The sequence below is a fragment of the Trachinotus anak genome, unplaced genomic scaffold (assembly GCF_046630095.1).
Source record: "Trachinotus anak isolate AG129_WGS33_773 ecotype Australia unplaced genomic scaffold, CSIRO_AGI_Tana_v1 ptg000023l, whole genome shotgun sequence".
In the NCBI taxonomy this organism is placed as follows: domain Eukaryota; kingdom Metazoa; phylum Chordata; class Actinopteri; order Carangiformes; family Carangidae; genus Trachinotus; species Trachinotus anak.
The window spans coordinates 6,105,004-6,220,642 of record NW_027273874.1 but is presented as its reverse complement, the minus strand read 5'-3'; the positions used below and the strand labels follow the sequence as shown (position 1 = coordinate 6,220,642).

The 115,639-nt window shown below is 41.0% G+C and overlaps 3 protein-coding genes and 1 long non-coding RNA gene across 6 annotated transcripts; 2 read left to right on the top strand and 2 right to left on the bottom strand.

Moving 5' to 3' along the window:
* Window positions 1-2,053: 2,053 nt before the first annotated feature.
* LOC139606675 (uncharacterized) lies at window positions 2,054-59,222 on the top strand. The gene is made up of 3 exons (XR_011684667.1): window positions 2,054-4,064; window positions 18,914-19,125; window positions 58,717-59,222. It is a non-coding gene; the product is annotated as an uncharacterized lncRNA (long non-coding RNA).
* On the bottom strand, window positions 11,582-74,005 carry tnfsf10l (TNF superfamily member 10, like). The gene is made up of 7 exons (XM_071458943.1): window positions 73,472-74,005; window positions 47,657-47,806; window positions 22,656-22,692; window positions 22,443-22,550; window positions 19,907-20,070; window positions 19,198-19,308; window positions 11,582-19,095 (listed from the first exon to the last, which is right to left on the bottom strand). The coding sequence occupies exons 1-7, from the start codon at window positions 73,691-73,693 to the stop codon at window positions 18,910-18,912; spliced, it is 978 nt and encodes a 325-aa protein (XP_071315044.1). The 5' UTR covers window positions 73,694-74,005; the 3' UTR covers window positions 11,582-18,909.
* An 8,544-nt stretch (window positions 74,006-82,549) lies between these two features.
* On the bottom strand, window positions 82,550-86,417 carry LOC139606673 (uncharacterized). Of its 2 annotated transcripts, none has more exons than XM_071458944.1 (2): window positions 86,324-86,417; window positions 82,550-83,667 (listed from the first exon to the last, which is right to left on the bottom strand). In XM_071458944.1, the coding sequence occupies exon 2, from the start codon at window positions 83,659-83,661 to the stop codon at window positions 82,777-82,779; it is 885 nt and encodes a 294-aa protein (XP_071315045.1). In that variant the 5' UTR covers window positions 83,662-83,667; window positions 86,324-86,417; the 3' UTR covers window positions 82,550-82,776. The 2 variants fall into 2 exon arrangements, with proteins under 2 accessions (XP_071315045.1, XP_071315046.1); XM_071458945.1 differs by lacking the exon at window positions 86,324-86,417 and adding an exon at window positions 85,057-86,239.
* Window positions 86,418-88,953: 2,536 nt separating this feature from the next.
* ccnb3 (cyclin B3) lies at window positions 88,954-95,588 on the top strand. 2 transcript variants are annotated; one of them, XM_071459829.1, is made up of 13 exons: window positions 88,965-89,107; window positions 89,294-89,418; window positions 89,644-89,727; window positions 90,516-90,572; window positions 91,672-91,784; window positions 91,912-92,095; window positions 92,201-92,299; window positions 92,449-92,541; window positions 92,783-92,920; window positions 93,247-93,402; window positions 93,602-93,751; window positions 94,668-94,798; window positions 94,891-95,105. In XM_071459829.1, the coding sequence occupies exons 2-13, from the start codon at window positions 89,341-89,343 to the stop codon at window positions 94,958-94,960; spliced, it is 1,353 nt and encodes a 450-aa protein (XP_071315930.1). In that variant the 5' UTR covers window positions 88,965-89,107; window positions 89,294-89,340; the 3' UTR covers window positions 94,961-95,105. The 2 variants fall into 2 exon arrangements, with proteins under 2 accessions (XP_071315931.1, XP_071315930.1); XM_071459830.1 differs by lacking the exon at window positions 90,516-90,572 and having other exon boundaries at window positions 88,954-89,107; window positions 94,891-95,588.
* The last annotated feature ends 20,051 nt before the right edge of the window (window positions 95,589-115,639 follow it).

Below are 115,639 nucleotides of genomic sequence, written 5' to 3'. Positions count from 1 at the left end.
TGAATGATGGTAATAGTTTGAGTCGATCAGCAGGAAGCTGGATTCATTGTTTCAGTCATTTTTCTTGCAAAAACCTTGTCTGTTTTAAACGATTATAAACTGAATATCTTTCAAAATAAGACATTTAAATGTGCCAGCTCGGACTCTGGAGGATATGACGCAAATATTTTACTATTTTCTGACATTTTCTAGAACAAATTATTAACTGCATTTGTTGCAGCCCTAATATCCATGAGGTCACTGTCCATGTTGGGGACCGCTGGTTGAGATGACCCCCTGGGCATTTTATGTCCTTATATCACAGACCCTGGGGGGCGTAAAGGTTCTTGACTCACCGTCTCCATCAGCGAGTCGGAGCTCGTTTCTGGCCACATAATCCCTGTGAGAAGGAATCTGGATCTCTGTGGATGGAGACGAAGAGTGTCTTAATAGGTGTGTGGGTGTTGATCATATGGGTTCAGTTTTTGGATGTGGGTGGCTGACGTCTCCGTGTGTCACTGAATTAACTTTTCTGTGTGAGTGTGTGTGTGGCTGGACTTGATTAAGTGTGGGATGTGTATGTGTGTGTGTGTGTATATTAGGGAATGTGAGTGCATTGTTGCTGCCTAGTAATGACTCAGTGTATTCCTGAGCTCAGTTCCTGTGGCTGAGTCTTCACATGGGGCTCGAGTTACCGACCTGCTCGTGGCTTCTGCATTCTCACACTTCAAATACGCACAGACACACACACACAAGTTGTATTTTGACATATCGCGCTTGTCTTTATTTTACTCCTTTTTATAACTGTTACATTTTTCTTTGTTTCTTTCTGATGTTTTTTTTTTTCTTTTTCTTTGATACCTCACCTCATTTTCTTCTTTCGCATCAGTCATCCTGTTCCCAGGCCTGCCATGCCATTGTCTCGGTGCACATTACAAAGCAGCAGAAACATTTCGATGTGGTAATAGGCCGATTGGAGGTGTCATCCTACACCCTGAAGTGTCAAATCTCATTTCTGCAGCACCTTTCTGTGTGTGTGTGTCTGTGTGTAGAGAAAGCACACATGCAAAGAGATGACGTGTGTGTGTGCATTTTTCCTGAGGCCTTGACAGAGCCAGCAAATATTTAGGAGCAAGCACTGCCTATGTAGTTGTGTGTGTATTTGTGTTTCAAGCGATGCAACCCGATCTGCTCCACGGTGTTGCATCTCTGCCCTCTTGGCCTCACCTGAGGTTATAAGGTGGAGGTTCCCACAGCTTCAGTCGCAGCTGGCTTTCTCCGCCGCTGCTCATGTAACACGGAGTAATCTCGCTGACCTTTCACCACCAAACACGTGAATTAGACCGAAAACCACTGCTGCTGGTTTTCTTAACCTCTGGGGTGCACTCAATAGCATTACTGATTATGTCAAGATAATTTGGTGATCAATAAAACATAAGCAAGTAATTTGATTAGGTGATTTTATTAATTTAGCACAGTAAACGGCTGTATTTTTACTCCTCGGAGCTCAGTTGACCTGAACGAACAACAGACTCCTGGTTTAATTTAGCTGAAAAAAGTCTGATTTGTGTAGGAAACTACCCCTTCTCCTAAAAAAGTATGCTTTTATTCAATTAATTTTCAACAGCAAACACATTATGAAGGAACATAAGTGCAACCAGATTATGTTTATTAACGTAATCAGGAAAAGTTGTTGGTTTACGTATAAACGTAGCATTTCCATCGCTGCCTTTGATCCTTATACTCATCATAATCATAATGTGTTTTGTTATAATTAATTTGATCATAACATGTGAAAACATCAAGCTTGTTTAAAGACCTGATGTTTTTATATAATACAATACATATCATATCATGAGTGAAATAATACGCCATGACTGAGTATTTCCATCTTGAACTGCAGTGAACGATATAAACAGATTCAGTTAGCCAGGGATTCATATTTCATATAACCTAAGGAACCAATCCTGTCTATTTGCAGGGACTGGGGGCGGGGCTAAATAAACGGAAACCTTGTCAGCACAGAGAGCAAGAGGTCGAATTAGCTTAACCACTAACACTGTGTGTTAGTGGTTAAGCTAACCAACAACATGAGCAAACAAAAGATGCTAACTGTGCTAACTTTTCAGCACTCGGGGCGGGGACATAAGGCCTAATCCAGATTTCTCTACAAGGAAGTAAGAGTAGATGTGCTTTTCTTTTTTTTGACTTTTTATGTGGGAAAACCATGTTAAACAAAATATTAATCACAACGGAGGATTTTACATAGTTTAAAACATGTCTGAAGAGGAACAAGAAGGTAGCTGCCAGTAATGACTTTGGCCACTTGGGGGCAGTGCAAAAAGCTGTAAACATAACTTGAAGAATTTTTGAGGTAAAAAATGAATTTAATCCATTTTGGAATAAGGCTGTAACATACCAAAATGTGGAAAAAGTGAAGCTCTGTGGATACTTTCCGTGTGCACTGTACATAGCCATTTGATCACCAGTAAAAATATTGGTTAGTGGAGCTTTAAGATTGATTGTAATGGCGTTCTGACAAGAAAAACTGGACCCTCTACATTTTAAACAAGGTGTTTTAGGGAATTGAACTCTCCCTGTTGGCCACATCAAACTAGAAATCAAATAGTTTGAACCTTTTCTGAACTCGTCATTTTAGGGAAAGGACAAGAAAGGCGGACAAACTATGCTCTTGTGCCTTTTAGTGGTATAAAACACTGGTTGGACCCTTTGCAAAAAGACTGCGAACCCCTGATCAAACTCGCAGTTTAAAGAGGTGAATGGAGTGTTATTGAATCCAGAGAGGTAGGAAATGGAAAGAAAACCAATGTATGGCCAACACGTGCTCTGAGAGTAATCTAGAGTATATCACTCCCACATGAATCTATATTCTCTGTGGTGGCTTTGGTTTGACCCCAGAAATATATCGTACTGGGCTCCGGAGTGCCAGATGCTGAGCTCAGACCACCCCTCTGTGATGATGCCTATCGCTGATCCCCCACAACACACCAAACAAAAAAATGGATATATGGTTGCAATCAGATTGGTTTTTGTTCAGCTCGTTGTTCCACTGCTGAACAGTGGGGTTGTAGATTTCCTCTGTGGACGCTGGAAACTTGCTCGAGGTCACTAAGTGTGACGGAGCCAATTTATGTCCCCGGGCTCTAATATAATCGTATTTCTGCTCCAAACCAGGACTTTCTGTAACTTTGTGGAACAAATGCCAGACATTTAACACACTAAACCACATCCATTCTTCCACAGGAGCTTTCATCTTACCCCCTCCTGGATCTGTAATGTTGACTTGTTTTTCTAGCAGCAGCCAAACCCACTTAAAGAGCTGGCTTTTATGAAAATAATGCCTTGTCATGTTTTGGGGTTTTTTATCTTGTACATTCGGTTTAGTGTTACAGCTGTTTAATGCTGGTTTTCTGTACGTTTATTTTTCATGCAAAGTCCTGTCACGTTTCAGTGTTTTCCTCCTCTATTTAAAGTGGGTCACGCTGCCAGAAAAGAGCTGCAAAACAACTTCATCATCAGTGTGTGATTCAGTGGACAGCTACTTTGGTGGTAACTGGTCACACTAATACTTTCTATGGCATGAAAGTGGTCAAATTTAATTGTACTTCGTGTGCGTGAGTCAAACCTCAGTTTTATCAGAGGCAGCTGACAACTGAATGTTTCTAGCTGGTAAATCTGAACGAACCTTTCCCCTACAAAAAAGGCTGCATGCATGTGTGTCACTCAGCCAATGAGTTTGGCTGTTGTTGTTTTAATGATGTTAAACTACATAATTTAATTTAATGTCACATCCTAACTTCAAAATTACTCAACAATGAAATTTGGGGTCAGGATCCAGATCTGGACGAATCAAAACAACAGCAGCCATTTTGACTTGTCCTAGAGAAAGCACAGGTGTCACTAATGACAGTAACGATGGCTTGTTACCGCACCAGTGTCCTGTGGAGCAGTGACGGTGTGGACCAGCACAGCAGCAGCATCCCGAAACTGCAGCAGCTCGATGGAAACGTTTGTTTGCTTCTCCTCAGCCGCTGGCAGACGCTGAGCTGCTACGTCCCTGCACGGTGAGCAAATTAGGATTTTGATTAGTTATGAAGTAGTGAAATGATGTAGCTTACAACTTAAGCTTGTTAGTCAAAAGTTCACTGCAATCACTCAAACTGCACCCACAATATTAAGTCAAATAAATATTCGAAGTTATTCTGAACAGGTCTCACAAGGAAAAATGCTACAAATGTAGCTTAGCAATGCAAAGCTATATGAGCATTTTAAACACTGATGACAGTGATATTGTTTTTAAGGTGCAACCATGTGCTGTATTTGCTTTCCTCCAGTAGAGGGAAAGAAAATACTGTGCAATGTTATTTTACTTTTACTTGAGTATTTCCAGGTTCATACTTCTGCTCCACTGCAATTCAGAGGCAAAACTTATAATAATAACCATAAAGGTTATATAAGGAATGCCTTTCACAACCAGACATTAGTGCTTTACAACCTAAACTAACAAAGAATGCATCAAATGTATACATCAAATGTATAAACACACATGCATAACTTAAAAAAAGAAAAGAAAAAAAAATTTAATTGTTATTTATTCCACTGCATTTATTTGGTAACTGTATGGCAGATTCATATTAATGATATGAAATATATTCAGCAAAAGGTTAAGATAAGACTTTATTGATCCTCGGGCAAATTCACAAGTTTCTTAGATGTATATAAAATAAATATGAGCCCCACCCTTACAAGCTGCAACATTAAGTGAAGTTCATATCAAAGCATTATTATTATTATTATTATTATTATTATTATTATTATTATTATTATTATTATTGGCCGTTTTGCATAGGTAGTACTTTCACAGTACAAGACCTCAAGTGTCCCAGGATTGGTAAAGAGGAGCAGTCACTATCTGATGACTGTCATCCAACACAGATCTGGACCAAGAGAAGTTTAAGCTATGTCTGTCAGGATCCTGTAAATTTTAGCAACATAGCAAAACAAGTAGCTCCTTTAACCACACTACTTTACAGTGGAAATGGTAATTTGGTGACTTCACTGTAATTTGCCATGCCTTTCTTTATGGTGCTTTATGATCAAATAAAAGTTGAGTGTGCTGTAGGTTCACCACTGATATTTGCTGCATCTTCAGTGTTTAACTGTGTTGAATTTACCCAGGCTTTCAGTTACAAAAACAACCAGTGCACTAAATTCATAGCAGAATCGGTCACGCCTGCCACTCATTTAACGAACTGTGCCGCTGTGACCAATCCACTCGACTACTGTAGCAATGTGCTGCCCTCAGCACGTTCTCCACATCCGTCAAATTTCTTTCACACACCCCACATTCATACTATAATAGCCGACTGTCAGAGTATTGACAAGAATTTTAATTGTACTTGATTTGTTCCAAAGCGGCTGAAAGTCTACACTGGGGCACTTTTCTGTGCCTTTGCATATTTTTCACATTTTTGACTCAGTTTTCTCAAACTTTCCAGAACATGGCCCAGATTGCTATCGCAGTAACCTCTAGTCAAGTTTGTTTTCATACCTAATGCCACGCTGCAGAAAATTTACAGGCGCCCCACATATTGATCCCATTCCCAGTCTGGACGTTATTTGGCCTTTCCCAAACACCCTACAGATGTGATGTGGTTTTAGTAACCTGGAGTCCAGTTGATATTTAGTCCAGGTTTATTGTGCTTGTCATTGATTTATTGAGCTTGTGTGGCTGGTTAAATGCAGCCCAGCGCAGCCATATCTCAATTCCAAGTCTCCACATGAATAAAACTTTGCTCAGGTCTCCGTCATATTAATCCAGCTCATCTCATGTTTGAGTTTCAGAAAAATCCCTCAGTGTTTCTCCCTTTTATCAGACAGATGAAGTGATTTATAGTCTCTCCAGAGAGGGACGCACTGTGGAGTGGAAATTTAAAGCTTCTGTTCACCTTAAAATAACATTACAAAGCACAGAGGATACCTCTCTTCCTGTGGAGCCTGTTTGTAGCCACAGCGTGGTTTCCACATTCCCACTGTATCAATATAAAGCCTGTTTAAGCATAATCATTCATCTTACTTCTCTGTATAACATAACCAAGGTTAATGCAAATACTGATATTTGAGGGTTTAATCCTGTATTATTTTTTTTCTTCAGTTACCACATCGGGGCAGAACAACAACCTGTAAACATAACATTGATTATCACCTTATTGAGTTGAGATGGTCAACATTAGCAACATTAGCATTCACTTGAAGTTGTGTTTTGGAAACCAGGCAAATACAAGTCCAATATTCACTCTCCTTTTACCTCCGCTTTGGTCTCCACCAACTCCTGAAGGACATGGAGATGTTCTCCTAACTTTTGACTCATTTTTGACTCACAACTGGCGACGCCTGTTTTCTAAAAATGTGTCAAACACATTTTTGGGATTCCTGTCACTTATTGGCCGATACAGAAAGATCCGCAAGCTCGGCTTCTCATATCACATCCTTCACTGCTTGCTCATACTTCCTTGACCTGATTGTGTTCTCTTGAATAGTTCCTCTCTAAGCTTTTCTCACCATGATCACATTAATCAGCTCCTCCGCAGACTGACAGAACACAGTATTTTCCTTGGACTCAGGAGCATCCTGTCAACGGAACTGGACATTTGTCTGAGGGAATATTCATTTTCAATTGTTCTATTTCCAGTCGATCGATGGATCATCGGCGTGTCCTCATCCGTTATTTGTTGAAGTTGGGCGCCGCCACATCAAATTGGCTGTGACATTTCATTTCTAGGACAAACCTTGTCAACCGTGTGTGAAAAAGCAACGTCTCCGAGGCACACGGCTTTCCATTTTCTCACTCTCCGCGGGCCGTTTCCTTCAGCTTCCTGCGACAAACCCTTTGTGTACCAAGGAGAGCTGCTTTAAAGACCTTATCAAAGGCTTAATAATGTTTGTTGCTTTATTGCAGGAATAACTGCATTGTTTAGGTGCCCTGCAAGGTATTCTGACAGCACCACTCCCACCGATTCTGAAATTCCCATTTCCAATGGCCGGTAGTCGGGGCAGCAGGGTTGAAACAGTCGTATTGTTCTTCTAAAAAAGTGTGTGTGTGTGTCAGGTTGAGCACTTGTCTGGCCCCACTTAGTCTCTTCAGGATGTTTTGGGCTTTCTGTGTGTGTCTGTGTGCATGCATGAGTGTATGTGTGTGTGTGTGTGTGTACGTACGTTTGCTTTCCAGCTTTATAAAACTAATTTCCTGGCTGGCTCTTAGGAAAACAGAGAGTATGCTGGGTAATAATACAGGAGATGGAGGGTGAAACGGCAGCACTGTTGATATGAAGGGTGTGTGGCAGTGCTGTGATGGATGTGTTGTGTAGATGTGTGTGTGTGTGTGTGTGTGTGTGTGTGTGTGTTTGAGAAAAGGAGACGGAGGGAAAGCGGGTGCAGTACGAGGAGAATGCTGATATGGAGATACAGTAACTGTTGTATGTAGGTGACTGAGAGCTTTGTGTGTGTGTGTCAGGAAGGGTGGTGCTGTATTGAGGGGGCAGGTTAAAAAAACCAATAGGTCTTTTGTTAACACTCCTATGAAAACACAGTGGGTCAGAGAAAGTAGATAAAGTGTTAAATATGACCAGTGGCCTCCATTAATCACAATGTGAGTCCAAGTCCTGATCTGGAGTCTTTAAATAAAGTTTCATGCAGTGTTTCTGGGGCTGATGGTCATTAAACTTGCTCGGTAATTCTGTTAAAATGCCACAGGTAGCAGCTATAAATAGTAAAAGCTGAATCATAATTCTTTGTCAAGATGATGTGGAACGTATACACAGTGGCTTTTTCTTTGTGTGCACCCTGTTTTGTGGCGATCTAAAGATCATGATCATTATATTTTCAACCAGTAGTGTTTTTTTTTTGTTTTGTTTTTGTTTTTTTTTTACAGCGAGCTATGTAAAGGGAGCTGGTTAAAGGGGCTCAGTCACACCAGCGTCTGTAACAGTTGTCGTTTCTTTACAGTGGAATCGCTGTGATCAGTGGTGCTTAAGTCAATTTGCACAGAGATTTGATGCAAACAAGCTTAAACAAGCGAATACTTCCTGTTGACCGTTTACAAACCCTGCTGACAGTGCTGTCCTTTGAGACGAAGAATTAAAAATGGCTCTCATGTGAGCTGTTGTAACCACCAAACTGATTCGATCGACTCAAATGTTTGTTTTTGCATGAAGTGTTCAGTCTAGATCATGAAAAATGAGTCTTTGCAATGTCACTTAAGGATTTCTTTTGGTGGAAAGTGTAGATGTAGAAAACTGGCCACTGTCTTGAGACAATTCAAATTGGGAATCGTCATGTAAGCTTGCGAGAAAAAGCTTATTTTTAGTCTATATTGTTCAGCTCCCATTGAGCTTTTGTCGTCATATTCCAGGTACATGGCGCCTGAGAAACTCGCATTTTGTGATCTAGCAAAAATATTTCCATTACAAGCTTCCTCCTTTCTGCAGCCTTCACCTTGTGATTATATAATCGTATATAATAACAATAATAAAGCAGCATTGCCCCAAACTTCCAAAACACACCCATCTATTGTAGCACTGAGGTGGTGTGACAGCAGTCTGTGAGAGAAATCCTATGACGAGACAAAAGTTGTGTTCACTTTGGAAATCAGATCACTAATCTGACACCAGCAGCAGACCAACACAGAATCTGACACAGTGGCCCACAAAACATATCAAATAATATCTGATAATCAAAGGTTTAGTGGTGGTGTACACTGTAACATCTGGATATAACGGATCATCTGCCTCACTGGTTGTGGCGCTGTAATCACAATGCTCTTTAAGAGTAAGAGCTGTGGAGGAAGGTCGACTCTTATCTGTTGTCATCATGTTGATGATGAAATGGACTTCTCTGGAAACAATGTTGATTTTTTTAAGAACCTCGCCTTTTGCTGTTCTTGGCTTTATTTCATCTGTTAGCAGGCAACTGCTCTGTGGACACTCTATCTTTTTGTCTAACCAACTATTTACTTCGCCCTAACCCGTCCCCACACATGACCCGTTGTTGACCCCTCAGCTTTAGGTCAGGTCACCTCGAAAGAGCTTGTCCCCCCTTTATTCCTTACATATGCAGATGATTCATTTTTTTTTGCAATGCAATTAAATATAATAATGTTAATGTTTGACTGCATTCATACTGTGTGTCGACTGTCTCCTCCTTCGTTGTGCCAAATTATGTTTAATGAGCCCTGGAGTCTGACGGTATCATGGCTGGATCTACATGGACGCACATCGTGGGGTTAATTTACACACATTCTTATCCTGTCTGTGCACAGAGTAGTGAAAGTGAACATTCTTTTCATACACACACTCACACACACTGTCCCCTTGTCCGCCAAGTCACGAGGGAGTTTGCATGGCCTCTACTGCATCTCTTTTATTTTTCATGCAGTTTCTTCATGGGCTCTGTTACGTCCACTGAGATGGACATAAAAACAAGCCTCCTCTCAGTCAATGTATGTTAGAAGTTATTGTAATTGTTTGCTCTTTTTCATGTGGCTTTCGCTCCAGTCCTTCAGTCTGGGAGTGGTCTGAGAGCTGCTTCAAGTGCATGGTTCTGGTTTATGCTAATACCCCTTCAAACATCGGCAAGACATTAAGCTAAGCCAGAGCTTACGCAAAGTGAGGTGAATGTGAATCTCAGATGTTGCTGCAGTTTGCCTCGTATGTAGTGAGTCAACATCACTGTCCTTGCTTGGTGGTCTGTATGGATCCATGATGGATTCTTTATTTATGGAGCTGGGAAGATGAGAGGCTTTGACGGGAAATGTAAAGCATCTAAACGCAGTTTCATGATCGACCTCTAAAACGTCCATCAGTCACTTTAATGGCCTCATGTGGCTTTTTTATTTTATACCAATGAAATGCTGAATCCCGATGCCTTAGTGGATCATATAAATTGATGTATTAGCAACAGGTGTTACTGAGGCAAAGAGCCTCCAGTTAATTTATCTCGAACTGTCACTGTAATGTACATTATCTGTGTATTCAATGGAAACCATATTTCACGATGTGGGGGGAAAGCCCCCGCTGTTTTTCAGTTTAAGTTGTATTTTTTCCTTGTCTCATTGCAAAACTTGGATTTATTTAGGTTATTCTCACTCATTTCCTCCTGATTCATTTTGATTTTTCTTATGAAATTTAATTAATCCAAATTTTTTCAAGTAATTTTACATCTTGCTGATAGATGTAAAATTATTAATATAATTATTCCATGTTCAATCATTATATGCATCTAATCCTGAGATTTTACTCAGTTTATTCATTTGACTTCCTCCCTCTTCATTGGTCTCACATTGAGGTTCATTAGTCGTGAAGTTTGGACTCTTGTAGACTGGATGAGGACTGAAATATCCTGCCAAAAGCAGTAACAGTGAGTTCAGTTTGCCCAGGATCAGTATTGCCAGGAGACCCTGGTCTGGTATGCAATTTGTGCTGGAATTTTTACTCAACAAATTACAGACACCGTAGATCCATGGGGTCCAAACCACTGACAGTCTCACAGAAGTTATTGTAAGTAACTGGATGTCCCCAGATAATAAAATTCCTGCATGATTGTGGCGTAAAACACAGACCAAAGGTGAGCCTCAGCAACCTTTCGCCCAGGCAAATTGATTAAAAGCACATTTTTGTTATTATAGAAGCTTGTGGGAGTAGTTAAAGGTAAATTGAAAACCATACACAAGTTTAGACAGCGTCTGCGGTCGATGGCAGCTGCTGTCCCAAATGAGAAGAATAGATTTTTAAAGTTGTTTTAGAGCAACTGTTAGTCACACAACTGTGACAGTATTGGGAAAAGAAAAAGCCAAAATTTTACTTTTACATGATTTTATAGCCGCTCACCTGCAGAGAAGTAGTAAAAGGAGCTGATACACTGATGTTAAAGACCCTGTATTTTACACTCTTTCTGTGTTTTATTTGAAGGTTTGATATCCATAAGAAGTTATATTTGTGGTTTTATGTAGCAAAAGACATCTCAATGTAGTTCTCTCCTGATTGGCTACAGTTTTCTGAAAGAAAAGACACAAACCACAGGTTGGCCTGGCCTCTAACATTACTATCATTGGGAAGGGTGTGCAGTGATATATTAGCTTTCTGTCGTGTAGCCTGCTAGCTCTGCGATGGAATGAGCGGTTGGTGTTGTGTTGGTAATAAAGTTAAATCGATAACAAAAAATGAGTTAGAGGGTGGGTCCAGGTGGGCTGTGCTGGCGGCATATAGGGCGGTGACTGTATAGTTGTGACATCACAAAGTTACACAAGTCCTCACGGCTTGTCTTGCAGACTATGTGCATTTCTCTCTGGATTGAATGTTTTGATCCTTTTACAGTATTAATAGACCTACTTTATAATCACAAGACATGGAAATCTCATTTTATACAATCTGAGACCTTTAAAATCTGACCTGGTGACCACTAGATGAGTAAATTCTGGTGCAATTAACCTCCTGTTTTTCCTGTATTGATTTATCAGAAACTGTTGAAACCTCAAACCCCAGTGATGGATTTTGTTGGATTTTAAATAAATGACTTGACGCTGACATCCATCTGACAACAGGCACTTTATTTGAGCACAAAATAAAACAAAGGAGCATCATCTTAAAGGCACTAGGCAATCAACAAGAAAGGGAAAAGATATGTATTGAACATTATCTACATTCATAGACAGTGTTTTAAAGGAGTGGTGCATGTTTGAGACAAAAAAACTGAAGTAAAAAAGTACAAAGATCTTCAAAAATGTAATGCAGGAAACAATATAAAGGCTGTGCTGCAAGTTAAGTTATAATGAGAAAATAAATTAAGTGTGAATACTAAGGTTGAGACGGTCGATTGATGAGCAGAAAGATGCTTGTTCAAACCCCTGGAACAGCTGGGAAAGTGTTGAGCTGCTCAGCCTCCAATGATAAAAACTGTTACTTATTAGTAAAGTTAAGTAAAAGAAAAAACAGCAGCAAATAAGGCCTTAATGTGCATGTGTTTGTGTTCCTAGTCACTGTGTGCTGTGCACAAGTTATATTTCGATTGGTTTGATATCATCCAACACATCCTCACATTACAGACCTCCAGTGTGGACAATTTGCCTGTTCTCACCTCTTTAGGGGGTATATTTATTCATGCTTGTGAGTTTGATAGAAGGTCAAAGTTCAAATCCTCAGAAGTGGAGCACTACAAACACAATTATGTTTTTCTCAAGCCTGTTCTGAAATAGAAAGTACTGGAGGGCTGAAGATCTGGATTTCATTTACCCTCTTCAGCTGCTGCATTTGAAAAGTTTACCAAATGTGATTATCCCACTACAAACATTGTTTCTCATTGTGTCTTGCTCGGATAAAAAATTAGAAACAGAAACCCATTATAGTCAATGGAACAATGTCAGTAATCTGAGTCAATATATTGTTCCATCTCAGCGCCAGCAACATGATGTCACAGGGGACAAATTCAAAACAACCATAGAATATTTTTAACAGCCATTAATTTTAGATTTTTAAGGCAATTATTTTATAAGCCACAGATGTTTGTTGGAGCTGGTGTGGTAGCAGAAATAATCTCACTGGTTCAGTTGCACCTTGAGGAGCCATCGAACCATGAAGAAAATCAGCTAATGGGCAACAACCAAGCAAGAAGTGTGATTAAATTATTGCATTTAACTCAAAAATGGAGATTATATCTGATTTTGACTCCACAGTTTTGAAAAGAATCTCCCGCACACTGTTCTTGCTCAGCATCACAATTTATGGACCATTCTATCATTTCACTAAAACCCTCAAAGTCTTCTGACAAAGGTGCAGAGACCAAAACATTAGGATGATCAACAGATTATGATGCAACAAAAGCAGTGTTTGGGAAATTCTTCTTTTTCAAGACTAAAGTGACATTTTCCAACACATCTGCACCTAAAACGTTGGATGTGCGAACATCTACATTGAGAAAATTGCCTTTGACTCCTAAAAATATGTGTAGCACAAAGGAGTAGTGATGACTAGTAGTGATATGGAGCAATGCTTTTAAGGGCTGGTCCTCGTTTTTGTTAGTATATCATTTTCTGAGAAAAATTGTGTTCAGGGTGTTTATTATGGCTTAAGGAGCCATGTTGGGTTTGTCCAACTACCCCACAGGGTAGTTTGACAAAGTGTGGTGGACAAACCATGACAGACGAATCTTGTGGTTTCCAGCTACATTTCTACCAGCATCTTAACAGTGGCCGGTTGGTGGTATTTCTCCACCAGCAGGGGGGTTTTCCACCCTGTTTAAAGCTTCAGAAACTGTTGCTTTTGGACAAATGGACTGTCAAACTGAAACAAGGCTTGTAATGAAATATATATAATTATGTCCAGCAAGCCACATTATTTTCAAAAACATAGCATGGAAATTGGATGGGAGCTCGGACCAGAATACTCGGTGCTGATTTACATGAGGTCTAGGTCTCACAGCCCTTCACAGCCACGGCTTAGTATCTGTCTCCAGGTCTAAAGGAGAACAAATGATGGATGCAGTGTGTCCGGCTTGTGGTCTGGCAGTTTCTAATGTGACCCTACAATCCGTAGAAATGTATCTGGAGTTCAAAAGGCACTTTGGTCCAAAACTGCTTTTGTGCAGTTTTCGTGCAAAGCTACATGCAACAAAAACACACAAGATGTAATTACAGAGAGAACAGGATATTTTACACACATATGAAACATGGCAGTTCAGTTTATGCTATTGAATGAAACCCAAGTTCAGCAGCATTGGGCTGTGCTGTGGTGTGTTTTCTTGGTCGAGAGTGTAATTGATTAAACTGACCTTGTGTTGGATTCAGAGCTGGCTGCTAACAAAGTGTTAGTTTCAAATGGCACACACACAGACCTATGGGCTGTTTGTCCAGTCAGCTGATCTGATTTTAATGTTTTCCTTTGAGACACAGATGGTTCAGAGCAGCTCTCACATCAATGAAAATCGAATTTGATCCTCTTGGGCCATTTTCTTTGAGCCACACTGCGGCTCACTGGTTGGCAAAAAAAAAAGTCCTGGGTTTGGACCTGAGTCAAATGGCTGTAAAATTTTGGTGAGGTGTTTGAATTTTCTTCCTGGTTTTGCATTGGTCCTCATGTGGATTTGAGACTGGACTGCACTCCAGCTCATCATATGCGAAATAAAAACATTCACAAGTCAGCACTGCTCTGTAAACTGAAAGTATTTGTCTAATACGGCAATAATTTTTATGGTAGCGGTAATAGTTTTGGAAAAGTTTTCCTGTTAGATCTAATAACTGAAACTGGGATGCCTTCAGGAATCTGGGTTGTAATTTTGTACCTAAGCTCGCTGAGCTGGGATCAGCTCTTTTTGAAAATTGCATCTAGCACTGGCAGATATAGTCTGGGCGATCAGATGGCAAAGTTCAGTGTTTGTTTCTCAAAATGCAGCATTTGATTTAGCCGTCATCAGTAACTGAGTTGATCTGGGATGACAGCGCCCCATGCTGTGCAAACAGGCTTATTGTTTCATATTTTTAAGCATAAACAGAGGCATGCACACAGATGGCTTATTTACCTCACAGAAAAATTTGTCTTGTGAAAGCACTGAGAGATGAGCAAGCTTGCTCAGCAGGGTGCCGCAAATGAAAACCACTAAAACTTGAAACATTTAATTACCCAACCAGCAGGAGTCATAAGTTTTGTTTCCTGCAAAGAAACTTGAGAAAATGATCTTTGGACTAAATCGCAACAAAACTACTGCCAATGATTTAGCAATATAACAGTGGGGTAAATGGATCCCTGGAGGTGTCCACTAGTCTCCAGTGCCTGCTCCTACGGAGGAAGGTCAAAGGTCATGAGTCAGCTGCAGAACAGAAATTGTGGAGTGCCTTTACTGGCTTCAACACAGTGAATACATCCCAGTGAGCACTGACTGGGGGATATGGAAGTCAAACGATGTCTACAAAAAAAAGTTAAAATTATGCTAAATGTGGTTTAAAATTGATACTTTATAATAACATTTTTACCAGTGACTTGCAACCTTTTTGTCTTAAAATAAAACTGTTTTCTTGCATCCCATCATCACAGGTTTCAGATGTCTGTGAGTTGTTGTCAATTCCATCAATCCAAATTATATAAAAATATAATACTATAATAATAATGATAATAATAATATACTTAGCACAGTTTTCTGCCTACTGTAGAAGTATTTTCACCTTTGAATTACCAAAACTATGCTTAAAGGAGCTAATTGTAAGTTTTGCTACTGCTACATAGCCACCAGCATTAGCATTAATAGCCGTTTAGCTTCAGCTTCAGTCATTGTTATGTTTTACAAGACAAGAGGTTATGATAGGCCTCCTTAGCAGCGGTACTCCTTCAGGGCAGACTGGACGCTAAAGTGCCTCTGTATTCAAAATTGAAAAGACAGTCCAACCAGGCTGGGGCTAGCTGGTTAGCATGCTAACTTCAGTTTAAGAAAAACAGTGATAGATAAAGAAGCAAAACAAGAGTGTTGCTGTCCACCTCTGGAGACAGCTCTTGGTGAGTAAAGGAAAGAAGTTTTGATGCTGAACTCACAAAGTATCTTCTAGACTGGTAAGTAAACAGCTGTCAATGCTAACGTTGGGTACGTAGCAATAGCAAAACTTACAAATAGCTTTTTTAATGGGATGCCTTTACTGGGATCAGTAGTTGAAGGATGTCCTCTTCGCTCACTACATCACCATATTTCCACACTGTAGATCTCCATATACTCAGGAAAACTTCAGATATTTGTTTATTTTCTTCGCAACAACGTGCTACACATGTTCACAGCTACAAAACTGTCCAGTACAAAACACTGCTCATACACATTCAATGCAAAGAGTTTTCCCAGCTGCTCCGGGGATTTACGCTGCTATAACGTGGGTGTGTATGTTACATTATCACCATCGCTGGACCCGGTTCAACGAATAGTTTGTTTTGGTTGGAGCGCAAGAGAGAGAAAGCTGTGTGATTGTTGAAGTTAACCCTGGATAATAAAGAGGTTTAGGCTCAAGTTCAGAGAGAGCTTGTGAGATTATGTGTGATGTGATGTCGCGCCAAACAGAAATGTGACCAGGTGCACGCCACCCGGCAAAAGAAAAGCAGCTAAAACAGCAATCAAATACAAGATGAAATTTGCCTTCAATTTTGTTCTGTGTGTGGAAAAATAAACATCATGTGTTACTGTGTTTCCATAACTTCCCCAACAAACCTATAGTATAACGTAACCTCGCGTAGAGTATATACACAGGTATATGTGAACCACAGCGCCAGAAGGACGGGCTTAATTAAGGATGTCGCCTTATTAACAGTGTGTGTTTTAGTGTATTAAGCCCTATCTCTCAGGGAAAACAAATTGGAGGGTTCGTACACTAACAAAGAAAGGTGTGTGTGTGTGTGTGTGTGTGACCTCGTTTTCTGAATAATCCATGTGAACCAAGCCCTTCTGAACACACTCGCTCGCACAAACACTCTCCCTGCAAGCCTCCAGTTGATCGCTGACAACTACCAGATGGCAAAGGGAGGCTAGACAGTGCCGATAAATGAGTACACTGGCTGTGACACTGGCTGATGTATGCGTCTGTGGAGTGCAGGCCAGCCTGGACTTCGTGTGATATAATGTGTCTATCTGCTTTATGTGCAGCCATGTGCACGTGTGTGTGTGCCAGAGGGGTCGGGTTGAGTCTGTGCTAGTTGGTGCATGGTTTATATCTGCAAACATCCTCTCCTTTCAAATCTTTCTGTATGTGCGTGTCATTAGTAAATCTGGTCTGTGTTTTTCTGTGTTGGCTTGACAAACTGTTTAAAAGCGGGACGGTGTTTCAAATTTTTTACACATGGGTGTGTTTCAGCTGCACAGCGTGCATGTGTTTTTGTGTATCTTATCAGTGTTTCCAGGTGACCTGCAGCCATATCAGAGATACTTATGTCTTGGTCGACAGCTAAAAGTACAACCTCACCTTGAGTTTAACTAAGAACAGTTTGAGCACTGATATACAGGCCTGCGATCAATTTTGTTTCCTTGTTGGCAACTTTAATCTGGTCAAATAATGATTACCGTCACATTAAAACACAGCTGATTGGCACTTTTAAGTCGCTGGCAGTTGTACATTAAAGTGATAGTTCACCATTTGCTGTCTTGCCAAGCATTAGATTATAACTTTTAAATATGAAACTATAGCCAGGAGATGGTTAGCTTAGCACAGCTGGCCTTACTCTTTTACAAAACTTTTACAGGCTAGTTTTTCCCCTTGTTTATATTTATGCCAAGCTAAGCTAACTGCCCTCTGGCTTCAGCCTACGGATAGATATGACGGCGGTATCAAACCTCTCTTTGATGTTGATTTTTAGTTTCTGTGCTAAATTCAGGTCCTAGAGAAATGAGAAGAGGTCTGCTCCAGTCTCAGGTGGGCTAAATTTGGCTAGGTCTTTCAATAAAGTTTTGATGACTTTATTTCAATATGAAACAAGTCCTACCTACAAGCTGAAAAATTGTCCTTAAAAAACCGTTGAAACAACAGCTGCATGTAAACGTCTAAAAAAGGAAAGAAGGAAAAAAACATTCACTTTTCAACCATGCTGTGTTTGTTTGTGTGACTAGCCCTATTTGCACATGTATCTGTCATCTTGTTCACATATGTATGTTGTTTTCTGGTTTGTTGCTTAACCGATCCTTAAAATAAAACTGAATGCAGCCTCACAGGTTAGACAAGAAGGATGAGATAGATAAAATTCTTTGCACGAAAAAAAAAAAGGATTAAGGGCGAGAAGAGCACAACACAGACTGATCAAGCTGCATACCACCCTCAGCCTCTTTCTCTCTTTGCTTTTATCTTCCACCGCTGGGCTCATTCTTGTTGGAATTTACAAGAATTCTCCCTCTTCCTCCTCCCTGTTTTCGTTTCTCCTTTCCTTGCAGACTCTGTTGTTCAAAAGGCACTCTGTGTTGCCTCTCACAGTCTTGTTACTGTACAGTATCCAGTACAAAGAGGCAGCCGTTATCCTCCTATCCTCGGCATAAAATCCACAGTTCTAGGGTTGCATGTAGGTAATCCTCAGCAATCTCTTGAGTGGTTTAAAGTCCAGTCATGGTACATAGGAATTGCTTTTAAAATCACCACAGTTCATTGTCTAAATCTCATTCTCAGTCATACATATGTACAGCACTCTCATGGCACGCTTAAAAAAAAAAGAAAGTTATATTCCACAAATTTTTGCTTTGGTTTGATCATTTGATTTTCTTCAGCTACGGCTCCACAGTCCCTCCTCACATCTTCGATGCAGAGGATTGAGTTTTTATTGTGTGTACATTCTTCGGTCTGCGATCCAAATCCAGGGGTCCGATTGCTTCCCACAAAAAGGTTGTTGTATGCGAGATACATGGGGATTCATGTGTTCATTTGGGATACAGGCAGCATGGTGGCCTAATTTCTTTGGGCGATTCTGATCAAACAGGAAATGTTTTTGTGTGGCTTACTTCTCTTTTTGACATCCAAAAGGTAATTTCCCTCCTCAAAAAATAAACAGTAAATCAATATTGTCACATTTATTTTTGCGTGATTGCACATGTATCTCTGTATATCTTCCTCTCGACGGTTAGGTTTCTCTTAATGGAGAGTAAGGGAGACAAATCTACTCTTTCTTTTCCCTGTCACCCCTTCCTCTTGCAGCATTCGTCACTCAAGCGAGGCCTTCAAACCCCAATCCTTCCATCCTTCAACGTATCCGTCCAAGCAAACATAGTGGATCCGAGATCCAGGCCAGGAACATCGCACACTTCTGTCTTTTTTCCAATTAACGGATATTCAAAAGGACCCTAGCTCATTGTCTCAAGCCCACCCGTTTATCCATCCATTGTCCCATCTGCTCTTTTTTTTTCTCCTGTCCCTTCCTCTCAGAGGTCCAGGCGGAAGGCGCCAAAGTAGCTGGAAGAATCGTCGGCGTTGACCATGGTGGGGGAAGAGACTGAGACGAAGAGCTCATCGCCGGCCCTCAGTTCGAATAGTCCTCCCTGGTAGACGGAGTGTAGGGCGTACTCGGCATCTGGGGCCCAGCACTTAGTTCCCACCCCCTTCAGGAGCTGGAGAACAAGACACAAGTGAAGATGAAGGTAAGAAAGATACTCGATGGTTTTTATCGCTCAGCATGATCATATTGTCTAAGGTAAGAAGTGACGCTGTACCTGTATGGGGCTTGGGTAGGAGGTTTTCTTGTAGACACACTGCACCAGCTGGTGGCTGACGCTGCGCTGGTCGCTATCGCCGGCTGCTGGGGACGGATAACGAAAATATACCTGGGGAAAAGGGAGAAGATTTAATATTAACAGAGAGTATGTTGTCATTGTAAAGCATTTGTGTTGTTTTCTACTTGCTTCCGCTTTTTTATTGTGTAGCTCAGTAGCTATTAACCTAGCGGTCAGAATCACCAGGTTAAGGGTCACAAGAAAGGTGCTAAAATAAGCAATTAGGAATATAATTCTATTTCGTCTACTAAGGAGGTTATGTTTGGTTGTTGGCAGGATTATGCAATAAGGACTGAACTGATTTGCAGTGAATTTAGATGGAGGGATTGGTCATGGGCCAAGGAAGAACCCATTAAATTTTGGGGCAGATGTTGATTGTTTTGCAATAAATTTGAATTGTTTTTCACTGGAGTCTGGTACATGTTGTTTGACATTGGCCTAGGCATGCCCTTCTTGTTCAATTTATATCTAAAATGAGTGCATAAAATACTTGCGCAATGGCATCATCTAAAGGCCACTAATTCACACGAACTGCTACAGCTAGCTTCTGATTGCATGCTACTTCACCAGGACGGCAGAATCACAAGATGCTGACACGAACATTTCATTGTGTAGATTGCTGTGAAATTATAAGGTCAAGTATGATCACCTGTGAGTACAGGTAGTAACGCCCATCCTGAGGCACTCGCAGCTTCCCGTTGGACAGGGTCATGTTGTGCAGGTGAGCTCCAAAGCTCTGATTGGCCCACGAGCGGACCACGTGGCGACAGGACTGGTGGAGACCCGGTGTGGGGATTGGGTAGGGAGCGAACCCTGTGGGTGAGGAGGAGAAAATAATGGTGAGAGATCTCACAGAGAAACAAATTCAAAAGAGACGAGGGAAGGATAAAACTGCACAGTTTAAAAGGGGGTGGAAAAAAAGATCTCACTGCTGGATTTAACAGTTGACAGACAAATAGGCAAAGAAATAATAATTCGGCTCATAAAGTGTGGTTCCTATAAAAGGCAAATACCATGGCCAAGGCTCTGCAGACTGCACAAAAGGAAAAGTGCATGGTATTGACAAGCCAAAAGCTCATCAGCAGCAACAACTAACAAATATATACAGCAGAAAACAACCAGTTATATGTGACAACGAGCAGCACTCCTCAAAGGTTAGTTTAAAACTGCAAGAAGTGAGAACTGAGACACGTGAGAAGGTCAATAATCTTTGTTCTGTCTCGAACCGTCAGTGTAACTTTGAAAATACTGTGACAATCAAGCATCTAAGTGCAGCAGGCAGAGTTTACAGTGTTATGTTTTATAGACAAGGTGAGGAAAAGTAGTTTTGCAGTCACATGGCTGTCAACACTTTAAAACTACCTTATTAATCAGTACCTAAAGCATGAAAGCATTTTCTCCCCACGAAGAGAATAAACTTGTACATGTGGAATGGACGCACCTTATATTTCTGCTTAGAGATCAGAGGGAAAGTGGAGATAAAGGACAGAGCTTCATGTAAATCTTAATTTAACTAAGATGTTGTATCTGTTCTCCACATGCCTGAGATAACCACAGTGGATGCGCTGGCTCTGGATCGTGCCTGTGCAGGGTTTACATGGAGAGTCCTGTACAAGGTCTCCTTTTTGAATGTCAGGTGATTAATTCAGACAGCTTGGGTCAGTACAGGATATGAACACGTTTGCTGTTGGTGGTAATATAACGTGAAACAAAAGTTTAACATAACTTGTGCACCGAGTCATAGCGGTTTAGCTTTGTTTGAGGTGTTCTCTTTGTCTCAGGCTCTTTCCTTCCATATTCTACACTCATCTTTTCCTGTGCATCATTTCCCGACTCCCTGCTTCATGCGTTCACCTGCATGTTTGCAAATTGTGTAGGAACAGAAGAGTGGAAATGTTGCATAATAATAAACATGTTCATCGCTTGAACTTTTCAACCATTGCTCTTATTGCTGTAGTGCAGTAATTACTTTAATTACAGCTATTGTAGGTCTGTCATATGAGGAATTTGATTGTGTGTGTGTGTGTGTGTGTTTATTTCCTTCACATTAGTTTGATAATGGTTTATTAGAAATAACATCAAAGGTCAACACTCAAAGTTCCTCTCAGTGCTGCACTTCCTTATGAGAAATCTAGGCTGAGAAATCCTCTCTTCCTCCTTCACACACACACACACACACACACACACACACACACACACACTCCCACACACACACCCCCACACACACACACACACACACACACACACTCCCACACACACACCCCCACACACACACATGCACACACCACGTTCCTTGCCCTTTGTCAGCTCAGGGGAAATAACACCAGGCAGCCTTTGCCAGATTGTCAACACCCTGTAGTTTGCACGCCAGTTTCAGATGGAATGATATGTTAACACACACACACACACACACACACACACACACACACACACACACACACACACACACACACACACATACTATATAAATATATTCCAACTTTAAATTGCATATTGTACAACACACATGCTCCATTATTCTTATCTAAGAGGCTGCCATCACCAATATATATAATATATATAACAGTTGGCACAAGGAAGAGGAATCATAAACATTTTATATTTGAGATTAAGGTGGAATTTGTAAAGGATAATGAACTGTAATAAATAAAACAAGTGAATTTTATCCTTCATACAAAGAAAAGTCAAGCCCGAGGGCTGTTTGTGCTCCTCAGCCTGCCCTTACATTAATGATTACAGGATTTACTGATTTAATTTAAGGTATACTTAAGCAGCCTGTTCCTTAAACTTGCACAATGAGAGGATTGAGGTGAGTTTATATTAATGCAGAGACTAGAAGATAATTAAGGCAATCTGAAGAATATTTAAAGGGATTCTTTGTCCCCCTTGGGCAGATGTTCCTACTAATGAATTTTTTTTCCCACAGAAAATCAGACTCAGTCACTGATGATTTCTGAGGAACTTTTGCAACCGTTTTGTTTCTCATTTACTGAACACGCACAATTTACCAGCGCACCTAAAACTCAGAATGTGATTGTTGACGCTCTCGGTGTTGTGATGTTGTTCCTTGCAAACAGATGTTTGCATCATTATTGCTCAGCACATGCAAACAATATGGTGCGTTCCAGTCAACATGAACCTTCCTGTCATTTTAACGACCACACACACTCACACACCCCTCTCACCTTGAGAGCTGGTGTCTCTGAGAGTCAAGTGGGCAGATGGCCTCTGGGCCACGGAGGTCATGAACTTTGACCCCGAGTTGTTGAAAGTGCGAGGCATGGTTCTCGCCTCTGAGGGAGAGAGGAAACAAGAATGTCAGAAATGATGGTTGAGATGGATGGGATGTTACACTGTGTGTGTGTGTGTGTGTGTGTGAGAGAGAGAGAGACGCTCACCTATGAAGGTTTGTTTGGAGATGATGTTCTCTGTCACCTGAAAGAAAACATGAGAACATAAAGGTCAAAAAATGTGACGAAAAGAGAGAAAGAAACAGAACCTCATTAATACCCCTCTCCTCCGGTACGACAGGAAAGTGTGTGTGTTGTAAGCTTTGTGTGTGTAGCAGTGTGTACCTCTCAATAACAGTTTTTCAGATAATTAGATTAAGATTAATCAGTATTAGTATCAGCATTTTCTTTTTTCTTTTTTCTGATGGTTAAATGACAAAACTCTAAGTGTTCTGTGATAAATCAGTTCATTCTATAGTTAAATCAATTTAAAGCCTCAAAACACTCAAATATATCTTTATTTATTCAGTGTAGTTTCACTGGGAGGTGAGACTTTCTACCGAGCTCTTTACACCCTGCTTAGCCCTTTTGTTTCGGGTAAGAATTTTTTTAATTTTAAAACAAGGAAACAGTAAAAGGTGAGAAACCTCAGGTGAATCATGACATATATAGTTGTACAGATGTGTATACAGCAGAGGATAGAAGTATCAGTACAGAAATTACAGCATCATATGAGATAAAGTGCAAATATATAAATATAAATATTAACACAAAAGCATCAGCAGTGTCTGTCCACATCGTCTCATGTTAGAGTCAGAGTGAAAATGCTGCGTCACTTTGTAAACACAGTTAGAACAGAGTCAGGCCTCCGTCCATCATGACGGTAATAAACCATAAAGCTGTGCTCCGACAGCACACAGCTCCTCTCCGTCCTGTCTCTGCTTCGTTTCTCCCGCTCCTCTGTGTCATCCCTCGCTCCCCATGCGAATAACCTCTGTGTAATCTTCCCCAGATGCAAGTACAGCCAGGCCATGGAAATGTAGACACACACACACAGACACACGTGCATTGTCTCACTTTCACATACTCAGTAACTCTCCGACTCTCACGCACTGCACCGACTCCTTGTTTTTGTCCTCCCCACTTTGTAAATCAGCCTCAGTCGCCTTTTTTTCCCCTACATATTCCCATGAATATCTTATCTTCCCCGTCTTTCTCTTTTTCACCCTTTCATTTCCACACCACCTCAACCTTTGTCTCTTCATAAATCCTGAATCTTACGGATCATAAATCTTGTTACTCCCTCCCTCTTCCTCTCTCTATATGTAAACCCTTCACATGTTTTACTTGTATTATTTACATTTTCCTTTTTTTTTTCTCTCCATCTTTCCTTTAATTACACAGTTTTAACTGTGACGTGGCCTGTCTGAAGTGCCCGGAAGCAAGGCACTGGTATAAATCTCCCTCATTCATTTGCTGAAATGCCACTAAATACTGAATATGATTAATTTCACCACAGTTTTTAATGGTCATCCAGCTATAACCGTGGTGTTATTCTTGGCAGCGGGCCTGTTTCTCCAGCACCGAGCCCTCAGTTCAACCTGCAAATTGGACGTGATCGCTCTGGGGTTTGGTGTGTGTGTGTGTGTGTGTGTGTGTGTGTGTGTGTGTGTGTGTGTGTGTGTGTGTGTGTGGTGTTGTGCACACAAGCAGGGGCCCTCTACTTGTGTATATTCTATATACTCTTAGGAGGGACTGCAAAAAAAAAATTACAGAGCATGGATGTGGCCGCGCTCGCTTGTCTCGGTAGGCGTAGCGTGCCATTCTCGGCTTCACGTTCCTCATGTCCTGAAAGCAGAAAATTACCCCCACACACTCCTACAGAAAGAGAAAATTGCCAACAGACTTTCTGCCCTGCATGTGGCTGCAGTTGAACAAGAAAAATTAAAACAAAAAAAAAAAAAAAAAAAAAAATGGGGGGTTTTTGCACTGTAAGAGTTCAACATGTCTGCTGTCTTTAACGCCTAAACGCTCACATGGGAAACCGCTGGATGGCTAAAGAGTGAAATCAGCTGTGGAGGCTGCATGTGTAATTGATGATCCACACAGCAGTGGGAGCCCCCCCCCACCAGCTCCATCCGTGAAGGTGAACGCCACTGTCTTGCAGAGTGATATTTCATTTACAGTGTTTTCTTTCTCTCTGTTTGGATCTGGTTTGTGTTTAGGACAAACTGAATGTAGAATAACTTCCTGAGTTAGACTGCCATGAAAATATGAAACCACTCAACTCAGCGCAATGAAATATGGATTAAACTGTAACTCCAACTCCAACTAAATTAAGTCCTTGTGTTAATTATGATGAGTTTTCTCTCTTCACAGAAGCTGTTTCCACAATGAACATGAACAAATGTTGAAAAATGGCCTCTGGAGGGAGGGAAATGAGACATCAGCCACAAAGACTTAAAAACACACCTGTAGCCTTTAAAGTTATTCCGAGCAGATGTGATCAGATCACAACAGCTACAACTATGTGGATCTGGCCTTTCTGGCTCTGCAGGTGGTTTCAGTGAGATAGATCTGTAATCAAAGATGCCCACGGGTACTCTTTCACTTCCTGCCTTGTTTAGACGATTATGATTACATCTTGAAGTTGTTCTTGCCCTTAAAATGAAAGGTCAATTACAGCTGGCATCATGGATTAATCCCAGGTATTCAGCTTGGTAGAGCAGATTGCTGATGCAGCACGTATCAAATAATGTCAACTGTATACATTTTTAACTAATAATTAATAATCCAATTACGTTTATCAGAAATTGATTCAATAAAACGCCAAATTCAAAATTTTGACCTGATGATGGCACTAGATGAAAAGTCAGATCACCCAAGTTATTACAAATCATCCTGAGGAGCATGAATGTCCACACAAAACATTTCATGGCAATCCCTCCTACAGTTGAGATATTTACGTCTGAATCAACCGACTGACACTGCATTCCCTCTGAAAATCAAGATGGAATAAACTCAGATAATGTAATATCTAATTATCACAAAAATCTGCTCATCGCTTTGTGAAGGCGTTCTGATACTGATTCCTGTTGGATATTAAACTGCCAAGTAAGCAGAAAGTAAAAGACACATGGACGTCCCAGCGGGTACATCTCAACTACCAGCACAGGTAATCGTCTGCCGGGAATCAGAGACCTGGAAAGAGTTACCACCAGTTTAAATAGCTCCCTGCAAATGAACTGGAATGAATAAATGGTGCACAGATAACTCGTCAAAGCTGCACTTCCTCTCCTTTACCTTTCATGTTTCTTCTCTCTTAGAACTTTTTTTATGTGCAGGAGTTTTTATGGGGTGGCCTGGGAGCTGTAATAGGTTTATGACTCTTTTGTTGGATGTTTTCGGAACGATGTCTTCTCATGTCTCTGAGTCTGGATGATCTTTCCTGAAATACCCCGTCCCCACTCTTCTTACCTGCCTTCAGGGGTCAATCATCCCCGCAACCCAATCCACTTAGGCGCCTTCTTCAGACCTTGATACTTTGAGATCCCCATTTAATGTAAGGACAAAAACAGTTTTTAAGATCATCAGATTGGGGTTAATATACATTACTTTACTTTACCCATGGGTAGAAAACCACTCAAGACTAGGGGCTGTTTTACCCAGAAAAAAAAAAGTTCAACCCATACTGCACTAAGTCTATATTGATCCAAACTGGGTGCAGTTTTTTCAGCAATCAATCACTCATCCAAGTATTTGCTTCTTTGGTTTTCCATATTTACTGATCTCCTCCAGAAACAGCATAAAAATAGAAAACACTGGAGAAAAACTGCCAGAAAAACTTAGAGTAACAATCACTCAACACATCAGTTTCCTCTGTGATCTCAGGTCACATTTGATTCCTCCTCCAAAACGACTTTTCCATTGAGCAGACGTGCTGAATGTTGTGCGTATTTTTATCTTTTTTTTAAAGCTCTGTCTTTATTTCTTTCTTGGCCACAGTGAGGAGTATGCAGTATTTGGATACAACAAAGGAGCGGGAGATTTAGTGAACCTCTTCTTCATTCTTCAGTCCAGATGGTCAACATGGGCTCCCTGGGCAGTTTGGACCTGCATATCTCTATCTCCAAGAGTTACATAAGAACCAGTAGCACTGTTGGGGATACACAGCGCGATTAGTCAACTCTTGACAGCAATGCTCACTGGAAGGTGATTTCTGACTTCTGATTTCTTCACTTGAAGCCCTGTTGTTATATTTGTTACTCAGGTTTAAGGATTCCTCCTCTGTGAGGGAGAAGGACTGAAGAGGTCATGAGCAGGACTGCATGGCATGCATGCCTTGGGGCACCAAGATGACCCCTGATAACATTATATCGGGGCTACCGCAACTTTATTTACCCCTGAAATGTGGTCCTCTCTGACGCTTACAGCATTGTTAGAGAGCAAACCATAAAACCACAATGCCACAATGTTTGACGTATTTCTGTCTGTTGTTGACATCGGTTGCATTATTATTCTGACCTTTATAAATGGACGTGGAGGTCTGTGGTGCAAACGCTGTCGACAGTTGTGACACCAAGCCTGCTCCGGCAGGAGGTCTTATTTATTTGTCAGAGAAAAACTTTTTGTTGCATAAATGAGACCTTGGTGTAACATTTATCTTAACCTCAGTGGTGTAACCATAAAGGAAACCGGCAGTAGAAGCACTCAGAAAAATGATTATCCCTCTTAAGGCAATAAATACTGTATATCTGACCTCACCTGAAGGTGAATCATGTCAGAGCAAAGGCTTCTGGGCCTTCTTTCTGTCACTAGGAACTAAGTCATGTTTATGTGTTTGTGGGCTTTGTCCTTAACAAGGGTTTAGAGGTTTTCACGTGCTGGTTTACCATGAAAGGCTGCACTCCCTGCTGCCGCTTTTGTTTCCAGTAAACCAGCCTGTAGCCCCTGATGTGACAAACCTCAAATACAAGGTTCACTACCAGCGTGACCTCATGTGGTGCACATAACTTAGTGTGACACCAGGGCACTTTCATTGTGGTGTGTGTGTGTGTGTGTGTGTGTGTGTGTGTGTGTGTGTGTGTGTGTGTGTGTGTGTGTGTGTGTGTGTGTGTGTGTCTGTGTGTGTTTGCATCTATGGGCTTTAGGACAGTCTTTAAGTCTAAAAAGCCTGACCAGCTGCAATAACAACAAAGGTTAAAGCCTGAACTCTTCTCCTTCACCCTGTGCAGGACAGAGACAAAAACAGTCAGAATTCTTCAGAATAAAAGAAAAATAAAATAAAAGAATAAAAGGTCACTGCTCAAGAGGAGCGAGAGATGAAATGAAATGAAACACTTTTCTTATCCACTGATGTCACAATAGGTGTCTCACCTTTAAAGGTGCACTCCAGCAATTTAGTATTACTCTTTTATAAAACTGAAAGACACTAATTTATAACAGAACTGTAGCAGTAGAGGATGGGAAAGCTTAATTCTTGGTACCTAGTATGGGCTAAAATCCTACAACTCCCACAATGTAACTCAATAGTGTGTTTCCTCTAATTGATACTGTTAATTCCTCATTCTTTAAAAACCTGCATCACCAAGCTGATGTTAAGGAGATTACCACATTCACCATCTTGGCACTAATTAATAAAAACCCCATCAAAAACAATCCCATCAGCCCCAGCGGATTGTTTTGAGTTTTGCAGGTATGACCAGATGATGGTGCGAGGTGGAAAGTTAATTCATCCTGAGGGGAACATGAATGTCTGCAGCAAATTTAAAACCCTTATCAGCCTTAATGTGGTGTAAGAGGCTGCTCATTCATCAAGTGCGTGCCTGTGAATGTGGTTTCGGCCAAGTGTAGCCCAGTAAAACCACAGCAAATGGTGGGGTACATGTGCACCAAAGCTGTAGAGGAAATACTTTGTGTGTTTGTGAGGCTAATGACTAATTTTGCCTCTTAAAGCTGGAGCAAGGATCAATAAGAAACTCAGACTTTGTTTAGAGTGAGATTAGTGTTGTGGCGACGATGGCAAATCCATCCAACAGTCGTCAAGACCTGTTTTCACTGCACATGTTGCACCATCCTGCAGTCTGCAACTTTCTCCTCTGAGGGTGAAGCTTTCTTCACGAAGTCATTTGTAAAGTGTAAAGGTGAACATTGAGATGACAAAGCCAAAAATCAGAAGTCAGTGGAGGTGGGGGGAAGGAAAAAAAAAAAAGAGAGAAACCCAGGAACTGAAAGATGATGGACAATTATGGGAAACAAGAGAAGCAGAGGAATGAGGATTTAAAAAAAAAAAAAGTTGGAAAAACACAAGAAGAGAGAGTCAGGGTGGACAAGTATGGAAACAAAGTACAGGAGGAGGAGTGAAAGAGAAGGAGAGGACTGATAGAAGGACAAGTATGCACATGAAGGAGCGTTTCTTCTGCAGATTAGCAGTAGCTGCAACCCAATACTTTAATATGCTGCTCGACCCCGACAGGCCTGGACTGGCGCTGCATGTGTGTTTGTGTTTCAGAGTGTGTGTGTGTGTGTCAGCAGTGTGTAGTTCTTTGAGCTACGGCGACAAACTCTTATCAGCTCTAATCTGGTCTAAGAGGCTGCTCATTCCTCGCCGTGTACGTGTGTTGTCCAGTTCCGCTGTGCATGTAGATGTGATGTCGGCCGGTAGGTCGGGTACATGTGCACCAAAGATGGAGACAAAACACCAGCGTGTTTGTGTGGCTAATGACTAATTCTGTCTCTTAAACTGGGCGAGGATTAATAAGTAACTCAGTGTAGATTTGGTGAAGGAATGTAAACACATTTTTTGCTGTTGCTGTTAAAGCCTGGTCAAAGAGAGCAGAGAGATATCCATCGTTCTAGGAAACTGGCCGCAGCTCCAGAGCGATAGCATCACAAATTAAAATTTCACAGTTGGCTGTTTTCTTTGCATATGTGGCTTAATTCAAACCAAATACGTCTGCGTCAACAACCTGTCTCCTCCTACAATGAGTTATTTTTCTCCTTCCACAATCTCTTTCCTTTGTGAAATCTCCCCCCAGCCAGAGCAGTAATTGATGCCTGACAGAGTAAGCCCCATGGAGAATGTGACCTCAGGTAATTCTCCACACACGTCTGCACTGATAAAATTTGTTGTGTTAAATTCAGGAAGCATCGTCTCCTTTGGCCTTAAAGAAAAACTCCAGTATTTATCTAGAGCCCAGCCAGGCCCTGAAGCATGTTCACACCAGGGCTGTAGCTAATCATTCTCATTTATTTATCTGTTTATTTTTATTAATTATGTCTGCACAGCAACAGTAAATACTGAAATGCCATTTGAAGTTTTCCAGAGCCTGATGTGTTGCCTTTAGATAGTTGCTTTGTCTGATGAACAATCCAAAAAATATTCTATTTACAATGACAGGAAATGGACAAGAGCAGCAGACATTCACATCTCAGACGCTGGCACCAGCGAGTGTCGGTGTTTTCACTAAATAAACAACTTGAACCAAATAAAAAAGATGGTTTGAAGTTGAAGATGGAAAGAAGTTTTAAGCCAGGAACGGTTCAATTAGCACTTTTAACACCTTCACGTCTACTTCTTCATTTAATGGATTAATCCATCCAGTCCTTCCATCTGAACAACTATAGGTCGTTTTTTTAACCCTCTGATACGACCCTGTCTCCTGAAATTGCACCTCTACAGTGGCAGGCTCACCAAACCTTGGTTGTCACGGTTACCATAACGCCTTGGTTACTGTACTAACGGTCATTATTGGTTAGGTTTAAGAAAAGATGTTGATTTGGGTTCAAATGAGTGCTTCCTCATTCGACGATCTTTGTTGTCATGGTTACAGTAATGTTCCTGTGTTTAGTTGACCCGCCCACCCAGCTCCAACCTCCTCCTGTCGTGGACTTTGTCGCTCTATAAACTACGTCACCGCACTTTACCCTTTGCTCCTGTCATCATTACTACGACCACTAGATGTCGCCTAGCAACAAAACATAACCATGGGTCATAATAACCCGCTGCACAGACAAAGTTTTTTACAGGACAGTCTTGTTAATCGTGGTCCTACAGTGGTTTGCATAACTGAATCTTACAGATCTTCATCATGTCAAACGCCATGTTTACTTCAGTTCTTTTTCTCAGCAGTAGCTATCGGGTGCAGTAGTTTTCATCGTTTTTGTCAGAGTCCTCCTTCCACACTGTGTCCCCACACACAAGAGACTCACAAGAAATGATGATTTCATGCACTGGAGGTGATGCAAAGACGATAAACTGTGCACACATGTTTGACATGTAATGCAGAGATAAATGTTTGTGCTCAGTGTGATTTACTTCTGTTTCATTTCCCACAAAGGAGCAGCCTGTAAGGGCCTGTTTGTTTCCCCCAGTTGTCGACATGTTTGAAGACCCATTCATGTCAGTGTGTATTAAATCCCAGGTTGCCAAAGCAACCTGGACAGTTGTTGCTCTAAAATGTAATCAGACCATCTAAGCACCACATATACCACAGTGATGCCAAAATGGGCTGTGAACTTGAAAGTGAATCAGTCTTGTTCTTTGTCTAAATGTGTTTCTGATCCTCGCGAGCTCCATTTATGAGCAACAGCATTTAACGTCTGTGTGGTTTGGACGAGGTCAGGACGAGATCTTCCACTGGAAACACTTGCTGAAAGGTTATTAGGCTCATGATGTGATGGTGGTTTGAGTCCTCAGACCAGCTGAGTAGATCTGGGTACAGAGGGAAAATCTTACTCTTCCTTTTTACTTATTGTAGAGAATCCAGTCCTGGTCCTGGAGGCGCAGAGCCCAGACAGAAATAATATGATACTTCACTGATTCTTCCATATGATCATGTGTGAGTGTAGGAGGAAGAAGAGCAGTGGTGATGAGCCAAATAATCAGACACAAGCTATTGTTGGCTTTTTTCCTCATTGGTTACAGCTTTTCTCATTTCTGATCACGTCTCCTTTCCTTCCCTCCTTCCCTCAGATACTGTTCACATACACATCCACCACATTCACCTGAAGAAGTTACTGTCCTCCTCTATACCTCAGCCCTCATTACCACACACTTAAAAACTGAACATTTGTAATCTATTAAAAAAAGTTTAGATTTCATACATGTACCCACATTTATTCCATAATGGTGATGAATGCTGATTGGAGGGACCCTCTGGGAACAGTTTTAGGCCTTTACCAGAAATTCTCCATTTAATCGTCACATCAGAGATTCAGACTTCTGATTTGAAGCAGCTCTGAGAAGCACACTGTAGTTGGCTAAACGCCTAAAATGTAAAGTGCAAGATGTATTTCATTACCACGAGGCATATGGATCTTATGTATATCGCCGTGTGGGTTCATCACAGGCATCTGACTGTGATTTATTCGCCCTGTGACCAAACAGAAGTCGGCCATTAGCAGTTTATCGCTGAGGCGCAGCGGGGAAAAGTTTTTCTGACAGGTAACGCACCAGTGGCTGACTCGATGCCAGCCTCTGATAACTGACCTGTGTGCTGTGGGAGTTTCCTGCCAGACAAATGTTGTGCACAGTTAAGGAAGCAGTTTACTTCACACTCATGAGAAACAAGAGGCTGAGATTGAGTTTAGGATCAGTCGCAGTCAGACTTCGGCTTGTTAGCTCGGTTTTCTTCCTCCTGCTCTTTATCCATTTTAACACAAAGGATAAAACTGTTGATATGCAACAAACCAACACTTGTGTGTTGCGTGTATTTACCTTCCTATATGTGTTTGCTTGTGTTTCTTTCTGCAGAAACACATCAGTGACTGTAAATCTGTCGTCGACGAAGCAGTTTCTACTGCATTCATTCCCTCTCTGTGTCTCCTCCCTCCCTGTGTCTCTTTATGTCTCTCTGTCTCTCTCTCTCTGTCACACTTAATCTCTTTCACAATACACTTTTAACTCCTGAGGACACAAACAGAGTGGAACTAGGCCAGGGGTGGGGCTGTTTTGCAGCCTCAGTCTGTTTCTTGCACTCTCGCTGTTTAAAGTTTCGTTTCACATGAGCCAAATACTAAGATCAATAACTGATACCTGAACGAGTGCGTCATAACCAACACAATAATGTCCTGACACATGTAATGCCTCTGTTGAATAGTGCAAAAACCAACTCCAAGCACTAGATGTTTCTGGTTTTGGTTGCAGTTTCTTGCTTTTTTTGTGCTCTAACTTCTATGTTCTCAATCATATGCCTGATATTCTGATAATCAAAGACATATTTTAGGTTGGATGCAATGTTAATACCTCTTGCATGAATTAGAGCTAGAACTATGACTAAATTCCTTCATGAGCTTGTGCATTGTGCATTAATATGTTCAATTTTTTCCAGCATAGACTAAAAAAAAATCATGATTAAATATTTTCAGAATAAATACCCTTTTAACAATTATTATTATGGAAGTGCATTAACATCTACTGTACTATGAAATGTCATTTATGATTGTTTCCTATCTTGTGATCTCATACACTGGTGTCCAAATCTCATGAGAAAACTGAGGCAAACAACTCAAGTCATCAGAGCTGATTTTCATGTCTGTTAAATCCTGTTTGTGGGTGCAGAATTATGGAAACATGAACGATTGCTATGTGATAAAGCATAAAAACAAGACCATCCTCGGCGCTTGCCTCAGCAAAACTCATATAAACACAGTCATTGGTCCTCCGCATATCTCCCATCACAATCACTTTTATTGTTTCAACAAGGACTTTGACCTTGTCAGTTGGTGCTGACACAACAGAAGACGCACAGCCGTTACAGGACTCGTGTGTAATTCAAAACAAAACCATTAACAGGCCCAAGGTGCAAAAATAACAGACTATTACTGCATAGGAGAAATTGCTGCATGTCAACAGGTTCAGAGGAGAAATGGCTCTGTGCACATTTAACATCTAAATTTGGGTCAAAGAGCCAGTTGAACGCAGATTTGATTAATTGTGTATTTTAGCACGGATTAAACAGTATATATCTTAATATCAGTGAAGTTTGTAGTTTTATTTCTATTTTTATCAGTATGAGTTTTTATATTGTTACTCCAGTGCACATGTATATGAAGATACGTTTTATGAACATGGTAGAAACTAAGGAATTTACTTTAGATTTTATTTAGTTTGGAAACTGGACTGAAACAAGTGTTTTCATGTAACGTGTCACATTATTCATTTATGGTGCAGACAGAACATTAATGATCCAGTCTGAGATTAACATTCGTCAATGATTATATTCAACAGAACATGAGTCAAAACTAAGACGTCTTGCAGACAACAGTCTGGTTCCTGTCACTTCATTAATTTTTACTTGTTACATCATTTCAATTTATTTTCAAACTTGGCTGCACAGGAAGTTGTAGCTTCAGCCACCGTCCCGTTTCCAAGCATCAACACACCTCATTGTCCAGAGTGGTAGAACTTTTATTGAGGTCAGGGTTAGATACAGTCGGTCTCCACTGTACCAGCTCTTTATTACAGAAGCTTTATTAGAAGATCAGATACAACAACAATAAAACTGATTCACAGTGTTTCAGAAGCAGCTGTGAATCTGCCATCCTTGGCTAAAGAGAAATCCCCCAGTGTCCAGACTCTTTGTGTTAGAGGGGTTTTTGGATGTGTCAGTCTACACTGACTGAAAATGGGATTTTATTCAAAGCTAAAAAGCAGCACTGTAAACCTTTCTGGACTTGTCTGGGATGAAACTCTTTGATCAGCTGTCAAACAGGAGACGGCGAAGCTTTGTCTTGAGCGCTCTTAGAGCGAGTCCGAGTCTGTTCATGGTACAAATTACAAATCGGTAATTTATTGTCTTTTTACATTTTTCTTTATAGAGCTCTCATTTCTATTTTAGGCATGGCTGCAGGTATGGTACAGTATTTGTAGTTTCGTTTTTCAGATCTTTGCTTTTATTTAGTTTCAGTTGTAGTTTTTTTTATGTAGAAAAGGTATTTTTAACACATTGACGCCGGCAAATGTACAAGATGAAATTGTTCCAACATAAGAAAAACAGTGTATCATCGGCAGAACATCTTTCAAAACCGTGTCCAATAACCCGCCCATCTGCTCCATCTGGCAGGTCAAAACAAATGCTACGATTCAGTTTGGCCCTGACTCGCCTGTCTGTGGTTTATAGTAAGTCATCTCTAAAGACCACAGCTTTCTTTGAAAATACTGTAAAATGAGCGAGGCCCTTAAGACATATATTTCACATTTAAAAAAAAAAAAAAAAAAAAAAAAAAAATCTGGGGAATGTTGCCAAGTGCTCAAGGTGGTGAGCCTCAAACACGTATTGTTTAGACTGTCAAAATGAGCCAATTCATCAAACGTACGACGCGGTTTGGACTTTCTGCTTACACTGTGATGACTTCATAGGAGTTACATGTTTTTTCTTTTATCACAGCCGTGTTTATGCCAGCTTTTCTATCTTATTTTTCATGCTGACAGCAGAAACAGACTGTGGTCCAGGAAGTCGGTGCACATCGAGGGGACGGCTATAAATAAAAAGAGATAAAAGACTCGGCCAAGGAGACAGTGTGGTCAAGAGATGATACTGGACATGAACACAACAATTTAAGGAATCACAGAAGCTCTTCTTGTAGCTGGGGATGTACTGAAGGGACTTTTTTAATATTTTTTTCCCAGAAAGAGAACTCAATAAACCTAATCAACAAAAACATCCTTGACTGTGGTAATGAGACCATGACCTCATCAGACGCGAAAATGTCACATTTCCAAGGTCGCAACAAAGCCCGCAGTATGTTTTAACAGAGACAATGTTGGGCTTGTTTATCCTAATAGACCTACTGTTGAGTTTTTAGCTGAGGCTAGAAGCCAAAGAGCCAAATCTAGCAGTTGTGATGTTGGCCCATAACAATGTTTGGTCTGTAAATGCTCCAAAAATGTACAAATATGTAAAGGCTGGGGGCTTTCACAGTGTTTCCATGAGGCTTTACATCCATATAAGGGTTTATTAGAGCAGTACTGTCTGATTTAATTTAGAAAATATACTAAAACAAGGATGCTGTGAGAAATATAACAAACCAAGATAAATAAAATAGTGAAGCTTTTAACAGCTTCTAAATGAATCTTTAACATTCTTAAGTCATTACAAATAAGTTCAACGCAAGTTTTATTCCTTGCATTAGATTGTTGGAGGCCAAAGTTAGCAGCTAACTGAGAAGGTTTAATTTTAATACGAAATTTCTGTTCAATGATTTTAAGCAGCAGACATCAGAAAGTGACGCAACAAATATATATAGCTGCATTTTCATGAAGATTGGTGACATAGCCACGACCTGCAGGGCTAATTGGTAAACTTTTGTAGCTGTTGAGCTAATCACTAACAACCTAGGAACATGCTAGCGATAGCTCCCTGAACTTCTTTCTGTTTTCTCTATACTCCTTTTTATCTTTAATAATTTGTTAATATTTCATTTAATTATTTAATTTAATTTTCTGGCATTTAGTTCTCAGGTTTGTACCATTTTAATTGAATGAAGAGTTAAAATCTCAAACAGTAAATAAGCCTCTTCTCTCTCTCCAGCCTCTTGTCTCCTGCCTCACCTACAGCAATGTTTTGCTTTGATAAGTCAGAATTAAACTTGTCCTGCTGATCCTCAGCTGCAGAAGACATGTGAAACTAAGATGTCAAGCTCAGTGTTGTTTTTTCTCAGGCAGGTGTGAGCTGAGTGTGTTGCAATCTGATGTTGTCATCGCTCACACATGTATCGTCATGTTATATCAACAGCAATAAAAATCTTGGTTTTTTTTTTCAGTTTAACTTCTCCTCCCTCCCTCTAGTTGTGGTTTATCCGCGTTTTAAACCTCCGTCGTCTTTATTTCCTGCTCTTTTTATTTGAATTGAAGGAAGTTTTCACTTTTTTCTTGAGTGAAAACTTCTAAAAACCATCCGTTCCTGCTTTGTTTGTGTTTTTATGATCACCCAGAGCCGGGATTATAGACAGGGAATATGTGAAGAACATCTACTGTGTATCAAAAAGGAGAGAAATCTGTGTTTGCATTAATTGCATTTATTTCAACTTGTTCATGGGTCAAACTTACTTTATGTCACATTGTGCTTTAAGAAAGGGGAACGCCAACTGTTCAGGGGCTAAAAACTCATTCAACTCTTATCTCTTATCTGACTCTTATCTTCTAGATAAAAGACATAAAGGCTCAATTAAGTCTATAACAATGAAAAGCTTTCATATGTTTTCACAGTACTGGTCAGTCAGATGAAGATCGAAGACTCAAAGCTGATACAAGACCTTGAGAGGAAGCAATAAATCTCATTCCAAGCTAATAAGTGGTGCCTGGCTTCTGTTAGTACATTTCCATCTCCACAGCACTTGTACCAAAGCAGCAATACATTATAACTTTAATAAATACGATGGAATAACGGTACTGTAGGTAAATGGATTGGTGCATGTTCCAATGTTGCTTTAGTAGCAGGAGGGAAAGTGTCTCTGCAGGCTTTAAGTAGGAGAGAGTTCAAGACTGTGAGCTTCATTATATGAGTTTTGAAATTCCCAGTGAGTCTGCTGTGTGTATGTGTGTGTATGTGTATATACAGTACATCATGTGCGCCTGCTTTGGGGAAATTCCCCTGATATGAGTCTGGAATTTAGCATTTAATACAAATATCGTGACAACACTGAAAGCTTCTTGTCCTTTGTGGTAAATGTTAAAGGAACTAAGCTCCAACAAACCTGAGTGAAGGAGCTGGAGATGTAAAGACGGAGGTCGGAGAGGACTTCTGGGGGTTGCTGGTCAGGATCTCTGAGCCTGAAGGCTGAATGGGAGGAGGGAGGGTGGTCGACGCCAGACACAGGGGTCTTTTGTGTTTGTGTATCAGTTGGAAATCACTAACAACACCGCAGGCCTCCACCCCTCCCTGCCTGTGTGAGTACGCAGCATGTCAGTGACTGACATTTGTTTTTCAATAGCCAACTGTAGAGCAGAGAAAGATAAGGAATTGCTGCTCAGAGGCCAACTTGGTTTTGTCTGGGGTTTGCTTCAAGCGTGTTCGTCACACTGAGTAACCATATTGTTACGGTTACATCATGCTGCCCTTCATCTCTTCATCATCAGACTTAGATGACCTTATTTGACATGTTATTGAAATTCTGGGTGATAGGATACAAGATGTGATTAAACCCCATACTTTAATGGTGGGCAATAGCACTAAATTGGGGTCGGATCAGATACTGAGTATTACAAAGTCCACAATCACTGATAATATAAGAGGTGAATGTATCACAGTTTTTTTTTTTTATTCTTCTGTTTATTAGTACGTCGCATGTATGTTAAATTTCAAAGTTTTGATTGTAAATAATGTTTTTGTGAACAATAGTGAACAAACAACATGTGCTAATATAATTAAAAATGAGTTAAAATTAAAGTTAATTAATCTTAACTACAATCTTGTCTGGATTTAGTTGTAAAAAGAGACAATACACCTTCAAAAAGCAAAAACGTCACATTTTCAAGTGCAACGCACACTGGTTGTCATGGTAATCGATGCCAGTAACACAATCCAGACAGTACAGTGGCCTGGATGGGTCTTAATTTGAGCAGTGGAAAAAATTCAGTTTTTCTCGTTTGTTGCTTGTTAGCAGGGGCTGGCTGTAACGGACAAAGTCGTTTTTCTTTTTTCTTTTTATTTTTAAAAATCAGGAATGTATTTTCTGTATTTTCTTCAAAGTCGAAGTCGTTACAGAGTAAGAACAAAAAGCCACAGGGTGAAGTTGAAGAGAGTCTTATCAGCAGCTGCGGCAGAGAAGAAGCTGCTTGTTAACGACGCCAGTCATCGGATGGTTTTGTAAGAACGTTTGCCAACTCACAGCCACTCAGTGACAGCTTAAATTAAACAACAGCTCATTCATTTTTAAAGATTACACTGACTGACACAGACTCTGACACGGGCTCATTCACTTGGCAAAGTTAAGAGTCGTCTTCGAACCGACTTCGCCTGCTGAACTTATGGGTTTTTTAAAATCCACAAAGATAATTAAACTTTCGTGCCTGATTAATTTCAAAATCATGTGTCTCTGACTCTTTGACTTCAATCAGAGCTTTGTGAATTCACGCTGCGTTCCCCTGCAGTTCCAGGGTCATTTCAGTACAATCCATTTCCTTCATGTGTAGATTATTGTTGGACTCGTTCCTCAGTAGAAGAACCGATTTTAAACTGTGCGCTTATAAAACACAAGGTCTTTGATATGGCAAACAAGAGACGAGCAGAGAGAAGAGATGAAAGGGACAGACTCTTACTGTGAGACGTCAAAGTAAAATAAAAGCAGATTTAGAGGCTAAGGCAAATTATACTAGCCCACAAAAATGTCACTGAGCAGAACCTTAACACATCCAAATGCCTCTTTAGCTACAGAACACAAAGCCTGCTGCGTGTCCGTCCACACCCTGACCAGACATCAAAACAGCTGCTCTGCATCACAAGTCAGAGGCCAAATATTTTCTATGACATCAGCGCTCGGCACGGAGCAGATTTACAGATACTACACCTACAATACATCAGTGCTGGACAAAGAGAGGCCAGAGGAGCATTGTTCCTCCACAGAAACTGACCTCTGATAAGAAATAATTCACTGGAGCATGACGAGGTCAACGGCCAACTGCACCAGTACAACGGCTTCTTCTGCCTTTAATTATTATTATATAGAATAATAACATACAATACTAATAAATGTGATTATTATATCATTTAAAAATCATACAAGAAAATAAGAAACCTGTTCCCAATTTGTGAACTTTCATTATTTTATAGCAGTTTGACAGAACAAGGCCAACTGCTGGGATTTAAACTTTCAACCCTATCACATGGTCTTCATTATCTACTCAGTTGCCACGGAGATGAGTCTGTTGACATGCAGGCTGTTGGGATTTAACACTGAGGAGTTATCGTGCTATAACCTGAGCATCAAAGTTCCTTCTTGACCTTCAACATAACAGTTGACAGTCAGGAGAGGCAAATCGGACAAATGTTTTGAGGCCCCAAGGGGAAAAGGGGCCCCTGATGGCCCCTCATATTCGTACATTTTGCAATGACAACTTAAAAAACCCTTAAACCTCCCAAACTATGCACCGCCGCTGCCCCAAACCCCCCCTAAGCAGGGCCCCTGATGATGTGTGCTGTAGCTGGCATCTACTGAGTCTGCAAAGGAACATCTGTTATTTGTAGCATCTACTGATGGCCTACATGTGAGGCGTTTAGGGGACATCTGTAAATTGTAGTTACAGGAAATAATTACACTGTCTCCCTCTGAACTACATGAGTCTCATTGATCACACGCTGCGCCACCCACCACCACAAGTAAAATCTCAGCCTGTGGGCAACACTGCAAGATTATTCATTAATTTTTAATGAATCATTTATTTTTGGTGTTTCCCACATCAAGAATTAACAGTGAATCTCAGTCATATTCAGCTGGAGAAACCTGAGCACCCTGCAGATAAAAACAATCATGAGCGTTTTTTGCAACAGGGGAGAAAAATCCGTCCATACATTAGCTAGACAGCTTATCCTTTAGAGAGTTGCAGGGAGGAGAAAAATCTTATTTAGTAAATCTGCAGATCTACGAGCGGGTGTGGCTTGGGTTTCAGTTGCTGTTTCTAAGCCGCGTCTAACCCGGGCCTCCCTAAATCGAAAGGTAAATCCCTTTCCTGTAACTGGCTGAAGGTGAACGAGTGCAGGGGAGCTGGTTTTGACCCTTTGGCCTAAACCGGAGAAAGGAAAAACATTCTTCTCCAAACAAAATAACTGCTGCCCAGCCACTGTAGCATCTACACATGTGCACACAGGGAGTTATCTGCAGTGCATTTGCTGAAATGGGATAAAACAGAGGGAACTTTTGGAGAAAAAAACAACCAGAGCGGACTGACCTGACCGCCATCTCTGCTACAAACAAGTGGGTCAGCCTAGTGCATTATTTAGCACGCTGATCTTTAAGTAAGAGTGACGGTAACGATACGCCACAGCTGAAACCCAGGAGGGAACCGGGGGAAAATTCCTGCCCTTGATGTGTTAACCCTGACCCGTCTGTGAGTTATCTATCACTGTGACTGAAAGCTGAGAGCTGATGTATTGGCAACCATTCTCAGCAGGTGCAGCGCTGAGGACAGTGGGGTGCAGGAGAGAGGGAAAGTTACTCCGGCCTCCACTGGGGGGGTGAGAGTTCAAGACTTGACTCTCTCAACTGCCATACAAAATCCTCCCATGCAGGTCTCCCTCTCCCATGCTGGGTTCCAGCTCTATGCACTTCCCTGTCTCACTTTAAATCATCTACACAACAGTATGTGCATGCAAGACAATACAATAAGTGTACATCTGCAGGAACGGACGGACACTGCTCGCTGCATGTGTTCCCACAGCGGATTGATGGGCGGGAAAATGAATTTAGACAATTTTAGCGGAAGGCTGCGACATAACAAAATCCATAAGAATTGAAGTGGTCTGAATACTTTATGAATACACTGTGTATGTCACAGTCTATTACAGCAGCAGAGTATCAAGCCTAGAGGAGCTTGATCCTCCAGATGGGGAGATTTTAAAACCAAAACAGGAGGAAAAGCTTTATTATCTTCTCCCTCCTGTCATTTTCTTCTTTTCTTTTCTCTCTTCAAAGCCTCACTCTGGCTGTTTTCTAAAGTCTATCTCATTACCTTTAAAATGATTATACATAACAATCTGCCTTTAAATGGATTTCCCACCTTACACTAAGGCATTGGCTTCAGTTTATACCAGTACATCATGAAAAATGAATTACAGACTGAAAACCATCCCAGTATGTTACATTTTTAACATACTGGGTTTGACTATAAACACACGAGCAGACAAATCGCTCAGTGTTATAGATTTAATTAAGTTTCAAGCGTCTGCAAGTTGATTTTCACACCATAATGAACTGAACTGGAACCAGTGGCTCCATATACTGGCTGCAAATTCATTTAAATGCCTCAGTAGATGATGATGTGTTTTTTTTTTTTAGTCTAGGTTCTACGTTAATACTGTGAAAGTATCAAAGCCTCAGTCCACAGAGAAATGCACACAGCCTGTATTCAGAAACTGAGCCTTAAAATGAGCCTTCAGGACTTCTGTAACTTTGTGATGTCACAACAAAGCAGTCACTGCTCTTAGCCCCAAGCCCCGCCCACCCGGACTCACGGTCCAACCTTGCAGGATTTTGTTTCTCTGTTTACCTGAAATCTGCTGTATTTTTATTGATCACTCAGAAAACAGCCAGCCAATCAGAAGAGAGACTCTGGTTCACAGTTTCCACAACAAACAGTCGAGTTGTAATGTAACGGAGTGAGAAGTTTTCAAAATAAAATGTCAATTGTTTACCTCAGCCAATACGTTTTTTTCTTTCCCTCCTTTTGTCTCCACGCTGTGCTGTAAAATCAACATCTCATTGTTGTATTTTTTTTCTCCCTTTCCCTAGTTCACCACATTTTTTGCTCTTTTCTCATCTTTCTCCTGCGGCACCTTTTATTCTCCACTTCCCGTCTTTTCCTCCACGTCCCTCATCCCCTTCCTTTTCTATTTGTTCCTGTCCAGCTGGGTTTGTTACTGTAACTTCTCGTTCCTCCGCTCTTTTTCCATTCGTCATCCCTCCCGTTTCTCTGCCCGACCTCTTTCGGTAACATCTCATCGATCACCCCGGTCCACGCGCTCAGCACCATCTTCATCACGTCATGCCAGCGCCGCTATCATCATCATTACCTTCCTCCGTTGTCCTCACACACCTCATCACCGTCATCCCTCACTCACTGGTTCCATTAAATACAGTTCATAGTCATGTGTGACCCACAGAGGAATCGTGCCAACATGTGTTACAGTGAGTTCCAGGAGATAAACTGCAGCCAAAACTGTTGTAATGGCCTCTCTTCCTTTTCCACTCTTCACTGTCCACCTCACATTAATGCTCTGCCCCTCCTCACACTCATCGCTTGTCATTCTGCTTCACGCAGCCGGCATGAGCGGGCCATGCTGAGCCAACATCCAGACCGCATAGTTTAAATTTATCAGTGGAATAATCCAAGCATCTGTTTTGGACTTGTTGGACTGTCGGTTTGAAGAAAGTGTGTGTGTGTGTGTTAGTTTGAGTGAACTTACTGCAGAACTGTCCTATATTTATGTGGATAGTTAAATCTTACACACTTGACATCTTAATCCAAAATCAATCATACCATCTGCCTTCGCTTTCATCTTAACTGCGTCAAGATTCTGTCAGCACTAAGTCCACCGTGAGTCCAGCATATCTCAGCTTGTTGCAGAAGAGCACTGCTTTGCAACAAGGAGCCACGATTGGCGTTTCCTCCAGGCACCTGTTGGCTGCAGCAGCTGTGACACCTTAAAGACACCACCATGCTGCAGCAACAGGCCTCCACAAGTGGCTGTGGTCACACCTGACCTATATCTGACATCAGGAATGCTGTTCGTTACCAGCAGTGACAGCGCAGCTGGTGTTGAGTGTGAGAGCGAGATACCATCACAACTGTGCAAGATGCAGTCGCAAAATGTTACAGGTGTGGAGTCGAGATCAAAGTAAAGGTTTGCAGATGAGTGTGGTCTGATCCATGAGTGCTGAGACGTCATGGGTTGGAAAGTCAACATGCTGACAGGTGCTGCAGCTGCTGTGATCCAATCACAGGACTGTCTCTAGTTGTTTAACAGGAACCTTTCGCAGAGGGTCTGCTACCTTCGTCAGTTAAGAGATACAGATCATTTTTCGGAAATTACCTTATTTGCTTCATTGCTGAGAGTTTGTTACTTGGCAGTTAACAAAATAAGGCTTTTGGCGCAACTTCACCTACTTCCAAGGTGCATGGAGAAAAGAAGGTCCAAACTGGTCCAAACTCCAGCAAAACTCGTAGTAAACAGAAGAACTTTATTTGACTGACGTGTTTCGGCTTGTTGCCTTCATCAGGGTCACCCATGCTTGGCCAGCTTATCAATGGGTACATCAGTATTTATTATCTATGTCATAAAAGGTAGTTAATTAAGGTCCTGGCTGCTACATAGGAGATGCACAGTTGTAAAACCATTCAAACTGACGAAACCTCAGTATATTTACAGTACATTGCAGGCTTGGAAAAATCTGGACCTCCAGTACTTCCACTGAAGCATTTTAGGAAAGATGGCGCCTGTTTGTCCTGCCAGCTTGATCTAACCACCGCTATGGCTTCTTTACTCAACAATTCCCTTCTTTTTTTTTTTCTAAAAAAAAAAAAAAAACCTTAATCCATTGATGCAATTTGACAAAGAACACAACTTTTTGGTAGCCGCCTTCTTCTTCTTCTTTTCCTCTTTTTCAAGCAGCATCTCCGGGAAAAACACACCCCAATGTGCTGACATGGAAATTAATGGGTGTTGGATTAGCTCGATAACCAGAGCGCCTGCATGTGTGAATGTTTGGAAACGAGTAAACTGGATGCAAATTTGTCTGTATGCACTTTCTGACTGCGTAAACCCTTTAAACTGGAGAGAGAAACGAGACATTCCTGTTCCTGTCCACTGACGACCACAGGAGCATGGAGCAGCTCGCTCCGATTGTATCACACAAGTCGAGGAGAGAGAGGGAGAGGGAGAGGGAGAGGGAGAGGGAGAGAGAGAGGGAGAGAGAGAGAGAGAGAGAGAGAGAGAGAGAGAGAGAGAGAGAGAGAGAGAGAGAGAGAGAGAGAGAGAGAGAGAGAGAGAGAGAGAGAGGGGTGTGGGTGAGATGTAAAAGGGAGAAAAAGTGAAGCAGACTTGAAAAAAAAAAAAAGGACGAGAGGCTTAAACAAAGACAGACAGTGGTTGTTTGTGTGGAGGCGGGAGGGGGAGATGAGTGGGCTGGAGATGCAGACATTCAGGCTAAGAGGGAAAAGTCCTTTTTGGATATGTCTCCAAGCAGATGACTTATATCACTGGAGCGTCTCTGTGGGTTTATGAATGAGTGTGTGTGCGTGTGTGGGGGTGTGTGAGAGAACGACGGGGGATTGTCGAACCACGGCCTCCTGGAGTCGTGGGTATTTTCATGCTGATTCAACAGCGGAGTCTGACTCTACTGTGTGTCAGTCACAATTGGTGCATGTGTAAGAGTAACGTGACTGACTTGTGTGTGTTTGTGTCTATGTTTGAGCTTCCCTTCAGCCGCGTGACTCAAGCTCAGACCCACGGGAAACCACAAACACGAGAGTGATTGATAGTGGTGGTTATTGTTGTTCTGTGTGGAATATAAATTCCTGCCTCCACTGTAAAATCAACACTTGTCTGATCAGATCCCTCCAATCGAGGCCAAGTAACACCAGGTGTTCATGAACCTGAACTCAGCTGAAACAGATGGAGAAGCCCCCCGAGGCCCAACTGGTTTAGCACAGAGCTCGGTGGGCGTTTTGTTCAAAGTGTTTTTCATATTTTTCTAACACACAACAGGAGCAATTGCATGTCTTTCAAGGACACTTTGACATGTAGACGGGGAGCTGGGAATAAAAGCCGACATCTCCACCTCTACTATCTGAGCTGCAGTCACCCAGAGACGAGTAAACAAGACACAAAACCATCATTTTACACTGTTCACTGTCTGTGACTTCAATAATATAAAACTCCACCTACAGCTTATTGATGAGACTAAACTGTACATAGACCACCTACAATAACATATGCCAAATATAATTTACACCCTGGTGACATTAGATGGACACGTTAAAGATTTTTGCAATGCATTTATGAGTTATTAAAGATATCTATAATTATATTTAGACTAGTCAAAAATCAAACTTGAGATATCTCCGATCACATCCTGACCAGTAGAAACTGATGAGTTGTAGAGAGACCTACATGAGACAGTTCAGTCAGAAATGAATATCCAGTGTAGTTTTGATGAGTCATCTTTATTTAAGCAGATAAAAGATAAGTTAATTGTGTCTCTCTACAATACTAACTGTCAAAATTTAGTTGAGAAGCTGGTCTGTACGCAAATATGTAGCTTGAGCCAGTGGAGTGTTAACTTAGCTTAGCTTAGCTTAGCTAAGAGGAAAGTCTAACTAGCCTAGCACTAGAATCTAAACATAATTCAGCGCTCGGCTCCTCTAAAGGTCTTTAACACTTTATTGCTTGTTTAATCTGCACAAAAACTGAACTGTAGACATGACATTTGATCCCTTTACAGGATTGTGTGTGCAGGAGTTTATCCATTTGCCTGCTAGTTGAAGCTCGGGATCTTTTGTTTTCCAAAGAATGAGACTAAACACAGATCAACAGCTCAACTTCGTCTGGTCCTTGTGTCAGTGGGCTGCCTCGGTAAATTAAAAATATCAGCAGAGAAAACCCAGCAGCTCTCCCACACATGTAGACTGAAGGTGCTTGTCTGATAGGAGCAGGGATTGCTCAAGACTTGTTTGCAGCAACCGTGAGGTGGCTCAGTGCCAGCGGGCACCTACATTTATTTACTTGAACCTTAGTTGACTGAAGCCTGGCACAGGATCATCAGGGCATCAGTTTTTGAGATAAAGCCGATAAAAGCTAAGCAGGTTGAATCCAAACACTTGGCTTGTGTAGAAAAGCATGCAAACACATGTACACACACACAGCCGGAGGTGTGTTTGTAAATCTGCGTGTGTGCTAACATGTGCCTGAAAACGCCCAGAGGTGCAAAACTCAAGTACAGACTCAAGGAAAACAAAGGCCAACGCTCATAAATATTAACTTGTAGCTCATTGATACAGTTTCTAATCAGTTACTAATTAGTTTTATGATAAGTTGTTAACCGACTGAATCAAAAAGTCATATCTATATTAGCACAGACCTTTAGAGACAGAAGGGTCAAAGGTCAGGCTCGGCTATAACCTCTCTAAACCACTAAACACAACAGCACCGCAACCAAGTCTCCACAGACGATAAACAATAAAGAGAATTAACCAAATGTAAAGAGTTGTCTGTTGAAAAAAGAAAATTGAGTCATCAGGCACAAAGTGAGACAAATGAGGTGCCTCACTTGTGGCTCTCTCATTTCCGATGCTAATAACAGTTCTCCTCCACTCAATCTGTCACACGTTACAGCACGTTTCCACAGACAGGTCCACATTTATGTGATTAATACTTTCTGTCTTGTTAGTATTTTATTGTTGTTTTAAGGATTCTTTTGAGTTCATTGCTGGAAATTGCCAGTAGATGATTGTGCAGATGAAATAGACCATAAAAGAAATTGTAAAAGTAAGAAACATTATTGCTATTATTGGATATATAGTGTCATTATTAAAATAAATACATGTGTTTTTTAATAATAAAAAATAGCACCAGCTGCCAATGACTTTCTATAAGCCGAGTCCAGCCCAGAAACGTCTTAAAACAGCCCCCCGGTGTAAAATGAGTATAATGAGTGTTACTCCCTCACAGCTGACGGTTTCTCCATTATAATGACAAATAATGCCTGATTAGTCCCACCCAGAGGTTCAGCCCCTGCAGATGTTTCTCACTGTGACCGAGCAGATTCCTCCACTGAAACCAGCCTCCATCTGCTCCCTAACCCAGGGTCAGCAGAGCCGGCCAAACAGGCTGCATGAAAGGTTAATATCAATAATGTATAATTTCGAGGCGGGGGGGGGGGGGGCTAATAATTACAGTCTGGAAATGATCAGTTAACATAGTTGAGACAGAAAGTGGATAATTGAGAATGTAGTGTGGTATTAGCTCGGCTGCCGTGCCTTTAATTTATCTTTGGCTCTGTAAAATGTACATTTGAAATAATTTCTTATCCCCCTGTTTTTCTCAGGACAGTAAAACTCTGGATTGTTTGCTGCTTTTGATCTACACAACACCATATTTCCATCAAGTATATGGATTTGATCCAGACAAGAGTGTTAAAAAAAAAAACCCTCTAATGCTCCTTTAATATTTCCTTCATGTGAATGTGCGTGAGAGTTTCCGCCCAAAACAATATCCAGCACTGGAAAACTATTACAGCTACTTTCTTGGAGACTGGACTTCTACCAAAACCAATATTCAAATCATGAAGAGGTTATTAACTATTAAAGCAATTTACAAAACAATCATAGGAGATTCAATCATGAATCAGTAATTACTGTGTCGGATTGCTTTCTTTAAAACTAATATATGGAGGATTTGTAATGAAAGCCTGTATTTGCTGAGCTTATTGTGAATGTTGGAGCTTTGGTTTCTGACCTTGGAGATGTATGCTTTGATGCCTTCGGCCAGCTTGATGCAGGGCTCTCCGAAGAGCTGGGCCAGCTGGTCTGGGATGTCCTGGTCCTTATCCAGAGCATTGAGTAAACTCAGGCACTTCAGCTCCTCTGTGACACCCTGGCTACGCACCTGCAGGACAAACACATGGAGCAGAGACTTTAGCAAGGCTGGGTACCATTTACACCGCTGAGAAAAATGTCCTACACATTGTGTTGCTCACTGCTGCCATATTTCTTGAACATGTTTTGATCTAAACAAGCCTTCGTTAATGAAGCTGTGACAAACATCATACAACAACCACAGACTAAGCACAAAACTCAGCACAAAACAAAGGAATGAAAAGTCTTCAAATACTATAATTAATATAATTATTATTGATTTTGCCACTTGATAATATCCATCAACTCCCATACATATAAACATCATTACTTAATTTTTTTATTGCCCTCATGGGGCATTCAACCACATCCCGTACTCCCGACACTCCTCTGGTGTGCTATCACTCTCTCTGCACCTCCCTAATATGCTGCTGCACTTGGCAGTCTGCATCCTCCTGCACGTGGTCCTCATTATTTTCTATTTTTATTTTGTTTAACATTTAAAATTATTTTGCAAAGCGTTTTGTACAACATGCATCTGTTTGTCCTTTCTTTATATGTTTTGACGTTTTGCAGCGTTCCTGGATGGGATGCACATTTTCCTAAATGTGCTTTCACTTTTGTAACCTAACTGTCCTTGCGCGGGGGGCACCGCATATTTGTCTCATAGTGACTTGTAGAAAGACAGAAAACACATTGTGAGGTAACATGAAGAAAATTGTGACTAAAACAAACTGAGACCAAATGTATCTTAAACATGTCGGCCCACACAGAGGGCTGCATCTCGGAGCTGAAACACAACTTCTTCTTATTTAACTAAATGCATGCACGGTCGAACTGAGTGCTCTCTCCTGGAGTGAACCGAGCTGGCACCCCTACGCGCGCAGGGCATTTCATATCGAGACATCTAATAAGAGACAATTAAATGAACAGTTCCCGCGGGGCCAAAGGGGAAATTGTTTCTTTTCTCCTTTTGCTACGCCTCCTGTTTGGCAGCAACTTCCATGTAAATAAGAAATGTTTGCAATGTAATTTTGGTCAGCAGGGGTCGAAGAAGAACAGGTTTGGGAACTGAAATGCAGAGGAAGGCTCTCAGGCTGTGGAGTTATGTGCATAAATGTACGTGTGTGTGTGTGTGTGTGTGTGTGTGTGTGTGTGTGTGTGTGTGTGTGTGTACCCTTCAGGGAGGTTGTCAGCGTCACGGTCTGAAAGAGCCGCTAATGACTCTATAACAAGCACTGATGAGCTGAGGCAGATTACAGAGCTGCACTCCTTCACTCCTGTTCTTTATTTGTATTCATTTCTTTCCGCTTGACCCATGTTCTCTAATGAAACCCATTCCTTTTGTTTTCTGTCTCTGTGGTTTCCATCTCCCCATCAGAGTCTTCTCTCTCTCTCGCTGTACTCCTTTCCCTTTCTTTCTCAGCCTTTTTTTTTTTTTTTTTTCCTTGGTGATACTGGTTCATGTTGCTACATGAGCAGATCTCCCTGTTCCTAGTCAAGGTAGTGATGTGTGTGTGTGTGTGTAAATTAGTTCAAACCAAGTGGGAAGGACGGGCACTTGCGGGAAGAGAATGGGGCCACATCTCAACAGTCTGAACATGTTGCCCAGTCCCGAAAAGGATGACTCACGTCTTTTAATGGCTTCTCAGTCATGAGCCGAATCATAATGAGTCTAATTCGATACACATGTCATTATTCCGGCTGGTGCACATTCCGGTTACCAGTTTATAGGTCACCTTTGGGAGGCTTTTAATATTAGATGTGGTCAAACTTTTCTAAGTGCAGAAAACTGCAAGCTGCAGCACTGGAGGCCCGTTTAAAAATATAGTTTGAGCTTAACATCCTCCAAGAACCTAAACTATGTCAGTAAACCACACAGTTATACTCAAGCAGGAATCTAAAACTGGACTTGATGCAAAAGGGATAAGAAAGGGTTTGAAGGTTTTCTCTGCAGTCACAACTTCTTGAGACTGTTTTGGATTTAAAAGCATTTCTCCCTGTGGGCAGACACTGACTTGTTCTTTGGTCATGCATTTTCACGCATTGTGCATTGTCTTTCAGTGTTGTGTTGAGAGAAAAGGAAGCGCAGTAGGTCGCCGTAGATCATCTGCATACAACCAGGACGCATCCCAGCAAAAAACTGCTGACAGTGAGGTCTGGGCAGAGACAGTTGGACTGTTGTTAGGGAGCGTGTGATGACAGCTACCACTGCCAGAAGTGCTGGGGAGGTTCACGCATGCCTGACTGGATGTGAGCTCGCGCGGCGCAACAAATGGAGTGAAAGTCGGCTTCGTTTCTTCCTGGCGCCTCTGCCAAAACACACTCCCTGTTTCGGTGGTTCTGGTTGAAGGATTGATTGTTATTGAGGAGTGCCTTTTGTATATGAGAATAAAAGGTTGGATGTTACAGGGCATGCATGTGTGTGTGTGTATGCCTGCACATGTGTGTCCATTAAGTTTTGACAGGGCTGGAGGGAGTGTTTGATCCATTATGGGAAACAGTCCTGTCCATGCCAACGAGCAGATAAAGCTGAAAACAAGATTAAAAGAAACTCCTCTGCTCCATTAGTGTGGAGACGAGGCCAGAGGCTAAATCAAGCTATGCACACAAGCATTATCACCACATGAATGCACTTTCTTCTCTCTGGGTCTAAAGTGCATGGGGAAACTTCTCCCCAACTATAGTACTAAGAGGAGATGATTTAATTTCCAAGTGTTTGAGAACTTTACCCAGATATCATGCAACTTCCACTTCCTACGTCAGCTGTCATTGAGTCCAGCTTTCTTTGGATTAAACACTCGCTGCTGTTTTCTATTTCACTTCTAAAATTTGATTTTGCACTTCCACTGCTCTGCAGGTTTTCCTGCCAGTTTTGGTACGAGTTGTCCAAATAAGTCAAATCTACATAATCTCATTCAGGGACAGTCTTGGCACAGGCCTACATGATGGATCAGGATCCACCACTAAGACTATGATTAAGACTGAACCCCTGAGCACCTGACCTGACTGAGCAGGAAGAAAACTGGTAAAGTAAAGTGGAGGGTGAAAATAAATCCAGCCCATACTTGGGCCACATGCTTGTGTTTCTCCCAGCCCACTATACACCCAGCTCCATGGCCTGAGTCTGGCACATATACAACATGATTGTTCGATGCAACTTCCACATCTGGACCAACTCTGGCACACACGCAGAAAATTGTTTGGCCGTCAGCCACCATCAGAAGATTACAACCAGAATCTGTCCACATGTGGACATATATGGGCCGGACTCAGACCAAGGACTCAGGCATCTGTTGGGCCAGAGGTTTCGTTTTCTACCTGGGATGGTCCTGCAGGTAATTGATTTTGACAAAGTCAAACATTGACCTGATGCGTGCTATACAGGAAAGGTTATGGGACCAACATAGTCATTAGGATTCAACCTCTATGGACCGTCAATGTCTGTAGGAAATTTCCCAGCAATCCGAGCTGTTATATTTTATTAAGATATGTCAGACTAGACAGAAGTGACAGACCAACTGATCAACAGACCTTGTTTTCTGTCAGAAGATATTTTCACTCCTCTCAGCGGTTATTTCTGTATTGAATACAAACGGCTCTGCACTGAACTGTCTGCCTGGCTGGCTCTGTTAGCACCACCGCTAACAGAGCCAAACTAGTTCTTGTTTCTCCTTCCAAGTTTGGTCTCCCAAATCATTCCTCTCACATGACTATTCTGTTACATCGCCCTGTCATCGATTTGCATCGTAACAATATTCTTTTCTCCTTTTGAGGCCAAGGAGCTGAAATCAGATCTTCGTTCAAGTGATTTTATCAGCTTTTTCCTGCGCTCATTGTGTTTGTGGTTTAGCAAAAACTGTTGGAAAGCACAGAGGAAAATGTGAGAGATTTTCTAGGCCAGTATAGACATGCATGCCTCCATAGATGGGAGACTTGGCCTCTGTATCACTACCATGCCCTGGGACCATGCAACAGGAACTGCCCCACATGAACAACCAGAAGAAGACCCTCGCCCCCTCTCTTGAGCGCTCCTCTGACAGCAGTTTGTCTCTGCCAAACACAGAGTCCTTTTTGCCAAATCCCCAAGTTGCAAAACTATTAGCTATCATATCAGGAAACAAGTTACATTCTGATTGTTCAACATGAACAAATCAAAATGACTGACATAAGGTCAGTTTCAGGTCTTAGAACTGTAAAAACTCATGTCGTCTTTGTATTTTGATATAAATTATATCTTATGATATGATTAATTACCTTTAATTCCCAAACAAAGGTCTGAAGAGGACTCATAGTCTTAGTAGCACTGGAGCCTATAATCTGCTTTGCATTTGAGATGTTGCTCTTTTATAAAAATATTCTTCACTCCCCTCAGAGGGAATATTTTCTTTTTTGGCAAGCGACTCTTAAATCCTGGTCCCTGTGCGCTCATCCCCTGAGTGACGTATTTTCTCAGTGTCTTGACATTGATGACTTGTCCTTCCCATGGCTCCTAAACAATGAGTCCGCCTGGCCCGCTCAGCGGCCAAACGCAGGCTAACACATGCTAAAAACATTTGTGTCACCAGATCTGATGCAACTCTCAGCTGTGTTATTAAACTAAGTTGAATAACTATGCATGACCTTGGCTCGGGTGTCAAAAGAAAAGAGAGTGGGTGGGTGTGTCTGTAAATATGATTTTCACTGGGACGTTATCAGTGACAGATGTTTGGTCACGACACCTCCACGACTTCTCAGTAGAGGGCTATACACATAGGATTAAGCTATTTCAACATATCTGAAATCATCATCCCTGATCAACAAAATACATGCTTACCTAGCCCTCCACAATAACCAAATAAACTAGCCACTTGTGATCTACTGTCTCTCTTGTAGTTAAGTTTATGCAGCTAAAGCTATGTAGTTAATGCTACAGAAAGATTACTGTCATGATGTGATGTGAAGTGTGTTTTCTGGTGTAAAAAGTCACACACATAGCACACAGAACCATATTTAACCTCAATTTAAAGACTTTTGTGGCAGCTACAACAACCTGCTACGTTCAGCTTTGCCAATAATCGTTCATCACTATTCGACGTTGCTTTTTAGGTAAATAAATATTTTTTTTATACAGTTTGAACAAACATAAAGAAAGTTGGTATTTTTCATAATTGTTAGCAAGCTAACAGCAAACTTTGGTGGTTTAGTTTGCTAAACGAACAAGCTAGTCTGCTAGCTAGCACAAGCTACACTAGTGACTTTTCCTTCTTTATTTTATTAAATAATCAACATCAAGAAGACTTTCAAGAGAAAATGAACTGTTGCATCAATGATACCAGAGGACATGCTGTTTATCAAAAAGTGAATCCCACAAGACCAGAACTGAAGACAATTATCTGTGGGACTCAAGTCCTTGAACCACAGATGTTTTGTTTCTCAGTCTCAGTGGGCTTTTCATGATTTGAAATACATACTTTTTAAATTTTATTTTATTTAAGCAACATTTAGTTGAGCTGCTTCTTATGTTAACATAATTGAAAACTCACGTTTGGACAAGAGATTGAAACAAAACTCATAATGGAATTAAACCTGTGTTGAAAAATGTCAAACTCAAAACCCAGCCACACTTAATAGAATTATTGCTTTAAAATATAAAATATATAAAGAGTATCTGCTGCACTTTCACAGCCTAGAAATCTATTTTTCTTGCCAGATTAGATTGCGTAGTGACGCAACTGCAGAGCGGCTAAAGCCAAAAGATTAGAAAAATCTTTCTCAGACTGTCAGAAAGTTATTTTAAGACTTTGAACCTGAACTTGAATAATTTATCACAATTCGTAACTACTGTTCTCCAGATACAAGAGCTAAACTGGGATAGTCCCTGTTGGTTTGCTTTTGGAAATCATCATCGCTGCGGCACACATCCACATATTTTTGAGCGATCAATGCGCTTTTCATCCCTCCTCAGCCAGAGGACATGTGGTCTGTCATGGCTGTCCGTATGAATTGGATGACTTGACTCCAGAGAGAGAGGGAGACAGGGAGAGGAAGGGTCCAGGCTGACATAGCTCCTGTGATCCTGATTCCGACTCTCTCAGGAAGCAGCGAACAATGCTTCACTGTTCCCTCCCTGTGTGAGTGTGTGTGTGTGTGTGAGTGCATGTACATATGTATTGCGTGTGTGTATCTGGGTGTGTGGCCTGCCCTCAGTGTGTATGTGCAATAAAGTGACTGTGTGTGTGTGTGTGTGTGTGTTTGGCTGGCCCTCGACGGACACCAAACCCTGAAAAGAATATCTCAGTGGGCCACTTGGAAACCTGGCTACAATTTTGTGTGTGTGTGTGTGTGTGTTGGTCTGGGAGTTCCTTGGCAGACCAAAACTCTCATTTGAAGGGATTAGGAAGAGGAGAAGGCGGCCACGTAACTCAAATCCAGCAGGCCAGAGATCTGGACCAGGAGTTTGTGTGCAGAGGCAAAGACAGGGAGAGAGTTCGCCGTATTTCAGTACACCTTCTCTGCTCTGCTCCGCTTTCTATCTCAGACAAGATAGAAAGCGGGGTGAAATAACAGCTGAGGCCTCACTGGCTCTGGCACTCCACATAAATCCCTTTACCCAAACACAGAGGCAGGGGGGTACACAAGTGCAGAGGTCAAATAAAACTCACTGAACGTACAGCACAGTGGAATCAGCTCCGTCTTGTTGACGTATATCCCATGCATTGGTGTCTGAAGGAGTGAAGCAGTCTAACAGGTTTTGTGTTGATGTGAAAAGAAGGATCACCCACACAGTAAAAAAGGCTTTGACAAAGGTTTAGTGTCTTGACTCTGGCTGCAAATAATAAATACTTGTTGATTATTGTCAGTTCATCACATGTGGGAAGCAAGAACCAGACTTTTTGGGTGGAATTCGTGCTGAAAAAAACAACTGAAACAATTAAACGGTTATCAAAATAGTTGAAGATCGGTATTCTGTTGATTGACTTGCCACCTCAGTCCTTGTTTCCTGATCTAATTCTCCTTTATAGCTCATCCTCACTGTCAGCTGTGCCAGTTTCACACTAAAAGCCTTCCGCTGCCTTCAAATTAAAAGCATGTGCAGGAAGTGATGCAGCATCAGCAAAGTCTTTATGCATCAAAATCACCTCAAAGCAGCGCCCAGTCATTTCGGTTGGGACTAAGAATAATGCGGATATTACCTAATGACATAGCTATCTGTAACAGAACAGAAAAATGACCACATAGGTCGATGTAGCTGTACAGTTTGTTGTGAGGCGATTAACAGAAATAACACTTCTTAATTTTGTGCATTTCTTACCCCTTTTTTTACGGGTGAGACTAAATATGAAAAAAAAGGGAAAAAAAAGGAAAAGAAAGAGAGAGATACGGGGGTTGCAGTTTGCACAATTTAGCAAGCAATTACTGCGATTTCAATTGTGTTAATGTTATCGGGTATAATATGTTTTGATTGGGGTGAAAATGAGAAGCTATGATAATAATCAACAATAACAACAGTAGTGATAACAACAGTAATAATATTAGTAAAGAACGACGAGTTCTAGAGAGCGAGTGTGGATGTGAAGGTCCTGGCAGAGCTGGGAGGTTGTTTAATCTACAGTTACCATGGAGATAGTGGGGGGGGGGGGGGGGCTATCCTCTGGGTGGTGTTGTCATTGTGTGTGTATGGTGAGAGGTGTTATCAGTAGTTGATGAATGGGGGCCACAGTCTTTGAAATTAGTGTATTTGGTTGTTCTTCGTTGCAATCTGTCTTTCTATTGAGATATGTTCTGTCCTCCTTCTGAAAATCTGTTCACTGCTTCGAGCGGCAGCAGCAGCAGCTGCAGCTCCTGTTCTGGATGTCAGAAGAACTGATATATTAGTCACTACTGAGTTGTTAAGGCAAATAGAAACGGGTTAACACCAATGAACCCATTGCCACGCTGAATGAATGAAGTAAAATGTAACACAAATAGTCAGAGTAATTATCAGGCTAATCGTTGATTCCCCACCAACAAACACTGGAGGCCAGACACATGGAAAATGAAAGCAGTGGTAGCTAACCAGCATCTACAAGTGGTGGCATTACTGTGTGTGATTAGCAGTCGTTCTGTTGGAAGAAATGAGACCTGGTGAAAAACATACGCTGAACTAATTTAGAGGAGGTCTTCTACCAGCCATAAACACCAGTGCATTGTATTTATTATGAGGCGGGGTGTGCTGGTGATTTATGACCTTTGCACTTTAGCTGCAATTTGACTGTTCAGACGAGTCTTTGGCAAGTCAGGCTCCTCATCTGCACTCAGACACTTGCACTCTGACTCTCTGCTGTAAAAACTGGCCCGGAGTGATCGTTAATATAACTGCATTGCTTAGAGTCTTACACTATATTTACACAGCAACCATCTCATGGTACTGGTGTGCAAGTTTTTATATCTGCATGTGTGCGTGTATGTACTTGCTTTGTAGTGTGCGTGCATGGGTTTATATTGAGGTATTTAATATGAATGCGTGTGTATAGGTGCAGGTTTGTGTGCAGCCCCTCGGTGTGTGTGTGTGTGTGTGTTTCTTTTGGACTTTATCGTCCCTCCAGGGCTTCAGTGTATCTGGCAGACGGCCACGGTGGTGCCGACATTGATTTATAAGTTAAAGCAATCTGTTGTACGTTTAATGACCAACAGCCTTTCTCAGAGATCAGGAGTGTTTGAGTGCCAAACATACACAAAGGTATTTATGAGGAAAAAATAAAGGCCATTTTCATTATCAACAGTGAATAAACTGTGAGTTTCTACCTCACTGGCCAAGTTTTTGTCTGCAGTGAAAAGACAGACACTCCCCCGCAGGAGGCTCTGCCAGAGCCCAACACACATACAGAACAACTTTCAGCAGGGTATTTTGAAAATCGGAGCCAAAGGCACAATCATTAGTGGACTGGGGAACAGAAACTGCTGCTGCAACCAAATGTGTCCTGGCCTTGCCTCACATGCCAGCATCAGTTTGCTTCAGTGAAGGAAGCAAAGTGCAGAGTTGAAGACAAAGACTGAGACATTTGAAAGGACTCAAATGAAAATCTGTATTAACGTTGCTAATACCAGCAGATTCTGTGGGTTTGACTACATACTGATGTCATGTTGAATGTGCTGCTCTTGATAGTCAGTATTCAAGTATAAAAAATATATATGTATATATCCTCAAAACATGAGGAAGTTCTGGTTCTAGAGGTGATTTAAAAACTGCCTCAGCTTCTGAACTCGACCTCCTCTTCCTCTTCTCAGTGGCTCCCTTGTCTTTTCTCGAAATGATGTTGCGTTTGGTCTTTGTACATTTCCACAGATAGCAGCAGCAGGTGCCTTTGAAAAGTAGAGATGAGCTGGCTTTGTCAAGGTCGAGATGATACTTTTAAAATTCAAATAAAAGCAAAACAAGATCCGGACTCATACGCCGTGATATGGGGACATTGTCATTTCCCATTTTGTCCACCCTCTCATTCAGAGTGCAAAACTGAAAGGGTTATTCTTGTTGTTATGGGTAATTCTTTGCTGGTCTTTGTATCTGATTCCTTTCATCTTTCCTGCTTAGATTCCTGTTTCTGTGGCTCGGTGGGACCAATCAGAATCAAATCAGGGATCAATAAGATATACTAGCGCCATTAAATCTCAATCACAGATTCAGGACTCCTCAAACCCTGTCTCTTTGAACTTTGACTTTAATGAGCGTGCGTTTAGCTCACAGCTTTGACGCAACTTTAGAAAAAAGAAAAAAAAACTGCTCTGATTGCCGTTTTCAGGGTAATTTTAAAAAGATGAGGAGGTCTTTCTTTAGAAATCTCGACTTTAATCACCCACACACAATCAAAGAACAAGAATTTGCCTCGGTGACGCTAACGTGGACACTTGAGGGCAACTCAAACAATCAGTGATTTATCGCTGCATGGTTGAGCTGTTTGCAGCTGCGTCAGGAGATAAAGGCCTTGTTGGGTGAGTTGTTTTCAGTGGGTGTGGAGTGACGCGCTGCAGAGACCAGGTGCAAATACAATTGATTTTATTTCACAGAATCTATAACATGAAGCACAATAAAGCTAGCATGCATGGCGTTCCCACTGATCTACTGGACCAATTTATTTTCTAGTGTCAGACACTGGACACACAACACATCAGAGTTCAGTTTAATTCGCTGTGATTTCTGGGTATTTACATCATCAAATGTTCCCTTTTGGACCTTTAGATCACAGCCAACAAACCAGATATACACAACATAGAAAGTATTTGATAATGGGCTTCAAGTAGAGGTTCTTCCTCCTAAAAATAGACATTAAAACTCCCCATATGGTCCATATACTTTAAAATCAATCCAGATGTCAACCTGCTCCTGCTGAGAAACATTAATGACATTACTGGCAGCCAGTTACTTCCATTGTGTCCTGTTCAGTGTATGTTTGTGTGTGTGTGAACTACTTGAATGAGGAATGGTGCAAATGATCTAAGGAGTATGTGATCTGGATGCGGTAATTGTTTTACTTGCAAACAACAGTGCAAATCCACGCACGCCCCTCTCGCACACTCGTCTGCGAGTGCCAGTGCTCGTGATGGTGCACACAGCCCCACAGCAAGACAGCAGATTACCACTCCCAGCCTTTGTGTGTGCAACTTTGACCTCTCTTTGTCAATTTTTGCTGTTTTGGACTCCATCCAGTTTAAATAAAGTTTAAAGACATACAAAAGCTGGGTGGACCTGCCTGCAGATATTCTGGTTGTTTCTTTCTTTCTCTTTAACTTCCTTGTCGCTTATAACAATTGAGAATGTTACTGCTTAGATATAAAAAAAAAAGCTGTAAAGATCAGTGGTGATAAAGACACAGACTCCATTGTAACTTGATAGGAGTGTGTTATCTAAGCTTGAGAGAGTGAGAAGTTAAGACCCACGTAAACTTTTGCTCTTGCTAAGTTTCTGGTTCTCGTCATCTGCAGGAGCAGGAACAAGGGAGAATAAAACGAAGAGAGGGAAAAGGCAGAAGGAGGATGAGAGAAGTAAAGAAAAGAGCAAGAAGAGGTCAGGACTTTCCAGTTTGTCTCCGTCACCTGCACACACATACCGGCAGTAACGCTCCAGGCGACTGCGAGCTGACGTGATGGAGGCAGAGAAAGAACAAGGAGGAAGCTACATGTGTTCAGATACTGGATCTTCTGCAGCATGCGAGCTATGAATGTTCCACACGAACAATCGCGTGTCACAGAGAGCAAAACTAACGCTGCGTTCAGGCGTGTCAATTATTTCCAAGTTTATCACCAGGAAGTTGCTCTCAAACAGCAAACAAACACCAGCGCTGAACTGAACTTGTTTGTCTTCAACACATAATGAGCAACTGGCAAACTGTGGCAGGTTAATGGTAAATATACAGAGTCGATTTTTCCCTAACATTCTCTTTATAGCAGCGTCCAGGATGGTGTCACACAGAGGTCACATGATATTTTCTGACTCTCCAAACACGTGAGTCCTTGTCTTGTGAATCCTTCCCAACAATGTACTGGCAACACAGTGCATTATGGGAAATTGAGGGCCACAGAGAAAACGTTGGTTGGACCCGTTGGCGCATTATCATTGACATCAGCTGCAACAGGTGATTTAAAATTAGTTTAATGGCAGCTACGTGACAACCAATCTAAATTAGGCAAACAGCTGGAGATCATTGTGTAACCCTTACGTAACCTCAGATTCTTCCTTTCTGATAAACAACTACTTTAGCAAAGCCAGTTTCATGCAATTAAGCCTAAATTCAAGATTACGCTCTCCATGACTGGATAATTTCATCATGGAGAAAGTTAAAGTGAAAGCTGCAAACAAACTCAGGTTAATTAAAGGCCGAAGCTTGCCCCAGAGATGCACAATGATGAAATGAATGTTAAGTGAAGCAGTTTGGGTCGTTGTGTTGCTGTGGGGTCCACTGGGTGCCTGTGGGTGGGCAGGTCCAGCATGGGTGGGCAACTGTGTCTGCGAATGTTTTTGTGTGTGGAGGTGGTGAGCGAGCGTGACTCAAGTGAGCGGGGCCTTTACAAGTACTGGTGAAACTGTAGCTGATCTGTGTTTTCTCTGGTGGGGTCCCCAAGAATGAAAAACAAGGAGAGTGAGCACTTTGAACGGCTGAAAGGGTTATTTTTAGGACGCAGGTTAGAATTATTTGAGGAGCGGTGTTGGACATTTGAAAAAAGGCTGAAGAAGGGGAGTAAAAATACCAAACGCTAACTGGTGCATTTTCTTTTCATAAAATATTCAATGTGGTTCTCAACAATCAAAATATTAAAAAAACTAAAATTTGAAAAAGAGCTGATCTTGATTTAAAAAAAAAAAAAATTAAAAACACCTGAAGAAAATGAATTGAATTCACATGCACTGACCTCTCTAAGTGTGTGTGTGTGTGTGTGTGTGTGTGTGTGTGTGTGTGTGTGTGTGTGTGTGTGTGCTTGACTGCTGGCCTGTGAAGCTACTGTTCTAGCAAATGAGTAGTTTGTGGTGTCACCAGCTACCACAATAAACACACTGTAGACTTCTGGGAATGCTTGCACTCTCTTTCTGGGCTGTGAATCCCCTGTCTGCGCGCATGTGTGTGTGTGTGTGTGCGTGTGTGTTCTGCAGTATATGCTGTGGCTATGAAACATTATTATTATAGTATAATTGTCTTCATTGCTACTATATTGTGCTATAATACTGCAGCACAGTTTGCTATGGTGAAAACTAAGGACAGTGTTTGCTAAAAATATCCTGTTTCCTGTTCATATAACAGTCACTTTGATAATTAAAGATTTCATGTGTATACTCACTCATTCCTTATATGTGCAATTTCATTTTAAGCGTATAAATCACATCTTTATATCTGGTGGTTCGGACTAAAAACGTGTCACCCCTTCATCATCACTCTGTATTCATAATTTATTCATAAACTGATAAAATACTAATAATAAAGGACCACATATGACGTTCTTATTCCACTGCAGCGAGCAGTGATAGCACTCGAGACGCTGACATGTGAACCCACTGACGCGAGGTCAAAGGTTATCATCAGCTGTCATTACCTCTGTGACTGATCCTGAGGCTGCAAATCCTTCAAACGGAGGCAAATGAAAAGTTGGGATTACTATCTGAGACATGAGCGTTAAAATCATGATGAGGAAGGAATGTTAAAATATAATTTTCTCTGAAGAATCAGAACAAATGCACATATGAACATGAGCAAAGTCAGTGTGTGCAGTTGGTTTAGCCTTCATTAGCCTTTCCTGATGACAGAAAATCCTCCAGAGAATGGATCCCACATGTCGTTCTCAGAATTTAAAATTTCATTATTACATTATTTGCAATGTGGTTCTCATTTCAGCTGCGACTTGGATCAATCCAGTCTTATCCTGGACTTGGAATTCAAAGCCACACCAGCGTGACCACACTTAAAGCCTTTTCTATTTGTTGACATGCTCTAATTTCGGCCATTCAAATGAAACCATAGTCGAGCATTTGTGCAGCATGTTGAAGTGTTGAATGCTGTCAGCGCCAACTGTTAAAGGCCAGAGAACCTGTTTGCGATCTAAACTGATGGGATTCCTTGCCGCTGTTATGCTGCTTCTGAGAATCGAAAGCAGGATGGTGAAGTTATTCCAGTTGTTACTGACAACACTCACAATTCTTCCTGCATTTGAGATGGTAAAGGTTGTTATCTGAGCTCATGGCTGAGGAAATAAGAGCATAAAGAAATTATTTTAAATTAGCAGTGTGGTTCTTAGAGACGGCAATGTTGGTTTGTGTTTGATATTTTTTGCTTTCTGCATTCATGGTCCCCAGACAATGGACCTAATGACTTTGATAATATCTTCAATTTTCTTATAGTGCCACCATAAGGTTCACATTTTTGGTTTTTAAAGGTCCTGTATAGCATAAAGGTAGATGTCCATGCGTTTCTTTGATTATAAACCAGGTCTAGGTTCTATATTAATACAAAGTATCAAAGCCTCAGTCCACAGAGAAATGCACACAGCCTGTATTCAGAAACTGAGCCTTAAAACCAGCCGTCAGCACTTCTGGAACTTTGTGATGTCACAACAAAGCAGTCACCGCTCTCTGCCATGCGCCAAGCCCCGCCCACCTGAACCCACAATCCAACCTTGCAAGATTTGGTTTCTTACCTTAACATTATACCTGATAAACATCAGCCTGTTAGCTTTGTCATTATGAGGATGTTAACATGCTGATTTTAGCATTTAGCTCCAGCCCCACGGACCCACTAGCATGATTGCAAACTCTTGGTCTTTTTTAAAAACATTTTGTCCAAATTTTTTAGAATAGTAGAAACATTAAAGGTAAGGACTTAAGCTGTTAGTGATTTGGTTGTAAAAAGAGCCTTTTCAACCTTTAAATTCTCTATCAGTGAAAAATCTAGATGTTTCTCAGATGTCCCTCCCCGACCATAATATTTTGGAAGCACCAAAGCTGGGATCCCTTTTTATATTGGCAGGGAAACACAATTCCAGATTGGACACATGTTTTCATAATATTCCTGCAAGATTTTTATCTCCTCTACAAGAACCCAAGACATCCAAAACAAGACTTCTGTCTTTTTGTCCAAACAAGTACAGTATGTTAGCATTTCTCTGCTGGCTCTGGGAAACCTTGGAATCTGTATATTTGATTTAGATCCTTGCAAAAGACAACTGAGTCTTGAAATAGGATATCAAATCCCAGTCATCTAAGATATTAAGACATACAAAAGTCAATGATTTACTACTTTTAAAGTGATGACTCACCGGGTTGCATATCTCATCATAATCAGTTTGGTGATTCGTTCGTCCAAAGTCTAATTTCCTTGAGAGCTAAAATGTCAGTGTTATGGTGCCGTAATCTAGCATCCCTGCCAATATGTGCTTTCTTAACCTTACTCGGCTCCAGCTCTTAACAGACAAAAAGTCTAGCAAAAAACGACAACATTATTTAAGTCACGGCCTGGAGAGAAGCTTTACCCCGCTGCTTGACAGGTTCATGATTTCACCTCTATTCCCAGAGCTTTACTTATTAAGGTTTTCCATTCAGCAGTTGCAGACAAAGCCAAATCCATGCTCAGCATTTGATTCATCGGTTCACGGACGACCTGTGATCGCACATGTACAAGGTTTTAATGAGGTAGTGTTGTGTTGTGGAAGCCAAAACTTTGCTCCGGTCTGCAGCTCAGTGTAGTGCTGAGATAGGGGAACTTAAGCGATAATGTTTTTGTGGTTTTTTGATCTACGAAAGCAGTGGTGATGGGTTGTGACGCCTTTCATGTAAAGCCAAAACCACAGTGTTCTTCACAGTCAATGAGACATGAGACACACAAAGGGATGGCCAACACTAAGGTTTATGGAGGAGGTAACCGTTGTGGACGTGGGACAAGAGTGGGTGGAAAGATAGAAAAGATAATTGGGGAGAGATTAGAGGAGAGAGTGAAGAAAAGAGTACAACGGTTGTTTAATTGGTACAGAGATGAGAGCTGACAGGGACAGGAGGGTCCTGTTACTGCGTTCTGAGTCAAAAAGCTGATATCAGAGAGTGTGTGTGTGTGTGTGTGTGTGAGGGAGGAAAACATTGGATTAGACAGACTTCAGTTGACACTAACAAGCCTTCCTTCTTGTGCCAGGACAGAGATGTCAGCCCATTCCCAGGGTTAGATCATGTTAGACCAGCTAAGAACTTTCCATCCAATCAGCCACTGGCTAACCAGGTGATACACACAAAGGCACAAACAAAGACACACACACACGCACAAAAACTTCTATTTGCACACATTGGTAAATGAGGCAAGTTCATTTTCTTTGTGTCAATGGACATATCTACAGTGCCACACACAAAAGGTGTAGATACTGTATACAAGATACTGTATAGTGTACACACATACAGTATATGCAAAGGTTGGACAGACAGACTGGCTTTCCAATATAACGGCCTATTATTGACCTATTTATTAAATCTTGGATAGCCGCCACTCAAGAAATCACTTTCCAGGACATCTTGAATAACCAGCCGTGTTATATGTGACATACAACACAACCAAGAAATAAAGAAAGTACTTTCTTCACAGGGGCAGTCAGCCCTGATGCTCTGGAGTATTACAAAACTTAACTAAGGCAACTTTACCTCGTTTCATAACAACACACTAAATTTAGCCGCCAGCTGTTGTCATGTCTAATGCTGCAAGTGACAAATATTTTCATTATGCACAATTTTTTTCTTGATGAATCATATAGTTGCTGATTATTCTTCTGCTGATTGACTTAACGATTAATCGACTAATCACTACTCGACTGTTGATGTTGGAGAAAAATAAATGGAGGACATTTGTGATCTGTTTGTATATTTATTTTTGTTCCACATTTAAAGTGTTTCACTGGGACAAATTATTTGGCCAGTTTAATTCATTTCCCATGACTTGAATGCTACATAAACAAATTCCAAATTTTAGAGTGGAGCCCTGAAAAGTGCATGTAGTACTTTTTGTACTATATAATAGATAAATAAACACTATCAGCTATCAGCGACTTAATATTATCTTTTATTTCTGCAGCCTGTGTGTTTGTTTAGCTATATCTGGTACAATAAATGTATTGTGTTTTGTACAAGTTAAATAGACAATAAAATAAAAACAAAATAAATACTGCAGGCATTGAGTTTCGGCCCCATTTAGAACACATGGTCATCTTTTTAAAAACACCCTGAAAACCCACTCTTTCTTTCCTTTTTCCTTTTCTTTCCTTCATTTCCCCCTTTTCCCACTTTTGTTACCTCCCACCAAACTCAAGGTTTCCCTGTGGTTCTACTGGACATGCTCCAGCAGAGCAAAGCAGCTTCTTTCTGCCCCTTTTCTTTGATATGATGCATGTATAGAAAGTATTGGAAGTATGGCTTTGGTTACTATATGATGGGAGCCATATGGGGTGTTTACAGCGGAGAGTGGAAATGAAGGAAGATGGACAGATGAGAAGAGGGACATTTTGATGTAGTCCAATGCTGGGGTGAACGTCTGCATGTTATGTATTTATCCATCTGTTTCCTAGTAATACTATAAATTGCCAAATAGTTCCTGAAGCCTTTTATTTACGTCAGTTGGGCAATTTTGCACAGGAACTGGCATCTTTTTTTGATTATCAGATCATATATGGGAGTAAACGCTCAAGCATGGACTGTTTCATTTATCAAGCATGCGCTAAAAACTGGACTCTAATCCGATTCCAGCAAACTCTTTTTCAGGTAAATAAAAGACCAGCCTGCTGCTCGTTATCTTAGCTTTTGATTAACTTCTTCATAATTCTTGATAATGAAGTTGTCGAACTGATACTGAAGATTTGTGTGCTGACACATTCCATGCATTTTTGTACTAAAGCAGCTGCTAGCTGTTCAGTGCTGATACTGGATGATTTTATACATGTTCATGCCACTTTTTACTGCTTGTGTAAGGAAAAAAAAGACAGAACAAAAACTACCTTTCTAGAGCTGAAATCAGGTTTTTATTCCTTTTTTTGTTGTTGCAAAAACAGCTTTTTTAATGTGAATATTTTCTGGTTTTGTATCCTATAATTGTCACCTTGGGCTCTTTGAGCATTTTTCTCTATTTCCTAACATGACATCAACCAAACAATTAATGGATTATTACAGAAAATAATTGTTATGTTAATCTGTAATTGTTAGTTGCACCATAAAACGGCTTTCATAACGTGGATTTATACAATAAATTAAATAACTTCTGCATGTTATGAGCCAGTGAAAATGAGACGACAGAAACCCAGCCGACATGCTGCAAAGACCTAACGCTGCTACCTGGTATCAGCTACCAGATGTGGCAGGAGAGTTTATCAGCACTTTATAGGCATGTTGACTGAGCAAACAAAGTGATAACACACAGGGCAGCACCAGCTGTTGGCACACACACACACACACACACACACACACACACACACACACACACACACACACACACACACACACACAGCTGTAGCCACATCCTAATGAGCATTCCAACGTGGGAACGTAAATATCCTGTTCATGTATCAAGCTGTTTAAGCAAGGTCGTGTGTGTGTGTGTGTGTGTGTGTGTGTGTGTGGTGGGTCTGTGTAACTGTGCTCTGTCAGATGACATCAGCAGACTCCTCTCCTGTGCTCTGTTATATGATTAATCTCTCTCCTCTCTGTCTTTCTTCTCTTTCAGCTTCACTTCATCCTCATATCTGACAATTTATGTGACTTCAGAGGGTTTTTTTTTTTTTTTTTTTTTTGGGGCATGATTAACAACAACTACTGTCTTTGAAATCGAGCTCTCAGGAGGCCTTTAAATTCAAGTCATGTCTGTATGCTAAATATGAAGCAACTGGTTAGCTTAGCTTATCATAAAGACTAGAAACGGGTGAAACAGCTAGCCTGGCCCTGTCCACAGGTAAAAAATAGACATAGAAACACCTCTAAAGTTCACAAATTAACATGTTGTATCTTGTGTGTTTAATCAACACTTCACTGTAAGTTTTGTTCAAGATGAAAAAAGCTGCGCCATTTCTTCGACTGAAGATTTTCCAGATTTCACAGTTTCTCAAGATGAAAACTGGCATGTTTGGTGTTTTTGTAAATTTCAGGCATTTGACCTGATTTTTCAATAAAGTTCTGTGACTTTGAACGGTGCTAACTCAGTACGAACATCCAGAGATGTTTTGTTTCCCTGCCTCATCGCTGTTTCACCATTTAAAGGGACAGTCCGCCATTTTTATTTATGAATTTCAGTTTAGAACAGTTTATGCAGGATCCAGTGTTTTTGAAGTTTGGCCCATAAAAATCAGGATGTCTCAGCCTCTTGAGAGTCTATATCCTACTGTACAACTGATTAAAGCCCACATACTCAGTATTTATCAGATCTCTTTTTTGTAAAAGGCTCATCACCTTCATCTCCTCTTGTCTTCCCCCTTCGCTTTTGTCTCTTTCAACTCTCAGTCCCACGTTTCCTCTTCCCTACCTCTGTCCTCTGATCCCTGTCTTCCTTTTCATCCTCGTCCAAATGAACTGGCCATGAAAACACTTGAGCGTGCAGGTCTGTGCGAAGACACAACACGGATGTGTCACCACAAGTCTCCCAATAAATGTGTGTGTGTGTGCTCGTGAATGTTTGAGTGACTATAACCTGGCTGGTAAAAGAAATCCTGCTGAGGAATGACAGAATATTGGGTCAGGAAGCTTCTTATGTGTCATATTTGACTATTTTGTTTTTGTAAGCACAAAAAAACAAACCAATTTGCGTCAGAAAAAGGCCGGAATTTGGTCTGTTCATGAGCACTGGCCAACAGAAATTTTAAGACATTATCGACTTGACCTCATTTTGGCCTTGTCATTTTCATTTAGTCATGAAGACACAAGAAAACGCAATGCTCTTCGTGTGTGTTTGCATGATGTGTGTTTAAGCCTCTTGTTTTCTCACTTCTCTTGCTCTTTTTGCGTGTTATGCCCATATAAACACCTTACGTAACTTTGGAGACATGCCCAAGGCCTGTTTAGATGCACAGAACACACACACACATCCAGTGCCAGAGAATCATTTAACGTCTAAGCTCCTACCTCATAAAAGAAAAAAAGAGGAAAAAAAAAACTGCTTGTGTCATTCCTGAAAAATTCGTCCCCCTCCCTCGAGCCCTAAAACTGACTGAAACTCGATTCTCTAACGTGGATTTGAACCACAACACACACAGACTGCAGGGGGGCAGGAGGTAGAGAGAGAGAGAGAGAGAGAGAGTTGTGTATTTTGGCAATGGAGTCTGGTGTGGGAGGTTTATATTAGTAGCCTCAAATTAAATCTAAATATTTGAAGTGATGGGTTTGATTTTACTCAACAATTTGTTAATCATGATAAACATGCATGCACCTGTATGTTATAGTATTCACACACACACACACACACACACACACACACACACACACACACGTTTGCTCAGTTATCCTTGTAAGGACATTGCCTTGATTTTGGCTTTGGTCCCCATAAGGACTACTAGTCCCGACAAGGTTGGTGTTTACACCAGAAAAGGTCCCAAGGAGGTCACAAACCCCCTGTGATGCACACGTGTTGCATGCCCACCCCCACAATGCACATCGGGAACACATACACTGCCATTCTTGTTAGGGCATTCATTGATTGTGTAACAGTAACTTTAACCTTGGCCCTTTACAATAAAACCTGATCCAGTGTGAATGTCTGGGATAAATAGAGAGCAGATTTATGTTCGGCCCATGCTGTTCTATATAGGAGCTAATGTCAGAAATGTCATGGCAACAGCAGCTGAGGCCACACAGGGAGGCAGGACTGGAGAAATGAGTGAAGGGGTGAGATTGACTGATATTAAAAAGCCAATAACCTTGTTTTCTACTTGTTATCTTTCAGGCAAGCTTACAACTTCTGGTTATTTGTTTAGCTGGGTGCTTTTAGCAGGTGCCGACGTGTTCCACTCAAATTGCCACATGTTCCTGGATTTGTTCTGCCAAGTGGATTTTTTTTTTTAAATGTTTGATTTCCAGCAAACAGTCGCCCTAAATTTGTAAGTATCAGCAGGCAGCAACCAAAACATCTGAGGTTATGTAACGCCAGCTCTAAAATTCAAGTGATACGTGGCTGTGATTTTCTACTTTCCACTGTTTTCCACTGTCAAATTAAAGCATTTTTATCTTGATTTAACTGCTATCAATAGAGAGAGACAGGACAAAATATCTGTAGAGACAAAGAGGGTTGACCAGATGGAACTGAACCAGCAAGGTATGTGTCTTAGACCAATGGAACAAGTTGTTTTTTAACTACCAATGGAGCCTGGAGTCGAACTGTGGACACCAAACAAATGGCAGCTTTATGTTTCAAGCTCAAAGAACCCCTATAACAGGGTTGTGTATCATCAAAGTTGCCATGTACACTTGTGTCTACAGCTGCAACAAACCATTAGTTTCATTATCAGGTTGTTTTCTCATTCGTCAATAAATCGTTTCATAAAAAAACACCATTACAATTTCCCATATCTAAAGGTGACACCTTCAAATGTCCCAAATATACTCAGTTTACTATCACGTAGGATATAAAAAGTATAAAATCTCCACATTTAAGAAACTAGAAGATCAAAGATCGGAATCTGAACCAGAACCATAAAATGACTATAGGCCCACTGTGGACTGGAAAATGTTAAATATTTGGATGGATTTTCCTCTTTCTTTGCTCGGAGGTCATCTGGTCATCACACAGATAAAAGGAGAAAACACACACACACACACACACACACACACACACACCCAAAGACAGTTAAATTACAGAAACACAGACTGGAAAGACATAAATTGGTGATTTCTTAAGCAAAGTGGACCACACACATTTACACACACACACACCTAACAAACATCCACATTCTGTGTGAATCTGACCACACACACACGCACACGCGCACACACACACACACACAGAGTGGGAGTATTGTTGCATGAGGGTGAGTCAGAGCCTGTCAGTGAACCCAAACAATAATAAAGTGGACCAGTGAAGTGTAAGGAATGGAATGCCAATCACACATACAAGCACACAAACCCCCCAAATTTCACACAAATTAACATAAATGACACTACAATCTAAAATTTCTGTCGCCTACACAACCACGGTAGCTGCAAACAAACACACACACACACACACACACACACATACTGTATTCGTGTGATGTTGTTTGGCGCTGGAGTCAACGAGTGCAACAAACATCAAAGACTCAGTTTAATATAAAATGAAATAGTGGAACTGTCACAGATCTGGAGGCTCATGCGACTCGGATCAGGGAAGTCGTAAAGTATGTGGACATGATCAAGCTTTGATCCAGATGCATGATGCAACGTAAAGAAAGTTTCCTCGAAGCTGCAACTGAAACCAGCGCAGTTTAAGCCGGTTTTTGGTTCTTAAAACCACAAATATATCTTCTTATAGACATCAACACTTCAAATAAAACACAAGAAAAGTGTAAAATATGGGACCTTTAATTTTAAACCACTAAATAGATGCTTCCTTATATAAGAAGTGATTATTTTAACATAAACAAACCAAAGAACCAACTCAGTTCAAGTGACAAGAAACCTTTCTAGTATTTTTTTTATTATTATTTTTGATTAATCTTTTTTTTTGGTCTATAAAATGTTTGCAGAAAGAGGAAAAATACCCCTCGCAGCCTCCTTAAGACCAACAGCTGTGTCTGACCAGCGGTCTGAAACCCAAAGTTACCCAATGCACTCTCACACAGAAAAAAGCAGCACATCCTCACAATTGAAAAGATGTTGTGAATGTTTTGCATTTGATCGATTATTGGAAGAGTTGGCGATTATTTCCCAGTCAATGGACTTACTGATTGACTTATGCTTGATTTCTGCTCTTACATACTATAGCTATTATAGCGCTATGGCCTTTATTCGGTAGCCCATTAACAGGCGACTAAATACTTGTATCTTTCAAACTTTGCATTCACCAAGGTGCCATTCATTGTGTGTAGCTGGTTTGCACAGTGTGCCTCATCCAGTAGGTCATACACCCGGAAGACCAGGATCTCCTGTATTTACATGTGTGTATTTGTTTGTGCGTGAATGTGGCAGCGCTGAGGCAACACTGGAGCGTTCCTCATTATATGATGTTCATTGTTCCCCAGTATCTTTTGTCTTAGCCAGGCTGGCATGGGGTGTTAACTCCACTGCAATTCAAAGGAGGGACTGTTTCCAGAGTAAAAATAGCTGGCCTTCGCATGAGAACCAGGGGATCCCCCACATGCAGACACAAAGCTCCATGTTTTCCATTTCGTCTCTGTCCACTATCGACTCTAAACTATTCCTTATGTGACTTCCTGCCACTTTTTATGTGTCAGAGGAGAAAAACTTAAATCAACCCATTACTCAAGTTGTAAAATAGCCTTTTACTTCATGAATAAGTCTTCGTGCATTTTATGATCTCATCAATAAAGTATATAAAGTCACTTTAGCACATCTCTACAGATGCTTTTGTTGACACAGGATTGTTGCTTTTATGCCAATAAGTCAATTGGAAACGGACACAGCCAAAGTCTGATATAGTTACCTTTCTATTTTTTTTCAGAAAGGAAATAGAAAACTGGACCTAACATCCAGTATAATCATAAACCATTTATCCCACACCACATTTCTAACCTTGTTGTTAACTTTGCCCGACGAATATCACTCAGATTAATGATTCCAATATTAACTCTGCCTCATATTTTAATGTATAATCCAAAAAGAACTTTGCTTCTGTATCTGCACATAGTCACTCGTGGCATGAATGCGCCTGATTATCCTGCTACTTCAGTTTTAGTAGACACAAGCCATTTCATTAGTCAGGAACAGAGCCTGTATCTATTTCTGGTGTGGATTTCCCCTGCTCTTTGATACGTTGTCAAGGACTTTGCACCAAAACATCAGCATAAAAAGCTTTGATCAACCACATGATGACCTCTACATCTGCAATGGCACTTTTCCCAAAAGAGATGAAAAAGCTGATGTGTCTGGCATGATGGGAATTTGAAAATACCAGACTGTCTTGCTGTTAAAAAAACAAAGCAAAAAAAAAACTAGCCCATAGGTCATCTGTACAGCAGGTTATCATGACCCATAGTTATGTTTGTGTTGCTAGGCGACATCTAGTGGCTGTTGTAATCATGACAGGAGCAAAGGATACAAAGATTGTCTAATGTGGAGGAAGAAGTTATTTTAACCCACATCACCATCTTTTCCTAAACCTAACGAAGCCACGACTGCTAATATGGTAACCATGTTGATGAAGGTAGCTAGGTTTTTGATTATTGTGACCATGGCGACCAAGGTCCGGTACGCCTGCCGCTGTAGGGACACTATTAAGGTCTTTAAGCTGTGACAGTTGAAGGGACGCCTACGGCTTGACGTGACACGACGTTCCTACCATTGCAGCCCAACTGTCTACTACAGCAAACCAATCATTCTGCCGTATCTCCCATCATCACATCATGCTGTAGCCGTCCCCTCAACCACTGCTGCTTCAAGTCCCTATATCAGGAGATTCTCCTATGGGTCATATCAGAGGGTTGTAAAAAACGACCTTAAGGTTGTTGAGGTTGGAGGACTGGTTGAAGAATACAGCAAACGTTAAAAGAGACGTAGACTGACCGATGTTTACTCGTCAAAAAGTCACAGATTTGGTCCTGTCAGTGTCCGGATGTTTGTCCATCACAGTGGCCTCCCTAATGGCTCCATCACTGTGCATCACTTTGGGTGAATGCAGCAGCTTTTGCAACACCTGTTTTGAATGGAAAACTAGCCGCAAAAGCATTAATAAAACATCAGATATCATTTTTCTTCTTCCTCATTCCCAGGAGGACTTGTTGAGGAAATGAGCCTTCATTTTCAGCCTCTTTCCTCTCCGTGAAAACGTGGCAGAGAGATGCTGGGGTTTTGTATTTTCAGGATGGAGTTACCCTCCGTTATACACCTGCGTAACTTATCGCCACGGTTTCAACACTGAGGGATCCACCGCTAAGGGGAAACCGTGACACGTTTCACATCTTCTGACAGATGTTTTGCTCTCATGTGGCAGAGGCTCAGCACGCCTCTGAGGCCAGCTTCCCCTCTCTGACGGAGTATAGTTACAGTCTAAATGAGCCTCTTGGTGGGGTCAGCAGATCAGCAGGAGCCTGCACCAGCTTCCCTGCAGATTTTCCAAAAGACCAATATGTACCCTTCCAGTGCAGACCTCCCCTCAACACAAACTGCCCCTGCCTTTAGCCTTTTCTTTACAGAAGACACAGATGCAGTCGTGGACCTTTATCCTTAATATTGTACCAATATGACTCAATCTGGCACATCTCTGCCCCCCTACACTCAACATTAATCAGTCCACTTGTCATCACATACTTTCCCCTGCTGGGGCTCAATGAGCAACATCTCTCACAGTGTGTTTCTCCAAGTAGCAGATTTAACTTCAGGACAAACAAACCCTGTCAGTTTTGACTTTGAGTAACTGCAACAAGAGGCTGAGGCAAAGCGTGGCCGAGTCGCTGGGAACGACCGGCAGATTACAGCCCTATTGTATGTACATGTTTATCTAAGGAGATAAAAATGGCTTAAGTGGAACCCTCGGGGGATGTCCCACCTCCATCACTGCATATTTCATCTCTGCGCACAACATCTGCAACCTACTTCAACGCGAACAGCTTCTCACTACTTTTTGCCTTCACAAATGGCTCCAATATGTTCTTTTACGCACGCAATTTAACCCGTTTACTTCAATAAACGCTGCCGGACAGACAGACATGCTTATTGCCCCTCTGCCTCCACTGCTTGGAAACTCAGGACTGCATTCTTTCAGCAAGTCAGAAAGCGGGGGCGAACTTCTCCAGAACTGATTTACTCCCCAAACACAAAAAAATGTCACCCCAGCTGCTGGGAAACGCAGAGATATCCCTAAAACATTTCTGACTTGCAGCTGCTGTGCTCAAGTCTTACTTTTTATGAAAACTCTGTTCCAGTGAATAGCCTCCTATTGTGCACAAATGTGGCTATTTCTTAGTGTAGAGTGTGCATGTGACATTCAACTATTTCTTGTTAGTTTTTTGGCTCTAAAAAGGCGACAATTCCCACAAAGAGACGCATGGAACCCGGAGTGCAGCATGCAAAGCCTTAAAGCGAGTGGGAACCAGCTCTTACCTCTGATATGGACATGTTCAGGTAGACAAAGAGCCCCGTGGTGGAGGCAATTTGCAGCACCACCACCACTATCACCACCATCGCCACCCACATCTTGGACGGCGCTTCCTTGCGCCTCGTCCCGCTCGGCCCGCCGGCCGGGACCATCATGTAGGTGGTGGACTCGCTGCTCACCGATCTGAAATAATCCTGGTGCTGCTGCTGTGCGTTCGGAGTGGCCATGGCATTCCCGACGCATGAGGAGACTCGTAAAAACCGAACGGCGCAAAAACAACAGCAGCCAACGACAGCCTCCGCACAACTTGACCGACTGACCGAAAGTTGGAGCGAAATTAGATCTCCATGCGTCCGCGGAGTCACGCAGAGCTCAGCGGGAGAGGCAGGGGAGGAGGACGAGGAGAGGAGAGGAGAGAGAGAGAGAGAGAGAGGCGAGCTGAAAGTTAAAGTCTGGACGTGTCCATGTCTGATCTGCTACTCAGCTGCTGCGTAAAGTGGGAGCTGCTGGAGGAGGCAGCGCTGGACCCATGAGCTGCAGAGAGAGAGAGAGAGAGAGAGAGAGAGAGAGAGAGAGAGAGAGAGGGCTGGGGGGCTGGCCTACCCTCTTCATCACCCTGGAGCTGTGGAGGAATGCTCTCTCTCTCTCTCTCTCTCTGTGCTGTCTAGGCACAGGCTACAATAGCGACGGACAAACCAAGAAAAGCATAAAAACACATTTTTGAAATTGCATCGTTAAACCCACTGTGTGGCAAGTAATGAAAAAAAAAATCACAAATAATTTCCTGTCACTGAGTAAAAAAAAAAAAAATGCTATTTTTTTCAGTTCATGTCTCTAGATGTCTGTTCTTCTCTAAGATCTAGGACCTTCACATAATTACAATAGCCTATATAGTAGATGTCTTACCTTATTTCAGAATCTGTCACCCTTGATAATTTCTATCACTTAGGGGGAGATAGAGATTAAACTGCCACTGTCAGTCTGATTGTCCACTCAAAACCTCTGCTACAAAGATTTAATATGTATTGAGCCTGTGTTAAAGGTTATATATTTTTTAAAATCATTTCTTAGACATATACAATATGTGAAGTTAGTTGGTGCCACGTTGAGCCCCGGGTTGAGCTGACAGAGGGCGCTGTCTCCCTGACTCTGCCCTCAGCCGCTCACATTGATAGGCAGCTGAAACTTCAGTTCATTAATCAGTTTGATTAACTCATTGTTTATGTCATTTTATTTCCATCAAAAAGGTAAAAACAACAACAACAACAGCAAAATCACAGGTTCCATAGTTCAGGACTGTTAATTGAATAAAACAAGCTTTATTCACTATTCTCTGACTCTGTGAACCAAAGATCAATAGGTTGATCCACAGCAGATTAATCAATAATGAAACCAATCATTTGTTTCAGCTGTAGTTTGAAGCTTTTTGTAAAAACTAATGGTTATTTTTAAAAATAAAAATCTCTCTCTCTCTCTCTCTCTCTCTCTCTCTCTCACTCTCTCTCTCTCTCTCTCTCTCTCTCTATGTGTTAGGTTTAGGTTTGGGTTAGGGATCCATTAGTAATGGTTGTGGTTAGGGTAAGGGGCTAGGGAATGCATTATGTCTACAAGTGTCCTCACAACAAACATAAGACTGTGTGTGTGCGTCTGTGATCTGTGTTCGAGCTTTACACTGTTTGAGAGCAAATATTTGCTCAACGCCCTCCAGTTTATTACTGCGAAACAAGTGCAGTCACGATTAAATATTTAAACTTCAGTCTCCAAACACTTCACAGAGCTGCACTCAGGCCACAGACTGAGGCGGCGGTCACTCATGGAGTGATGAACGCCACATCTAGGTTTGATTGCTCTCTGCAGCAGGGAAAAAGCAGTGAGTGTCAGCTTTGTCATTCGGGCTTGTCTACGGACACAAACTTGTGATGTAGCTCATATTTTCCCCGGAACAGACAACAAAGGCTTTAAAAGAAGGAGACAGGCAGAAACTGTGTTTACAGTTCAGCTCTAAACAACGGCCGTGCCTTTGTTTTCCTCTCAATCACCGCACACAGCTGGAGAGCAGTGTGTGTATGCCCAGCGTCAGAGCTGTTTATCGAGGATGGGAGGCAGATGAGCCTGGGTCGCTGCCAGTCCAGCATCTCTGGACCATCAGAAGACCACAGGGCTTTTCTCCCCTTAAGACTTCACAGGAATGGTCATTTTCAGGACCAGGCCAAACTAGGATTGGGGTTCAAACCAAATCACAAAACCAGAGAAAATCGATTTCAAGTGCAACACACTCAAACTACTTGCTTTTTTCTCTTTCCATTTTGTTCTATGTGTGTAACTGAGCAGCATCACGATCTGAGGGCTCCTCTCTTTGTGAAAGTTGTTGTCCAATGAAGGTGAGATCCAGAAAGATGGTCCAGAGGCAAGTTGTCTTCAAGCACCCACATAAGAAAAAGAAACTTCTGGTCCAATACATGCCTGGGTCTTCTGCCCAAGTCTGGCCCATATACATCCACATCTGGGCTGATTCCGGTCGTTATCCATTCCTGGCCCCAAAATTTATGTGTGCGCGAGAATTGGTCCAGATGTGGAGGTTGCATCTGACAGTCATGGTGTATATGGGCCAGATTTGGGCTGTGGAACAGGGCATATACTGGGTCAGAAGAAAACAAGCATGTGGCCCAAGTATGGGCAGGATTTATTTTACTGCCTGGGCAGACTCTGGCACAGTCCCTTGAGTTTTTGCACGAGATGTGAAAGCCATCAGTTCCATTGATTGGGGCTTGGACTGCCTTTACTCTCAGTACGAGTCACCCAACAAGTCTGCAAGAGAGACGGTATAAGATCTGGACACAGAGAGATATCAAAACACACTTGGTTTAATCCACAGCATAACAATTATAAGAGAGAGGTGAAAGAAGAGTCAAATACTTTCCATGTCAACAAAAAGGGTTGTTATGACAGAAAGTGTTTTGGGTTTGAGGTTGACTCCTTGAAGCCACAACTGTAGAAGGTTCCTATGTCTCTGTTACAATTCAGCACTGCAAGGTTACGAGTCTGACCCATGAAACAGCCAAATCTCTAACAAAGTTTGCAAGAGGACAATACTCAGCACCTGCACTGATGCCTTTGGTCAAAAACTTGTCTCCCAGAGAGATTTGGAAAAGATGTTTGGTAATAGTGTGGCTATAAAATTTGCTTTAAATTGTTATTTTCCAAGTTTTCATCAGATCATTTTTGTTTTTCCAGCCTGAGTCAAAAGTTCCAGTATCTGCTTTACCAGAAGTTCACCACGGGCAACATCCTCTGGGAGGAGCTCCAGAATAGAGATGCCAGAGCCTGTTGTTTTAATGTGAAACAAAGCCTGTGCTCTGTTTGGACTCACACTGCTTACAATGGATGGCAAGTTTTCATGGCAGAAAAGGTCAAAAAATGTCCATGCAATCTTCTCAAATCTCTCCTGATGGAAACAAGTCTGTTTGAGACATACTAGGCATATAGACAAACTGCTGAAAGGTGGGTCATGATGCAGGAAACACCTCATGTGAAAACCTGCTTGGAGCCAGTCAGCCTAAGTTTGGAGTGCTCATGTTTTATTATTACATCCACAGTAACAGAGATAAGCATCTGATTGAAACACCTGGCGATCTGCAGACGGTTGTTTAACAATGCTCACCACTGTTCAGAAGGTTTTCTCAGAATCCTCAAAGACTCTTTGAATGAAAAAAATAATCCGTCTGTTCTCACGTTGCGACTGCCAGAAATAAGTCATTTCTCTTTTTAGAACTTTGGTACACTCATTCATGTTCCCCACAGGATACACTCTAACAACTTTGGTGATCCCCTGACTTTTCACTTAGCATCATCGTCGGGTCAAACTTTGAATTCGTCCCGAACTTTGGTTTGTGACGTTCGCATTAGCCACAGCTGACCTTTGTGTTTAGTGCTAACTTGCAAATTGTGGCATGCTAATATGCTAAAATATGGTGAACAAGGTAATTGTCTTTATTAGCATGTTCCACATGGATTTTTAGCTCAAGGAACTCCCAAGGATATGTACCTGACAGATGCTAGCAAGGCTCTTAGTGTTGTTGTAAAACACAAGTACTATTTAAAATATTAACAGGTGATTAAAAAAAAAAAAACAACAAAATATTGGAAAGAAACATCAATATATACCAATATATACAGTGGCCCTGAGAGCTCAACTCACTGCAACTTAAAACACATGCAAATAGTTCAAAAGCAAACCAAGTCAGTAAACATCTTCATCAATGTGCAACACGTGCTGCAAATACTCACAACACAGCAGAAGTGTTTCCGGGGGACACAAAAAAGTGATGAACCCAGCTGGGATGCATGGATGTACTATAATACATCACATTTATAATACATGTATTATAATACATCCAAAGCTCCAATGCATTGTAGAACAAGTGCATCCGAGCCAGGTTCATCACTCTTTAGTGTCCCCTAGAAATACTTCTGTTGTGTTGTGAGTCTTTGCAGCACATGTTGTCAAATTGATGAAGTTTTCTGAATTTCTTTGTGTTTTGTCTATTTGCATGTGTTTTCATAAGTTACAGTGCATTGAGCTGTTATGGCCACTGTAAATATACATGACTTTACAATTTTCACATTGATCAAATTGGGCAAGAAGATATGTCATTTCAGAATAAAGAGGTGCAGCTTGGCAAAAGGGTTAAAATATTTTATGCTGTGCAGCCAAGAGAATATTTTTTCATCCAGATGGTTAGAAGAGTCTTAGAGGATCTGGAAAGCCCTTCAGAACAGCCGAAAGTGTTTGTAAATGATTTTCTGGGTTCTTTAAGGAGCGTAGGATGTTTATTTTTCAGAAAATCTGAATGATAGCTCTTAGTGATTTGAATGTAATGATAACATATGAGAGGTAACAAACTACAAACCAGTGATGTTCTAAGGTAAGGCCAGCACATTCTGTAGAAGTATAACAACACTTAATCATTGTTCTTTGTGATCAGTTACCAAGGTAGGAAAATAAAACAGAGCCTCTTGTGACCCATTGGTTAAACAGCATTACACAGAGGTTCAGTTGAGCCTGCGTTCTCCACTCTGAGGGTGTGCTGATCCAGTCACACTCAGATTTATGAACTCACAGCCAGTAGCCAATGGTACACCCATAAAACACTCCGACTGGTGCACTCAGCAGTCAGTGAAATACTGTTCTGTATGTATCATACCTGAGACAAATAGTATTTCCACAGTTTTGTTTTCAGTTGCTTCTGCTGTTTTATTATGTAAGAAAAATTTTGTTGAGCACACATGCTTCTTTTCTGGTAGGGGGTCCCTTCGCAGTCAAAACTGGAAGCAGCTTGGCGCGCTTGTTAGTTTGGCAGGACACCGCTTTCTCAGACAGTTAAATCAGTGGAACTAGCAGTTCTGTAGTTACAGGCCAACTTCTTCAATCTGAAGGCTGCTGCTGCCTGAGATCAGGTCAACATCATACGCCACAAACATGTTAAAACTTTTAGAGGTTCAGTATTTGAAAAATGATTCTAATCTGACCTGACGTTATCTGAAACGCCTGATAAATCAAACTCATATGGAAAAGAAAATGGAAACAAAAGCTACAACTAACGTCCAATGTTTCAACCCAGGAATGATAGGAATTTATGTCCACAGAAAAAAAGAAAACAATCCACATCTGAGCTGAAAGTATGAAAGAAAGAATGTAGCTTCAGTATAATTGTTGCAATAAGAAGAAATTAAAGCTCTAATCAATATCGCTATATAAAAAATAGATCAAAAGGATCCCCCTTCAGTTTCCACCCTGCTCTATGGAACATTTTAGCATCTTTAAAGTCATTTCTTGGTTTTCTGTCCCACACCTTTACTACTACTACTTTAGGGTTATTTGCACAGCTCTCATTTACTTTTTTCAGACAAAAAGCCCTAATAAACCCAACAGACACAGTTAGCAGTTAGCTGATAAACTCTAAAGAAAATTAAGTGAAAACTGGGAAACCTCAATGTAGAGGTGCCCCAAAATTGTATTTATATACCTGAGTTGAGTGAAAGTCCCTCTAAGATATTACTTTTGACTTGTGTAAAGTTTTAAAAAGTCACTGATGCGTGTACTTTCAGGAAACAGATTGTGGAATTGACCTAATATGTCCAGTGCTCCCCATCTGATTGAAAAATACTTTTTTTCTATATATATATATATATGTATATATATATATATATATATATATATATGGATATATGGATGAGCACTGTTTCACTCATAAATGGTGGATAAATAGAATTTCAGTGGATTTACCTTCCACTGGGACAGACAAAGATATTAAGTACCTCTGCCATATATTTCCTACACTATATAAAACCCCTCCTGCTATACTTCCTCTGTATGTCATCATGCTTTTTCCCTTTTCCACCTCCTCCCTCAGTCCCTCTCTCTTTCTGGCAGTCAACCACCACCTGACAACACCACAAGCTTTTCTCCAGATGTGTGTGTTTGAGTGTGTGTGTCCCCTCTGACACCACAGCTGTCCACCCAGCCCTGCAGCTTATCTATGCGCACGTGTCTCAGTGTGTATGTGTGTGTGAGTGCAACAGTCAGTTAGGGTCCTGTGGTGAGAAAACATAATGGTGATCAGCAGTGGGAGTTAAAAGTTCAGACTTAGCATTCCATGACATATTGTGTATCAGATCTGAGGGACTATCAAACACACACTGCAGCCAAGTCAACATGTGTGTTGTGCTCTGTTTGTGTGTGTATGTGGTTTAAATTAACAGCAAAGTTTTGCAACATTTACCACCAAAAATCTTTAACCCTTGTAACAGTATTTTAGAAATTTAGAGTGAAATGTGTACATTTTTTTCTGTAGTTTGTTCTACCTGTAAAAGACATTTAAATGGTCCAATAGCCTCGGAAACCTCCCTCCCCCACACCTTTCCGACATTCAGTTGAGGTGCGTCTGAGTTCGACCATTTCCGTAACTTTCCGAAACTGTCAATCATGCCATGATTAGCCAACTTTGCAAAGGTCAGAGAGAAGCCAGGGATTGAGCAACATCAACATGCTGCATTGGCCAAGCAAATACATACTGGGCACATTCCTGGTGTAACATCAATGTCTGGCTATAATAAACCACTGTGTGTTGTTGTGGCATCTGAGAGTCTTCAGAATCACAGATCTGTTACTCAGGCTGGACCTCTTTGATTTCATACCAATACAGCCCCATGTTGTTTTAACCCAGGGCTGATTAAAAAAAAAAAAGTCAGAGGATCACCAAAGTTTTCACAGTTCAACCTGAGAAAGACTTGAATGTCTGTACCAAATTTTACTGTAATCCATCCAACAGTTGTTGAGACATTTCCTTCAAAGCACGAATGTGAACCTCATGGTGGCGCCAGAGGAAAAGTCAGGGGAGCACCAAAGTCAGTAGGGTTCGTCCTCTGGGTACATTGGTTCACCAAATTGGTTTTGAGATATTTGAGTCTTGACCCAAGTGGTGGGCCGACAGTGGTGATTAACATCACCCAAAAGTTAAATTCTTCATCTAAACATTTAATCTAAATCCTAATTCTAACACGAAATGATACTAGTTTGTGCTTAAACTCCTTATTGACCCATTTTCTGTCCGACTCAGATTAGGTTGTCAATGATCACACTCTTCTATTTGTGCACACACTGACTTTGTCTTCTCTCCCACTCACTCCATCTGTGTCGGAGAAAGAGAGAGAGGTGCTTTGTATTATTTGCAGATCTGTGTGTGTTTTTCCGTTTCCATGCACAAATGCAAATATAAGAAAGTAAGCATGAGTCTCTTTGTGTGTGCGACCCTGATTGCTAACCCATTTTCTTCAACCGAAGACATGTGTGTACTTGAGCAAGGTTTTTCTGAATAAGTGACTGATAAACTGATGACTAAGAACAATAAAACTCTGTATTCGAGGCTGCTCTTTAAAGGTTCAGCAGAGGTTTTCTTTCAGTGGATTTGGCATTCTCTGACTGAAGTAGTTAGTGACTTTTAAAAAAGAGAAAGAAAAGAAAACAGTTTCTTTTTTCTGTACAGGCTCACGTCACTATTTGGTTAAGCACCATGGCTCACTTCTCTTCCTCCAGATCTGACCTCAGTAAGTAAGTGAGAATAAAAGTGAGTTTGCTTCGAGCCAGAACACAAATTCATTCCAAATGCCAATATTCAGCCAAGTCCAGGTGATGAATGGATGACTCTAACTTCCCAACACTGCACTCAATTATAAAGCACCATTTCCTTGTGGTGGGATACAAATTCATTAAACATCTATAATGGAATGATACTTAGTTTTCAGGCCATAATGAATTACTATCCAAAAATACAGCCTTTATGTATTTAGGTATTGAATGTAGCAGCAGTGGGATTACCTGTATCTTGCTTAGTTAGACCTTTACAATGACGCAAAAAAAAAAAAAACCCAACAAATATTAACAAGACAAATAAAACTTCCACAATATGATATGCACATTTATAGCAAAACATTTTTTGATGAATGGGAAACTGAATTAACTGCAGTTGTTCCCAGGTACCTCAATAGGTTAACCTTGCTGACCTCCTGCTGAAAATACTCAGGAACATTGCTCTTGTGCTGCCATCTAAAGGACATATATGGTAATTACTGTTGGATCCCAGTCAAAATTGCGGTCACAACCATGAGCATTTTCCTTCCAATGCACCTTTTATCCATCTTGGAATAACAACCATCACCTTCAGTTTATCATCCAGCGTCTAAAATGTAGAGCTTCCAGGTTCTACATGTCATAGAAAGTGCCACAGTTTGTTTAAACTATAAGTCAGCCATCTTTTTTGTTGGATCTGTGGTCATATTTTGCAATAAATGGGTAATATTTCATGATTAAAGAGCAGGAAGAAAGTGTTGCACACTCTGGCTCCATATGTGTTTTCCGTCTTCAAGATCTTGTGGAGGGCCAAAACATCATCTGTCTCAATAAAAGAAAAACACATATGGAGCCGGAGTGTGCGAGACTTTAAGTCTGTATCCTGTCATCAGCACCTCATTACGGCCCGTGGTATGCGATACTTCCTTCCTTCAAATATTTTAGGATTAACCTCTTAATAGGGATGAGCTTTATTGAGAAATAATTTCAGTGAAAAACATCAATTTCTAATTATGGAACAATATTATTAGAATAAAGGATATTTAATGGGTGCAATGAAAAGATCAGGCAGTGGTAGTGAACCTGAAGGTAACACATGGGCAGATATCAATATTTTTGTTCTCTTGCGTTAGTGTGCATGCCAGTCATCACAAATATGATCCCATTAATTACATTGAAACCTTACACGGACTTTTTAGCTTCATCAAGGGAGGAGGTGATGATGGTTTCAGCCAGTTGGTGGGCTAGTAGATGAAGCTCTCTATCATCTGCTAGCTGCTCTCTGCTTTTGGCACTCAAGACCCAGTCTATGATGTTACAAGACAGGGCCTCTGCAAAAGCCTCCGTGTCGGCTCCATGCTGAACCCCTTCAAAGTAATCTCTTGCCAAATCATCTGTGGAGAGTGAATGCATCAGATGTTCCATTAACTCCACCCGGTGGTTGTTGACAGAGCCAATATCGTCCTCTTTGTCCTTTGGCGTTGGCGGAGGAGGTGAGGGCAGGAAAACCTTTGCTAAGCCTCCTTTCAGCTTCCGGGCAAAACTTTGTCTGCCTCTCTCAAGCTCAGGGAGGAGGGGTGTGGTTGGAGGGGCATCAGGGTAGTCTAGGGATCCCACAACGGGTAACCCTGAGTGGGATAGAGGTGGGTGGTAGGGCTGGATGTCTTTGGAGGTCTGGAAATCCATGGTCGAAAATTCTTTTTCTCTTCTAGATTCATCCAAGAAAGCCAGGTTTTCAGCCTGCTCATCATCCGACTGTACCCCAGCTGATCTTGAACTCTGGAAACCCTCGATCTTGCAACCACCACAAACTTCCCTCAGAGCAATCTCAATCACTGCTGACGCTAACTCTTCAGCTAAGGTCTCCTGGTCTTGATTAGAGCTGGACACCTCTGGTTCCACCATTTCCATTTGGTTTATAAATGACTGGATTATGTTCTCTGCCATATTTTGAGCAAACTTCTCAAGCGCCCCAAAGTTTGGATGGTTTCTATTGTGGCCTGCAGGAATGCCAAGGTTTTCCAGATTGGGCTTTGGCATCCTTGATTCTGCACTCACTGCCTGCATCTGGTCCTGTGAGAATAAAAGCAATAATCTTGGTAAAAGGAAAAGAAATATAGGCCTACTTTTTCCCTGAGCCTCTTTTTCTGTGGTGAAGGCCAGTACAAGGTCCAAAGATAGTTTGAACCACTGCCTTGTTCCTATAATTATTTCATTTTTTTTTTTTTTTTTTTGTATTTTTACAGGAATATTTCTTGCCAACATGTTGAGTTATTGTAAAGCCAAGCAGGACATAAATATTTTCCTTAAATGGTGCAGCAGCTCCTTCTAAGTTTCTGCTCTGCTCTATTTCTACATTCCTTGCCTGTTTCAGATTAGAGAAGAAATAGATAAGCTACAAATTGAAAGAATGTTGTATGTTCAAGAAACACTAAAAGGGAGAAAGTGTAATCAGGACTCATGTAAAAATAGAGGAAGAAAACAAAGGCACAGAAAGAACAGAAAGTCCCCTGTGCAGTCTCAGATGGAAAGTAAGACTGAGGCCTCTGACCACAGCCTGTCACCATATGAGCTGTCAGCCAGCCAGGATATGACAAGCAGGAAGTTCGGCTCGGTATCAGATTAGCACAAAAATACTGCGTTGGTCTCTGTAGCAGCAACCTGACATTTTCCCTAAACTCGGTTTCTACACATCTATACCCATTGTAGGTAGAATTGAGTTTAATAATTGTAATATCAAGTTGGCAAAACAAAATGTTTCCTGAAATTATTATGTTGTTGCTGTCTGATGCATAGATGAAATAAATATAATGAAAAAACCGTGTGTTTCACAAGGCTTGATTCAGCAAACAGGAAATACTAACCCTGTTTTAGTGCAAACATTAATCAACATGACATAACATGGAAAGTATCATTATTCTCCAGGGCATGGACTCACAAAGCTGTATTGATACATTTTGGTACTGTTTTGGTTATGAAGTCTAGACTGTCTGACTATTTTGCTGCAGGATTCTTGAGAGCCGTGTTTTTCAAATGAGTCTCTTATTCCCAATGTGTAAAGACAGTTTGACATTTCAGGTAATACACTTCATATTCATGCTTAGTTAGATGAGAAGATTGATAACAGGGAATAGTCAGACAGATAACTCAGCGTTAAACCACAGCATGACGACAACTTGATGTCTTTTTGTACGGTTTAAAAGATATAATGTCTTAATTAGTGGAAGGTGGATGGTTTTTTTAACCTGTGGACAGATCTAAGATGGCTGGTTTCGCAAGCTTTCAAGCTTTGTGCTAAGCTAGCTGTATCTCAGCGAATGGCATCAATCTTCAACTCTAACTCTTGGCTAGTGTGATAGAAGTTCACACTTGCTAACAACATTTCTATTGCTGACCTTTTTATCCTACAGCTTGTGAAAGTTGTGAATCTTTGTCTAGTTAGAAAAAATTAAGCTTGCTCACCTGGCATGCATCAGCTAAGTAGGTTGTATTTTTAGAAGCTGTCTTAGTGAGAAAGAGAAGTAGACGAGGCAGACCTTAAGAAAGCAATTTGAAATTGAAAGTAACACCTTTAACAACTTCCTGATATTCCTAGGTTGTTCAGCTGCTACTACTATAGCTACTAAAAGGACTTAGTTGAATCCAACCGTGGATGTCAGGATTATTTTCAGCCATGTTGCCATCAAAATGATGGTTTGATTTAAGTCTTTACAGGAATAACTTGAGTGATATAAATTTAATTCAAATATTACTCAAATTTGGTTATCTGGTAGGCTAATTATTGAGTCTTTCCAAACACACACGTACACACAGCGTTTCTTTTTCCTCTATAGAGCTTCATCTCCATGCAGCCAAGGTGAAAGACACTGTGAGCGACACCAGTGGAATTCACGTCAGCATATGATTGCTATCTCCCTCGGTGTGCATGTTACAAACTTTATATGATGTGTCACACCTTTAACCTGCCATAACTCACTGAGTGGACCTCTGCCTGGGTTCAAAACAGAGACAGCCCAGAGGGGAACACAAGATAGAGACTGAAGTGCAGATGTGGAACAAATTACAGCTAAAACAAAGAATGTTTTCTCTGGGCAGACTGACTTGGACATCCTGATGGGCAGAGGAATTTGTATGAGATGAGGATGCTACTTTATTCCTCGATGTCCTTGTGTTACACAACCCTGTCTAAAAAAATATTAATTTGGTAACACCAACACTTCACCTACAGTCTTTTAACATCCATGCAAAGTTTCTACATTGGTGCACAAAGGCAGTTCAGTGCATTGCAAAATATTGTTGGAAATGCAGCGCCTCAGCTGACCTTTCACAAAAACTGGAATTCCTACACACCCATTTTCACTGTTTTTAATGAAATGTGACAAATCCAAAGGGAGAAAATCTGTAAAGTGTTTTAGAATCCACTTTGTCTCATAAATTACCAAAAATTATTTCATAATAGATCATCCTTTGTCTTTTGTATTGTAGGAAGGCTTTGTTAGCCCAAGAATATTTGGTTAGATAAGTCATCTTTGTGGTCAAGATTTAAAACTACAAAAATAGAAAAGGGCATCTCCTGATTTACTGCAATATCTGGCAAGACTGAGAAGGAATCTTGACGGCCAGTTGGGCAAGATTAAAGCCAAAAGTTACATAAATGTCATAAAAAATATGAAAACGAGATACAGAAAAAACATCAGGCAGCCATACTAACCGCAGTTGACCAACTTACCAGCTAGTAACAGGGTGACCGTTTGCTCTTTGGTGTCTCCACTGCAAATGAGTCTATACGGAAATGGTTTGGCAAACGAGTTCACAAGTTCTTCTCACTTCCTGTGTGTGTGTGTGTGTGTGTGTTTGTGTGTGTGTGTGCATATAGACAGAGAGAGTAGCTGTGTGTGTGTGTGTGTCAACCTCCTTGACAACAAGACAAATACACATACAGTACACTGAGTAAACCCAATTGAGGTTTATTAAAAAGATTCTGGCTGATGAAGAGAGTGCGATAAGAAGAAGAAAAGGAGATAAATGGCAGAGGAGGAGGAGGAGGAGGAACTTTGATGGTTTATTGTTGCTTTTCTGCACAGCAACAACCAGACAGATTTCAGGGGTAGAGGTAGATTCAAGTTACCACACTGTACAAATACTTCTATTACTAGAAACAGTCATTGAATGTTGAATGTTACTTAAGTAAATGTAAATATAATCAGGAAAATCTACTGAAAATGTTAAAAGTATAATTGAAATGCATCCTGTACAACTTATTTTCCTGATTAGATTCTCAATTAATCAATGCTTTATAAATATACAGACAATGGTTAGATTATTTTAAAAAATCGATTCAAGTCAGAATTAAAAGGAAAAAACGTGCAAAATCTTAATTTGTAAATAATTAAATTAAAAAGTAATATATTTCCCTCTAAATGGTAGTGGAGTACAAGTATAAAGTGCATGAAAAGAAAATATAAGTATCTCAAATCTGTATGTAAGCAGCCTGCAGTCCTTGAATAAGTGTAGATAGTAAGACAATCCAGCAAAATGATCGGTTGTTTAATTGTTTTTGTGAAGTATTACGTCCACAACCCTGAATTCAGTGTCCAAACCCCACCCATGCAGCTTTCTTATCAGCTTCAACTAAATCCTGAGAATTATAAAACGATTTCCCCCCCCCGGCCTCTGATGGAGACACAAACAATCTGGAAGAAACTGCTCTCACATGAAAGCTTTTTGTCTTAGTGTTGGATGAGGACAACAGGGAGGGGCGATGAAATAGAAGCAGTGCCGTGAGATGATATCTCCCTGCAGAGCTCATTAGGCTCCGGGCTGCACTGCGTGAACTGCAGGGGTTGAAGTTGAGTCGGAGTATCCTGTTCAAATAAAGTGAAGGTGGAGCTCAGAGTTGAACCTGTTCGTTTTGTTCTACACACGGAATTGAAATGAAATGAAGGAATGTTTCTTCACTTTATTTGAATGATATGGTGTCTAAAGAGAGTTAATGGGGCTGTTGGAGGGTGTATCCAGAGATGACATAGATCTATATGGCATTATCCCCAGGTCAGAGGAGGATGAAAATGAATTCATCCCAGATATATTTTGTTCTCTTAACAAGGCTCAGATACACTTTACGGCCTCAATTCCCATCATTCAGACAAGAATCAGAGATGACCCTCCCAAACTCCTGGCCGCTGGATGGATGTTAGCTGCCAGCTTCCCCTGATGTCCACTCTGAACCTGCCCTCTGGGTGCACAAATTTTATGACCTTCTATAATCCAAACTGTACTCTGTGTTGTGGGCCCCAGTTGGCCTGTTGCGCTCTTTCTACAGTTGAGGAGATACGTCAGGGAGCTCATTGCTCAACACGATCATTTCAATGGAGTTTAACAGTGATTTCGGAGCCAAGCAGAGACAAAAACATATAGGAGCACAAATAAACCCTCTGATTATGGGAACCTAAAGGAATGAATGCATTCTCCATCATCTCTTATTTACATCATCCTTAGTATCACACAATCACTGCTAATTAAATGCAGGACATATAAAAGCCAGTTTAACTATTTTTGTCCTTGTAAAACTAAACTGTAGCTGTAATCCCCAATATTACCTATATTCATATTTTTCCAAACACTGAAGGACTTTGGCTTGTGAACTTCTGCTGTGGTTCTTTTATGGGTTATTATAAATGTTACTAAAAATAAATTATATGTGTACATTTGAACACTTTAAAGTTGTAGTAGTGATACATAAACATGAGACGTTCAGTTATACATAGTAAAAAAAAAAACAAACTACTACAGTATGGTATTCTGTATGTGCATTCATGATAAAAATGAAATAACATAGTAAAACATGTAATATATGGATGGGAGGGGGAAATGCTTGTGTTTGATCATGTGCTCTGAGTGTAAATAATCTATGTCACATGTGTATTTTCCATATAAGTTAAGACTTGCACACTTTGCTCAGGATGAAAACATCAGTAAAACCCCAGACGTTTAAACTGCCATTGGTTTGCGAGACGTTTCAAAATTTCACTCGCTCCTCCCTTTAGGGGATCGTTGGATTTAAGTCCAAGGGAGCGGGGTGGGCGGAGACGCTTTTCTAAACGCGCCTTAAAATATTGAATGGATTTTTCTGAACTAAATAGCACACATAATTACATAACACAATAAAACTGAATTATAACCTGATAACTTTTACATATAGGATAAGTTATTCCTAACGCCTCCGCCTTGTTAGTGATTATTTTCCAAACCAGGCGAAGCCGTTAATATGAAACGAACGCTCCCTAGCAACGGCATCCTTAGCGACTCTCTGATTGGTCCGCCCGGATCAAATTCCAGCCAATGAGAGCGAAGCGCCTCAGATTTGGATCCGCAGCTGAGTCACTTTTGTCTGAGCGCCTGTCCGCGGAGCAGCAAACCTGGACTGTTTACGGCGTTTAAACGACCCACATGCGGTGTTTGTCGACCCTAAACCGAACGACCGAGTCAAGAGAACAAGAATTATAGAAGAAAGGTAAGATAAAGCTTTAATTTGAGCGATTTTAGCCGGTCCACATGCTGGTACCCCACCCGGAAAACGCGTTTACTCGCTTTGACTGGTTTCGACTTGTTGTTATCCACCAACCGAAGATGCTAACACGGAAGCGACTGTTTTAAATAAACCCAGCCGCCGTTTGTGTGTCTGTTTTTGATATCACAGATCCCGGTGCAGCCGCTGCAGACTTTGTTTTTTCGGGAGGAGAAACGATGCCTTTAACGAGGGGAAAGAAACCCACGGCCACAGCTGGGAGCAAGATACCCAAGCTAACAAAGACAGAAAACCAGGTAAAAGAAACATGCATTCATGCTTTTTTTTTTTTATATTTAATTTTTATTTAAGTAACCAGCTTATTAACAAGGCTGTAACCGAAGCTGTTCAATGCAGGATAACCTTTCAAGTTCATGAGATACAGCAAAAGTAACTTTAGCTTCTTTTTGCAATGGATGTACCTCAAGAGCATGTGATGTGGGTGTGATATGGAGATTGTGTTTCCTGTTTGTGTGTTGCAGGAGGAAGGCCCGCAGGTGAAAAGGTCCTCCTCCCCTCCTAATGGGGCGCCAAAGAAGAGGACTGCTTTTATAGACATCACCAATGTGAGTGCTGTTTAAGGGGGTTGTGATTTCAGGGGAGGGAACAAAGTAAACATACTAGATGGAGAAATAAGTGTTTGGTCTGAAATGATCACTGAGCTCAGTTTCGTGAAGTCTGGTTCAGTTTGTCTGCGGTGTAGAAATGCAGAGACACGTTCACATCCAGGCCGTATTGGGAAATGCTTGCAGAAGATTTTACAAAACTGCAGATGTTGAAGGTCAGTTGAAAGCACAGGTTTATAAACAGTTGTTGCTATGATGCATTTATGTGCCATCATGTCAGTCAGAAAATAAATTGTCTTCCTGGCTACTCTTTACACCTGTGTTACCACTTTTCCCAGATGGGGAAAAAAAACTATTTTGTTGTTTTTTTTGAGTTGTAGTGTTTTTTTTGGTGTTTAAAGGTGATTTTTTTTATTCCCAAATATATTAATGTTTATGAGCCAAAAACATAAAGAGGCAGAAAGAAAGATTTTTAGAAATTCAGATTTTGTCATAGGCCTGTATGGACCCATAAAAAGTGGAGCTGAGACAGCAGATGTCAAAATTTAGGCCTAGCAAGTACTTGATTTTTCTCAATAAAAGTGTAGCTTTCAGGTTCCTCAGCCAGGGCAGAATCAGCTCCTCACAGCCGTCATGTATCCGGGCCTTCTGCACTTCCTACCACTGACAAACGTGTCGTCCTCAGGAATACTCCAGGTCCAGTTACCGAGAGTGTCAGGCTGTGTTGAGTCTCGTTCTCTTCAGGATGTGTGATTTTTGTGTTAACTGCTCGTCCCTCTCAATGACAGGCTGTCGGTCTGTGTATGTCAGATTGTCGGCCCCACAGTGAAGGCAGCGTCAGGACAGTAAGTGGGGAAACTGTCCCAATCCAGCACTTTGGTGGCGGTGAACCAGGGTCTGAATTTAACACCACTGGAGCTCTCTTTCATAATCTTTCATAATCTCTAAGATAAACAGCTTTTGCGTAACTTGTCGTCCACAGCCCATCTAGATGGTAATTAAAGATATCGATCTATAGCCTTGGACTAACTTCACCCTGAGGCAAGTAGACCTACAAATGTAAGTGTGTCCCTGCCGGGCCACTGTACGCTTTAACTGTAAGCAAGTTAAAATCAAAGCCAAACATCTTTGTATCTCTATCAGGCTGGTTGGCTTGTGAAGATTCAGACGCTGAACGAGTGACACACAAGCTGTAATGTGTAGTTAGTTGTGCACTGTGGTGTGAACGCGTGTTGTGTGCGACGTCACCTGGGTGTGAAACGAGCATCATGTTTTCTTTGTTCTCTTCACAACCTGCAGTGAATCCAACACGGAGGCAGAGACGTGTTTCACTGCTGTGTGATCTGAGTCAGTTTGTTTTCCCCAAACGCATCGAGACACCGATTCCAAATATTTACAAGTGATTAGATCAAACTCGAGAGACGAATTCTAAGATTTCATTGTGTTTTCTCAGTGATGTGGAAATTTGAAAGTTTCACCAGACCAAAGAGACATGATGGTTGTGTTTGTTTTTTTTTTCTGGCTGCTGGTGAGATTGAATTCACATTCCTTATCTAATAAGTTTTAAAAGCTTTATACTTCTGGGAATCTCAGTTACACTTTGTCCTAAATGCAAAGAGAAGTTTATAACAGAGTTTGACCAACATTTTATTTCTTTTCTACTGGAGTCTTCACATTTTTTCCTTTTATCTTTGTAGCAGAGCTGCAGTTATGTAGAATAATACACCAGTTTTAAGTTCCAAGACTTCAGGGTTCATCAAAGAATGAAAGAAGAATTAAATCTATACAATATACAGACATTAAATCTAATGAGAAGACCAGAATGATCAGTTCAGCCTGTGTTTTACTGCATAATAAGTATACGAACATGAATCGAACTTCATTGCATTTGTTGTGGGTCTGTGTTGTGTTTGTCGTTTTGACCCGACTTGACTCTGTTCACAGGCTCATAAGGTTCAGATCAGTCTTCCGGGGAGGAAGAAAGAATCGGTGAAGAAGACGGCGAGGAAAACGAGCTCCACCTCCGTGTCCGCCAAGAATCAAGCCAACCTGAAAAAGTAACACCCAGCTTTCTTCAGCTTTTTGTGTATAATTGGTATAACTTGTTTTTTTTTTATTTTTTTTTATTCCCAGCTCTTTCTCTGGAGTTTGTCCTGTTGGTAAATGTCTTTCCCTCCTCTGCAGGTCGTCCTCAGTGAGCTCAGAGGGAACAACTGCTGAGAAGGAAAGGACCGATGCAGAGGAGGAGAAGCCCTCTCAGGAGGAGGAGGAGGCGGCCCAGAAGAATGTAGCAACTCCAGTAGAGAAGCTGGTGGCTGCTGCGCCCCCTGCTGCCCGTGAAGTGCCGACACACCTCCAGAGACAACAGGTGAAAGACCGCAGCAGATTTCCAAAAAAAAAAACTTTAGAAAATGTGCGACAAAATCTTTTTTGAAAGAAATCTTTAACCCCTTAACTTTTCCTTTTTTTAAAGATCCCAGAGGAGTTTGACATTGACTCTGAGAACTCTGAGGACTGTTACATGTGTCCGGAGTACGCCAAGGACATCTTTGACTACCTCAAACAGAGAGAGGTGAGCCAAACCGAAATGCTGTTAACCAAACTCCGAAAGGAGTTCACAGGATTTTCACTGGATTTGGTGGCAGCTCCTCCTCTAGAGTGGCTTCAGAAAAAGTCAATTTCAGGACAAACTATGAATGCAAAGGTTCTTATCGTCTGCAGGAGAAGTTTGTCCTCTGTAACTACATGCCCAAGCAGCCCAGCCTCAACCCCGAGATGAGGGCGATCCTGATCGACTGGCTGGTCGAAGTGCAGGTGAGTTTTCCTGGGAGCCGGTGTGGAGTTCTGTTAATAAAAGATTTTAAAGGTGCCGAGTGAGGGAGATGATCTGGTCAGAACTCAAGGAGGATGATAAAGTTAAGCTGCCAGACACCGAATTACAGCGAACTGGTTGTTGTGGGTTTTTTTTTTTTTTTCTGCAGATGTTCCTCAGACCTGAGCTTTGTGTTTGTGCCAGAACGTCTGACTGACACTCTGTTTGTGTTTGTTTGTTCAGGAGAACTTCGAGCTGTACCACGAGACCCTCTACCTGGCTGTAAAGATGTCGGACCACTATCTGTCCCAGACCCCTGTCCACAGGGAGATGCTGCAGCTCGTCGGCTCCACCGCTATGCTCATCGCCTCCAAGTTTGAGGTGAGGACACAGTTTTTAACATAATGAAATTCTTATGTCCAGATTCTTTTAAAAATGACTAAAGTTAAATTGCAGTTAAACTGGATCTGTGTTAATAAAGTGGGATTTTTAGGGTGCTATTGTTCAGTTGACTGTGAGAATGAGTTTCTTCTTAGATTAAGATTTTATAAGTGTTGGCGTGAAACAAACCTGAAATGAGAAATCAGATCTTGACCAGGATCTAAAATACAGGAGTGACATTTTTAACTTAGTAAATCCTTACATTTCCTCTCATCAGATTCATGGTGTTTTTTGTTTTTTTTTTTTTTCCTCTCACGATCCCACAGGAGCGCAGCCCGCCGTGTGTTGACGACTTCCTGTATATTTGCGATGATGCGTACAAGAGGGAGGAGCTTATCTCCATGGAAGCCAGCATCCTGCAGACGCTCTCCTTTGACATCAACATCCCCATCCCCTATCGATTCCTCAGACGCTACGCCAAGGTGTGTGTGTGTGTGTGTCTTTTCATGGCCTGAATGAAAAGAGGACAGTTGATATCTAACTGTATCTGTGTCTCCTTAGCTCCCACCACCTTTCAGAATCCAAACTGTACCTCTGCAAAAATTGCATTAGAGCATTTTGTTTGTATGGTCTGTGTGTGTGTCGTTGCTCAGCTGAGTGTTGTCTTTGCTGTCTCTGCAGTGTGTGAACGCGGGCATGGACACGCTGACTCTGGCGCGGTACTACTGCGAGATGAGTCTCATGGAGATGGACCTGGTTCCGGAGAGGGGCTCTCTGCTGGCCTCAGCCTGCCTGCTGATGGCGCTGGTCACCAAAGACCTGGGAGGATGGGTGTGTTACTTCAACACAATCACTAAACATCTTCATTTGCATTTACTCCATCAACACTTCTCCACCCGGCAGCTCTGCTCTGATTATAGCCTTTTAGCTGTGTTTAGCTCTGTGTAGCTGTTTTTAAGCCAGAGCTAGCATCACTTTATTTGTCATATTGATATATAGAGTTCTGACTTGGTGCTATTGGCTTTTTATGTGAAAATTAGTGTTTCTGTCTGAGGCTGTTACAGACAGTAAGAAAGATCAGTAACGACTTGCCTTATTGCAGCTGAGTCTAAAACAGACGAGCAGTTTTGATATTAGCCAGGTGCCTCTTTTGGCCTTTCCCTCCAGCAATGATTCAACACAGCTGCACAGTCATGTTTTGTTATAATGGCTGTTTTAAACCAGATGGTTGCTTAATCTGTTTGCATAATGTTGCAGATTTTTCAGCGTGGTATAAAACACAAACCCTCCAGCACTTAACTGTTACTCAGTGACCCGTCGCTGTGACTGTCGCATCATAAAAAGCCATTTGTTTGCTCTACAACCATAAAAGTTTAGCCAGGTTCTGGCACCAACACTGGCCACTGTTTGGTGTGGACTTTGTTCCAGTTTGTGTTGTGGTGGACTGTGTGACACTGACTCATCCGACGGCAGCTCTCCAGTGAACCACCTTCTTTTCAATTTAAATGTTAATTGTTTTTCCATGTAAATTTGAGTAATCATTGCAGCAGCACTCGGGATGATGGGTAATTTTATTTCGTTCTGGCCTGACTTCAGAATCAGCTCCAGTATTTGGTGTAACACTTTGGAAACTGTAGAGACTCAGTCATGAACAGAGAATTTAACTTTTTAAAAATATCTTTGGGGGTTAAATTCTCTCTGATGAAGCACCAGTGCAAACGTCCCTCCGGTTTCTTTGCCCCCTCAGTCTCCCATCCTGCAGTTCCACTCCGGATACCAGATGTCAGATTTGGCGCCGGTCATCAGGAGACTCTACTTGATGCTCGCAGCGCCTCCCGATGATAAACTGAGAGCCATCAGGAACAAATACTCCCACAAGTAAGTCTAGTATTGAAAGACTCATTTATACTGAAACAGCTATTATAGATAAAAAACAGAATACTAACTTCTGATTCTTCAATATTTTTCAGGGTGTTTTTTGAAGTTGCATCACTGCCATTGGTCAACATTGATATTTTGGAAAAAGCCCTACTTCAGTGAGATGAACAAAAAAAAAAAGAAAATAAAATCTTGCCAGTCTAAAGTGAGAGAAAATATTTAAACATTTTTCCCTCTGACAAAATCTGTATATAGTTTGTGAATATGTTAAATATTTATACACGTAGTCCAGTCTTACTTTTATATAATATTTGAAATAAATGTTTAATTCCTGTTTTAATGTGGGCATTTGTTCTTAAGAGGTTTGCCAGTGCATTATGTTTGTACCAGATTGTTAATAATTTTTCTAGTGTTACATTTTGGCATTCATTTTATAACTTTTTATAGAAAGATAAAAGAAAAAAATCTTGATTTATTAGTAAGTCAATTTGTAAGCCCCCTCTGTGTATAGCGGAGTAGTACAGAATTTAAAGAGTGTTTTAAGCTAATGGTAGCTGCAGAAGTTGGTACATGCTTACTCTTACTGATGAACTGTGCCCTGGCCCACACAGGTTTTCATATGTTGTTGACCTTAGCAGGTATGCATGTGTGTATTTTCATACATTGTACAGTGTTTATCATGTTAATATCACTATGCTAATTATTTGTATAAAAGATGACCGGATGATGCTGTGCTATTTTTAAATGGCTCTCATTCATACTCTTAAAATAAAGACATGTTTTTTAATGTGTTTGATAAAATGGTTGTTGATCATTTCATGGTTTCATTTACAATTATCACATCACTGTGCTTAGTTTTCACACCATGTTATTATGCTGCACGGCCACTAGAGGTCGGTAGTGCGCCATGTTTCTCATTGTATCAAGCTGCGGTTTCATCTGTCCCCAAAGGTTCAGAGTCGTCTCTGCTGGGGCTGCCTGGTGCTTTCCAGGAGCCACATTTGAAAACTTTGACATGATAATTACTGGAGCACTGTTCAGGCATGCTGGCACTACTCGCTCTTCTTTGATTCTTTTATCTAATATGAACTTCTTTAACACCAGGATGACTTACTAGATTTCTTGTGTCATATAATCTAAGTGCACCTTGTTTGGTAAAACTTTAAAAGTGCTGTGGACAGTAGTGCATGTAGTACAAGTGCATTATTGCCATAGTGAATCTTTGAGTTTCTTTGTTTTGCCAATTTATCATGTATGTCTTATTTTTTTTGTCTTGTGTAAAGTACAACTTTGCAACAGCTTTGAGTTGCCTTGTTGAAATGCACTATACAAATGAACTCGACTTGTTCTCATAGCTTATGGGTGGCAGCTAAATGTTTAATACCTCTGTTCAGGCTCCCACCTGCTTTTAGCTGCAATAAAACGGTAAATTTCATGTATAACAAGGATGAACGAGGGTCAAATTGGGCCACAAGTGAAGTTACAGACAATCTGTGGTACTTCAAAGGTTTTAAAGTGACATTCCTCTAGAGTGGGAAGAAGCAAAGGCAGCTAGAAGTTCCCTTAATGCTTTAAGTAGAATAGTGTCATTACACTCAGTGCACAGACTAATTATAACCTTGTTCCTCTTGTATTTGACAAGTACATGTCAGAACCATTTATTTTAATGGACTCCACCTGCATAGTATTCAAATGGTATCAACTTTAATGTTCATACCAGACTGCATTTTCATTTTATTAGAAAGAATTTTAACATCAAGTTTCAGCGCCCACCTTGTAGCCAAACTTCATCCTAGAAACTAGCATTACTCATCAAACTGTGTCTTGAGCCTTTTCCCCAAAATGCTCAGATGATGATCATGGGTGCAGCTGTAGTTGGCCAGCTCCAGGTTTCCAGAGATTTGTCCAGATCAATAAGTTGACCAGATGACAGTTCTGATTCAGATTGTTGTTCTTCAGGGATCTGCTGTGGCCAAGTAACAGCCTGCAAGAGCTGAGCAGAGGAGCGGAAATTGATTTTGTGTTCTCAGATGGAACTGGGCAAAGTGGGTTTGGGCTCATAGTTTCACTTTTGACCAATGACAGAGCATACATTTGAAAACTTTGTCTAGTTGAGCACTTATCTGGACAGCAGACACGCTAAACACCATGTTGGCTTTATTTTATGTTCAGGCATCCACATGTTGAAACCCTAACTGTGGCTTTTTGGTTTTAGCAATTTGGGTTTTCTCCTCACTCTGCCCTTTCTTCTCACACTCCAGTAATCATATCCTATATTTCCCAAAATGAATTTCAGCAGTAAACTTGGGACTTAAAGGCTCTATATGGCCACTATGGAGCAGGTTTTTATAGTCGACAGTGTGCTTTGATGCTTGATGGTCCCTTGAGGCTGCTGCCAGTTCTGAAACAGAGATCTGCCTCTGAATGACAGATTTCTCTCTTTATATCTGTTGAACTGTTGGTTCAAATACAGCGTCCTGGAAGTTCCTCTTGCTCTTAAATTCTGATGATTCAAATGAATAACTTGTGCAAAATTCAATAGTAGTTCTGCTAGAAAAGTTATTCATGGAAAACATTAAAATGCAAAAAACCCCATAGACCCAGGTGGAAGTTTTCTAAAAGATTTGAAGGGTTTTAGGTTTTTCTCTACTCCTGAAGTATCTCATTCAAAGACGCCTTAATGGCAGTGGCTGACAAAAGATGGTACCTGCAGGTTTTCATAAAACCAGTGACCATGTGGATCACAGACCACATATCTAGTTGTGTATCTTCCTTTAAGAAGTTTTGAGGGTGATTACAGGTGATTACACACACACACACACACACACACACATATACATACAGTGTATAGACTCCTGCCAATTCAATTTAGTGGCCACCATCTCGCACCAACACATAGACGCTCCACTGCTGCATTGGCACCCAGAGACTTCTGAGCCCATTCTTCCTGTTATTCACTCCATCAATTAAAGTGAATGATTGGCCAGATTGTGAATGTGTATGTGTATGTGTGTGCATTCTCTCCCCCAGTTCACTCAGAGCGACAGATCCCAATAACTCAGCCTGATTAAACTGTGCTGGTGGAGATGGTGCCTATTCGGTCGGGCAGATACGCATCTAAACTGGCGCTGCCAAACTCCATATGAGCTATCGATCAGTGGAGGGCTGGGAAACGGGCTTTCACTCTTGTTAGCTTTGCACAATCAGGAGGAGCTGGCTGAGAGACAGCGGCTTCACACTCTTTAGTTCACATTTCTGAGTTGCAGCTGCTGTTCAAGACTGTTTGAAAGAGCTGGAGAATAAAGGGATAGTTTGGTTTTGAGGGCTTTTCTATTTTTCCGTTTTTCTTCACAGTCACTTAACGTCGTGAATACATTTCTGAGCCCCCCCTGCAATGCAGTTTGAAGCTGAAGTTCATGAATATCTATGGGATAAAGAAGCTAAGATAAGCAGCCATCACCATTCAAAACTGCAGGCAGAGTCATGAGTTCGTCTGGTACTGGATTAATTGTAGGTGCAGCTCAGAACATTACAGCTTTGGTCCTTCAATCACAAGACATTTGTCCTCTTTGTTCAGAGATTTAAATAGAAACCATCAACTTGCAACAACAGTAGGGACAAACATGAGTGATGCTGATTTACACTGACAGAAAGATGAAAGAGAGATTCTTATATGTCCTTTGTACAGCAGTTTGGTCAGCTCAAGCTGTGTTTAAATGTGCTCTAGAAATAAAGTTGACTTCACTAAGGTATTTGCTCCCAGCAACATGAATATATTAAGAGAACTGGATCCTGTGTTCCAGACTGATGCTCCATTCATTCCAGCTTTTTTTGGCCTATGTAGCAAGACATTTAGACCTGCCCTCTGGCGACATGAAAATAATTCACTCATGTCCTTCTGTATTATTTTCAAATTTTATTAAACCCAGTGGCTCAAATTCTGGTAATCCTTCATATTTTTCAAAAGCTGAAATCAAATTTAAAGCGCCCCTCCAGGTATGTTAGAAAGAGTGCAAAAACACTCTGTTATGATTAATAGTTTAGTTTAACATGGTTTTCCCATGTCCCTAGTTTTTTTTTTTTTTAATTTCTGAATAAAAAGGGGCTGGAAACACAGCTACACTTATTTACTCACTGAGAAAATCTGGATCAGCTGCTGGGTTGACAATGGAAGAGCAGAGAGTATGGAGATGGTTAGCGTTAGCGGAAAACATCACAGACAACAGTCTGTTAGCATAGTTAGCATCTTTTGTTTATGTTGTTTGTTAGTTTGTTAGCTTGTAACTGGCAGTGGCTGAAGTAGGCCCTTTTTTTTTTTTTTCAAAAGCACCCCTCTCATCTGGTCTGGTCCACATGCTGATGACCATGGAGTTGGCTTGGCTGGTGGCAGTGCTTGATTGGGGTTTGGCTACAAGTTGATCACAGTGGAGTTGGCTTGGCTGATGGCGGTGCTCAGTTGGGGCTTTGTACCAGATTTCACTTCAATTGCTGCCATTAAACCAACAAGTGGGACAAAGTTGAAATAAAGGGTGATTTTCACAAGGTTACGGTTGTGGGGTTAATACATGCCAGGTTGTGTGATGCCTGTTCCAACCTGGGCTAACACACTTTTGCAAATCGTGATTTTTTTATTACTCTTGATTCGGTACTCAACATCTGCAGTTCGTCTTTAGTGACTCAGTCTTACTCAGCCCCCCCTTCCTCCTTCTCATCTCTCTCATTCCCTCTCCACCTCTCTCACTGTTTTGGATTCAGCTTCTATCTTGGACTCAACTGCAGGTTTGCCAAACAAAAGCAAGACACTACCAATTGTCTCTCTTTGTGTGCATGGGTTTCAGTGTGTATGTCTGTGATTGTTAATTGTCTTGGCCTCGCTGGATATGCAGAGAGGAAAGGGCAACCTCACCTTCTTCGAGAAAAGAGGGGATTGAGAGAGGAAAGACGGAGCCAGGGGGAGAAAATAGATGAGCCAAAACAGCAGGGCTTCTTGGATTCGGATCTTTGCTTCTCCCAGTGATTGTGTTCGTGTGTTCATGCCAGATTGTGTGAGCATCGAAACAAGCAGCACGAATGTGGATGCAGCGGCCGGGCCTGCAAAGCCTTTGAATACATCATTAGAGACGCAGCTATGTGACTGTGTTTAAACATTGAGCACCTTAAAAAGGTCACTTAATGCTGCTTAGTGGGTAAAACAGAGACTGCAGAGAGCGCGATGGCTGGAATAATAACAGTTAATATGTCTCATTGTCTGACCTGTGTGACCCAGATGTTTAGCCTGTAATGAAAAAGCCAAAACAAAACTGAGGTACACAGAGTTTAAAACCTGCTGTTCTGACATGTTTTTATGGAGTGTAAGTGTAAACCTTAACACTTACATGTGTTCGCTGCTTTGTTTCTTGTGTATTTATTTATTAATTCTGAAAGTGTCGTGTTTAATAAGCTCTGCACTTTTAATTGCAGTGTTGTTAAAGACAGATGGCTTACAGCTGACGCTTGATGTCATCTTTATTACGCTCCACAGACAAAACACTGTCACTTATTTCAAAAGCAGGGACATGATTATTATATTAATGTTTCGGCATATTTAATGCAGTAAGGAGCATGTAAAGTCAATAAAATGCTGTCGAAGTCCTTTAAACATGTTCAGTAGTCTGAAATGACTTATTGATCTACTGCAGGAAACTTAGATTGTTTTCTCACAGTCACATTCGTGCAGGCTTACAGTGCATTTCATGGTCTGTCATAAAAACACACACACACACACACACACACACACACACACACACACAAATAAACTAATGACCTTTCAAAACAGAAAGTTGGCTGAAAGGTGCTGATTGAACAGGACCAGACACTGAAAAACAGACCACTACAACTCCTATCAGTTCTTACACTTCATCTGACGCTTTGTTTCCAATCTGTCAACTCTTTTTATAACTCCTTAGTAAATACACACTTCCACTGGAACTGTTTTGATTGCTTACACTTCAACTGACTTATTCATTCCCTTATTTGAACTGACACTTCAATTCCCTTCAGTGATCCGACTTTGATAGAGGTGGAAAGTACTAAAGCACAGGCACTTTAGTACATGAGTGGTGTGTTTTGACTGCTACAGCCACTAGTTACTGTACAAATCAAGATTTTTGCTTTCAAAACATATAAAAATCTTAATAATATGATGCTTTGTTATGGATTAACCCAACACTATGTACATATAGATCTGAAATAGTTGATTAGTTGACAGAATTGACAGAAATGTAATCCTTTAAGTCATGTTTACCAAACATTTGGTGGTCTGAACTTCTCAGATTTGAGGTTTGGATTGTTGGTTGGACAAAACAAGCGTTGTGAAGGTCTCACTTTGGGCTCTGGGTAACTGTGATGAACTCTCACTGTTTTCTGAATTTTTCAAAAACCAAACAATCAATTAACCGAGAAATTAGGAGCCATAATAAAAATAATCATCAATTGCAATAACAACAACAGTTCAATACTGCATTCACTTCAATGCACAAATAACAATAAGAATATTCTACTAATATCATGTGGGCACCATGTACTGATTGATTTTAATACTTTGAGAACATTGTCTTGATGACATTTAAATATTTGTACTTAACATTTTCAATAGAGGATTTTTTAAAGTAATTTTACACAGTGCTATAATACTTATATATACACACTTGGGTAAAATATGTGAGCACTTCTTCCACCACAGCACAACGACAGATATTCTACATTTTTTTGCAGTTAGGTGAAAATGTTCTGCAGCCATTTAAATATACAACATGTCAGCTTAGTGTCAGCTCCCCAGCCAGCTTCAGCTTCTGTGTTACCACATCACACCATTTGACCAGTTAAAACACACAACTGTGTCGAATGCTGAAAAGCACAGAACAGACGAAATGTATTTCAGAGTTAAAATGAAGGACAGAGGGCTCGTTGCCATGGCAGCAAAGAGTTTTTGGCAAGCGTGAAACGAGTTTGGGGAGTTTTTGGCTCTTCATCGGTTTCCGTTGATCTCAAGTGGACAATTAGTTCCTCTGAAATTACCAGGCCATGTACACAGTGGAAATCATTTCCCCCTTCCAGCTGGAACAACACTGACAATACAGCCACTAAAGGACCTTATCAGGTTGGATGATACTGAAAGCTAATGTCAGCTCGTTAGCAATGCTTTTTCCTTTAGAGGTGGATCGAGACGAGGGCTGGCACGTTTGATTTTCCCAGTAGGCGTTTAGATATCTTTGCAATTGTAGTACTTTATTAAATATCATTTTCCTTCATCTCTTACGTGATACTACACGACATAACACATCAGGACCTTCCCCGGAGAGAGGTTATCCTGGACCTCGCCTGAACTTTTTTCATTCCTCCGAAGTAAATTGGACATTAATCAAGTCATCTGTTATTGTCACTCCTCTTTACCAGGCCTTCCTTTCATTCCTTGCCTCTATTGTAACTACTTGTGAAAGGTTATTTCGGCTGCAGCTGAACAAATTCCTTTACTATATTTCTCCGTCGTCTTTGTTAGATTGCCGCCTCATCTTCAGTCTAGTCTCATTCCCTCTGATCACACATCCTCTATAAAGTTTGTTCTCCAAACTCTGGCAAAGAATTTACCCTCTGTCTGTTTTTTTGTACACAGCCATACGCAGAAAAGGATGAGCTATAATCCTGAAATCGTTAACGCATTTCTGCCAGCCCCACATGTTCTTCCATCCACTCAGAAACTGCTATCATAAAATTCCCTCCCCTCTTGGCCCCAGATTCTGAGCACACTGAGTCATTTGGAAGTTACTCACACAGTTGACCTTCCCATCAATATCAGCCGATGCCTTATTTTGCTCAAGTAGCTCCTGAAATGGTTCCCACTGGCTGCCTTTTAAATATCCATTTACCTGCCTCTCATCCTGCTGCTGCTCCTGTATCTGTAGTGGTTAAAACACCCTGCCTAATGTTAGTTCTGCAGGTTATGAGACAGGTAGTATGAGAAAATGGGCCTGTGGGCACAGATGGGTATTATTGTGGTCGGGTTTTTTTCTCTCTTCTTTATGCGTCTATATTTGTTAAGTTCTGTGTCTCTCTGTGGTTGTTTTGTTTCTCTTTGTGGTCATTTTAGGTCTCTTTGTGGTCATTTTGCATCTCCTTGTGTTTGTTTTGTGTCTCTGTAAGGTCATTTTGCATCTCTTCATTGTTGTTTTGCATCTCTTTGTGGTCATTTTGCATCTTTTTGTGGTCATTTTGCATGCCTTTGTGGTTGTTTTGTGTCTCTTTGTGGTTATTTTTGTGCCAGACTATGGTCATCACTAGCAAGACAGATGACTCTGGTTACAACTGGCTTACAATTTTCAGATTCAACACAAGAACGGTATTTCCGAGAGGTCTTCTCTTCTATTACACCTAGACCCCGCAGCCTTTATCATCTGTCAGGACCAACAATACATCAGGTGGCTGATCTTTCGCTGGCTGAGCAGAGCAGGTGTGTATGTCAATGCATGTGGACGTACAGGTGTGTATTTTTTCCCCTCCCTGTTCTTATCTCATTTTGGATTGATTCCTGCCATCCTGTGAACATATCCACTGTTCTTTCTGCACCAAATTACAACCTGGATTCCAGTGTCCTGCACAAAAAGAACAAGATAGTGAGGTCAGAAGAAGGACATTGAACACATCATCCCACCTGGCAGCACTTGTGTGACAGGAAACATCACATCAGACTTCATTGTTCACTGCACTTCACGCAATTAAAAGAATGGCTCTTTGTGGCCATTTTGTGTACCTTTGTAGTCATTTTCCATCTCTTGGGACATTTCTAGGTGAAACTCAGGGTCACCTTGACCTCCTGTGCCCAGTTGGCATGTTCAGTAATCGATCCATGGGCTTAACATCCTGGAGAAAAAAGTAAATTAAATGATCATGGTTAACCATCAGCTAGTGGTCTCACTTTCTGTTTTTTTTAGAATTAAAGAGCAATATTAAATCCTCTACTTTTATCCACTTTAAAGAAAGACTTGAAAGGCTCTTGAAAGGCTTGATGTAAAAAGTTCCCTTTTTTCCCCACAGGTAAAGTGGCTTCGGTGACAGTCTGGGAGAGAAAGTGATTGGTATGCCACTTATCCCTAACGAGGGAATAAGGCACAGGCGATAAGGGAGGAACAGGAACAAATCAGGTTACTGATCAAGGTTGGAAAACTTTCTGAGTGTCTTCTGGAGAGTTAGGAAATAACAGGAAACTCCACAAAAATTCTGCGGCTGGGAGAACAGAGAGGTTGTGAGTGTGTAGGGGTGGACAGAGAGAAATGGAAAGTATCACTGTGGCATCAACAGAGACTTTGAAAACTACGTTGCACAAATAGTTCTCAGTGTTTTGGATTCATAGTCAGCAACCACAGCAGGTATGGCCTTTTCAGCTGATGTATCTCCTAAAATGTGAAAGTATCTGTCAGTTATTTTTCCAAACTTGTTCCAGGTCAGTTGAGTGGAGGTCAGATGTTTCTGTTTTCTGTTTCACTGCACTAAGGCTACGTCCACACTACCACCTTTTAGTTTTAAAATGCATTACTTTTGCTAGCTTTTCAAGCCCCTAAAACGTTGTGTGACGCCCCCTTCACTGCCTTGGAGCTTGTCCCGGCCAACCTCAGTCGGCCACTGCTTGACAAGAGGTTCGTCAGCTGATGCAGTTCACCTGAGGCCTTCTGGACTATAAAAGCTGGCCTATGTGCTTACCTGTCCTCTACCTTCCAACTGCTAAACTCCTTCATGGCTAAACTTGCTGATTTGCACACCCCGTATCTTATTTGCATTACCTTTTAGTATAATAAATTGTTTGTTTTTAGTTTAACTTTGCGTGGACTCCCTTCTTGTCACATTCACTGAGCCAGTTTGTGACAGTTGACTTTTGGAAATGCTACTGGACCCGTTTTAGTTTGAAAACTCCGGGGTTGCGCTGTAATCTGAGTGGGCTTAAAAGGGAGACCTTCGGAAATGATGATGGACGTAGACACGTGATTGGGTCCTTTTCAGTCTAGACTGCCAGTAGTGAAAGCGACATGGACAACAAATTACAAGCGTTACTGACCTTATTTGCAGTATTTTGTGCAACTTATTAACTGCAGAGTAGAAAATTTGCTTCCTGTTTACACCAGTATAGTTGAAGGGTCATGTATGTATGTGTTTTCAGGTGTGTTAGTATGGATGGAGATCTTTTTTTTTTTTTTTCAAAATGCCTTTTTAAAAATGAAAATGTATCGTGTGGACAGAGCCTGAAACATGCTTAGGCTTTCTAGTGTTCATGTGGATGGTGTGTTTGTTTTTTGGATGTTCATTCAATGAACCAGAATGACTGAATGTGTGACGTCCCAAACCTTTTAGATAGTCCCAGGAGGAAATCAGTAGCATACTGACATGAAAACAAAAGAGATGCAACAAAAGTTCACGTGTGTGTGTGTGTGTGTGTGTGTGAGTGTGTGTGAGTGTGAGTGTGTGAGAGAGCGTTTCTCTCTCAATACAAAACAGATCTAAATACCAGAAGTGGGTGCGTGGGTGTCAGAATAAAAGCTAAGGAACAAAGGAGAGAACAGCCCCAGGGTAGTAAAGTGGAGAAAACAAACACACAGGCACACACCACTGGCACATGAACACACACGTGGTGAACGTCAGCAGGCGTATCTTTGTGGAGCAATGCAACGCCCGGAGGTCAGTGTCACTGAGGTCTGAAACCTCCAGAGAATAACAAAGAGGCAAAATATCCCTCCGAGGAACCAGATTTAACACTCTGCCCTCAGAGCTCAAATCTGACCCAAACACGTTACAGGCATTTAGGGTGTAGGGGAATGCGGAGATTTTTTTTTTTTTTTTTTTTTTTTTTAACCTGTTAAATTAATTTGTGTCCTGTTTTACAAATTGCAAAGGTATGTTCAGAGACACTCGTTTCAAGGAACTGACTGTCTAGATTTAGCAGAAAAGACTCTAATAGACTCTAAAAGACTAATACACAATAATGCACACAAAATAAACATAATATAAACAGACACAGGAACTTTAGCTCACCATTGAGTCAATCATACCAAAACAATTTATAAGCAGCAAACTGTGATGTGTATCAGCATCAGGGTAATAATGTGGAGTGTCAGGTTTTGGGGACGTTGTGGTTCATGGATGTCGTCTGACCTCCTTAGCTTTGGGAGAACCTCATAATTATTAGTATTTTTTTCAAATAAGATTTTCAGCCATTTCTTAATCAGAACAATAAACAAATATAAATCCCCAGAATCTGAAAGAACAGAATCATACTCACTTACTTCTACTTTCCCAAGACACAACCTAGAAGGTAGTGACATTATTCAAGGCTGGGCGTATGTCCGAGTAATAAAGCCTGCTGCCACCAAGTTCATGATCATTTGGCCGTTTGTGTGATTGCAGCTGTGTCCCTGTCTCGTGGCTGAATTGCATTCTGGTCTATTTTCTGCCAAAGAAAGAAACTGGTGTCTTTGCCTCTTCTGTGATGAATTTCAACCCTGTGTGAGTGTCGAGGGCAGCTGAGGGGATGAAACTGAAGCTGACTTTCACCTCTACATTAGGTCTGTTTAGTGTTAAGAAAATTGGAACAATAGATAATGTGGTGGAAAAATCGAAAAATCCAAGTTTAAAGATCCTTTATTCACATAAAAGACCTGAGTTTGTCTCTGCAGAGTGCAAGACAAGACAGTATGCGGAAATACATATATATATCTATATATATATATATAGATATATATATCTCGCAACAGGTCCATACCTCATGCCCTTCATCACCAGTGTCCTTCAATCTTCTGGTAACCGTGACCTTAGACAGATGTTGAATGTATATCTCCTCTTTTATTTGTAACTATATGACCCCAATCCCCAAGTGCCGTGCCTTCACCTTTGCTCTTGTCCTTATAAACCACTCACTCACAAACCATGGGCTCACAATTCAGCTATTATTTACACGTCCCTTATCTACTATCTGGCTCTAAGAAGCTACAAGGTCGACTGCCAGCCTCTTTATTCAGAGCAGTAGACTGACACACACACACACACACACACACACACACACATACACAGGTCTTTTCACCAGGGAAATGAACAATGGGTACAGATGGTTTTCACATTTAACTGAAGGGACACAAGGGTCTGGCATGACGTGAATGGATATAAGCACAAGGTTCAAGGAATATGGCATCAGTCACTAAACCATGTTTAACTACAATGGATGAAAGATTATATAAGCGAAATTTCTTAACAAATGGTTACATAAGGCGATTATATAGAAAATAGTCATACAGAGTTTGATTATATAAAGTCTTTCTTACCAGGGTGTACAGAAGAGTACATTATCTCTTTAACCATCACTCCTTGATAGGCACATCCTACCTCAGCATCTTCTATAACATGAAAAGGATCAACATTGATCTGTGTTACATCCCACTGTACCTGAACATGCTTTCTACAGACATTACTGGTTGTTCCCAATCTACACAGCCACTACACATAGGTGCAGTGTCTACCCGTGGTCCTTAGGGCACTATATCATACAGTGGCAGCAATACAGAATGTCCATCTGTTTTTGTCTATCTTTGATGTTGTCTCCTCCTTCGTGGTTTTTATGGTTTTCACATGTAACTGAAGGGACACGAGGGTATTGGTATGACGTAAATGGATAAGCATAAGGTTCAGCTAAATTATATAAAGTCATAGGAACATCTCGTCAGGTTTCGACCACAATAACAATAATGGGGTCAAAATGACAAGAGACTCTTGCATTTTGCCAGAGTGGGCTCTTAACAATAGTAGAGAGCAATGTCTTCAGTTTCATACAAGAAATCTGTAATGAGCTCGTGACAATATGCAAGAACATGAATAAACACTTGAGGTGATAAAACTCCCAGGCTTCATTCACACAAGATTCCCGAGTGTGTTTATGCATTTGAGAGTGAAAAAGAGATTGAGTTACAGAGATGGAATCAAACATACTGCTGAGCGAAGCCAGAATCCAAACTGAATCACCACAAGAGAATCATCTTGTGGCTACACTACATTTGTGCAAATGAGGCTTATAGAAAGAAAAAAGAGTTGATCCAGTCAGTAAAAGACTTCATTTCCATGCAGAAAGGCTATGTGGAGAATAGCTATCATATCCTCAAATATCCTTTACAAGAGAGTTGATGGTCAATGATTGAAAGAATGAGATTGCGGATACAAGAATACTGGTAGTAACATTTGCTGGTCTAGAAATAACATTACCGATAATCATAATCAGTGGGTGTAGTTATATTTCCTCCAAAATGTACTTGGTAAAATCAATTTAGGAGACAAGGTAGATAATTTAGACAATGTGTTTTTCATAAACTAATTTCCTGTGTCATTGTGACAATGCCAGGTCCATGAAGAAACGACTTTCCCAGTCTGGTGTGAAGAACTTGACTGGCCTGCACCAAGTCCTGACCTCAAGCCGGTCCAACGGGGAGGAACTGGAAGTCTGACTGCGAACGAAGCATCCCTAATGCTCTTATGGCTGAATGGCTGCAGTTGGGTTGTAACATTATAAAGATCATAAAACCAGAAGACGAGAGGATTTTACAGCAGCTTGGTTTGTTATGAACTTTATTTCCTGCCTCTCCTTTCCCTTTCTTCTTTGCTCTCTCATTCCCTTCCATCTTCAGCTTTGTTCTGAAATCTTCCCCCTTCCCGTCTTTGCTGTCCTTCGTTGTGTTTGTTAAGTCTGACTTTCTCAGTAGTTTCCATCACAGCCAGCTGTCAGGTCTGCCTGGATTTGGACATGAAAGCAAACGCATCAAACAGTTTGCTATCACTCTTCCTGACTGACGAGGTTGCACATCACCGAACCTTCAGGGCACTATGCGAACAGCTTGACTGAAATCTGACCTGCTTGTTTGTTGATACGTTTTTGACATTCTTCAACCAACAATCATGATTTTGTCTCTGAATTGTCTTGGTTTAGATGCAGAAGATTTTAGGCTGCCAAATAACAAGAGGCACCCAAGACCTCTTACTGTCATTGAATGATGCATGGAAACATTTAATTTGTACGTTCGATGAAGGGCTGGAATGGACAAAGCAATGATGCAACACCCTGCTGAGAGTAGTGATGCAAACTGCAAATTTGTGCATGTGGCTGAGGCGGATAATCTGATAAAACAGCAGTATGGTGTTTTCTGACCTCACTGTCAGTTCACCTCTATACACTCCCTCCCTTTCCCTTTCTTGTCATGAACCTTTCGATTCACTGCTGCTGTTTGTTTTCATCGGACCACATCGGTGTGTCTTATTTCATCCTGACTTTTTCTGGAAAGCAGGTCTCAAAACCACTGAACTGTATCAACACCAAAACAAGTTATAAATAAACAATAGTTTCTCAAACAGCTGGGGTGTATTCAAGAAAGGGGGGGTGAAAACTGAATCTGTTAGATCTTCATTCCACAAAGAGAAGTAATTCAAACTCTGGGTTCACCAGCTGGTTTTCTTTAACACACCCTGTGTTTCGCCCTGATCTCCTCCCTCCTGCTGGGCTTCAAGCAGCTGTCTGACATGAACTGTCCCTTCCTCGTTTACCTGATTGATGTTGAAGCTAATTTAATTCGCAAAGCCTTTTGGGAGAGGATTTTGAGAGCTCCGAACAGATGTGCTGTCATTTCTTGATGACTACCTAATCGAACGTTACAGTTTTTCGTCACACTCTTATCAAGTATCTGAACGGCATTCTCCGGCCTTCCATTGGTAATATTAAACACAGCGGACATGCTGTCAGAACATAGCTGATTCTTTGTGTTTCTGGTTTGGTGATGCAGAACCTATTGGGAAAGCAACTGTTTGTGGAGCTGTAGAAGATGTGTCCCTAGCACTTAAACTCCTTCTGCATGTTTTAGTATTGTTCCCAGGGCACAAACCTCCAAGGACAACCAAAGAAGAACTACTCTGTTAATGGCATTCTGCTGCAACCTCAGATTGGGTTCAGCAATTAGTTTTTATGATGCAATGTTTCCCAGTGTGATGGGCTGCGCTGTTGACACACACATCCCTTCCATCGCTCCGTCAATTAATGAAGGAGACTGTGGAAGTCTTTCCACCGCATCACTGCAGATAGACATTTCTGTCTTACAATAACAGAGACTATACATTGCAATATATTGCAACTAAAATCTCTCATTTTCTGCACTGTCAAGATCATATGTAGTGCAGCACATGATTACTTTGCATGACTCATGATGTACATGGTAAATAAAGCTTTGTACTTTATCGTCTCCCTCTTGAGACAATAACCTATTGGGAAAACAGAACAGAGCTCTCAGTGGCTACATAAAGGTATATTTCTCCCATGAACTGTTTTAACAAAGAATTCAGGATGTGGTTGATTTGGTGGTTGTTTGGAGACATGTCCCACACTTCTGTGACCTCACCCTCACACTCTCTTGTGCTCTCTCCCTCTTCCTCTCCAGCTCTTCATCCTCCTGACTCCTTGACCACACTTCCTCATAAACATCCTATTAAGAAAAATTAGATAACTGGCTTCACATAAGAATAATCAACTGTGCAATACAAACTGAACAAAACAACAATTCACTAAACATTTCAAACTTTTCTGTGCAATACCCTGGGCAATCTTTCAACTGTTGTATATTATTCAAATTTTATTCACAGCCAGTTACACTGGGTAGGATGATGCACATATTTTTTTACACATTTCCATATATATTGTTGAATTATGGTGCACATATTTTTACATACTCTTATTTTTCCTATTCCCTATCTTTTCGTATAATTTCTTTATACAAACACGATTTCCCCTCTGGGATCAATAAAGTAAGTCTGACTCTGAAAAGATGAGGGCAAACCTTAAAACTCATTTCATTTGACTGCTCACCTGTGCAACATTACCTTTATGCTCTCTCACTAATACCTGATGTGATTTCCTATCCTAAACAAGCAGAACCCAGCAGTAAGCTCAAACATAGTTTTAAGATAAATAAATTAACACCTACATAGCATTAATGCCAGAATAAAATGAATATACTGCTTCAAAATTGAATGATAGCAAGCACAAATTTCAAGCTAGCTTTCTGTTTCCTTCCAAAGCAAAGACCTAGCAGGCCCTTGCAGTCCTGAGTCCTGACAAATATCTGAGAAGCCCTAGAATGTCCCGGTTTTGACCAGGATTAAAATGATGAATCCAACACTGATTGGTCTGTAGGTGTCTCAATCAATCAATGTGTTGTTGCCGGCCTCACCTTACTGGTAGTCATCACGTACGCTCTTAACTGAACTAACTCGGCTGTTCTGGAGCTGAAAAGTCAGTTTCCCATCTCAGGGTTCAGCAGTTCATTGTTCAGGGTTTGGCTCAGAGTTTGTTAAACCGGCTTTCTGGAACAGACCGGAGGACGTTTGTCTATTTTTCACTTTTCATATGTTCCTGCATGTGAAGAGAATTGTTGTAAAACTGTGGCTCTGAAATTAAAATCAACTCAAGAATCTCAAGTTAAAGTTTATATTTCATTTGATAGCAGCTGATACATTTACCTGTCTCAGTGTGAAAGGTTTTATATTAAAAACACACACACACACACACACACACACACACACACACACACACACACACACACACACACACACACACACACACACACACACACACACACACACACCTGCAGTGCCATCATTAGAAAATGTTGTCACTCTGTGTGTTTGTGTTCATTCATGTGACAGAGAATTGCAATCACTCAGACAAATGATTCAGGAAGCAACGCGTATGGAAAACAATGTACGTAAATTAGCAGAAACAAACACTCACAGAGGAAACAGATACGGAAACAAACCCAAGCGCTCGTCTTTGTCTAATGAGCCACACACAAGCACAGAAACTGAGTGTGATTAGATGTGTCGAGAGCTGCGAGGAAACCAAGCGCAGAACTGACTAGAGCCTGGCGTTCTGCTGACGCTGAGAGAATATAACCACCAATGTAAAGCTGACGAATGGCTTTGTCAGTGGATACAGCATCCGCAGGAACCATATCGTGCAGTTCAACTTTATATCAAGTTAAGGTGAACCTTCAAAACAAAGAACAACAACGGTAGCCCTACATTTCCTGGGTATTAGACTCATAAAATACAGGTCCATAAAGACAGGAGGTAGAACATAATCCACACTGAGAGTTACTGCTGGTGGTGAAGAGCCCGCAAGTGGCTGATGATGTGACAATGGTGGGTCATTTTCTATACTGATTTTTACACACACACACACACACACACACACACACACACACACACACACACACACACACACACACACACACACACACAATAAAGTTTAATTTGATCATGAGAGACAGAAGCTCACAAAGAGAAAAGACTGATCCATACTGAAATATTATATAAGAAGAAGTTTCATAATTTCATCAAATTCAGATTTTTATGTTAAGCTCACCTGCTGTGCGCTCTCTAAAAAACTCAATATTTGTAACTAATACCAAATGAAATTCTCTTTTCCAGGAACCTTCCCTAAGGCTTTACAATTATATCAGTCCCTTGCTATTGAATTCACAGCATAATATAGAAAACACCACAGAGATACTGCAAAGAACGCTTTAGTGCAAAGCATCCAATAGCATATAACAATTTGAGATTCCCACCAAACTTAAAGGAAGGACTGGGGAAGGACATTGATCCAGCCCCCCCCCCCCCCCCCCAAACTGCTGCAAGATAAAAGGACTTTGATGCAGCCTCTCTCAGCTCAGGTGCTCTCCATCTGATAATCAGGGGCTGCGGTGAGACGAAGACGGGAGATGATTGAGAACAGATGGTCATGTCAAAACTAAAAGATGGTTTGTGCAACTGAATTAAATTCTGCATTCGAAATTGAAGTAAAATAAGACACTTTGAGCCTCTGATTTTAGCTTTCATGAGGGGTAGAAATTTGTTACCGTCGCTCCCCAATCTCAGTCAGTGCAGGTTTAATAGTTTGCTGTGGGGAGTGATGAGCTCAGCGCCTTCGCGTCACAAATCAATAAAATTTTCTACTTGAGTTGACTGACTTAAATACTTTTGAGTGTATTGTATGCATACTCATTAGTTTACACTCTAAACTTTTCATAATAACTTCACATATGCTATGGGAATTTGCATACTATTAGTGGCGGTGCAGTGTGAACATGTTGAACTCAGCTGAACTCTCATCTGTCACTTCAGGATTTAATAATGAGATATATCTTATTATCAGCTCCTCTCAGTTTTCCCTTTAACATATCAATGGATTTCTGTGTTTCCCCTCAGGCTGCATGGGTGAAATTATTCAGGAGTCCTTTACCCTACAGAGATTAGCGGCAGCTAATCAGCACGAACAAATAATTAAAGTTAAGCTTCTGCATCTTAATATAATTAACACGACTGATAACACAATTTGGTATTTTTAGTTGCTTGTTTTGGGATCCAGTTTTGACGTGATAACGGACGCAACAATAAAACAAAGGCGGTGTACGTTATGTTTTGTGGGTGTTGTAGGATGTACATGGATATTTGCATTTGTCCTGATTAGTGTTATCAGAGCTGCACTATGAATATCCCATGCTGCAGCTATTCATGTGCGACCATCTGGACCGTTTTGTTATCTCTTGCATGACCCTATAGTTAACTCATTGTGACCAGAGGAGGAGCAGAATTGAGGCTAAGTTAATCATGTTAAAGTGGATATTTTAGGGAATAATGGAGGGATTCTCAAGTACTGTCTCTGTCGCTTAAATCCTTAAAAAGAACTAAAAAAGACTACGATAGGAAGCCTCCACTTTTGGGCATAAATCCACAAAGCAGAGGACGACGCTGGAGAGGGAGTGGGGCAGGAGGGAAGAGCTAAATCTGTTGGGGAGAACAACCTTTGCGGGAGAGGAACAAGATGATTTCAGCATTAGATGGAGGAAAAGATTACAGGATGAGGATGGGGGATGAATGTAGGAGAAGAAAGGGCTAAATCCCTAATCCACAATTTAATTTCCCACATAAGCCGATATTTATATAGATACATTCAGGCAGATATCAAACGCTTAGCGTGAAATGAGGTGGAAATGTCAAGTTATAATGTAGGATGACGCGAGCAGCTTGTAATGAGCGCAGAGTGTTAGGGGTGAAGAGTCATGATTTACCTGAAATTCACAGGTTCAGAGGAGGAAAATTCTAAATGAAAAGACTGGATTTAAAGTGTCCGAAGCGGTTTGTGTTTTAGTTTCAAACTGTTACCTCCAAGTTTAATCATGTTCTCCAGGGAAATACTTATTTACACGAAGAGGGATGTCTGCTTTAATTTAAGCTTTCCATCAGTTTTAACATAATAAATTTAAAGCTGCTTGAGCCACTAGACAACAAAATGTAACTATGGGTTATAACAACCTATGGACTTGTTTTGTTTTTTTTTTACAGGACAACAGTCTCAAAGAGCCAGATATTTTAGTCAAGAGCTGATGATGTCCAAACCAGATGTGAAAGTAGATTAAATATTAGACTTATATTTTTGAAAAATGACTCTAAATTAATGCTTTAAAATAGTTTTTTCATAAAAACAGACCAAAAACTAGATTTTTTTTATGTATGTATTTCTCAATCACACAAATTAGTCACAACATCTTTTTCATTTTTTTTTTTGTCAGATCAGGATTTTGTAATGCTTGGAAGGCACCTGTTGTGAATGTACAGAATAAGCTATTTTAAAAACACCAAATGAGAGTGATATTAAAAGTTATATTACAGAACACCAAGAATGTTTGTTTAAAAAAAAAAGCTAATAAAAAGAGGAAAGAACATCATTGTTAATGTTTGGGAACTCACCCACTGTCACACTTATCTGCCTTTGTTAAAATATTACAGATCAGATTTGGACGAAATGCCCACATTAGTTATCTTTTGCATTTTCTTGAAATCATCTCTCTTTGCAGTCTAACAAATTGCATAAACGTCTGGTGTTAAGCAATGTCCAGCTCATCTTTGTTCAGCTAAATTGAAACCAATCCTCTGGGAGGTTTCCACTTCCCACTGATGCAGGTCTGTTTTATAATGAAGATAATCAAATTTCCAGCCGAATGACCCACATAGTGTCAAACTATTTGAACTGCACAGTGGCGAGACGGGTATCAATTTGATGGAAGAGGAGGAGCGATAAAGTAAAGCCAAGAAATGGGAAATGTGGGAAAAGGGCAGAGTAGAAATAAGAAAATGATGGAGGAGGAAAATGAGTGGAAGAACGGAAAATTGATGCGGCAAAGGGAAATGAGGTAGTAAATTTGTGATATAAAGGGAGGAAGAAAGATAAAAGTTGGAGGAAGAAAGGTGAGTGGAAGAAGGGTGAGGATTTAAAGGATAGATAATGATGAGGAGAAAGAAACTGAATTATAATGAGAAATATCCAAAAACAGGAATTACTACAAGAGAAACCAAATATATAAGCGCAGGGATGAATAGATTAGAGGTAGACGACCTGAGAGGAGGATTTTGTCACATTTCGTCCATTGTCTTAGGTTCTGTTTTCTTGGTTTCGCATACTTCCTGTTTTATTTTGTGTCGCTCAGCCCTGCTCTCAGTTCAGATCCCTACTTTCTGCCTCGTTGTGATTGCCTGCCCCACCCTGATGTCTTTCACCTGTGCCCTATTAGCCCTGCCTCCCATTTAGTATGTGTGCTCCTTGTTCCCTGTGCCAGTTCATCTTCGTCCCTAAAGTCAAGCATCCAAGGATTTTCCTTGTGTTTAGTGTTTGTGTTTATTTATTTTTTTTTAGACCTTTTTTTAAGCTGAGATCTATTTTTGGATGAATTGCCTTACTGA

Coding starts and splice junctions, on each gene's coding strand:
- tnfsf10l (XM_071458943.1), bottom strand. CDS start 73,693: ATGGCCACTCCGAACGCACAGCAGCAGCACCAGGATTATTTCAGATCG. Junction 20,071..22,442: donor CAGAGACACCAGCTCTCAAG/GTGAGAGGGGTG, acceptor CCTCACCCACAG/GGTTCGCTCCCTACCCAATC. Junction 19,309..19,906: donor GTTACTACCTGTACTCACAG/GTGATCATACTT, acceptor CCTTTTCCCCAG/GTATATTTTCGTTATCCGTC.
- LOC139606673 (XM_071458944.1), bottom strand. CDS start 83,661: ATGCAGGCAGTGAGTGCAGAATCAAGGATGCCAAAGCCCAATCTGGAA.
- ccnb3 (XM_071459829.1), top strand. CDS start 89,341: ATGCCTTTAACGAGGGGAAAGAAACCCACGGCCACAGCTGGGAGCAAG. Junction 89,419..89,643: donor TAACAAAGACAGAAAACCAG/GTAAAAGAAACA, acceptor TGTGTGTTGCAG/GAGGAAGGCCCGCAGGTGAA. Junction 89,728..90,515: donor CTTTTATAGACATCACCAAT/GTGAGTGCTGTT, acceptor TCTCAATGACAG/GCTGTCGGTCTGTGTATGTC.